Here is a 141,932-nt window from a genome sequence, read left to right on the forward strand (position 1 = left end):
TTCTTTTTAGTGGTTATGATGCACTAAATTATATGCTCTTGGACATTACTCCGTAGTTATAGCTTATTGCTGCTGCTGCTGTTGTTCAGTATGTTAGGGTTACTGCTTTAGTATGCTCAACTTAGCTAGTCATTTTTTATCCAAAAGAAATCTTGACGACTCATCTTTTTTTCAATATTAGAATAAACAAGCATACCGGCAAAACTTTAACTTGATTGGTTTTGAAAATATGATACGGAATTATTTGTCTAATCTAGTGTGTGTTAGCAGCTCAATTTTCACTCTCATTGAGCTGAAAGGATGACACTCAAGTTAGGGAAGTTTTCTGGGTTTTTCTTCATTCACACTCACAATGCCATGCCATCCAACGGGAGGGGTGGCCACACATATATACAGCCAGCCAAGGGGCTGCTAACTGCCTAGTCTAAGATGCTCCTGCTATCCTAGAAAAGTAGATGCTAACTGCTGCTGTCCTACTAACTGCAGCTGTCCTAGCAAACTGAAAAACAGTCCAAGATGCTGTCCTCTAGGGGCAGCACAAACCCACTGTGTGCTGCAGCAAAAAGGAAATGCTGCAGCCCCACAAAGACCAAGAGTACAAGACTTATTCCCTCCATTCTCCCCCTAAGCCTTGTGCGTCGTCTTGTGGGAAAGTTGGACCATCCCGGCCCTGGAGCAAAGCTCAAGGAACTTGATCCTCCCAAGGGGCTTGGTGAGCAGATCCGCAAGCTGATCCTTGGTGTTGATGTAGCTCGCCTTGATGCTTCCTTCCTCCAAGCAGCCTCAGATGAAGTGATACCTCACCCGGATGTGCTTGCTCCGTTCGTGGAAAACGGGGTTCTTCGCCAAGGCCAGAGCGGACTTGCTGTGCACCCTGAGCTCCACTGCTCCAGTGTCTCTGCCGAGTAGATCACCAAGCAGTCGAGCGAGCCAGAGCGCCTGAGTCGACGCGGTGGAGGCCGCTATGTACTCGGCCTCACAGCTAGACAAGGCCACCACCTGCTGCTTGACCGACTGCCAGCTAACGAGGCACTTGCCGAGGAAGAAGAGGATCCCGCTCGTGCTCTTGCTGGTGTCGATGTCGCCGGCATGGTCGCTGTCGCTGTACCCGACGAAGTGTGCCGCTCCAGGGCACCTCGGGTAGTGGAGACTGTGGTCGAGAGTCCCCGCAACATAGCGGATGATCCTCTTCACGGCCTGCTGGTGCTCCGTCGTCGGTCGCTGCATGAACCGACTAACATAGCCGAAGGAGAACGCCAAGTCCGGCCCTGTGTGGGCGAGGTAGTGGAGGCTCCCCACAAGGCGCCGGTACTGAGTAGCGTCCACCTACTCTGCCGTGCTGTCACGGCTCAGCTTCAGCCTCTCCTCCATCGGAGTGAGAGCTGGGTTGCAGTCGGTGAGCCCAGCAAGCTCGACGATGCGCTTGGCGTAGGCGGTCTGTCGAAGTGTGATCCCGGAGTCGTCCTTGTGCACCTCGATCCCCAGGTAGAAGGAGAGAGGCCCCAGGTCGCTCATCTGGAAGGTGGCCTTCATCTCCTCCTTGAACGCCGCCACCTCCGCATCCTTGGTGCCGGTGATCACCAAGTCGTCGACGTAGACACCCACCAGCAGGGCATTTCCGCCATTGCCCCGCCGGTAGATGGCCGCCTCGTGCGGGCTTTGCTCGAAGCCCATCCCCTTGAGCGTGGAGTCCAGCTTGGCGTTCCACGCCCTCGGGGCCTGCCGCAAGCCATAGAGGGCCTTGCGCAGGCGTAGCACCTTGCCCTCCTTGCCGGGGATAGCAAACCCCGGCGGCTGGTGCACGTAGACCTCCTCCTTCAAGTTGCCGTTGAGAAACGCCGACTTGACGTCCATGTGATGGACGCGCCAGCCCTCCTGGGCAGCCAGCACATGGAGAAGTCGCACGGACTCCATCCGTGCCACGGGAGCAAAGGCATCGTCGAAGTCGACCCCCTCCTGCTGCACGAAACCTCGTGCCACCAGGCGAGCCTTGTGCTTGACGACGGTGCCGGCTTCATCCCACTTCAGCTTGAACACCCACTTAAGGGTGATCGCGCGGTGACCACGAGGGAGGTCAGCAAGCTCCCAAGTGCGGTTCTTCTCAACCGCGTCCATCTCCGACTGCATCGCGGCACGCCATGCCGCGTGTCCCTCGGCCTCTGCAAAAGACCGAGGCTCGCCGTCGTCGTACGCGAGGTGCAACTGCACCTCGAGGTCATGAGGCACCAGTCTCGGCACCGGCTGATCACCGAGAAGGTCCTCCATCGTACGGTACCGCAACGGCTCACCGTCGTGATACGCGTCGACGCACTCCTCATCGTGAGAGAGCAGAGTAGCGAACTCCACCGGACTGTGCTCAGCACGAGTAGGTGTCGAAGTAGACGTGCCCGGAGGAGTGGCTATCGGTACTGGAGTGCGCGGCGTCGCCGGCTGTGGTGGTGCAGCCGAGGAACTCGGCGCAGCCGGAGTCGTAGCTGAAGGGCGTGGTGCCGCCGGTGTGGCGGGTGCCGGAGTCGGTGGAGGCTCGGGGACCGGGGTAGGCACGCTCGGCGAAGAAGAGCTGCCTACTCCCCCAGCTCCCTCGAAGTGGACGTACTCGACGGTGAAGTCGTCGTACATCGGAGCCGAGCCGTCGTCCACCGCCTTGTCCCACGCCCATCCTCGCCCTTCGTCGAACACAACATCGCGTGCCGTGCGCACACGCTGTGTCTCTGGGTCGAGAATGCGGTAGGCCTTCAAACCCTCCGCGTAGCCGATGAATACTCCCGGAGTGCTCCTGTCGTCGAGCTTGCCGATGTGGCCAAGCTCCTTGGCGAACGCGAGGCAGCCGAAGACCCACAGGTGCAAGACCGCCGTCTTACGCCCATGCCAAGCCTCATACGGCGTCATGCCATCGAGTGCCTTGGTGGGCGAGCGGTTGAGGATGTAGATGGCCGTCACCACCGCCTCTCCCCAGAAGACGGCCGGCATCCCCCTCTGCTTAAGGAGGGCCCGGGCCATCCCCACAACCGTCTGGTTGCGCCGCTCGACGACGCCGTTCTGCTGCGGGCTGTACGGCGCGGAGTAGTGGCACTGGAAGCCCTCATCCGCGCAGTACGCCGTGAACTCGGCCACCGTGAACTCGGCCGCCATGAACTCACCGCCATTGTCGGTGCGCAGCACGCGCAACTTGCGGCCGCTCTCCGCCTCCGCAGCAGCCTGAGCACGCCTGATGGCATCCGCAGCCTCTCCCTTGCTGCCGAGGATCATCACCCACATGAAGCGGGAGAGGTCGTCGATGAGCAGCATGAAGTAGCGACGTCCTCCTGGTGTGACCGGTGTCACCATGCCACACAAGTCCCCGTGTACGAGCTCGAGCCGCTCCTTGGCTCGGAAGCTCGCCTGCTGGGGGAAGGAGTGCCGCTTCTGCTTCATCAGCACGCAGACGTCGTAGAGCTGCTCCACGTGGTCGAGGCATGGGAGACCTCGCACCATCTCCTTGGCGCCGAGCCGCTTCAGGGCCTCAAAGTGGAGGTGCCCAAAGCGCTCGTGCCACTGCCATGCCTCGTCGTCCCTCCGAGCTGCAAGACAAAGAGGCTGGGCCTCCCCGACGTCGAGGATGTAGAGGCGGTTCTTCCCTCGAACCACCCTGGCGAGAAGCTGGCGACGGTAGTCCCAGATGCGGAGGACCTCGCTGTCGATCACCACACGGGAGCCGCTCTCATCGAGCTGCCCAAGGCTGATGATGGAGTTCCGCAGCGCCGGGATGTAGTAGACTCCGGTGAGCATCCGGTGCTCTCCGGACTTGGCAGTGAAGATCACGGAGCCCACGCCCTTGATCTCCACGGCTGAGGAGTCCCCGAACCTGATGGAGCCACCTACGTCGACGTCCAGGTCGGAGAAGAACTCCCGCCGCCCGGTCATGTGGTGCGTGGCGCCGGAGTCGAGGTACCAGCCATCGACCCTGTCGTCGTCGGAGCCGTTGACGAGGAGGACTCGGGCACACGGCTCGTCGAGGTGGAGTAGAGCGGTGGCAGTCGGTGCCGCTGGATGCGGCTCCATGTCCCCGTGGAGTAGGAACAGAGCCGGCTCGTCATCCGGCTGGGCCTCCGGGACGTGGGCTTGGCCCCCACGCCTCCGCTGCGGGTAGTCCCTGGCCCAGTGGCCGGGCCTGCCACAGTTGTGGCAGGCATCGTCTCGTGCCACCTTGGGCCTATCGGCGGCGCCGCCTTGAGCATCTCCACGGGTGCCACCCTCGGCACGCCCTCGTGCCCCGGCTTGGGCACCTCCGCGCCCCTTTCGCGGCTTGCCGCGCTTGCGGCCACCAGTCGAGGAAGAGGGCTCCCCCCTCCTCCTGTCACTGCGCCGAGCCTCCTACTGCTCCTGAGTAAGGTGGACCTTCCCACCGATGGAGATGCCTCCCGAGGGAGGCTGTTGCTCGTCGCTGTCGACGACCTTGAGGCGACCTATCGCCTCCTCTATCGTCATGGTGGAGAGGTCCAGCAGAGACTCGATCGAGCGAGCGGTCTGCCTGTACCTCTCGGGGACGCAGCGAAAGAGCTTCTCGACGGCTCTCTCCTCGTCGTAGGTGTCGTCGCCGAACTGCACCACCCTCTGCACCACCCTCTGCAGCAGAGTGTTGAGACGGAGGGCGAAGTCATCAACATCCTCACCTAGCTTGAAGGCCAGGTTCTCCCACTCCTTGCGAAGTGCCTGGAGAGTGGTCTTGCGGGCGCGGTCGCTGCCGATACGTGCCGCAGTGATGGAGTCCCAGGCCTCCATGGCAGTTCGCTTCTTGGAAAGCGTGAACTGCATCTCGGGCGGGGCTGCTGCGATGAGAGCATCCAGCGCCCGTCGATCCTCATCGTAGTCGACGTCGCCGTACCGGACTGCCTCCTACATATGCCGCACCTGGAGCTTCACCTCCATGACTGCGGCCCACTCGATGTAGTTGGTCTTGGTGAGGGTGGGCCACCCACCGCCGGGACCGACGTCCCTGACCACCGCCTGGAGGCCGTGGTAGCCGGGGGCGCCGCAGCGCGCACCCCAGCCAGGAGCGCCGCCACCGCCCTGCACGCCGCCGCCAGGGGCGCCGCCTCCGCCCTGCGCGCCGTAGCCAGGGGCGCGGCCTCCGCCGCCGGGTGCGCGGCCCCCTGGACCGTCGCCGGGCGCGCCGTCGTGCGCGCCGCCGTCCAGGCCGCCGCTGGGCGCGCGGGCCCCTGGACCGTCGCCGGGGGCGCCGCCGTCCAGGCCGCCGCCGCCGGGGTGGGCTGCTGCCCACCGCGCAGTCCGCTCCCGCGCTCTCTCCCTCTCCAACTCCTCAAGGTCCTCGTCGGCGGTGGCGTCGCCGGCGATGGAGCCGCTGAGGCTGCCGCGCAAGGTCTCAACCTCGACCTCCGCCGCACGCGCTGCATCCTTCGCCGCCTTTGCTTCCACCTCCGCCCTAGCCGCCGCCATCTCCGCTGTAGCCAACCTGGCCGCCCTCGCCGCTGCTGCAGCGGCTTGTTCCGTCGCTCGCCTGCGCTCCTTTGCCACGGCGAGCTCGGCACTTATGGCAGTAATTCATTTGAAAGGAGCTACACTGTTAAGGGTATATGTACTGCATGCATGTCTGCATGTCTTCCCTCGATGCTTAGTAAACAAACTCTCTACATTGCACATCAAGGTGATAGTTATTCTGAACCCTGAAGACTTGGTGTCTTGGTGAATATTCAGATTGCGACGCGAATGTTCAGAATTGGGTGTGCATATTCAGGCTGCTTGGTGGTAGGACCCCTCGATGTTCTGGTAAATATTCAGTCATTCAGGTTTAGAGCTCGCTGAATGTTCAGTTCAGAACTTCAGATGCTTTGTCTGTATGGACGGCACTGAAGTGAAGAGAACGGGGTGTCTTGCTCCCTCTGTTTTGTAATCGTTTGTCAATCCAGCAATCTTCAGCCTGTAAATCAGCAGCATGTCATTGGTAGTTGCCGGATTCGCACTCCAAGGTTCAATACGTTGGGCATTTCAAAGTTTATACGGTGGTAATTCTGAAGGCGTGATTGCCTGGTGAAATATTCAGACTGTAAACTTGCAGTGTCCAGAATTGAGTGCGTCTGAGTGAATGTTGAGTTCCCTTGCGCCTTGCTGACAGCAACTCTCGATGCTTTCTTTAGGGATTCAGTCATTCTGATTGAAATCTTGCTGAATGTTCAGTTCTCATCTTATCTCGTATAAATCGTCTGGTTATTATTATAGTCAATCCAACAATGTTTCACAAGCGAGCTCGACCGAGCTGCTGAGGAAGAAGCGGTAGCCCGGCCCGTGCACACCGTGCCGCTCCAGGCCTCCAGAGCCTTATCCTAGGGGAAAAAGTCCTTTTTGCCTTTCTGAATTTTGGGCCGACTCCGCTTCTCCTCCCTGGACTTTGAAACCGGCTGACCAGCCTCCTTAAACTTCCGAAACCGGTCACAAGACCTCCTTGAGTGGGTTTAAGGACGGTTTTACTATTTTTCTTTTATGTTTATTTTAATTGATTTTTTAAAAAATCATAGTAAATCTCACAAAAAAATCATAAAATAGAAAATTTAATTTTGTTGGACTCCACATGAGTAGATATACGCATTGAACATATTATATGGCATACTTTAGTACAAATGTTTTCTTATATCTTTAGATATATATACTTTTCTGTAATTAATTTATAGCTATAGTTTTTTCGTTCAATTCTGATGAAATTTTTATGGAGGACTAATCATTATATGATTGAGTTATAGTAAAAATTTTATAATTATTGGATAATGTTTGACTGATCTATAGATTTATCTATATAAACTAGATAAATCTATAAAAAAATTTAGACTAATCTATAGATAAACCTAGATAAATCTATAACTCAGTCATACATGATCCAATAATCATAAAAATTTCATTGCAGCTCAATCATATAATGATTAGCCCACCATAAAAATTTTACAATAATTGGATGACGGAAACTGTAGCTATAAATTAATTATAGAAAAGTATATATCTAAAGATATAACAAAAAATTTATATTAAAATATACCATATAATATGTTTTCTGCGTATATCTACTCATGTGGAGTCCAACAAAATTAGATTTTCTATTTTATTATTTTTTATAATTTACTATGATTTTTTAAGATTTAGTTAAAATAAATATAAAAGAAAAATAGTAAAACCGCCCTCAAACCCGATCAAGGAAGTCCTATGACCGGTTTTGGGAGTGCGAGGACGCTGGTCGGCTGGTTTCAAAATTCAGGAGGAAAAACGGACTTGGCCCAAAGTTCAGGGAGACAAAAAAAAATTCCTATCCTAGGCGATTACATGGGCCTTGTCCCTTTCCTCGCATGGATCCAGTCGGGACCATGGACCTTTGAGCCTGGTGCTCACTCTCAGCCCATCTGGTATAGGAGTGGTAACCGTGAGTCTGCCCATGGGCACAACACGTAAGCATGCTAATTTACGTCCTTCTTTCCTTTTAAATAACTTTTCCCTGCAAAAAATATGTACATACATTTCTTAGTCACTTTTCTCATAATTTTTTGAAAAAATATTTCTCCTAGAATTTGAGTTAGTCTTTTAATATTTTTATGTTCTATTAATTTTTTCATTTAAGTCTTTTGAAAAGTTATTTTTTAAACCATTTCAAATATGCACGCAATATTCAACAGAAAGTTATTTGAGTAAAGTTTTCTATATGTCAGTCAAATAACTGTTGGCGCTTTTTAAGTACCCATTTTATCCCTTGTTTATCATTGATAATTGTTTGAATTTAATATCAAAATCATTAACCGTCCTAACCCCGGCCTAATTATTGGTCATTTTCACACTTGCACATATATTTTGGAGGAACTTCATTTTTGCAAGTTTTTTTGCCTATTTTGAAGCATGAAATGACGAGACCCGTGATCGAGCACTAACACGGAGAAAGACGAAGGCCAAAGCCCAAAGCCCATTCATGCACATCCATCCTCCAAGAGAGCTCAAAGGACCAAGCCCACAAAGATGAGATCAAGATACTTCAGGATTAAGCAAAGCAAATGAAGATTTAAGGAAGGATTCCCTATCCTATCATTTCCTCGAGGATATCTCCAAGATAACGACGTCCAAAGGGGTGCAATCGTGAAGGACATAAACTCTAGAAGATGCGAGGAGTCTACACGCGAAAGAGGAGACCGAGGCGGTCCCGAAAGAGGGTAGGCCGGCCGGCCTAGACCGTTTCCGAGGCGGTTCGGCCTCCGCTTCGACCGGTGGCTTCCTCGGCTTATAAATAGCTCGCACCTTATTCAACTCGGGGAATCCATCCACCCAGAACTCGACAAAAACCTAGGGCCAAGAACGGAGGAGGCTGACAGCCGCCGTGAGTTTTCGAGGGTACCTAGGAGATGGCTTAGGCCACCCCTAGCCGCCATGGCCTCCTTGCGAGGTTGTGCCATGGTGGAGTTCGGGAGTCATCCCCAACATTCATCGGGGTATGTACACACACGATGGTGATATCAATCTACTCTTTATTCTAGTTGTCTCGACTTTGGTCTACTTCAATGCATGCTTTCTTTCTCATATGTGATGCATCCATATGTTCATAGTAAGATTAGATCTATTCGTGGTGATTAGTCTATATCTTGCGGATACGTTGAGGTAGCGTGTTTTAGCTAGTTGGTTGATTACCTCGGTGTGGTGACAGCATGGTGGAGGGAAAAATTCTAGCGACAACATGATGTGGAATAGGATCGATGGCGAGTACCATGGGAGTCGTTGCGCGGTCACCAATTTAGGAGCTTCGAGTAAGAGCACTTGGTGGGCGTTTGGGGTAAAGCTTTGGGAAACCTTAGGCGTCGACACGCACCTCGCACTGGTGACCTTGAGAAAGTAGGCCGCTTGCGAGCCATCTTTCTGAGAGATGATTTCGTGTACCTTTAGTTGAGATGCAATCTATGTTTTGATCACCTTTTTGACTAGAACTGTACCTAGAGACGATAGACCCTAACTCCTTGGTTGAGTTATCTCATCTACGGTTGTGGGTGTGATGAACACTTATGGTTCATTCATATCTATCAAGAGTTCAGTTTATATGCAATCTTCGCTTCATGTTTAGGATACGTTCGATAGATTAGATGGTAAACTCTAGTCGGTTCGCTTCCGATCCACGGATTGATAAACCATGGGGGAGTACTCTAAGGGAAAAGCTACCATGATCCGTGCGCTTGCGGTACGTAAATTGGGGCTCTAAGGAGTGTCAACAAGCTTTTCTGACGCCGTTGCCGGGGATCGGCAACTCGAACCCTAGGGAGATCTATCTACCTTTTTGGACTAACCCTAATTTCATTATTGCATATATCATGTGTTTCTTGTTTGTGTCCATGAATGCAGGTAAAACCCTAGACACAAAGCGATTGAGAAGTTCTCAACGTCCGTATTTTGACAAGTCCAATCTCACTCAAGCAAGTTGATGGCTACGTGAAGACCCGCTCTTTAGTGGTAGGTGCTAACTTTTGTTAGTGGCCCAGCATCCGCTATCGAGCCCACACTCAAAACAAGTAAAGATGAAAAAGGTATGTCACCATGTCAATTTTGGCTAATGTCTCTTGGAGATTTCTTTGTCCAAGCCATAGGTGATGAAGCATGCCCAAAAAGAAAATCGTGCGATCGGATCATCATCATCTCCAAAGTACTGCTGTTGTGATGAGATTTTCGTCCATGATCAAAGAAGTACCAAGCGAAAAAATTGTATATTGTAAAGCTCCATCAAGCCTTCTTCACAACGCATCAAGAATCGCAAATTTTGGAGATCGGTGTGAAGAGTTATGGTAAAATCTTTCAACGCTGCGCATTCTGAAATGTTTCGGGACAGAGCGTAGTGCCGGAGTAAAACGATCATAACTTCTTCATCCGGAGTCCATTTGGGATCAATTACCACTTGTTGAAAAGGTAATTTCATAAGGCTTTCCATGGAGTAGAATTTTCGTACATGTTCTGTGCAGGATGATCAAGGAATTCAATGAAGAAGAGGCAGCAACAAACAATGGAGAAAGTGATGACGATGTCGCAAGATGTTTGGAGGACCTTGTGCACAAAAGTTGATGATTTGAAGTCGACCAACGCTGGAGGAAACAAGATTAGAGGAACCATGATGCCACCCATCTTCTCCATAGGATGCTCAAGAAGCTTCTAGTCGAGTACAATCAAAGAAAGAGACCACTCTGATCATCGACACAAAGCACGGGAGCCTCCTTCGATCCCGACACCTTAGGCAAAGCAAGAACCATTGAGACATACCATTGGAGCCATGCTACTCACTGGTGAATCAATGGTGATGACCTTGAAGCCAAGGATGCACAACAAGACGCAACGAAGACCACAAGATCAAGATAATTGACATCTTCGGATCGATTCGTAAGAAGTCATTGTTATCATCAATATTCTGCTCGACCTCAGAAGAAAATTGCAGTATATTTTTCGATATTCAAAAGCCCCATGAAGTTCCGGTTCCAACGAATCAAGAATGAAGTCAATCGTAGTTTCCCACAAGAAATTATGACCAAAACATCGAAGGTCGTGCACTCTTAAATTTTCAGGACAGCACGCAGTGCTAAAGTAAAACGGTCATAACTCTCTCGTTTGGACTCCGTTTAAAGCGAATAACCACTTGTTGGAAAGGTAATTTCATAAACTTTTCAATAGAGCTATATTTTGGTATATTTTCTAATCTGGACGCAGGGGAAAATCTTCGAAGGAGAGGCGAAGAGCAACATGACGAGAACAAGGCGAAGGAGATAAGGATGACAACAATGAAGAGGAGCTTGGGCTGTGGTTTCATCAAGCATACATGATTGAATTCAGAAGCTCAGGACAAAATAAGGTCCTTAAGGACATTGGCAAAGGAAGGCACGAGTGACAACATTCAACGCATGAAGATGTTAAGAGCGAACCACGATGGATTACGAAAGGCGACATCAATACAAGCTGCATGGACAATTCGAATTCTCGCATGAAGGACCATGGTTTCACATCAATGAGAAGGTATGTGAAAAAGTCAAGCTCTATGACTTTAAATGAAGCGCTTTGCGGGAGGCAAACCGTTCATTTTATTTATCTATTTATATATATTAATATGACTGTCTGCATTGCACTCTTTAATCTGAATATCAAGTAACATTGTACCATTGCTCTAACAAAAACCACAACTTCATGTTGTTCATTCTAAATGTTATTGAGGGAGCACTTTGTTATTTGATCTATCAAACTTGTAGACCTTTTTGTGTGCCTATCAGTGTTTTGAGTCTTTTTCTTTGTGTCTTTTTAGAGAGATTTATGAAGCATTGCACCACCCTTTGATTCTAAACTTGTGGCTAGTTAACTTAGGCTAACTTTTTGTTTTGTTTTAGACCACCTCATCATGTCATATCATTTTGTTCACCCACCTCGTGTTGCATTGCATACCATGTTGTTCGTCTCACCCTTGCATTGCATTGCATGTTGTATTAAAAAAACCTTTTTTAAAAAAACATTGACTAGACTCACTTTTGAGATCCTAAAACTCTTAGGAAAACCACTCATAGAGCAATCCTAAAACCATAGGTTATGTTTTTCTTTCAAAAAAAATCTAACTTTTGTTTCTCTATAGTTTTTTTAAAACCACCTTAGATAGTATTTCTATACCCAACACTCTCTCTTCAAAATTTTTGTTTTAAGCCAAAAAAATATAGGAAACTCATAAACCTACTTCTAAAACCTTGCTAGCTCGGTTGCTTGGTAATTTTCGATAAATAACCTTTTCATTGACAAAAGCCTTACTTCTTATGAAGTGTCGCGAAGGCTTTTTGTCACTCTTAGCAATTGTTTTTGATTAAGCTAGTTGCGGAACAACATCGAAAGGTCCTTTCAACCCTGCTAACACTTGTTTTTGCTAACTTTGCATTTGCACTTTGCATCCATACCATTGTTCATGCCCTCATTTTGCAAGCTTAGTCTCAATCTTATTGATGTATGCTTTCCTATCCATGTAATGCTTATCATGATAGCATTTACCTTTTGCAATCTTGTGTAAACGTGGTGTTTAAACTTGTTTGCGGACCTCCATCTTTAAGCTCTTTTGACCAAGATAGCAATCCATTTTCCTGTCATTTGCATACACACACCTCCCACTTGCATTCGCACACACCCATTAGACTGACCTCACCAGCCTCCCGCGGAAGCGTCGAGAGGGTGAGGTGGCGGGCGGGCGGGCGGAGGTGGCGGGGCCGGGGACGGGCCACGTGTGCGGTGGTGTGGGGGATTGCGGCGGCTGGGGGGTACTGATGAGGTCAGTCTTAGGTTTAATTTTCACTAGACTAATTATGCCACAAGTTAAGTATCTTAGGGGATGTTTTTGGTTTGTTGGCAATTGTTTCTACTCCCAATTGTCACCTTGGGGGTAGATTGTGCACTTGAATTGTTTTGCAGGCATGACAAAGCGTTCCCATGAATTCGTGATCAAAGAAGAAATCAAATTCATCAAAATCTCCAAAGTTCGAGAGCAAGCCCCGCTGTTTTCATCAAATTTTGCACATGGACAGAGACGTACAATCAAGAAAAAGCTGATATTCAGAAGCTCCATGAAATTCTCGTTCCAACGCATCTAAGATTAATGAATTTGAAGACCCGTACAAGGAGATATGGCAAGAACATTGGACGTTGTGTGTTCTGAAATTCGTCGGGACAGATTGTAGCGCTGGGATGAAATGGACATAACTCTCTTGTTCGGAATCAATTTTGGGCGAATGAGGACTCGTTGGAAAGGAAAATTCGTGCATTTCGCAATGGAGTAATGTTTCAATACATGTTCTGTTCTGGAAATTGAAAGAAAAATTCGTGAAGATGAGACAGCAATAGGACAATGAGGAATTGAAAGAGGCGACGACGATGTGAAGTAATGATTGGGACCATGACTTAGTACAAGAAGAAGTTGAAGAAAATTGAGGCAACAAAGGTGAAGACACATTGAAGATGATATTCATACACATGAGGAAAGGACTTCAAGAATTGCAAGATGGTCCATCTTCTCCTTCCACGCCTAACATCATGCTAAGCATGGGGGATGATTTCGTGGACAAAGAAGAAAGATCTCATGGAGTAAGATAATCATGGTTGCCACAATGTGCTCATGATTCTTTTTCCATGCTTAGCACAATGCTTAAGTATGGGGGAGGCCGCGCTACACTTCATTACGAGCATCGAGAAGGACGGTAATTCTTCCTCAACTCTCTCTTTTTATAAATGCTTGTACATATATGCCTTCAACCATAGATGCAACCTTTGTTTATATCTCCCTATAATAACATGGCTACTAGGAGTACAACCTAGATTTGTTTTTGTTTTCAATGAATGATAACCACCATCACCTTGAGCTCATCACGATGATATTCTTATATGCTCTTGCTTATGGAAAAGTGATGAAAGTTGCTGCTTTGTTTTACCTACGCTATGTTGTATATGACTTGACCATTTGCTCTCAATTAAATGGAATTAAAATGATTAAAATACCGGCTCTTTTATTTGTGGAGGTTAAATGACTAAATTCTAGACCCACATATTCTATGTTGCTCTTTGATTTAAGTCTACCGATGACCTTACACCTTGTGTTGTTTAATTTGAAAACTTAATTCATATGCTATCTACATTTGTGAATCTCTTGCAAAGTTCTACCTATCAAAACCTATACATACATATTTTTTCATGATGAAACCTTTAGATTGCAAACTTATATTTTGATGAGTTGGATTAAGATTGATTTCTTTGGTATGAGACTAAGAAGCTGGTCATTCCGTTTTTTAGTGTAACCTTCTTTTTGCTAGCCTATTTATCCATGCATTGTGAATTTCTACTTCGGGAATTTTGCAAACCTCGCTGGATATCCACCCTAAACCAAAAATATGTTTTTGTGATTACCTCATTGACCACAACCCAATTTGAGTATGGATTATCATTTTGACGGAATCAAAAGAATCAAGGGCACCATATAAAGAAAAGTTTTGGGAGATAAGGCTCCCTGGAGATTCAAAAGGTTCTACGAAGAAGAAGGTGAATTTGAGATACTTACCCTAACTAGTTGGTTCTCCCACTATTCATACTCGAGGACGAGCATTCGTTCAAACAGGGGGGATGGCTGGGTAAGTATTCTATGTTATCAAAAGTTCTAAGGAGCAAAAAGAAAAAAAAAATAAAAGAAAGAGAAAAGAAAAGAAAAATGAAAGAAAAAAAAGAGAAGAATAAAATGCTCCTTAGCTCTTTTTGGCTTCATTAATTTTCCAAGTTACTTTGAAGAATTATTCCATACTCAAATCTCCAACCATGTGCAATCCGATAACGAGAACTTCATTTGTGTCTCGGGATCATCCATTTGCCACTTGCACATGTCCACCTATCTAAATGTGTGTGTTTCATCTTTCTCCCTCTCCAACATTATTTTCCAATAGCCTTTTTGACTAGTCTCAGTAAATCCAATAGATCTCTCTCTTAGTTTGACAATATTTCAGATATAATGTTTTGCTATGATTGTTTTTACCTACCAAGCTCCACATAAGCCTTCCACTTTTATATATGAGTAGAATAGGTTGAAAACAATCTAATATAGGCTTGAGCGACTTGATGAGATGAGTATTTCCATGATCTTTTGCAAGAGAACCTCACTTATGTTTGATATGCATTCTTTTGAAAACTCTTCATGATGAAACAAGGTAAAGGTTTGAAGTTCGCTTAAGTTTGAGAGCATTGCATTTATTTATTATTGTGGCTTGTTCTTTAATTGTTAGTCTATCTTCCATAATGAAAAAGTAGCCGATCACAACATGAACTTAAATGCTAAATACTTGAGAGAGCAATATGTCTTATTATGTATGACTAAGTGCAGAGAGGACATTGAGGGGCAACGCTGATTTCTTTATAAGCAAAGCTCCTGGACTTACTTGAGGACGAGTAAGGTTTAATCATGGGGGGAATATTGGCGCTCCTTAAGTACCCAATTTATCCATTCTTTATCCATGATAATGGCATGGATTTAATATCAAAATCACTAACCGTCCTAACCCCGGCCTAATTATTGGTCATTTTCACACTTGCACATATATTTTGGAGGAACTTCATTTTTGCAGGTTTTGGCCTATTTTGGAGCATGAAATGACGAGGCCCGTGATCGAGCGTTAACACGGAGAAAGACAAAGGCCAAAACCCAAAGGAAGGACCAAAGCCCATGTTGATTCGAAGCCCATTCATGCACATCCATCCTCCAAGAGAGCCCAAAGAACCAATCCCACAAAGATGAGATCAAGATGCTTCGGAATTAAGCAAAGCAAATGAAGATTTAAGGAAGGATTCCCTAACCTATCCTTTCCTCGAGGATATCTCCAAGATAACGACATCCAAAGGGGTGCAATCGCGAAGGACATAAACTCTAGAAGATGCGAGAAGTCTACACGCGAAAGAGGAGACCGAGGCGGTCCCGAAAGAGGGTAGGCTGGCCGGCCTAGGCCCATGAGGCCGGCTGGACTAGACCGTTTCCAAGGCGGTTCGGCCTCCTGTTCGACCGGTGGCTTCCTCGGCTTATAAATAGCTCACACTTTATTCAACTCGGGGAATCCATCCACCCAGAACTCGACGAAAACCTAGGGCCAAGACCGGAGGAGGCTAATGGCCGCCGCGAGTCTTCGAGGGTACCTAGGAGATGGCTTAGGCCACCCCTAGCCGCCATGGCCTCCCTGCGAGGTTGTGCCATGGTGGAGTTCGGGAGTCATCCCCAACATTCGTCGGGGTATGTACACACACGATGGTGATATCAGTCTACTCTTTATTCTAGTTGTCTCGACTTTGGTCTACTTCAATGCATGCTTTCTTTCTCATATGTGATGCATCAATATGTTCATAGTAAGATTAGATCTATTCCTGGTGATTAGTCTATATCTTGCGGATACGTTGAGGTAGCGTGTTTTAGCTAGTTGGTTGATTACCCCGGTGTGGTGACAGCATGGCGGAAAGGAAAAATTCTAGCGACGACATGATGTGGAATAGGATCGATGGCGAGTACCATGGGAGTCGTTGCGCGGCCACCAAAAAGAGGAGCTTCGAGTAAGAGCACTTGGTGGTCGTTTGGGGTAAAGCTTTGGGAAACCTTAGTCGTCGACACGCACCTCGCACCGGTGACCTTGGGAAAGTAGGCCGCTTGCGAGCCGCCTTTCTGAGAGATGATTTCGTGTACCTTTAGTTGAGATGCAATCTATGTTTTGATCACCTTTTTTATTAGAACTGTACCTAGAGACGATAGGCCCTAGCTCCTTGGTTGAGTTATCTCATCTACGGTTGTGGGTGTGATGAACACTTATGGTTCATTCATATCTATCAAGTGTTCAGTTTATATGCAATCTTCGCTTCATGTTTAGGATAGGTTTGATAGATTAGATGGTAAACTCTAGTCGGTTCTCTTCCGATCCACGGATTGATAAACCTTGGGGGAGTACTCTAAAGGAAAAGCTACCATGATCCGTGCGCTTGCGGTACGTAAATTGGGGCTCTAAGGAGTGTCAACAATAACTTTCATGAGATGTGATTTAACTAACATTCTCAGTTGTTTTTTATTTTTTCAAATATGTATATATAAGTGTGCTAGTTTTTTAAACAAACTTTTTTAATCCTGACCATTTGAAGGTCTACCCCACACGGTGTTAAACTTTTTTTTTTGAAGAACTCGGTGTTAAACTGTTATACATTGTCTTCACCTTTTGAATGGTCTGCCTCCTAACAGTCGCACCTTCTTATGTTGTCAGATCGCCCATTAGGAAGTGCTCTGATGCGCACCCCAGATTAGCAGCCCCATGCCCCCATTGAAGGAATATGGGTAGCAAAAACAAAATTTTTTTACCACATAAATTAGGATTACTGCAGTTATAGATCACGGGATTACCACTAGACGCGCGGTTGCGGAATTTCTGTAGCGCGTCGGTGTAGTGCAGATGGAAGCCGGCAGTGCAGTTGCGTGAACCACCTCACGAACGGCTCGTCCTTGTGCAGCAAGCGCTGCACCTCCACGAAGTCCACACGTACGGGAAGAAGTGTCGCGATCCGGACTGCTAGGTCCGCGAGGGCGACCTATGGATTGGCGCACATGATGGAGGGGGATGGTACTGTAGCAGCGCTACTGTTCATGCATTAGAAAAGTATAGGGTTAGCCTTGGGCGCCCCGCTTCCCCTTGTTTTTATAGCCCTTGGGCGCTCCCTTAGGTGGGCTCCTCTTGGGCCCCACCTTGAGCGCCTCTTTTGGGCCTGAGAGGCCCATTAGTGCATCTAAATCCAGTTTAATTTGGATCTCATTCTTATCAGGCTTCATTCTTTTCCTTGTGTGACCCTATGTGCTCACATGCGAATAGACATGGCCCGAGTACTCTTACTCGGCCCAATAGTAGACACCAGCCTCTAGCAAGACATGTCAACTCCTATACGCACGCAAAGATCATATCAGACGAGCCGTCACAATGTCATGTACATGTTGTTCCTTTTGCCTCATGATATTTGGTCTAGCTCCAAGCCAACCGCTCTTTCTCGATCCTGTGATTCGGAATCTTTGGTTAACTCTTAACCCCAGCATGGCCATGCATTTCCTGATCCGAATCACTCGAGGGGCCCAGAGATATCTCTCTCTTGCAGAGAGGGCCAAATCACATCTTGACCGACCATGTCTCACAACATGCTTCTTGACAGACCCGAAAGCCACCTTTATAACTACCCAGTTACGGTGTAGCGTTTGATGGCTCCTAAGTAAGTCGGTTCACATCTTAAGTACATACGACGATCTCAGGTCTTAGGACACATCGTACATATTGTGTAATGAGAAGTCATCATCTCATGTTGGGTCAGTTCAGTCTCATGTCTCACATGAGACCACATTATTAGTTTGACATCCCCATATCCATGACTTGTGAAACGTAGTCAATCAACTAATACATATGCCAGTCTAATATTCATGTGTCCTCACATGAACTCCGACTAGGAACATTTTAGAATATCCATACAAGTAAAGAGTTTCACAAATACTTCACATAAGCATTAATCAATATAAGTTGTTATCCATGGATATTCAAAGAACACTTTATTAACCATGAATATAAGAAAATATGATTGCCTCTAGGGCATATTTCCAACACCCATGTCATTGAACGTTGCCTGGCTACCATTGCTAGTTGCTACTATCGCCCTCCCCTGCTCAAGTGATCATTGATCCACATCCACAGATCCACTTCAATCTTTCTGCCTCAACTTGCCGGACGCCGCCAGCCGCCGTCACTCTGCGCCCTATCTCCTTCGTCTCGGATGCCTCCATCTATGACGGCACCTTGATTCAGCTTCCATAACACGCGGCAGAGCCGATCGAGCTAGTGGCATCCGTGTCAGCAAGGGCCCCTCTCATGTCGTGTTACGGTGTTAGTGATAATCACTGGCTCACTGTCATTCTCACCATCAGCTAATGAACAAAGCAAAAGGCAGCCATGCACTAACCGGCACCCAACATCAGTCCACCACTAACCCCCCTGGATTTGCATGCTTGTCCTCGTCCTCTTTCATCGGATCATCATGCTCAAAGTGGAAACGCACTGATCTATCCCCTTTACAGATGCTTTTATAGAACAATTATCTGCAGGTACCCGAACAGGAGAACAGGAGTAGATTCAGTGAGACACAGTGGAATAGGCCACTATCCGTGGAGTTATTAGTTGCCCTTCTTCCTCACCGGCGACAAGCCAACAAACCAAGTCATGGGCACCACCGAGCAGCACCACGGCGCCGCCGATGTCGGCGTCGCGGCGCCGCTGCTCCCCTCGGCCGCCGTGGAGCCAGCGCCAGCGGCTCCGCCGCGCCGGAACATGTTCGCCTTCGTCTGCGCCACGCTTGCCTCCATGACCACCATCCTCATGGGATACAGTACGTGACACGAACACGATTCCTACTCTTGTACCAGCGTAGATCACGGTCCGTGACATGATCGCCGCCGCAGACCTTGCACTGATGAGCGGGGCGGAGCTGTTCATGCGCGAGGACCTGGGGCTCACCGACGAGCAGGTCGAGGTGCTGTCGGGGTCCATGAACCTCTTCATGCTGGCCTCCATCCTTGCCGCCGGCTGGGCCGCGGACGCCCTCGGCCGCCGCGGCACCATCGTGCTCGCCAACGCCTTCCTCATGGCCGGCGCGCTCGCCATGTCGCTGGGCGGCAGCTACGCCGCGCTCCTGGCCGCGCGCTTCGTCACCAGCGTCGGCGTCGGGTTCGCCGTCGTCGTCGCGCCCGTGTACGCCGCCGAGATCGCGCCGGCGTCGTCGCGGGGGCTCCTGTCGTCCCTGGTGGATATCTTCATCACGGCCGGGATCCTCCTCAGCTACATCTCCAACTACGCCCTCGCTGGCCTGCCGCCGCGCCTCGGCTGGCGCGTCATGTTCGCCCTGGGCGTCCCGCCGCCGCTGCTCCTCGCCGCCGGCGTGCTCGCCATGCCGGAGTCCCCCCGGTGGCTCGCCATGCGCGGGCGCGACGCCGCGGCGCGCGCGGTGCTGGAGCGCACCTCCGACACGCCCGGAGAGGCCCACGCCCGGCTCGAGGAGATCAGGCGCGCCGCCGCGGCGGAGGTCGGCGGCGCCGGGGTCTGGAGGGAGCTGTTCGTGACGCCGTCGCCGGTGGTGCGGCGGATCCTCGCCAACGTCCTCGTGCTCTACTCCTTCCAGCAGGCCTCCGGCGTCGACGCCATCGTGCTCTACAGCCCGCTGGTGTTCAAGCAGGCGGGCATCTCGTCCGACGGCGCCGCCCTGGCCGCCACCGTCGGCGTCGGGGTGGTCAAGACGCTGTCCGTCTTCGTGGCCACGTTCCAGTCGGACCGGCTCGGCCGCCGGCCGCTCCTCCTCGCCAGCGCGGCCGGCGTCGCCGCCTTGCTCACCGCGCTGGGGATCACGCTGCTGTGCGCCGGCGAGGCGAAGACGGCCGCCGGGGCAGCGGCGTGCGTGGCGTCGGTGGTGGCGTTCGTGACGGCGTTCTCGATCGGGGTCGGCCCGCTGGCGCCGACGTACGGCGCTGAGATCCTGCCGCTGCGGCTGCGCGCGCAGGGCATGAGCCTCGGCATCGCGGCGAACCGGCTCACCTGTGGCGTCCTGAGCATGACGTTCATCTCGCTCGCCAACACCATCACCATGGCCGGCTGCTTCTTCCTGTACGCCAGCACGGCGGTGGCGGCGTGGGTGTTCATCTACGTGCGGCTGCCGGAGACCAAAGGCCGGAACTTGGAGGACATAGGCGTTCTCTTTGCCAAGTGATCATGGAGTGTCAGGAGTTTATAGGGTTAGTTGTGGCAACATGCTGCACTTGCATAGTTACATGGTTGGTTGTATGTACAACTTCTACTGCATCCTGTTTATGTCTAATTCTCTTGATTTTTTTTCAGTTATGTCAGCTGGATGCAGTATTTCTTTCTTAATATTTTCGAAAGGGTGGGTTTACTTGACCGGGTTGGAAAAAAACCGGTGGTGGCCGATAAACGCGTTTATCGGGTTTCTCGGAAATTTATCAGATTTACCGTTTTTCTTTCGGATAAAATTTAGAAAAAATTTCTCAAACTGTACATAAAATAGTCTAGATTGTCTCCAAACAATCTAACAAGAAAAATAAGACATCATAACATATAGAAATGAGAAGATATATGGATTAGGAGGAAGGGAATGGGCACGGATGCGAAATTACCGAAAAATTTCGACAAATCGGTCACCACCGATAAACGTGATTATCGGATTTCTCGTTTTTTTTTCGCCAAGAAATTTTTCCCTAGGGTATTGTCTTGCATTGGCCAACACATCTAGAGTTGTGGTGGCACACACCATTGCCTGCAGCATAACAATGTTGTAGGCGGTCATCTTCAAGTTTTTGCCGGGTTCATAATCCAAGCAATTGGCTACTAGCACTAATCATGCTAGCTTTCAAATCATTGGCAAGTTTTGCCGAAGTTACTAATGATTGTGATTGTTTGTTCCTCTAGTTACTAAGCAATAGGCTGATGATTATGGTTCCCAAAAGGGACTTTTTGAAAAAGTTATTACATTTATATTTTTCAAAAAAAACTTACATATTTGAAAAGTTACTCATAACTTTTTGTCAAATATTGTGTGCATATTTGAAAAGGTTTGAAAAACCAGCGCCGTGTTCCGGCTGCAGGGGGAGCACGTACGCCGGCTACGCGGCCGAGGCGCACAGCAGGGTCCTCGCCCCCGGGTTCAGGTTACATGGCGCCGGCCATGACGGCGGACGAGATCATCGAGGATGATCGTGAACGAGACGCTGAGGGTGTAGCCGCTGGCCGGCGGTGGCGATGATCCAGAAGGTGAAGCGGGGCATGGTGCCGGCGGGCACGGAGGTCATGATCCCGATCATGGTCGTGCACCACGACGCCAGGGCGTGGGGCGCCGACGCGACGGAGCTCGTGCTGCGGGGGTACGAGCTCCGGCTGTCGCCGGCGTGCGTGCACGCGCCGGAGGGTGTTCATGGTGATCCTTATTACCAGCATAATAGTGTTGCATGTGGTCATCTTCAAGTTTTTCCCGGGTTCATAATCCAAGCAATTGGCTACTACTAATCATGCTTTTAAATTATTGACACGTTTTTGCCAGTTACTAATGATTGTGACTGTTTGTTTTTTGAACTAGTTAAGCAGTAGGCTGATGCTACTACTAATCAAGGAGTGTGATTGTGGTTGGCAAAAGGGGCTTTTTAAAAAAGTTAGAAAACTTACATATAGGAAACGGGAATCATATACTTTTTGCCGAATGTTATGTGCATATTTGAAAAGTTTTAAAAAACCAGCGTCCGTGTTCCGGCTGCAGGGGCAGCACGCCAGCTACGCCGGGGAGGTCGTCGCCATCTGCGGCCGCCACAGAGCACCTCCCCAAGCTCAACCCAGCGCGCTTCGCGGACGGTGGTGGCGGCACGAGCGTGCAACGATCGGCCAGGACCTGCAGGCGCTGCTGGCCGTCGTGCCGCAGCGGTACGAGCTCCGGCTGTCGCCGGTGTGCGTGCACGTGCCGAGGGTGCTTATGGTACTCCACCCGAGAGATTCGAGACAACTTTTTAAAGAATTTTATCTAAAAAAGAAAACTTTTCAAAGAAGACTTTGCCAACAAACTTGTTTGAATTAGTTGCTTTAGAAGTTTTCTACAAGAAAGCATAGCATACTCACAATACATATAAATGAGATAGAGCAAATAGCTCGATATAATAATAACAACACAGTTTTTTCCAAAAAAAAAACAACAACACATACTCTTACTTAAGCAGAGCCTTGCAGCTATATATATAGTATAGTAGTAGAGTTGTGGTCTTATGCATTCCCTTTTTCTCCTCCATCCACCATTGATTCTTCTGCTCAAGGGCGGAGATGCCTTGAGCTGTCGGAGTTGCCGATCGCTGGATCCGATGAAATTTGCAAAAATTTAGTGTATAACATTGTTCGCCGCTGTATTTGACCTCGTTGTGCCAGTAGAGCCAACCCAGGCGACTTGATCGGCTGGCTTCGCCCCTGCTTCTGCTTCTGCTCCCGTTTGTTTCCTAGACACGAAGAAGAAGACAAACATAACCAAGACCACTGCGGGGAAGATCATGATGACTTTCCAGGATCTGCGCAGGTGCCGGGCACTGCCTGCTGCGTAGGCTACCAGGAGGAAGAGCATGTCTAGCACCATGACCGCGTGGATCGGCCCGAGAAGCGATCCAAACTGCCTCTTCTTCGCAGCAGGATATTTGCGGTTCTTGTCAGCAGCTAGGTCTTCATGGTTGTTCGTCTTCTCATTAGCAGGCGACAACATCATCCGTAGAAGAAGCAAGGCGATGACGACGACGGAGGCGACGAAGGAGATGGAGTTGCTGTAGAAGAAGACATTGTACCGCGATTTGTTGGTGTCGTAGAGGACCGGGTTGCCGGCAGAGTGCCCATTGCCGTCACTCCTCCACATGGCACCAGGCGGTTTCAGGCCTGTCACGCTCGCTGCCAGCATCCCCACCAGCAGGGGGGTTCACACAATGAAAGTGATCGGGTACTCTAGTTTAAGAGGGGGAGGGGGTGAATTAGGCTCTCTAAAAACCTTAACATATGGCTCCAACTAGTTTGCACAAAAACTTAAACTAAAACAAGCTATCTAGATGTGCAACTATGGTTCTTCTAGTGTGAAACCCTCATCCCACAAGAGTTTAGCAACCTATTGCCAATCCTAGCAAGAAACTACACTAAGAAAGTAAAGGCATACAAGTTGCGATATGAAATGCAGAAGCTTAAGTAGGAGAGATGAGAGGAAGCAAACTCACGACACGAGAATTTATCCCGTGGTTCGGATTGCCACAAAGGCGCCCCTACATCCACGTTGTTGAAACACTCACAAAGAGTATCGCTTCCCGGCAATCAAGTCTTTTCCGTGAACACAATTATGGTCACCTTGATCCCGTTTTTCACTAAGGGAGCTTGCCCACGAAGGAGGGGTCTCCGTCCCCCGCACAAAGTTGTCGACGCCGCTCCACACCAAGCCAGAGGGTCGTTGACGTGCCGGCGAGCCACCAATGCTCCAAGGAGGCCGGCACACCGAAATACAAGTTTGGTTCACTCTAGAAACAGCCACAAGGCACAACACCTTGCTCTCACACTCTCTTAAAGAGCTAATCCTAGCACTAACACTCACAAAACTTGTGCTAAGCCTAAGGATTTGATCAATATGCACTTGGATGGCTTGGAGGTGTTCTTGGATGTGTATGAGGTGTTTTGGAACTCCAGCAAGCTTCAAATGGCCGGGGTGAGGCATATATATAGGCCACCAAGTCGAGCTAGCTGTTTTGCATAGACATCGGAACATCCGGTACATAGGGCATCGGTTCTTCCGGTCACTCACAGCTTCTGGACTAGCCGTTGGACTTCCTGACACGTCTGCAGAGCCATCGGTTTAACTGATGATTGAGTGTCGGTTAAACCGGTCACACAGGATCATCATATAGCCGTTGCACCTGCTGACGTCATTGCACCGATGCATTGCTCCGGTGGCCGTCGGTCCTTCCGGTGCTGAAGGCTTGGCTGCTGGACGCTTGACATCGTCTCTGGACAATAGTATGTTGATTGCACTGATGCTTGACTTGACCCCGTCGGTTCAACTGGTGCTATATTCTTTCTTCACTTGGTCTTCTCTTGATCTCCATTTGGCGCTCAGACTTGCACTGATGCTAGGGCGTCGGTTCTTTCGACAACCATCGGATGCATCGATGCTTAGGCATCGGTTAAACCGGTGCTACTGTTTTACAGTAGAACTCGTCCAATTCATTGTTTCTTTTTAGTTCTTTCTTCATGTTTTGTTTTGTATGGCCTTTTTACTTCGTCCCTGAGATCTACAATTGTTCACTCAACAAAAACATTAGTCTCATTGATTGCGTTGTCATTCGATCACCAAAATCACTTGAAATGGCATAAATGGTGTCATGTTCATTACAATCTCCTCCTTTTGGTGATTGATGATAACACAATCAAAGCAAGCATAAATTTATAAAAATTGACAAATTGAACCACTTATACTTGTTTGGATGTTTACCACCATCCAATGTCGACTTTGGCCTCCCCCTAAAACCATGATTCCCTCTTTTGATCCTCCCCCTATCTTGCTACTTCTTCCTCATAAATTGACTTGATTCACTTGGCATTTCTCCCACTTTGGAATATATCTCTCCTTCTTGGGATAATACCTTGCTTTGATCCACATCTCTCCCCCTTTAGAATCAAATCACCTAAAAAGGATCTTGCAAACCAATATAGCTCAAGAGAAGATTAGGAGCCTAGGGAGTTAGTTCCATGACTCATGATCCAATTGTATGATATCAATGAAGATACCAATTGAAAATTTATTAGGGTGGATCACAAAATCACAAAACTAGCATGACATGAGCTAAGCTTTCCACAAGTATGTACACAAAATAATAATGTGAAAATCAAGTGCACAACTAGATGTTTCAACAAGAAAGCGTAGATCATATCATGCTCGGAGTTAGCTCTAAAATAACAAGGAATTGACAAAGGTACCAATTGAATGAGTTTAGAACCTTGCATATCTCCGGGGGTCTTTGTTTACATTGCTTGTACCAATCGAAAGTGACTTGCAACAATTGAAGTCTTTAAAAGATGGGTACTTGGTACACCAAGGTTAAGCAAATGTATGAGCACATAGCCTATGAACTTAGATATGAGCATTTAAGTTCAATAGAGCATTGCACAATATGCATGGAAGCACAATTTATCTAATCACTCTTATAGAGTTGTTTGTTCACATTAATAGTGAATAACATTCTCTTAGAGTGTTAATTTTATCGTGAGACTACAAAAAATAAACTTGCAAACATGTTAGTCTCAAAATCACAAACCATAGAGTGAACTCCCCCTAAATGTGTGCATTTAGTGTTTGAATCACCAAGCAAAAGTATGCACAAAGTTTTTGACAACAATGGGAAGTTTACCCTATAGGTTGTGTTCATGGTACATAAATGAAACACATACCTCATGAAGTCCATGTACCATGAAGGGTAATCTTGTGTAGCTTTCTACACACTTATCAAACCATGTAGGTTGCTCATGGATTAGAATCATGACACAAGCAACCTACTATATATAATACTAGGATATGCAAAACATGCAACCTTCCTAGCAAAAGCAATGGTGCTACATGATACTTGAATTGAAATCTAGCTACCATTACCTTATGGGGGACTTGGGCAACAAATGTCCAAGTTGTGAGCTTAACTCCTTTGGCTTGAATATTCATTTCAACTTGTGAGCTAAGCCTCCAAATCTCCCGAAGCTGTTCTTGGGCTTTAAGTCTCCTTTGGAACCCACACCATTTGAGGCCCCTTCATATTGGTCATGGTGTCCTTGGGCACCCAATTGGAGCCAACTCCTTTCATTCTTCCCAACTTTGTGAGCAACCACCTTGCTATTGGTCTTCTTTTTTATCACATAGGAGGTGCTATTTCTTTTGTTCCTCCGGTTGGGCTGGTGTAGATGAGAAAACTTTTGATTGTGAGCTTCTTCTTGTTCCTCTCATCCGGAAGCTTCTTTCTTGGTTGAGGGCACTTGTTGGACTTGTGACCTTCTTTGTGGCACTTGGAGCAAGTGACGATGGACCCCTTCTCAAGCTTCTTCACCATGTCTTCACGGTTATCTTGAGAAGGTTGGACTTTGCTCTCCATGCCTTTGCTCTTCAATCTATACAAGTCCTTCATGAGCCTTTTCACTTCTTGCTTGAGCTCATCATTCTCTTTGGCAATGAGATCATCACATGATTCTACAACAACATTCTCATAACATTTCTCATTGCAAGAGTTACAGCAAGATTCATCAATTAAATCAATGCAAAAAGTTGAAGCATTTACCCTAGAAATAAGAATTGCACAAGGGATAGTTTGCTTTATTTCTAAAAGGTCACCATTATCATTAATGCTCTCAAATTTTTATTTGAGCTCTTCATGCTCCTTGCTAAGCAACTTGAATTTGCACAACAAATCTTCATAATTTGTGGCAAGAGAAGTATTTAGATCATTGAGAGCATTAAGGTTTTTTATTTCCTTTGATTGCTTCTTAACGACTTTTTGGTGCTCATGAACTAAGTCAAGAAGTTCATCAATTGAAGGAGATTTGGAATCATCATCACTTACATCGCTTTCCATACCTTTAGCCATGAAGCAAGTATTGGATGATGATCCCATGCGGGTGGTGAATTTCTTGTTTGATTCATCACTTGTACTCATGCTTGATTCTTCGCCACCGCTTACCCATTCCCCAAATATGACAAATGATTCATGCTTGGGATTCTTCTCCTTATTTTATTTGTTATTCTTGAACTTCTTCTCAACCTTCATGAGTTGATGGTGAGGCCCATCCTTGAGGAAGACCATATACCCCATTGAGTTGTTTTTCTTCAAGCACTTGTTCATCTTCTTTACTTGCTTGTAGAGGTTGGGGTGCATTGGCTCTTTATCATCATATGAGGAGCTTTTTACATCATCTTCTTCCTCATCACTTGAGCTACCTTTGATAGCCATCTTTTTCAACTTCTTGAGTTGTTTGCATGCAGGTGCGCTATGCGTTGGTGAAGAAGGTGGTGCTCTTGGCTTAATGTCGTTGCGTAACTCATGGGCGATCACCTTATTGAGGACTTGATTTGGTATCAAGGTGTTGAGATCTCTCACATACATGATCGTAGTAACCAAATCATAGTCCGGCCTTCGTAGTGAATTAAGGATCTTGCGAATGAGTTCCATGTCTCCAATTTGCTTCACACCTAAAGAATTCATCTCATTCACAAGAGTATTCAATCGTGAGTACATAGATTCGGCATTCTCCTCATCAAGTTGCTTAAAGCTATTAAGCTTATCAACGAGAATATGATACCTTTCATTGGCAACATCCTCCGTGCCCTCATAATTCTCAATGATAGACTTTCATAACTCGTTAGCATTTTCACAAGAGTAAACACGATTGAAAATATTATCACTAAGAGAAGACAAGATTATGCTTTTTGCAATAATATCATTTTGCTTCTCTTTTAGAGTTTTGAACTTAATTCCTTCATTCACAACATTCCAAACCTCAAGACCTGTGACTTCGAGATGGGTTTGTATTAAGATCTTCCAACGTTGGAAGCCGGTGCCATCGAACCGTGGAGCATTTCTAAAAGGATCCATTCCTTCCCCCTAAGAGCTAACTCACAAGGCGGTGAAGCGTACCAATCTAATGAGCCGGTAAACACAAATTTACCAATAGAATTGTCTTTCTTTGTGAGAGAAGTGAGTCCCGGCTCTGATACCAATTGAAAGTGATCGGGTGCTCTAGCCTAAGAGGGGGAGGGGGTGAATTAGTCTCTCTAAAAATCTTAACCTATGGCTCCAACTAGTTTGCACAAAAACTTAAACTAAAACAAACTATCTAGATGTGTAACTATGGTTCTTCTAGTGTGAAACCCTCATCCCATAAGAGTTTAGCAATCTATTGCCAATCCTAGCAAGAAACTACACTAAGAAAGTAAAGGCATACAAGTTGCGATATGAAATGCGGAAGCTTAAGTAGGAGGGATGAGAGGAAACAAACTCTCGACACGAGAATTTATCCCGTGGTTCGGATTACCACAAAAGCGCCCCTACATCCACGTTGTTGAAGTACTCACGAAGAGTATCGCTTCCCGGCAATCAAGTCTCTTCCGTGAACATAATTACGGTCACATTGATCCCATTTTCCACTAAGGGAGCTTGCCAACAAAGGAGGGGTCTCCGTCCCCCGCACAAAGTTGTCGACGCCGCTCCACACCAAACCGGAGGGTCGTTGATGTGCCGGTGAGCCACCAATGCTCCAAGGAGCCCAGCACACCGAAATACAAGTTTGGTTCATTCTAGAACCAGCCACAAGGCACAACACCTTGCTCTCACACTCTCTTAAAGAGCTAATCCTAGCACTAACACTCACAAAGCTTGTGGTAAGCCTAAGGATTTGATCAATATGCACTTGGATGGCTTGGATGTGTATGAGGTGTCTTGGAACTCCAGCAAACTTCAAATGGCCGGGGTGAGGCATTTATATAGGCCACCAAGTCGAGCTAGCCTTTTTTTGCCGTTAGCAGCTTTTCTGCGTGGGCATCGGAACATCCGGTACATAGGGCATCGGTTCTTCGGGTCACTCACAGCTTCTGGACTAGCCATTGGACTTCCTGACACGTCTGCAGAGCCATCGGTTTAACCGATGATTGAGTGTCGGTTAAACCGGTCACACTTGATCGTCATATAGCCGTTGTACCTGCTGACGTCATTGCACCGACGCATTGCTTCGGTGGCTGTCGGTCCTTCCGGTGCTGAAAGCTTGGCTGCTGCACGCTTGACATCGTCTCTGGACAATGATATGTCGATTGCACCGATGCTTGACTTGACCCCGTTGGTTCAACCGGTGCTATATTCTTTCTTCACTTGGTCTTCTCTTGATCTCCATTTGGCACTCAGACTTGCACTGATGCCAGGGCGTCGGTTCTTTCGACAACCATCGGATGCACCGATGCTTAGGCAACGGTTAAACCGGTGATACTGTTTTACAGTACAACTCGTCCAATTCAGCGTTTCTTTTGAGTTCTTTCTTCGTGTTTTGCTTTGTATGGCCTTTTTACTTCATCCCTGAGATCTACAAATGTTCACTCAACAAAAACATTAGTCCCATTGATTGCGTTGTCATTCGATCACCAAAATCACTTAAAATAGCATAAATGGTGCCATGTTCGTTACACACAACAATGGCGATGGATTGTTTGGCCGACTACAATCACAATACCTACGACGCCCAGCACCAGGAAGATGATGGAGGTGCGCAAGTGCAGCGAGCTCCCGGCAGCGTGGGCGCCCAGGAGGCCGAGCACGCCGGCGACCATGAAGACATAGAGCGCGTAGCACCGGATGCCCGGCCTGTACAGGTTCGGGTTCAGGAGGAGCACGATGACAGCCACAGACGCCATGAAGCTCACCGCGTTGCAGTAGAAGAAGGCCTTGTAGTGGCGAGGGTACTTGTCCTAGAGCACCGGGAAGCCCGCGCGGTGCCCGAGCTCGCCGTCGTCTTCCTCCCAGAAGCCGCCCGGTGGGGTCAGGCCGGCCTGGTAGGTGCGCGTCGCCACCAGGATCGCGAGGAGGAGGAGCACCTCGCGGTGGCTCTCGTACTTGACTTTCTTCTCGCCGCCGTTGTCCTCGCTGCGGTCTAGCGTTAAGAAGACGATGTGGATGACCATGTAGATGAGGAGAGGACGCCGCCGGCCAGGGCGATAGTGTAGATGGAGGTGGTCGTGTCCCTGCAGCCAATTTTTTAAATAGCCGGCTAATATATTTAGCTATCTATATCCAAAAACAGGCTATATAGCCGGCTATAGTGACAGCTAAGAGCTAAGTTGTACATAAAAAAAATTAGCTAAATCTCTCTTAAATAGTTATAGCTGGAGATAGCGGAAGCTATAGCCAAAGATTTAAAATCTCGCCTGCAGCTCCCGGCGGCGTAGGTGCCGATGAGGCCGAAGAAGTCGACAAAATCCTTTTCTCGCTATGTAGCTTGGTATCCTGCCTCCTCTGATAGCCATCTTTCGCGAGCCACTCCGCTCGCCATCCCCTAACCCCGCGCATCAGATCCTCCTCCCACGTGCCAGATCCTCCTCCCGTGCGGCACTGGAGGCGGAGGTGGCGCTGGATGCGTGCACGGAACTTGCCACCCGGTGCTGTGCGGGGCCAAATCAGCGGGAGTCACTGGCGCAGGCGAGTAGCACAGGGCGGCTCCTGCTCCACCAGCTCCACCTCAGCAGCATCGACCACACGCCCTTCGAGGCCCACTGCGAGGACGACACCATGCTGCCGGCCTGCCGCTGGAGGCCAACGCCAAGCTCTGCGGTTGGAGGCTAATGACAGGCTAGTTCTGCAACCCAGCCAGAGCCATGGTGGCGCCGGAGGCTCTCGTCGGCCTGCCACGGTGCAACTGGAAGATCCGCCGCACCGCCGGACCTTGGGAAGCTGGGAGAGAGAGGGAAGGTCCTACCTGTTAGGTATATAGATAGATGATTTGACTAGTTGTTGGAGTGTATCGAGATATAAAGAAGGAATCATGGCTAAATGGATAGTTAAATGGGAATATGGAGAGTAAGATTTGACTAGGCTCTTGGAGATGCTCTAAACGGACTTTCCCATCTATGCTAAAAAAACAAGATTTTTTTTAGGGTAAAGGAGCTTTATTACTACCTAGAAAAAAGTGATATTCCCAAGCAATAATTTGCTCGACACATACAGATGCATTGAACTTCCACACCGCGGAGTACTACCTAGAAAAAGAATTTTATCTAAAAAAAGAAAACTTGTCAAAGAAGATTTTGCCAACAAACTTGTTTGAATTAGTTGCCTTAAAAGTTCGACATGGCTAAGATCAATCGCACGGCCGCCCCGTTTTGGATGCATGCATGCATGTGAGGGAAGGAAAGAAGGGAAAAAAGATCATGATGCAAGCTCATGCATGCACATAATTCTAAATTAAAAAAGATTAACCGGGCATCAAAATTAAAATCCGATTATACCATTGTGTTTGTTTCAATAAAAACTTCAAAACAAGATCTCACACCACTGTGTTTTGATGATATTTTTTTCAAGAAAATACTTTTTAGTGGATTCTAATTTGCTTATGATGTTTGCAAAAATTGCTTATGGATTAACATAATGTTGCTTTCGCATGCCTGAGTTATCAATTAAATGGGTATTGGTGATTCATGTTGTGAAGATTTATTGTTTGGTGTCATTAGTGGATTAAGGTAAATAACTTTCTTAGATAGGTGAATGTTTGTTGCATGGTCAATAATATGCAACTTTAGCAGATCGGTTGAGCAAGTTAACTAATTTATTTTGGTATTTTTCTATTATACATAAAGCAATTTATGTGTTTTTGAAAAATGTTGTCAAAACATATACAAGTGGGGTCTTGTTTCAAAGGTCTCTTCGAAAGAGATATAATTGTGCAACCGGAATTTGAATTTGATGAATGGTTTAAGAACTACAACTTTTTAAAATTTTAAAATTGTTTGTATGTGGCACTGCGTGTGAGGGTGGAGATAAATTTAGGGTGCCGTGCAATAGTGCAAAGGCACGGCCAGCCATAGCAGAGTCATTACCTTAAAAGTTTTCTACAATAAAGCAGCATTAGTAGCAAAAAAAAGTGAGCGATGAAATCCTTTTTACGCACTATATTTACCAGGCTACACTACCGGATTCGCCTTATTTGCCGAGTGCCTAGGGCACTTGAAAAAGCCCTAAATGCACTCGGCATACATCACACGGGAACCAAAGTGACAGCAAAGAGCTGTTTGCCGAGTGTTTTTTATCGGGCAGTCGGCAAAGCCTTTGCCGAGTGCTGAGAGGGCTCTCTTCACAAAAAAAAAACCAACAAAAACGGCCAACTGACGGTAATGTGGCTTTCCCCGAGTGCCACGACGGCAGGCACTCGGCAAAGCCTGCACAGTTTGCCGAGTGCCCTCCACGTGGCACACGGCAATAGGGAGAAAAGTTTGGAAGGTAGAAGAGGAAGTTTTTTTTGAGTAAAATTCATGGCGGGTCCCTAAACTTGCGCGGAGGTGTCATCCCGGTCCCAGAACTCCCAAAATGTCAATTTTTACTCCCTATTCTTGGTTCGGGTACCATCCCCATCCAAACGGGCACAAACCAGACCCGTTAGGTAACGTGAGCTGCCACGCTGGAGCTGACGGGGCTCGACGCGGGTAAAAGAACTGCCTCGCCCCCTTCCGATCGACCTATCCCCCCCCCTTCGTCGCCGTCTGGACTCCTCGCCCCTCCTATCCTCGTCGTCGTTTTTGCCGCCGGCCCTGCTGCTCCTACGGCGGCGGAGGTCGGCAGGGATTGTTGGACGTGGGTAAAGAGGAAGGAGAACCAGCGCCTTCACCCTCACCTACTGGCTGCTGCAGGCCACGGCGATCGGGGATGGCGGATAGGTACGCTAGGTACCGGGAGAAGGAGGGCCCAATCCCTACGTACGGTAAGTTTTGCAGCATGCTTCTCTTGTCGATTCGTTGGTTAGGGTTCAAAAGGTTGGACCTTTGCACTAGGGTTGATTGATTTGAGGACTGAACCATAGGTGTGATTTTGCTTTGTTCTGTAGGTGGTAGTGACAATCTTTTCACAATCAAATTGCATCATGGTGGGTTTTTCGTTGGGTCTGGTCAGTTGAGGACATATGTTGATGAGAAAATTAATTAGTTTGATTATTGCGATGCTAATATTTTCTCTCCGCAATGGTGTGAGGATTTCCTATATTATATGGGTTACTCTGATATGGACAGTTTGAAAGTGTATTGGTTATTACCAGGGAAGGATCTCTCAGATGGGTTGAGACTAATTAAAGATCGTGCAGACAATGATGCAATGAGATCAGTGGTGGGTAGGGTACAAACTATGGTAGTTTTCATTGACCATGAAGTCACTCTGGGTGGTGTAAATTGGGATGATTTGGTTGTGAACCCCGTAGCTGAAAAGAAGGAGCCTCTCCCTGATTTCTACAAAAACTTGAGAAGCAGTTTAGATGAACAGAAGAGTGAGCCTGTAACAAATGACAATTGCAGTGATGATGACAGTGAGGATTCTGACTTTGTGGACAATGACAATGAGGTTGAGCGTGGAGATGATGATTTGTTTGTGGATTATGTTGATGAAGATGTGGTTGATGAGGGAGTAGGCAAAGGGAAGAGAATTGGGAGAAGGTCTACTGCAGTAACCTATGAGGAAGGAGATCATGAATCCAGTGATGATGAAGGTCTGCAAGTAGCAGATGATGATGTGGAGGGATAGATTAATCTCAAGTTCAAGAATTTCAAGACAGAGGACATGAGTAACCCTTCATTCAAGGTTGGCATGGTGTTTGAGTCAGTCGAGATCTTGAGGAAGGCAATAACTGAGTATAGCCTGAAGAATAGGGTTGATATTAAGTTGCCAAGAAATGATCAAAGGAGAATTAGAGCGCATTGTGCTGATGGCTGCCCCAGGGCACTGTATGCTTCCAAAGATAGCAGAGTGAAGGCTTTCATGATCAAGACATATTTTGGCCAACATAATTGCCAAAAGGAGTGGGTGCTAAAAAAGTGCACCTCTAATTAGCTGGCTGAGAAGTACCTAGACAGTTTCAGAGCTGATGACAAGATGGAGTCTTGCCAACTTTGCAAGAACTGTGCAGAAGGAGTGGAATCTTACTCCTTCTAGAAGCAAGCTGGCCAGAGCAAGGAGGCTGGCCCTCAAGAAGACATATGGAGATGAGAGTGAGCAGTACAACCAACTCTGGGACTATGGGCAGGAATTGAGGAGGAGTAATCCAGGCAGCACATTTTATCTGAACACTGTTAACAGTCACTTCTCCACTTGTTACATGTCTTTGGATGCCTGCAAGAGAGGTTTTCTTTCTAGGTGCAGACCTGTCATATGTCTGGATGGATGCCATATCAAGACCAAATTTGGAGGCCAGATACTCACGGCAGTTGGCATTGACCCCAATGATTGCATTTACCCAGTAGCAATGGGTGTGGTTGAAGTGGAGTCATTGGCAACATGGAAGTGGTTCTTGCAAACTCTAAAAGATGATTTGGGTATTGATAATACCTATCCCTGGACTGTCATTACTGATAAACAAAAGGTACTTATCCCTGGACTGATGTTTGTATTGTTTTCCTGTCATATTACTTGCAACTTTTATAATTGTTGTTTTATTATTTCCAGGGCCTCATTCCTGCAGTGGAGCAAGTATTTCCTGAGTCAGAGCATCGTTTTTGTGTGAGGCATCTTTGGGCAAATTTTAGAGATGCAGGTTTCAAAGGAGACATCTTGAAGAACCAATTGTGGACTTGTGCAAGATCAAGCACGGTGATCAGGTGGAATCATAATATGGATTTGATGAGAGCACTTGATCAGGAAGCTTTTGAGTGGTTGGAAAAGATGCCACCTAAGACTTGGGTAAGAGCCTTCTTTGCTGAATTTCCTAAATGTGATCTGTTGTTGAACAACAACTGTGAGGTTTTCAACAAATACATTCTTGAGGCCAGGGAGATTCCTATCCTTAGTATGCTGCAGAGAGTGAAACAACAATTGATGACTAGGTACTACATCAAGCAGGAAGAACTCTCTAGTTTTGTAGCCACCATTTGTCCTAAGATAAGGAAAAAGGTTGCAAAAAATGCAGATTATGCCAATGTGTGCTATGCACTTCCAGCTGGACAAGGGATCTTTCAAGTCCATGAGAGAGAAAAGCAGTACGTAGTGGATATCAGATCCAAAGATTGTGAGTGTAGGAGGTGGCAACTGACAGGCATCCCTTGTCAACATGCCATCTCATGCCTGAGACATGAAAGGATCCCCTCAGAAAGTGTTGTTCATGAATGTTACTCAGTCCAGGCTTTCCATAGAGCATATGAAAATATTATCTTACCATGTAAAGATATATGGCAACTTGGGAGAGAGTTAATGGCCCTCCAGTGCTGCCACCTGTACATGTGAAAAAAGTAGGAAGGCCACCTAAGTCCAGGAGGAAGCAACCACATGAGGTTCAGGGAAGTAATGGTCCAAAAATGTCTAGACATGGCGTGATCATAAAATGTGGCTACTGTAGGGGAGAAAATCACAATGCAAAAGGTTGTTATCTGAAGAAAATGGGAATTAGGCCTGAAGACTACATCCCAGGTGATGTTCCTCCAATTGTTGCACAGTCAGAAGACTACAATCTGCCTGAAGAGATTAGCATGAATGACTTTGCAAGTCAGCCTGTTATGTTGACACAAGATGACCAGCAAGGTTCAAGCCAGGCTGTAATGCATACAGCAAGTACACAGCAAGGTTCAAGCTAGCCAGCTATGCTACTTTCACATATGAGTTCCACCATGCTGATGAGAATGATGGAAGAGGTACAAATGGTCACTTCTGTTGCAACCTTATTCATGCTCCATCACTCACTAACATTATTTTGCAGGGTGCTCAATCAGCCTACTCCAATCACCATGCTGGGCCTCTACCAGACTCTTACTTCATTAGTTCAAACCAACAACTCCTAAGGCCACAAGCTCTATTACCCAAAAAAAAAAAAGGCCACAAGCTCTAACTACTGCCACCAAGGAAGGGAAGGCAGCAGCAACAAAGAGAGAGGCTCCCAAAGAAGGCAAGGCTACCCAACCAAGGGCAAAGTCTGCAAGAAAAAACAAGAAGGCAGCTTGATGAGAAGGCATCTGCTGTTTTGCGAATGCAGCTGATAACTAGGCATTTTGTATAGACCATCTTTTGTCAATGGAAGTGAAAAACATAGTCACTTGTCCATATCATATCATTTTCCCATAGGCTATCTCAGAACATTTAGAGATGATATTTGTGTTCTAAATATGTCCTCACTCAGATCAATTTGAGATGATATTCCAGTTCACAGTTATGCAAAATGAATTGTCACAATTTGAGCTTAAATCACACATTGCCATTGAACAGGTCTGGTTTGTTTCCATTCAACGTTAACATATTCTCAAGCATTCTTACATACTCTTACATAAACCACAAATGACGGCAATCACAGCAAACACACATGCCACAACTACAAATTTCAGTAACTGTACAATTTCCCTGCCTATTCTTTCCAAATTGTTGATCTTCTGAAGAATCTGATAATGCTCATCTTGCATTGCCGTGGAGTTTCTTGGTACTTCATTTGCCTCCTGCTCTGCGATGACTTGCTTCTGCACCAGTCTGATGATAGTTCATCAACAGCAGCATTAACTTCCAGGATCTCATTTTCTCAGTAAGCTAGCAGTAGCAATCTAGGTGATGAGCTCGGTATCCTGCAGACGGATAGCGAGTTCCATCCAATCAAACTATTTGGGTGCCTGCACTCGACAAGAAATCTGGTGAGTGCTGATCAAATAGACTGCAATAATTCAAGCTCACAATTCAGACAAGCAGCTAGGTAGATTAATCTCCAAAAATATGGACATTAGAGATACATACACTGCTACTGGCTGATCACTGATACTTGGTGGGTTCGTGATTGGTGACACAGACTTGCACGGATCAATTGATGTGTTTGTGTAAGGTACGAACTCGTTTTCACTGTCGATCTTGCTGTCAGTGTATTAGCTGCACAAAGCTACAGGCAATCCGATAGATTGGTAGCTGCTCACTCCTAATTGTCAGCAAGAACGGCAGCCTGCCCGTTGGTGTCAGTTTCAGTTTTTCATGTTGATGAATAATACGCTTCAGACACAATAGCAAGTTTGTTGTTGCTCCAAGCTTGTGTCAAGGTAGGTGACGAAGTGCTCTCCCAAGCTTGTGTCATGGCGACTTGCCCCCGCGGCACTACAACTCGAATCCATGCCGCTGAGCTACAGGATAGGTGAGGAGCGAGGGTGAACAGATGGGCACTAGGGTAGGGCACCTGAGCTCGAATCAGGCGAAATCAGTGGGGGGGGGGTGACTACGCCGGTGAACAGATGGGCACCGGCGGCAGTGAAGTCTTGGATGCCGGCGGCGCTAGGGTTCCAAGGAAGGGGCGAGTCCGGACGGCGGCGAATGGGGGGCGAGGCGGAAGGGGGCGAGGCGGAACGGGCCGAGCGGAAGGGGGCGAGGCGGTTCCATTACCCGCGCTGAGCCCCGTCAGCTCCAGCGTGGCGTCCCCACGTCAGCTAACGGGTCTGGTTTCTGCCCGTTTGGATGGGGATGGTACCCGAACCAAGAATAAGGAGTAAAAAATGACATTTTGGGAGTTCGGGGACCTGGATGACACCTTCGCGCAAGTTTAGGGACCGGCCATGAATTTTACTCTTTTTTTTATTTTGCCGAGTGCAGCTTGAAACACTCGGCAATGCCTCTCCATTGCCGAGTGCAGCAAGAATGACACTCGGTAAAGCCTATACTTTGCCGAGTGCCACCAACTAATGGCCGGCACGGCGTCGGCACGGCCATGGCATGTGCCGCGCACGTGCCACTATTTGCCGAGTGCTCATTAGTTGGCACTTGGCAAAGCTTCGTTTTGCCGAGTGCCCTTGGTTAAGCACTCGGCAAAGAGAATGTTTGCCAAGTGCTTATTGTTTGCCGAGTGTTTCTCTTTATGCACTCGGTAACTGCACTATTTGCCGAGTACCCGAAATTTTGCACTCTCTCATGCACTTGGCATATAGGCCGTTTCCGGTAGTGCTAGGGTAACCATGCTGAAACATCACACACACACACACACACACACACACACACATATATATATATATATATATATATATATATATATATATATATATATATATATATATATATTACGTGGTCTGTTTGTAACGACACAACTTAGCTTGTATAAAAAGGGCCCTGCATGCCCTTGTACAATATTTATTTTTTGGAGGGAACTCAAAATACATACAAATGAGAGCAAATAGCTCGATATAATAATAACACACATACTATTACTTAAGCAGAAGCTTGCAACAGTATAGTCGTAGTAGTAGAGCTGTGGTCTTCTGCATTCCCTTTTTCTCCTCCATCCTCCGTTTGTTTCCTGTACATGAAGAAGAAGACAAACACAACCAAGACCACCGCAGGGAAGAGCACGATGACTTCCCAGGATCTGCGCGATTCCCGGATACTGCCTGCTGCGTAGGCTACCAGGAGGAAGAGCATGTCTAGCACCACGACAGCGTGGATCGGCCCGAGAAGCCTTCCGAACAGCTGCTTCTTCGCCGCAGGATCTTCGTTGTTCTTGTCAGCTGGGTCGTGTTCACGGTTTGTCGTCTTCTCAGTAGCAGGCGACAGCATCATCCGGAGAAGAAGCAAGGCGATGGCGACGACGGAGGCGACGAAGGAGATGGAGTTGCTGTAGAAGAAGACATTGTACCGCGACTTGTTGGTGTCGTAGAGGACCGGGTTGCCGGCCGAGTGCCCGTTGCCGCCGCTCCTCCACATGCCACCGGGCGGTTTCAGGCCCGTCAGGTAGGTCACGCTCGCCGCCAATATCCCCACCAGCATCAGGTACATTGCGGTTTCCTCCTCGGCGCCATTGTTGGGTGGGGATGGCAGCGGTGGATCGCCGGAGTTGGGTTCCGGAGCTTCGTTGCTGGTGGTGGTGATCCTAAATATAGGCACTTGGTTTTCCTCGGCGCCATTGTTGGGTGGGGATGGTAGCGGTGGATTGCCGGAGTTGCTGGTGGTGGTCACATGTATTGCTAGGACGACCACAATCGCAAAACCTGCGGCGGCCAGCACCAGGAAGATGTTGGAGGTGTCCAGGTGCAGGGAGCTTCCGGCGGCGTAGGCGCCCAGGAGACCGAGCACGCCGGCGACCATGCAGACATAGAGCGCGTAGCACCGGATGCCCGGCCTGTACAGGTTCGGGTTCAGGAGGAGCACGATGAGAGCCACGGACGCCATGAAGCTCGCCGCGTTGCAGTAGAAGAAGGCCTCGTAGCGGCGAGGGTACTTGTCCTGGAGCACCGGGAACCCCGCGCGGTGCCCGAGCTTGCCGTCATCTTCCTCCCAGAAGCCGCCCGGCGGGGTCAGGCCGGCCTGGTAGGTGAGCGTCGCCGCCAGGATCGCAAGGAGGAGCAGCACCTCGCGGTGGCTCTTGTACTTGTCTTTCCTCTCACTGGTATCCTCGCTGCGGTCGTCCAGCGTTAAGAAGACGATGTGGATGACCACGTAGATGAGGACGCCGCCAACCAGGGCGACAGTGTACACTACTACAAAAACGTTGATTTGTCCCGGTTGGGAAACCGCTGTTGTCCCGGTTTCCCAACCGGGAACGCCTGTCCGGGACAAAAGGGGGTGCCTTTTTGTCCCGGGTGTGGCAACCGGGACAAAAGTGGACCTTTTGTCCCGGTTGGTAACACCAACCGGGACAAAAGGTGCAGCCAGCGCCCACGTGGCTGGCGCACCCTTTTGTCCCGGTTGGTGTTACCAACCGGGACAAAAGGTCTCTTTTTTTTCATGTTTTTCTTTTCTCAATTCTTTTTCTATTTCAATTATACTTTTGCATTTCAATTAAACTTATGTATTGGAATTCAGTGTGTATGATCTCCACTAATATATACATATATATATAGTTACTTATATAATATTTGTCCTAGATAGTTTTCATATATAAATTAATTCACTTATATATATATACACATATCTATACATGTGAATTCCTTTACATATGAAAATGTCTAGGACCAATATTATATAAATATATATATATACACATATATATTATTGGAGTGCTTATATATATAATACATACATACTCCATCATATTTGCATAGGTATATTCGTTCTTAATTACATAGTAGAATTCACCTTTTGGAAATTTAATACATACATACATACTCATAAATAGAAATTTAATACATAGACACACATATATATTTACATAGTTATATTCGTTCTTAATTACATATATACGCGTATATTGTCATATTTACTGTGATTGTCAATATTAGATATTCCATCATAGTAGAATTCGCCTTTTGGATCGAGGACTTGCTCAACAATAAATCCGGAGAATTGTTCTTGAATCGCCATAATCTTTTCCTCCGGTATGAGTTTATCGCGCATCTCCCCGACCTATGGAAAAAGGGGATAATTAATTTCGACTAATTAAAATACGAGTTCAAATATTAACAAGTTTTTTTACTTACTTCCTCCTCCCAATCTGTCCAGCCTTTTGGAGGACCTACTAGACCATGGATGTTCTCGCATACATAGTATGCGCACAATACAGTGCCTGGTTTCTGCCTCATACACTTTAAGAGAGAAGAAATTATCAGGTATTTACATAAATATATAATAAAACTAATGAATCGTGCAACGAATCATCCAAGCGCGTACCGGAAAATCTGTCTTGATCTTCAATTCCTTGTCAAATTTGCCTGGATGATTTTTAGCGAATTCTTTCCAAACCCTGTGCATGATTAGAACAATTATAGTCAAGTAACAAAGTGATTCAAATTATCGGTCATGGACAGAGTAGTGGTAGAATTACTTTTTCATCATGTTAAGAAGATTTTTGTATTGTTCTGGAGGTCTCCTCAATGAGTCCATAACCACGAGTAGGCTCTTCTCGGGAATTAGGACAAAGTGTTCACTGCAAGATTATACAGAGGCAGTTCTTGGTAGTTAAGGTTTAAACAATTCGATTATAGAATAGAAAGAGTTAGACGGAAGGAATCACTCACGCAAAGTTGTAAGGAAACAATATCATTTGCTTGTTGTGATGAACGCTTATGTACTTGAACAAGTTTTGGAATATGTCATCGGGATTGTCCCGTAGAAGCCTCCAATTACAAGTAATTGGGTCGATGAAGCCGAGGTGAGAGTATCCCTTTCTTCTGCAAGTATGTATCTCCATTCTACATGATACCGAATAAATCAAGAGATCAGTATGTTGAGATCATGCAAAACAATACGTAAGGAGAGTAAAATACTTACAGAACCCACAAGCCGACCATAGAGATGTCGAGGGCCTCCTGATGGAATAGTTGGTAAATTTCTTCCCAGTTTATCCATATAATGGCATCCCCCCGTAAGAAATCGTCATCTTTAATCTTTGCGCCCAGCATGAAGATGCAATCGGCCATCGCGGTTGGTGGTTCCAACCGGGACAAAAGGCTACGCGGGCCTTTTGTCCCGGTTGGAACCACCAACCGGGACAAAAGGCTCCCATTTTGTCCCGGTTGGTGTCTCCAACCGGGACAAAAGGCCCCCGCCCCCCGCCCCCGCTGGCCCGGCTAGCCGTTGGACCCGGGACAAAAGCCACCTATTGTCCCGGGCCCAAAGGCTGCCGGGACAAATGGCCAGGAACAAAGGCCTGTTTTGTAGTAGTGGTAGATGGAGGTGATCGTGTCTCTGCGGCCAATGTTTTAAATAGCCGGCTAAAGCATTTAACTATCTATATCTGAAAATAGGTTATATATACATAGCTGGCTATACACTATTACAAAAACAGTTTTTAGAGGCGGGTAAAACTATATTTTTAGGGGTGGATCAGTTGCCCGCCCCTAGTTTTCGCTCCTACATACTTTTTGTAGGGACGGGTCAGTTGTCCGCCCCTAAAAACTCATTTCTAAAGGCGGGTCATGCCCCCACCCGCTCCTAGAAATAAGCTATCAGAGACGGGTCACGAGGCCACCCACCCCTACAGATCGCATTAAAAAACAAAAAAAATTGCTGGAGCAGGGGCCGGCATGCTCGTGCCGCCGCTGTGCACCTGCCACCTGGCTCCTGGCATGTCTCATGCCGCCGGCGTGCGTCGCGGACCCGGGCTGCTCGCGCCGCCGCGGGCCCGTGCCCCCTGCTGCGGCCCCAAGCTCGTTGCGCCGCTGCCGGTTCGCGTCCGCTGCTGCGGCCTCTGGTCCTCGTGCCGCCGCGGACTGGAGCTTCTCGCGCCGCTACTGACCTGCGCCCGCCGCCGCTGACCCGATCCCGCCGCCGTGTGCCGCCGCAGCCCCAAGCTTCTCACACCGCCGCGGACCAGAGCCCGTCGCCGTGCGTTGCAGCAGACCCGCACCCGCCGCCGCTGCCCCGAGCTCCTCGCGCCGCCATGGCCCGGAGCTCCTCGTGCCGCCACGGACTAGCACCCGGCCCCGCGGATCCGATCCGCCACGAACCCAGGCTGCTCCCGCCGCCGCGGACCCGCGGCCCCCGTCGTACGCCGCCGCCGACCCACGTCCTCCGCTGCGGCCCCGAGCTCCTCGCGCCGCTGCGGTCCGAAACTGCCGCGGCCCCAAGCTCCTCGCCCCGCCATGGCCCCGAGCTCCTCGCGCCGCCATGGATCCGAGCCCGCCACCGTGCGCCACCGTAGACCCACGCCCGCCGCCGTGGCCCCGAGCTCCATGTGCCGCCACGGACCCGCGCGCCGCTGCAGACCGCGCGGCAAGGGAGGGGAGACGGCGCTGCAGGGAAGACAGGAGCCGGGAGGAGTGGTGGCGTGCAGTAGTGGAAGAGTTGGGGGAGAAGACTGAGAGGAGAGAGTGAGAGGTGGCGTGCATGTGCTGCTGCCACTACTTTTTGAATGTGCAAGGGAGGGGAGATGGCGCTGCAGCTGTGCATGTGCTGCTACAGACCGAAAGGATAAGTAGAGCCGTGCCACTTTTTGAATCCCCGCGCCACTAGTTTTTTATTTTTTTAGAGGCAGGTGACCCCATTACCCGGCTCTAAAAATAATGTTTGATTTTTTAGAGCGGATGATGGCATCATCCATCCTTACAAATATTCATTTGGAGCGGGTGATCCCGTCATCCGCCCTTAAAAATATATTTTTAGGGCGGGTCAACTACTACAGTAGGCTTATTTCATTTGTAAAAACGGGTGAAATTTTGATCTGCCTCTAAAAAATTTATAGTGTTGTTACAAATTGTTTTTGTAGTAGTGATAGCGGGCTATAATGGCAGCAAAGAGCTAAATTGTACATGAAAAAACTTAGCTAAATCTCTCTCAAATAACTGTAGCCGGAGATTGAAACCCTTACCTGCAGCTCCCGGCGGCATAGGCGCCGATGAGGCCGAAGAAGTCGAGTATCATGGCCATCTCCAGCGCATGGCCTCGAACAAGGTGCTCGTTCTGCAGCATTATCACGATGACGATGGAGGCAACGAAGGCCGCCGAGTTGAAGTAGAAGAACACCTTGAACCGCCCAGGGTGCGTGGTCAGGAGTATGGGGTCTCCCACACGGTGGCCGTCACCGTCGCCGGCCCAGACGCCGCCGGGTGGATCTAGTCCTGCCTGGTAAGCGATGGTCGCCACAAGAGTGGCGAGCAACTGAATGTACTCTCTTGTCCTTTTCAGGTCTTCGCTCATGCCACCCATCCTGTTGATGAAAGCAGAGCATTATTACTTCCTACGTCCTAATATATAAGGTGTAACCACTTTTTACTCAAATCTATTATATAAGGCGTGCTCTCTCTAGACACACGTACTCGATGCAATATTACTAGTGTTGATAGAGAGAATTAAATATATTCCTTGGTCTTTGAACCAGATGTGATTACGCCTTATATACTGGGACGGAGGGAGTAGCAGCGAAAAAAAAAGTTGACAAAACTATTTTTTCATCACTGTGTAAAGTACAAACCCTATGTTAATTATGACAGAGCCACCCTAATGTTTCCGATCCTCACTATTATACAGCTCCCACAGTGACAACCTAAAGCCAATTATGTCAATTTTTTTTTAAGGAATAGGAGGCTACAAGTATCTTACTATTACAAATTGGAGGCTCCTTCGATGTCTCCACATAAAGCCACATATGATCCTAAGTGGACACTTAAAAAAATAGAAAAATTCTAGAAATTCTCACAAAAATAAGAAACATCCGTTCATCAAGCGACAACTCTAATCATAGTAGTCATTAGATGTGTTATATTTCTTAATAAATTACCCACCTCTACCATTAGAAAAATAGAATAAATTAACCCCCTAAATATGTATCTAAATTACCCACCTCTGTCACTATAAAAAAAATCTAAAGTACCCCCTAATCTTTATGTAAATTACCCACCTATGTCATTATAAAATAATGCAAATAACCCCCTAAACTTACATATAAATTATTCAATTTTATCATTATTAAAAGTTAAAGTAACCTCTAAATCTAAATTATATAATTATAAAAAATTATTAAAGCGCACTAATATAAAATTCTAAATTACTGTCTATCATTAGTAATATACTATTTATATTATTGTTTATAAAAAAATAACACCCACCATATGTGTCACCATGTATTCATGTATGATGGAAAAGATAAAAATAGCAATTCACAAATAAATAGTTCAATTAAATATATGTCGAACACACATGGGGTGTGATGCTGATGCAAAATGAAATTTATTGCATCTAGTTAATGATAAATATGTATTTTTAGAGTATGTGTTAGAATTTAATAGATGAAGAGGGCGTGAGATAGATAATTATTGTAGTTATTAGCTATAAGTTTTATTTTTATATTAATTCTAATTAGCTAGTAAGTAAGTTAATTAGACTAAATATGTATATATGCATCAAGTGATGAGGATCAGTACTGCACATGTACCAGGCGATGAGTGATCCACACAAGGTTTTAAATCTCCGGCTATAGCTACCGCTATCTCCCTCTATAGTTGTTTGAGAGAGATTTAGCTAAGATTTTTCATGTACAACTTAGCTCTTAGCTGCCGCTATAGCCCGTTATAGCCAGCTATAGACTGTTTTTAAAACATTGGATCCACAGCAGCCTTGGGGTCCCTTCTCAGTGCTACCAATGCAAGGGAGGAGCTTCTTGGTGGTCATGCGGCCATGAACTAGCACAAGAGCCTTCTGGAGAAAAATAGAGGCGGCAACAGGGAGAAGTAGAAGAAGAACTTGGGCGCTGTGCTTGCTGTCCCTGCAGCTCCCGGCGGCGTAGGCGCCGCCGAGGCCCAGGAGCGCCGTGACGATGAGCCCGTAGAGCGCAGCGACCCCGGGTTTGATGATCTTCCCCTCGAGGTCGAGCTTCTCGTAGTCCATGATGAGCGTGATGGCGAGCAGGGAGGCGGCGAGGCGGCCGTGTTGCAGAAGAAGAAAGCCTTGTAGCGGCGGGGGTGGGCGCCCTGCAGCACCGGGTCGCCGGCGGCGCGGTGGCCCTCCTCCGTGCTCCTCCAGAAGCCGCCGGGCGGGTTCAGCCCGGCGACGTACGCGTTGGTCGCGGCGAAGATGGCGAGCACCAGCAGGATCTCGTGCTTCTTCCCGAGCTTGCCGGCAGCAGGAGGCCGCGCCGCCGCCCTACCAGGAGGGTGGCGCGCAAAGTAAGTGAGGAAGGCCACGACGGCGTAGAGCGAGACGCCGGACACCAGCCGGCGGCGCAGACGGTGGTGAACCTGTCGTGGCTGCCGCCGCCGGCGTAATCCCCCGTGAGGCCGAGCCCGTCGACGAGCATCACCGCCAGCATGAGGAGCAGGTAGGTGTTGCCGCCGTCCTTGTGCAGGAAGAGGAGGAGGAGGCTGAGCAGGAGCGACGCCGCGAAGGCGATGGCGTTGAAGTAGTAGAAGACGATGTAGCGCCTGAAGTTGATCTCCCGGAGGATGGAGTCGCCGGCGATCCGCCGCCCTCCCGGCGACGGCGAGTCCTCCAGCCAGGAGCCCCGCCGCGTAGGTCACCGTCGCCACCAGGGTGGCAAGCAGCAGCAGGTACTTCTTCAGCTGGTACTCCGTCGATCCCAGGCTCTGTTGATTGTTGGTGTCCATGGCATCATTCGCCATTCTTATTAGCTGGTATTGGGTGATTTAGTTTGATTGGGTTGTCGACAAACTCGATCTGAGTGAGATGACACCCATGGGCTGACGAGAGCTCGCTCGAAGGATTTATAGAGCTAGCTGCACTGGTCTGATTTATAGATCGAGCTTGTATCTCAGCCATGGCATCACTTGAGCAAGTCTTCTTATTATTCTTGTCCTTCTAGTCTCATTCAAGTGACCGCTGTCTCACGCAAGGTTCCAATACCTCCTCCTTTGCCATGCATACTTGTACGCAAATAGCGCAGCTAGCTAGCTAGCTTTTTCCCCACAACTTTTGGCTCATTTTACTCCAAAACAAATGCATGCAAATAGATTTGTTTAGCCCTATTATATTATCGCAGTTGTTTTGTGCTAATAATGCTCCGGATCAAAGTATAGTTTACGTTTTCTTCTTCATGGTCATATGTCGTTGACGTCGTATGTTTTGGAACACGAACTCATCACGAGAACAGAGAATATCTTGTACAAAAGCATATATTCACTACTACAGAATAGGCCTTTGTTTCAGGCCATTTATCCCGGCTGCCTTTGGGCCCGGGACAAAAGATAGCTTTTATCCCGGGTCCAACGGCTAGCTGGGCCAGCAGAGGGGACAGATGCCTTTTGTCCCGGTTGGAGACACCAACCGGGACAAAAGGACTCCCTTTTATCCCGGTTGGTGGCTCTAACCGGGACATGCACCTTTTGTCCCGGTTGGAGCCACCAACCGGGACAAAAGAAATGCATCTGTCCCGGGACAAAAGACTGGTCTCCATCTATTTTATCTCTCTCCTCTCGAGTTCTGCCAACCAACCATTCGTTGACTGCCTTATCTTCTCCCTCTCTCTTCTAGCTTGGGGATGAGGTCGATCCGGGCCAAGGAGGGGCGCGCCCGCCCGGACCTGTGTCGGATCGAGCCGTGGCGAGTGGTGCCGCATCATGCCATGGCGAGGTGCGCCCGCGGCGCAAGCTAGCGGCGAGCCGCTCCCGCGGCGCAAGGCCGCGGCGAGCTAGGCATGCGGGCAGCGGCGGCGGCTCGGGCCGCGGCGAGCTAGGCATGCGGGTGGCGAGCTGCTCCCGCGGCGCAAGCCGGCGGCGACGCGGGGCCGCAACAAGCAGCGGCCGCGGCGGCAACGCAGGGCCGCACCAAGGAGCTGGACACGGCGGCGCGGGACCCGGCTTCTCTAGTCGCCGCCGCACCACCGGCCGCTCCTCCATCCCTTCTGCCAATGGCGACCACTCACGCGATCAGCAAGAAGCAGAAGGTAGGCCACGAACCCTCCCCTCATCTAGATCCCGAGCTCGGCTTGCATATCCCGTGGATTTGAAGTCTGACGTCTGGCGTGCTCACTTTCTCGCGCGCAGTTCGTGGCGGATGGCGTGTTCTTCGCGGAGCTTAACGAGATGCTCACTCGTGAGCAAAGAACTCGTAGCCTCCTCACAATCAAGTGCGCCAAAAATGAAGTCGAAAATCCATTGCACAAGACTCAAAAACTAGGGGGTTGAATCGAATCAAAAGCCCAGAGGGCACGAGGAAGATAGGGCCTCCTTTCCCAATCAAATTCCACACAAAGTCTCAACAATCCATCAATTAAATCTACCCTAAAGGGAAGAACGGGGGGAGAGAAACACAGGGGCGGCGGCCTGGAGGAACAGAAAATTCACGGACAAGCTCTAAAAGCCGCACTTGACCTAACACAAGTGAAGGGGTATTTATACCCGCGGGACCGATCAGACCGGTACGCTGGACCGGTCAGACCGGTTGGTTAGGCCGGTCAGACCGGTGCCAGGGACTGGTCAGGCCGGTTGGCCTGCAGCACCCCCTGTACACGATATCATCCGACGGCCGAGGTTCTTTCTTCGAAATGAAGTCTTCTCCGCGATGCCGTTGTCTTCATGAAGATCCAGTCTGCGGTTTTGGAGGGTCCGCGAAACCCGGGTAGGTGGCCGGTTTTGAGAAAACCGCCAAAACCTCACGTGCGGGAAGATTTCCGCCTCCACATCGTGGCCCTAGATGCCGTTCCCGCCTCGGCCTTCTGACGGCCCTAGACGCCGCCCGACGCCTGTCACCTCCTCGCCCGCAGCGAGGCCCTAGACGCTGTCGACGCCCGTCGCCTCCGTCAGTCCCGAGACCGACGCCCGTGCCTCCACGAGTTGGCGTCTTCGACCGCCGTCCGCCTCCTTGCTTTTGTGGCGCAAACCAAGAAACCCGCCTTTCGTCGCCGCTTGCGCCCTCGATCCAGGAGTGGACGCCACAGCTGCCGCCCGGTCCGAGCTCCGGTCCCGGCTGCCCTTCACCGCCATCCACCGCACGGTCCATCGGCCACAACACCTCCACGGCAGCTCCCCGTTGACACTCGACGCCCGTGTACATGCAATCCAAAGACCAAGCGCACGATCACACCACACGGTTGACAATTCACTCATCACAAGCCAGATAGAGTACTCTCATTCCTCAATCTCCCCCTTGATGAGTGTATTGTCAACACACCACAAACGAACCAAGAGAAGTGAAACCAGAAAAGAACAAAGAAGCACAAGCAAGTGACGAAAAGTTCAGAAAGGCAGGAACAGTCACTTACTCAAGCAAAAATCGATCCCCTAAGACAAGGGCAAAGGCTCGACGCAATCGATCAAAAACCAAAACATGACTCCTCAAAGACAGAGGTAACGCTCGACGCAGTCATGCAAGAAGCAGAGGGAAAACGAGGAAAACCAGGAGCCAAAACCAAAGCAGAAACTCGCCAAGCAAAGGTTCTCCCTCTCACAAGTGCAGCTCTCCCAAAATGATGCACTCTCAAAGCCCTGTGCACAACAAGTTTTTCAAAAATCAAACAAGTCTCCCCCTTGTTCGATCACTTCTCTCAAAATTCTCCCCCTTGTTGGCACATGCACACATCAAGTCTAAAAAGACCTAAAACTCCCCCTGAAGCAAAAACTCCCCCTGAACAGATGCTATGCAATGAATGTAATGCAGAAGGTGTAAGTGAAAGCATTCAGAGATACAATGATATGAGCAACATCTAGTCACAAGCCCGTGTGCATCCATAAACAAGACCTGCATCTAGCTCAATAGGGTATATCAAATCAGTCTAGAGCTAGGCAAGTTTAGTTTAGGAGAAATAAAAGCATCACCCATGATCTAGCACTAACAAGTAGGAAATGGAAAGCAGTGCTACTCAAACTCATGCAGGTGAGCCAAACCAGCCAAAACAAGTTGCCAACATTCATTTTTCAATCAAATTTATATCAAGCAATTTTTAATACCAGGGGTTGAAAGCTTGTCATGCTTCACTTAGCAACGAGGCCAAGCCTATGCCAAAAGATAATCAAAAGCTTAAAGCACTCGTTTCAGTCATGCACAGCCATGCCTGGGTTCTCACAAGTGCAAAGTGAGCCGTCCCGAAAGTTCGATCAGTGTGACAAGCAATCCCACCTGGATCTTTCCAATCCATGTTAAGAATAGTTCAAGCAATTTTATCAGATTTAGATCATTTCAAGAATGAATTGCTGAACGAAAAGCCACACTAGCATGAATAAGATAGCAAAGCATATCAACACGCCATAACATGCTAGTAGCCAAGACAGGGTGATCATGTTTTCAGATTTTCAAATCAAAATAGCTTAACTCAGATGATGTCATATACACAGTGGAGCAAGCTATATATGATCAAGTTTATCAACTCACACTAGCAGGCACTAGAAGATCATAGCAATGTATACAAAAATGCTAGTGCAAGTGAGACAATGCAAAATGCAAATATGTACAATGCATATGCACAATGCAACTACCAAACCTAGAAAACAAAGAGAAGCAAATAAAATTTACAAAGCTAACCAAAAAAAAGTCAGCAATCAAAAGGGGTAACAAACCCCAAGCTCCCCTCGCAAGCGAGCAAAGGTGTCCTGTTCTAGCGGTTTGGTGAGGATATCTGCGGTTTGCCTCTCTGAAGGGACATGGATCAGGTCTATGTGTCCTCTCTCATGGTTATCTCGCAGGAAATGGAATCGGATATCTATGTGTTTGGTTCTGGAGTGTAGGACAGGGTTCTTTGCAATGCTAATGGCTGACATGTTGTCTACAAAGATGGGAACCCTACCGAAACTCAAGCCATAATCCTGCAAGGTTTGTTTCATCAAAAGTATCTGGGAGCAGCAGCTAGCAGCGGCAACATACTCGACTTCTGTGGAAGAAAGCGCTACGCTAGCCTACTTGCGAGAGGACCAAGACACCAAAAATGTACCGAGAAATTGACAAGTGCCGGATGTCGACTTGCGATCCAATCGACACCCACCGAAATCGGCATCAGAAAAGCTCACCAAAACCAGAGAAGAGTCCGTAGAATACCAAAGACCAAATTCAGAGGTGAATTTCAAATACCTGAAGATGCGTTTCACCACCTGCATGTGAGAGGTGCGCGGCGAAGCCTGATACCACGCACAGAGGCAGATGCCGAACTGGATGTCCGGTCGCATCGCCGTCAGGTACAGGAGAGAGCCGATCATGCTCTTGTACTTCTTCTGGTCCACCGCCTCGCCATCCAAGTCCTCATCAAGCGCCGTCGATGTGCTGGTCGGAGTCGGCTGAGGAGACAGGTCGCTCATGTCGAACTTCTGCAGCAAGTCTCTAGTGTACTTGGCTTGATGGACAAAAGTGCCCTGAGGAATTTGCTTGATCTGCAGCCCGAGGAAGAACTGCAACTCGCCCATCATGCTCATCTCGAACTCCCTAGACATCTGATCAGAAAACTTGGAGACAAGAGCGTGAGAAGAGCCACCAAAGATAATATCATCCACGTATATCTGAACTAAAAGAAAATCAGTGCCAGATCGCATGAGGAATAAAGTTTTATCAACACATCCCATTTTAAAACCCTGAGCCAGCAAAAAAGGTTTCAATCTATCATACCAGGCTCTAGGTGCCTGTTTCAAACCGTAAAGAGCTTTCTGAACTTTATAAACACGGTTTGGAAATTTGGGATTTTCGAAACCAGGGGGTTGTTTCACATAAACCTCTTCTTCGATAAAACCATTTAAGAAGGCAGATTTCACATTCATTTGGAAAACTTTAAAACCCTTGGAAGCAGCAAATGCAAGAAAGATTCGAATAGCTTCCAAACGAGCAACAGGGGCAAAAGTCTCCTCAAAATCAATACCCTCTTTTTGGCAAAACCCCTGGGTAACAAGACGAGCCTTGTTCCGAACAACCAAACCATCCTCACCCTGCTTGTTTTTGAAAACCCACTTCGTTCCGATGGGATTACAAGCAGGTGGAGGCTCGACTAAAACCCAAACTTGGTTTCTTTCAAAATTTTCAAGTTCCTCATGCATGGCATTGACCCAATTAGAATCAGAAAGAGCGTGTCTAATATCTTTGTGCTCAAAAGAGGCAACAAACACTGAATGAGCAAAGCCAGCGATACTTGTTACCTTGGACCTGGTGACTCGCTCGTTGAGATCACCTAGCATCTGTTGAGGTGGATGGCGACGCTGAATGTGTCGCGGTGCTTCCCATGTCGATGTTGCCTCCTCCTCAACCAAAGCTGGTGTCTCCTCAGGTGCAGCTGGTGAAGCCTGAGTCACCTCCTCGAACAACCCCCATGAAGTAGACGTAGTCAGATCGGGGCCGTCGTCATCGTCCGAGCTCGTAGCAGAGATAGCTGGGTCCACAGCACGCGTGGTAGCCTCAGCCTCGCCATCTGCAGCTTCTTCCATCTCATCTTCAAAGATGGAGGTGCCGAGCTCATCATCTCCTGCAACTTCAAAGACAGAAGAATTGCTCGGTGCAGTCTCGTCGAAAGTGACTTCACAAGTCTCTCTGACGATGTTAGTATCAATAATCAGCACACGGTGCGCTCTAGAGTGAGAAGCATAACCGAGAAAAATACCGTCAGTCGAGCGAGACTCAAACTTATCAAGATTTCCATCTTTCAGCACAAAGCACCGGCAACCGAAAACTCTGAGATGGTCAACACAGGGCTAGTGTCCAAACCGCAACTCATAAGAAGTCCTGTGCATGAAAGCACGCAAGAAAATGCGGTTGAACACGTAACAAGCGGTGTTAACCGCCTCAGCCCAGTATTTGCGAGGAGTCCTATGCTCATTGAGCATCGTCCTCGCCATCTCAACCAGCGTCCGATTCTTCCGCTCTACAACTCCATTCTGCTGTGGAGTGTAGGGAGAAGAATACTGGTGTTCAAGCCCTTGATCACTGCAAAAGGCATCAAAACGAGCGTTTTTGAATTCTGTGCCATTGTCACTGCGGATCGCTCTCATGGCCTGGGGTAACTCGTTTTTCAACCTCAAGATCAAGTCTAGAACAAACTCGAAAGCCTCATCCTTGGTTCTCATGAAAAAGACCCAAGAATAGCGAGAAAAGTCATCCACAATCACAAGCACGTACCACTTCCCACCAACAGACATCACCCTAGAAGGACCAACTGTGTCCATGTGTAGCAACTCTCCAGGGTGAGAGGTCATCACCTGATTAACAGGCGGATGTGAAGTGGCAATCATCTTATCGTGACGACACGGATGGCAAACAAGGTTCTTCTCAAACTTCAATTTGGGCAATCCTCGGATCAGGCCAAGTGAGCTCAGTCTCGACAACAAATCGAAGCTCAAATGTCCTAGTCTCCTATGCCACTTCCACAAATCAGAAGAAGGACCAGCCATCAAGCAATGAGAAGGGCCAAAAGGAGTTCCAGAGAAGTCAACCAAGAAAACCCGATCGCGAGGTGTAATCTGGCAAACCAAATCTCCCCTGGAATCCAAAACACGCGAGCAACCCTCCTTGAAGCGAACCTCAAACCCTTCATCAAGAAGTTGCGAAACAGAGAGCAAATTAAAGCCAAGATTCGAAACCAAAGCAACTTCTCTCAGGATAAAGCGATCAGAAACTCGAACAGCGCCAAGTCCACGTACCTTTCCTCTTCCATTATCCCCGAACACAATGTACTCCTTTGAGCGCATCGGGGTGAGGCTGGAGAACCATTTGTCATTCCCGGTCATGTGGCGCGAACAACCGGAGTCCATGATCCATCTGTTCTCCAAGCCTCCAACCTGCACATCAGTAGTGAGACAAAGGCAAATGTCTCAACACTGGGGTTAGCAAAGTGAGAAGCAAACCAGTGTCGAGCCATTTGCTCTACAGAAGGGTTAGCAAAACCAGACAAAGCGTTTCCCCCGTCCCGTCTACCGCGTGATTGACGAACACCACCGCGAGGAAAGCGTGGAGCCTCAAAACCTCCTCCAAAGCCTCGGTCCCATGGTCCATAGCCATACTGAAAATGACTAGAAGCACGGCCGGCAAAGCGACCACCCGCTGGAGCACGGTAACCACCACCGTCTCCCTGACCTCCACCTACACGGCGTGCCCTAGCAACTCGCCTATCACCACGCCGAGAAGGATCATGCACCCGAGCAGAGTACATGTCTGCGTTCTGTCTCTCCTGCTCTGTCCTCACAGCCCGCTTCCTCCTGAAGCAAAACTCCTCCAAGTGACCCTCCCTGTCATAGAACTCGCCGTGGTACCTCACCTCATGCTTGGGAGGCTGAGGCCTAGCCTGCGGACGGGGAAGAGCAGCCCTCTTCTTCTGGGCAACCTGGGCTGTGGCAGCAGGGAGCGTGTCGAGGGGATTCCTTAGCTCATTGGGCTTTGGAACCCAAACCTGCTTCTGCGGAGGTGCTTTCGGTGGTTCTTTAAGCACACCATCCGCGGGGTCAACAAGCGAAGGCTGCGTGGTCGTGCTAGCAGTGTTTCCAGCAGCCTTGCCAATCTTACCATACAACCTGTCAAAGTCTGACTTCGTGTATGTGTAACCGACCCCAAACCCATCACCATGCTTGAACTGTTTAATTATCATGCCCAACTGCGGCTCACTGCTAGAAACCCAACTCAGAATCGCCCTAAGATAGGTATTCTCATTCTCTGAGTTGGTTTTCTCTACCGCAAGACTATCTAAATCAGCAATCAAACCAGAGCAAACAGAGTAGTCAATAGGTGGGCTAGACTCTACGACCTTAGTCTTTCCAAAAGACTTGATCAAAGCGTTCTTCTCCTCTAGCTCCGACCTAAGCGTGGGACAAAGCTTACAAGCGCCAAGCAAAGTAGGCCTAGATCTAAGCTCCTCTAGTTCACACACAACAGTAGCAAACTTGGACTGCAAAGAAGCTAGATCAGACTTGAAGATAGGACACTCATCGCATTCAAGCACATCACTAACAATGGGAGCATCCTTGACAAGTTCAAGCTCATGCTTGGCCTTGGCTAGCTCGTGAGACGCGTCAGAAAGCGAAGTCTTAGCAACATCTAAGTTCGCAACGTTCTTATCATGCTTGGCACGGAGAGCAACAAGATCATTCATGTGAGATATGCAGCTAGCGCACTCATCCTCACTAGATTTCTCCCTAACACAAGCCAGCTCAGCCCTAAGCTTTCTACGCTCTCTAGCTGCTTCCTTAAGAAGCCTCTTCTGGTTGTCGAGAGCGGCGTATAACTCCCTAACCTCTGTATCAAGCAGGTCGATCATGAAGTTTACCTCTGAATCGCTCTCGGATCCAGGAGAAGAGCCGGAGTGCGTCGGTGTAGCATGTCCACCTGAAGACGCACGAGCACCAACGGCTTCGCCCGCCATGGTGCAGAAGCCCTTGCGCCGACCGGTCGCCAAGCAAAGGCCAATGAAGCCGGTGGCTTCCTTGTCCCGCTTCTTCTTCTTCTTGTCGTCGTCGTCGGAGGTCGGTGAAGAAGAGCGGTCAGTGTCGGAGCTCTTGTCGTGGTCGCTGAGCTGCGCCAGGAAGGCCTTCTCCCGCTTCTTGGCCTTGTACTGGAAGCGCTTCTTGAGCGACTCCTTGTTGAAGCGTCCTCCCCGGTCACGACTGCGGTACTTGTGGCGCCGACGCTCCTTGTTGGAGCCTCCCTCGTCTCGGTCGCGGTGGCGGTAGTAGTCGAAGGAGTTGTTCTGGCCACCGCCGGACTTTTTGGGGTAATCGGCAATGAAGTGGTTCAGATCGCCGCAGTTGTAGCACCCGGGGTTCTTCTTCCTCTACCTATTGTGGTAGACGCGCTGGAACTTGCTGATGAGGAGGCACAAGTCGTCGTCGCCCAGCATCTCCAGCTACTCATCTGAAACAGAAGGCAAAGAGGCAAGAGAAAAAGCCAAGAGCAGAGTTAGCATTAGAGCTCGATCCACCTGGGTCAGTCACAAGAGCAACGCTCTTGGAAGGAGGGGCACCATTGAGCTTGGCTCGTGTTTGGTTATCCACCTCCGTGGCCTTGAGCTTGCTGAAAAGCTCATTCATGGTCAGAGTCTCATAGCCTGCAGACTCAATGATCGTGTTCACCTTGAGATCCCACATAGAGCGGTCAAGTGCGTAGAGCAACTTGAGAGCCTTCTCGTGCTCTGTGTACTCAAGGGCACCAGCGGATCTGTTCGCATTGACCTTGTTCACAATCGACTGAAAACGACTGAATATCAGGTCAATGCTCTCACCCGGCTCCTGTGTGAAGTTCTCGTACTCACGCCTGTGAGTCTCGAACAGTCTGGCCTTCACCTAAGGTGTACCCTCGTGGTAGTTCTCAAGGCACGTCTAAATTTTGTGGGCTTCCTGAAAACCCTGGATGCGTGAGAACTCCGCACGAGAAACACCAGCGAATAAGGCATTGACGGCCTTGGCGTTAGCCTCGTGCTGGGTCACCTGGAGAGGTGTGGTCCGAACAGCAAGCACCTCGTAAAGCTGGTTCTTGGTAATTTCCCAGACCTCGGCTCCCATGCTCTGCAGGAAGGCTCTCATGCGAACCTTCCAGTAGGTATAGTCCTCGCCGGAAAACACCGGGATCTTACCAAGACTCGCCATGGTCGCCGAGAGGTTTTCGAACCGGTTAAGGTACTGAAAACCTCAACCGAGCTCTGATACCAATTGAGGGACCGAAGCCGGCGACCAGAGGGGGGGTGAATGGGAGCCGATCGAAATTTCTTCGAAATTTGAACCGTCGGCCTATATCCCGAAAAATCACCCAAGCCCTCAAGCATTTGGTCAAAGTTTGGAATAGCTATGGAAAAGCTAAACCAACACAAAAGGCCTTGAACGAGCGAGCGAAACCATGAAGCAAATAGGAAGCGAATTGGGAAAACTGCAGAACTGATCTGCCAGGACCGGTCTGACCGGTGTACTGGACTGGTCTGACCGGTCGCGACTGTTCAAAATCAAGCAGACCAGTCTGACCGGTCTTGCCTACCGGTCTGACCGGTGGCACCCAGAAAACCCCCGAAATCCAACCTTCAAACCACGAATCTCGAGCAAATTGTGTTCAAATTCAATGAGACTTGGAGGAAAGCTTTGTTCCTACCCCAAGAACGTATCCCCAAGAGATCTCACCCTAAAGATATCCATAGCATGATAATTTCGGGATGAGATCAAAAGGGATGGGGTTTTCTCTAGAACTCAAGAAATCAAATTCGAACCAGCTAGTGATTCCTGAGGGTTTAGGACAGGGCTAGATGCACGGGAATCACAGCAAAGAACTCGTAGCCTCCTCGCAATCAAGTGCGCCAAAAATGAAGTCGAAAATCCATTGCACAAGGCACAAAAACCAAGGGATTGAATCGAATCAAAAGTCCAGAGGGCACGAGGAGGATAGGGCCTCCTTTCCCAATCAAATCCCACACAAAGTCTCAACAATCCATCAACTAAATCTACCCTAAAGGGAAGAACGGGGGGAGAGAAACACAGGGGCGGCGGCCTGGAGGAACAGAAAGTTCACGGACAAGTTCTAAAAGCCGTACTTGATCTAACACAAGTGAAGGGGTATTTATACCCGCGGGACCGGTCAGACCGGTACGCTGGACCAGGCAGACCGGTTGGTTAGACCGGTCAGACCGGTGCCAGGGACCGGTCAGGCCGGTTGGCCTGCAGCACCCCCTGTACACGATCTCATCCAACGGCCGAGGTTCTTTCTTCAAAACGAAGTCTTTTCCGCGATGCCGTCGTCTCGATGAAGATCCAGTCCGCGGTTTTGGAGGGTCCGCGAAACCCGGGTAGGTGGCCGGTTTTGAAAAAACCGCCAAAATCTCACACGCAAGAAGATTCCCGCCTCCATGCCGTGGCCCTAGACGCCGTTCCCGCCTCGGCCTTCTGACGGCCCTAGACGCCGCACGACGCCCGTCACCTCCTTGCCCGCAGCGAGGCCCTAGACGCCGTCGACGCCCGTCGCCTCTGTCAGTCCCAAGACCGACACCCGTGCCTCCATGACTTGGCGTCTTCGACCGCCGTCCGCCTCCTTGGTTTATTGGCACAAACCAAGAAACCCACCTTCCATCGCCGCTTGCGCCCTCGATCCAGGAGTGGACGCCACAGCTGCCGCCCGGTTCGAGCTCCGGTCCCGGCTGCCCTTCACCGCCATCCACCGCACGGTCCATCGGCCACATCACCTCCACGGCAGCTCCCCGTCGACACTCGACGCCCGTGTGCCTGCAATACAAAGACCAAGCGCACGATCACACCGCACGGTTGACAATTCACTCATCACAAGTCGGATAGAGTACTCTCGTTCCTCAGGAGGAGCAGGAGCCAGAAAAACTGGCTCCGCGTGGATCCTCCTTGCGTTTTCTGTTGTTGACCTCGCGAGCGAGGAGGGAGGCGGACGGAAGGTGCCGGGCACCGTCGCACGCACCGAGGTGGCCGGCGGTCAGCGCAGAGGCAGGCGCCAAGGCAGCGGGTGGCAGCACAGTGGTGGGCCCGACCGACGGCTGGCGTAGATAGGCAGCTCGCGGCAGGCGTAGAGACCGACGTGGCCCATGGCCGGCATGGAGGCGGCTTGCGACAAGGGCGGTGTGGATGCAGGTCGCGCTGGGGGGAAGGCGGCTTGCGTGACGATGGAGGGCATGGAGGCCGACCGCGCCGGGGCGGAGGGTGCGGAGGAGGAAAGCGTCGGCGGGCAGATGGAGGGCGGTGATGACGAGTGTGGGAGGCAGGGAGGATGCGGATGATGTGGTAGAAGAAAGGATAAGGTGGAGAGAGAAGGGAAATAAATGAGAAGAATGAAAAATAAAAATATAGGTATTATGGTCATTTCATTGTTTCTACGTAACAACTAGGAGGAGCCATTTTACCAAATGTTTTCCAAAACGACTTTAGCTCAACCGCTCCACCGGAGAAGTTGGAGCCGGATCTATTTTTGGAGGAGCTAGCCGGAACCTTGCCAAACAGATCCGCCCTGAATATATGTGTCTGAAGCCTCGAGCTTGCATCGTGGAATAAGCGCACAACGTACTTGGATCTTCTTGAGTGTCTCACAAAAGTAGAAAGCTCTTTTAAAGAAAACACAAGAAAATAGAATTGACACTTTTTTGTCTCCCTTATTCTTGATGCATGAATACCACTGCGAGGATACTTCATTTCATCTGGGAAACTCCCCATGAATGAAGTACCGCCGTTTACAGAAACAGATAGAAAATGCACATCCTCAAAATGACACTGGGAAATAAAACCCACTCACCCATATTTTTGGAGAAACAAAAAGTAACATGTGGGAGCAAAATAAGTCAGAAACCATACCGGACTCCTCCTTCAGAAAAGCTTAACAAAGCAAGCAAGCAGACGACCCTGTAACAACCTTAATTTTTTTATGTAGTTTCCTTCCTCAACTTGAGGCGCCCTGGCCTCCGCTGCTTATTGGGGTTGGGGTACGGTAGCTGCTTCTTGTTTCTTCTTGTAGAAGGCGAAGAGGCACATAACAAAGGCGACGATGGGGACGAGCAGCACGATGACCCTCCATGACGTGCACGCGTCCCGAGCGCTGCCTGCCGCGTAGGCTACCAGCAGAGCGGCCATGCCCAGGAACATGGCCGTGTGCATCGGCCAAAGCGGCAGGTGGTGGTCGCGCCGCCGCTTCCATATCATCCGCGACAGCAGCAAGCCCATCACGACAATGGAGGCCATGAAGGCGGTGGAGTTGCTGTAGAAGAAAGCGTTGTAGCGCCGCCGGCTCATGTCGTAGAGGACCGGGTTGCCGGCGGCGTGCCCACCATTGCCGCCGCCCTCGTCCATCGTCCACATGCCGCCGGGTGGCTTGAGGCCCGTGAAGTATGTCACGCTGGCGCCCAGTATTCCTACCAGCATCAGGTACTCCTGCATCATCGTGTCATCGTCTTTCTTCTTGTTGTCGTCGGCCGATTCCTGCGACTGCGGCCGCCTCTGCCGATAATGCCTGATCGCCAGGCAGACCAGCGCTGCACAAACTGCAACGACCAGTACTAGGGCGATGACGGAGGTCCGCAGGTGCAGGGAGCTCCCGGCGGCGTAGGCCGCCATGAGGCCGAACATGCCGGCGACCATGCAGACATAGAGCGCGTAGCACCGGATGCCCGGCCGGTACAGGTTCGCGTTGAGGAGGAGGAGGATGAGAGCCACGGACGCCATGAAGCTCGCCGCGTTGCAGTAGAAGAAGGCCTCGTAGCGGCGCGGGTACTTGTCCCCCAGCACCGGGAACCCCGCGCGGTGCCTGAGCTTGTCATTGTCTTCCTCCCAGAAGCCACCAGGCGGGGTCAGGCCGGCCTGGTAGGTGAGCGTCGCCGCCAGGGTTGCGAGGAGGAGCAGCACCTCGCGGTACTCGTCCAGCTCCTTATGCTGGCCGCTGCCGTTCTGGTCTACCTGGAAGAAGACGATGTGGATCACCACGTAGATGAGGACGGCCCCGGCCATGGCGACCGTGTAGATGGAGGTGTTGGTGTCCCTGCAGCTCCCGGCGGCGTAGGCGCCGATGAGGGCGAACAGGTCCAGAACCATGGCCTTCTCCAGCACGTGGAGCCTGATCAGGGACTCCTTCTGCAGCATCACCATGATGACTAGGGACGCCACGAAGGCTGCCGAGTTGAAGTAGAAGAAGACCTTGAACCGCCCAGGGTGCGTGGTCAGGAGGATGGGGTCTCCTACGCTGTGATCCGGGCCGTCCTTTGACCAGACGCCACCAGGTGGATCTAGTCCTGCCTGGTAAGCAATGGTCGCCGCAAGAGTGGCAAGCAGCTGAATGCAATCACGAATCTTGTTCACATCATCCTCGTGTTTTTTCCCATCATCATCCCTAAAAGAATGCAGATCGAGCATTAGTCTGTTTGTGGTAAAATGCTAATAATCTTTGTGCATGTGTATACCCATGCGCTATACTCTACACTTTAGGTGTAGCACAATAGCTAAACTGAGCACAATTACTGAACAAAATTTCATCAGTACTTTGGCGAGCTATTACTGAATATTATATTGTTCAATAAGAACATTATTGCTAGTAACTATGTACAGTAAATAAAAATTATGAATTTAAAAAATCAAAACGATCAACAATTTAGAACGCATTCAAATGTAAATGTAATTGATGATAGAGTAGTGAAAACAATTATACCTGCCGGCGGGGGTGTTGTCTTCTTTGCCGATTAGAAGCCGCGGGAGGAAAATGCAGGCAAGCACTAGGGCAACCAGGGCGAGAACATAGATGGTGTGCTTGCCGTCCCTGCAGCTCCCGGCGGCGTAGGCGCCGCCGAGGCCCAAGAGCGCCGTGAGGATGAAGCCATAGAGGGCGACGTCCCTCACCGGGACGACCTTGAGGAACGTCCTCTGGATGTCGAGCTTCTTGTGGTCGACGACGAGCATGATGGCGAGCAGGGACGCGATGAAGGCGGTGGTGTTGCAGAAGAAGAAGGCCCTGTAGCGCCCGGGGTGGAGGGGCTGCAGCACGGGGTCGCCGGCGGCGTGGTGGCCCTGCACCTCGCTCCGCCAGAAGCCGCCGGGCGGGTTCAGCCCGGCCGCGTACGCGACGGTCGCCGCGAAGATGGCGAGCACCAGCAGGATCTCGCGCTCGCTCGCCGCCCGCAGGATCTCGCGCTCGCTCGCCGCCTCGCCGCCGTGAGGATCCTCCTGCGGCCGCGCCGCGCGCTCGCTCGCCGCCTCCGGCGGCGGCGTCGGCGCGCGGGGCGGCCGCAGGAGGATCCTCACGGCGGCGTAGGCGGCGACGCCGGACACGAGCAGGCCCTCGCACTACAAGAAATGTGGTGATCTATGACGAAAATTTTATGACATTTTAATAGAGCGTCACAATTGCATACAATCTATGACGAATTTGAAGGTATGAACCCTAGGCCCAGAACTTTGTGACGTTTTATTGAATTCGTCATAATTGAGCCCACAAAATATGACGTTTTATTGAATTCGTCATAATTGAGCCCACAAAACATAACGTTTTAACATTAATGTCATAAAAATCGTCATAGTTATTTTAACTATATGTTTTGACATTTTCATTTTTAATTCAAGTTTTTTCTTCTCTTATTTGATGCTTACGTGGCAGCCTAGTCAGCGAACACGTGGTCTGCCGAGCGGGGCCCACTTGCGAGCCAGTTCAGCAGCCTAGTCAGCAGTCGAGCAGCCCACAAAATAATGACGTTTCAACATATATGTCAGAGAAATAGTCATATTCCATTTTAGCATATATTTATAAACTATGGAACACAATTTTTATATATATACTAGTAAAAATAAAAATAGAGATATTGTAGCTTCGTAGCTGGTATTTAATTTTTTATACTACTATCTCATGCCTTGTTAAAAAAATGGCACCGCAAGGGGGTGTCACAGAAATTGTCATGGTCCATTTATACTATCTCGTACCTGTTAAAAAAGAAGCTGTTGCTGCAGCAGTGATGAATAAACAAAGGATGTAATGATTAGCACTTCACAGGAATACGAGCTGTAGCTGTTGTTGCCTGAACTCGGTTTTTTTTTTTGAGAGGAATGTTGTTGCCTGAACTCTTGAGCTGCAGCTGCTGGACTGGGCCGCAAGCCACAAGCACCTGCGTGCGCTGCTGCGCTCTCCACCACCGTCCAGCTGGGCCAGCGCTCGGACCGTCCAACTGGGCCAGCGCTCGGACCGCTCAAGACACACAACGAAGCAAAGAAAAAAAAAACGGGAGAACAGGGGTTCGAACCCTGGTCTGCGACATAAGACGCGCCCAACACTTACCACTACGCTCCACTGTTGTTTGTGATGACGTCTGCTATTAATCTTTTTTATACAAAAGTGTTCCGGTTTAATTCGAGAGAAAATATGCACTTACCACTACGCTCCACAGTTGTTGTGATGACGTCTGCTATTAATCTTTTTATACAAAAGCGTTCCGGTTTAATTCGAGAGAAAATATGCCGGATCGGGGGCTTCGAACCAAGGTCATGGAGTTAAGTCTTCCGCGCTCTACCACTGCGCCGCAACTTCATTTGCATTGATGTTGGGTAATAAACGATTTTAATTGTAGTCCGGACATCAATTTAAAGTTGCAAAAAAAATTTAAAATTATCAAATGAATTAAAAAAATAACCAAAATATTACCTGAGACAATCCATCATGTATATTACCTATACAAAAAGTTTTGAAGTGAAAACCTAATTCGATCATCACTGTGACTCAAAATCTTATCAAATCCTTCTCATGTCTATGGAACTTCTTCAAAGATGCTTAGTTTTGTAAGCAACGTACTTGACAACTTTTACGAAACCTTCTCAATTTTTTATCATAGCCTCCATGTATGATATTATGATATCCTGACAAATCTCATGATTTTCAGACTACGTTTGATTTTTATAGAATTTAAAACCTATTCGGCCACACGTTCGTTGTCATGTTTCGTGAACAAGATGTTTGAATTTTCCTTTCAATTCTTTGACAATACCTCAAATTGGATTCAATAACATGAATATTATTTTTCTATTCATTATACTACATTATTCAAATCACTTACAGTTCAAATTTGAATTACTTTCAATAAACTCGTAGAAATTCATTTAAACTATTAAAAATAGTAACTGAGTTAGAAAATTCTTGAAACTCCTACATGGAAACTTATATGTTGTCTATTACATACAAAATTTTTTTGGGAGTTATAAGGTAGATAGTTTTGCAATTTACTTCACAAGATTGTCTTAATTAGATATTTCAAAATAGAAACACTAGCTTTTGTTAAATGGGCCATAACTTGGGGCTGGGCCACTTTTTTCTAAGGCCCAATTTTTTCTGGCCGCCCATCACCGATCCAACCATTCTAATCAAGTACTGAGATGAATAAAACGCCAGCTCACCGACGCGTTTGGAAAAACCCTAGCCACTCTCCTCTCATCCAGTCCACGTAGGGGCGGCTGCTCCCTCAGATCCGCTGCACCGCGTGCCGCCGCCTCCCTCTCCCTCAGATCTGCCGCCGCGCCCTCCAAGCCACACCCCGCCGCCGCCCTCAACCCAGCATCCCGGCGGCTTCAGCAGCAGCACGAGCGGGCGGATCAGGGACAGGTCCCTTGGCGCCAGGCGGTTGAAGTCGTCAGGAAGCGTGGAGGCCGGACGACGCTGGTGAGATGCAAATCTGGTCCGCTCCTAGCCCTGCCCTCCTCTGCTGCCCCCTCCGGTCCATGCACACCTCGTAGTGAGGGATCCCAGGCCTCCCATCATGAATGGTTCCTTTTATCTTGTTTGTGATGTAGTGAGGGATCCCAGGCCGACGACTGGCTTCGGCGGCGTCCATCCCCCGTCCAGCATTGTTTGCATCAGCAGGTGTAACCTCGCGGATCCAACTTGACTGGATCCGTGGCCACCGGATCCATCGCTGCCACTGGGATGTGGAGAGGCAGCTGGTGTTCGTTTTCCTTTCTCGATTCAATTTCTGCTAGTGATTCATGCATGTGCACCTTCCCTTTTGAGGTTATTGCGCCTGATGCTTCTGATTTGACAGGCGGGCAGACAACTCGCAAATCTCAGCATCAAGGGCGGAACCGTGCCTGGCCCTCGAGCCCTCCACTTCCGCCTCGATGGTTGAAGGTAGCGATTAGACTTGGAGGTGCACCTCGCGAGCTTTATCTGCAGGATGCCATCCATGCCGAGTAAGTGGATTCATTTGCTGAAATCTCACCCCTTACTCTGTACTTTCTGTGAAACAATTCCATTTATGACCTACAATGTACCACGGCTAGGACTAACTTCGTGTGTTCTGGTCCTTTGGTAGCTCCGTGGCACAAGTTTTCTTGCTAAAATTGTAAATCCAGTGAATGCATACGGTAGATTTTCATGCATCTCATAGTTCAGTACTTGATTCAGAAATTAATTTAGTGATGCATTGTTGCAACCGAACTTGTAATATCCAGTTAATTGTACCAAATCTCGTGTATTGGATTAATTTCCCCTCATTTGTTTCTTGTGAACAAGTGATTTATATAAACTTAAAAGTACTGCTTGCTTAACTCACTTGATGATAAATAAAATGAGTTCTAATTAAAAGTACTCCAGTTAATTGTACTTAATAATCTTTTCTCTGTTCATGTTAATTTAAATCACAAACTGAACCCTCTTTTAATCACATATGTATTCTGAAAGTTTCAGTTGGAAATTTTGTTGCCTGGAAATTGCAATAATTACTTTCTTTTAAAGTTAGTGATTCTATGATAAAGCTAGTGCAATATTGCAGATAAAGAGATCTTTTAAAGCCATATTGATGGCAACATTTCAGACTGATTTATGCACATAACCTGTTTGATTAAATGCCTTTCTGCTCAACAGCTGAGGTTCTGAATGTGTTTCATCACAAGCAACAATATACTTTCGGGCTATTTGTGCAGGGACAACAACAGCTGAGGTCTTTTCTCGTCGACAGTGCAACAATTGCAGCTAGACTTCTCTCAGTTTGATCTGATGGTCTACTCAAGCTTGGCACTTGTATCAGGTAAGCATGCAAGGAGCCGAAGGTCTATGAGGTTTGTAATGTTTGAAGCCAAATGTAGAAAGTTGATCTAACATGCTTAGAATTCTTCTTATATATTTTCTCAACTGTTTCAGATTTTGAAAATGAACCCTAATATTGACTTGGACTCACAAATAAATAAACTTACCTAAATTGATCTTAGTTGATGTCTAATGTCATGAATGCTCTTCACTTTATCATTGCCTGTTGATTGAATAATGTGCCCGTGTAATTTACAAGAGATATCTGATAGTAGTATTTTACTGGAGATAACTTAGTATATATTTGAAGAATAGATATATGTCTTTCTTCTATTATGCACTTGTTTTTATCTAGAACTTAGGGTTTTAGCTACCTGACTAGGATGAGCATTCATACAGTAGGATGTGCTTAAGATCTGTTGGTGCAACCAAATGCTAAGATCTGTTTGTACATATGTTAGTTGTACTGCAGATTTGTTATGTTTAAGGACATTCAAAATATAATAACTACACTACCTGCTAATAGTTTTTTGTGTTGTTTTTTTATTTGCTGGTTGCAGCAAGGAAGGAAGGATGCGAGAGACTGATCATCACAACCCAAAAGATGGTACATTTCTATAAAAAATGGTTGCAGCAAGCAAGGGAGTATGTGTTAATCTGACTTCAACTGATATTTTAGAGAACAAGTGTAATCAACTATTGACTATTGTGATGTGCTTCTAAATGTAACCTGAGATGTTGCATCTTTTGTTTTTTGAGATTATGATATACTGGACCTAATATGTGTAATTCTGATAAATGGGCTGAAAACTTACTATGTCATTTGGGCTGAAATGTTGCTATGATGAATGGGCTGATTGTTTGAGCGGGTTGAAATTTGATGGGCCTCTTTGATGGGCTTAAAAATTTATGGGCTGAAATGCACGTTAGCAGCCACGTTGGCCATGTCATCATAACTTTCCATGTCAGCACCACATCATCAGCCATGTCAGTGCCACGTCATCCTCTTTGTCCACGTCAATGGCCATGTCATCGGCCATGTCACAAGACATGTGGACATTGTGTGACGTGGCAATTGAATCTGTGACGTTAATTTTCGTCATAGAAAACGGGCTTGGGTTGGGCTTTTTGGGCCCAGGGACATTCTATGACGGTTTCGTAACGTCATGAATCAAGCAATCCATGACGAAAATTTAAGGAACATCACGAGGTGTGATCTATGACGCTCAATACATGATGTTATTTGAGATCGTCATAGATACTGCTTTATGACGGTTTTTTAGTGATCCGTGATGAAATTTAATCGTCATGGATCAACAGATTTTTTGTAGTGTCGCCGCAGGCCCTGGTGAACCGGTCGTGGCCGCTGCCGGCGGCGTAGGCGCCCACGAGGCCGAGCAGGTCGACCACCATCACCGTCTGCATGAGGTGGAGCAGGTACCTGGGGATGCCCTTGCGCAGGACGAGGAGGAGGAGGCTAACCACGAGCGACGCCGCGAAGGAGAAGGCGTTGAAGAAGTAGAAGACGATGTAGCGCTGGTAGTTGGTCTGCCGGAGGATGGAGTCGCCGGCGATCCGCCGCCCGCCCGGCGACGGCGGCGAGTCCTCCGGCCAGGAGCCCCCCGGCGGGTTGAGCCCCGCCGCGTAGGTCACCGTCGCCACCAGGGTGGCCAGCAGCAGCAGGTACTTCTTCAGCAGGTACTCCATTGAATTCTCTACGCCCTCCCCCCCTGCCGCCATGATTGAAGCTAAATTCTGTTCCAATTCGATCGAGTGAGCGATGAGCTCGCTGCGCCTGCATTTCCATTTATAGAGCTAGCTAGCTGCTGGCATCGTTGTTGTACATGCCTAGGTAGCTTCATGTCGGCGTGTCCGAATCATGGAATTACTTGATCAGGTCATCTTATTTTAGACTTTATATATTCCCCTTCCCTTTGACAGATCGAATAGTATGTTTTATTCCATGCACTATATGTTGGGCAGTCTCGTTCAAGCCACAATGCTTTTGCACGCCACATGTTTAATTTCCCCCATTTTGTTTTGATGATATACATATCGTACATGTTTCCAAAATAGAAAATTTCTCATTTGATATTTCTATTTGTTGCTAGTTGCCGCTTAATTGGGTCTAACATGTGGCCGGTTTGATCCATTTACTTTGTACAGAGTAAGGTCGGTCTCAGTGAGAGTTTCAATGCACTGTTACCTATATTAAAAATTAGGTAACTGCAGATGAGTTTCACAGTGAAGAAATTCTTTTGGTGGTGCATCTATAGTAACGTCGATACGGAGACTACCCTACATATACAACTACATTATTTTCAAGCAAAAAGAGCTACTCCACAGAGTATATGTACGTGATAAATCTCATAAGTCGACATCAAATTGCCCGTCTACGTAAAACTTTTACCTATTAATAGTACGCTTGGTCAAAGTAAACAAAATTTGACTTAAAGACAAACCTATAAATGGGCATACTTTTGGTATCGAAGAAAGTACTCTATACGTTAGGGTGGAGCTATCTTTCCAGCTCTACCAGCAAGTTATTCCCACGCGAGGCATTATGATGGTTTTGAAGTTATTTGGGATCTATCCCAGTCTGCTGGGTTACTTTTGGTATAAATTATGATGCTACTTGGGTCTGACAGTCAAAGTAAACAAATATTTGATCTAGTTGTTTATTTGTGTACTAGATTGACCGTCAATGTGTTAAACATGAGTTTGGAGTGAGCCAGCTACCCTTCAATCTGAATCATTGGATCATCATCCAAGGGGTATTGGAGATTGGATAATTTTACAATCTGGATCCGCCCTTGGATTGAGTAATCACACTTTTGCAAATCCTCCCTCCCACATCTTTGCGCCCCTCCCCTTGGATGTTGATCTGATGGCCCAGATTGAAATTTTCATAGTTTGCACGGAGATGTTGGTTTGCACCTGATATGTTCCCATTTATGTAATAATTTTCCTATGTATTATTACATAACTTGCATTGCTAGATTACTTGTGCTAACTTTATTTAAGCAAAAGTTCAATTTACCGCCTAAACTATGTCATTTAGTTTATTTTACCCCATAACACAATTTATCTTTTTTGTTTTTCAATACAAAAGTTGAATTTTAATTTTAAATTTTACAGGATAGTAGTGGACATCACAATGCATATTTAAAAAAATTACAATTTTCCCCAGTAGTTTTCATATAATTTTGAAATTTGACCATAATTTATTATTAAATATACTAACCTATCAAATTAATGATAAAAAATTATAATCTATTTTTATAACATGTGTTATAGTGTGTACTATTATGTTATAAAATTTCAACTTAAAACTCCACCTATGCATGGAGAAATGAAAAAAGACAAATTACAGTAGGGGGATAATTTGAACTAAATGGAATAGTTTGAGGTAAAAATAAACCAAATAATAGTTTAGGGAGTTATCCAAACTTTGGATATAGTTGAGAGAAGTAATCATGGTACAAAATAGCCCGCTAATAGCTCGCTATTGTCCGCTATTAGCTTTTTAAGAGATCTCCCGCTACACTATACAATATTTGTCCGTTATGTCCGCTATAGGGTTTTTTATAGGATTTAGTGATAATAAATGTCCGCTACTTCCGCTAAAGATGTAGCCAAAAAAAATAAAGAATCAATATAACTAGGGTGGACCATAGACAAAGCATCACGGGCATAGTTAGGCAGTCAAGAGACGTGTTGAGTCTATTTTAGAATGTTAGACCAATGATGCTTCTAATTTTATATATATTATGGACGTATGGCTATGAAAAATTTGCTAAAATTGATTGCATTACTGATGTTATTGGCCACATTATGCATATTTTTTTCCAAACCGCTAAATGGATAGCTCCGCTATAGCTTTCGCTATAGCTCTCTTAGCTTTTTGGAAGGGCTTCCGCTAAACGTCTTAGCCCACGATTTTATACCTTGGAAGTAATTTAAAATTTTGCTTTATTTAATTCTAAAGAGTTTCTAGGATTCGTGATGAGCTGGCGCCCGCAAACTGAGCCGAGCTGGGCTGCTGCCAGGCCAATAGAGAAGAAGGGCCGCCAAGGAAGGTAAGGTGGGCCGAGCCGGACAGGAAAGAGGGATGAAAAAGGAGCGTCTTTTTTATTTTTATATTTTTTAAAATCATTTTTTACAGAAATATATTTTCGATTTCATAATTTACAGTTTTGTACCCCTACCGCCTGGCTGCGGGGCGGCAGGGTACCTGCCGCCAACTGGCGGGGCGGTAGGGACCTGAATGTAAATAAAATTTATTTTTAATCGTATTTTGGCCCCTGGGGGAGCCTGCCGCCCCCCTGCCGGGCGGCAGGGTACCTACCGCCAACTGGCGGGGCGGTAGGCCAGGCAAAAAAAAATTTTCTTTTTAGTTTCCAGAACAGTGAACTTCTAAATTCAATTAAAAATTATAGAAAAATCAAAAAAATGCAAACTAAATTTTGATAGGTTTATTAAATCAAGATCTACAGAGAAAAAATACTCATGCATGTGAAATGTCAATTTTGCCCCTCTAAAATTTTAGGTTGTGTTTAATCTAGTTTATTTTGTATCTATTGTTATGTTTGTCTAAAAATCTTGAAAATTTTGTGGTAGCCTAATTTTTGCATGTGTATTTCACTGGAAAATTTTCAGGTGCATAGCCTAGGTGCATATTTGTGGATCTATTATTCTACTGCTAAATGATGGAAATCCAACAATAATAGATCCACAAATATGCACTTAGGCTATGCACCTGAAAATGTTCCAGTGGAATACACATGAAAAGAGTAGGCTGTCACAAAATTTTCAGGATTTTTAGACAAATAGAACAACAGATACAAAATAAACTAGATTAAACACAACCTAAAATTTTAGCATGGGCAAAATTGACATTTCACATGCATGAGTATTGTTTGTCAGTATATCTTGATTTAATAAACCTAACAAAATTTAGTTTGTATTTTTTTGATTTTTCTATAATTTTTAATTAAATTTAGAAGTTCACTATTCTAGAAACTAAAAAGAAAATAATTTTTTGCCTGGCCTACCGCCCCGCCAGTTGGCGGTAGGTACCCTGCCGCCCGGCAGGGGGGCGGCAGGCTCCCCCAGGGGTCAAAATGCAATTAAAAATAAATTTTATTTACATTCAGGTTCCTACCGCCCCGCCAGTTGGCGGCAGATACCCTGCCGCCCCGCAGCCGGGCGGTAGGGGCACAAAACTATAAATTATGAAACCGAAAATATATTTCTGTAAAAAATGATTTTAAAAAATATAAAAATAAAAAAGCCGCTGAAAAAGGACTCAGCCCAAGGAGGGAAAAGGAATTCAAACAAGAATTTCAAGGGTTTGAAATTGAAACAAGGGGTAGCTACTAGGTCGCCACAGTAGGTTACAAAGAAAACAAAACATGCAAAATGCACATAATGGAATTTAATGCAAGGTTTCAAAAAAAGAATTTGAAAAAGGTGTTAGCTAGGCGAGCAAATTAAGCAAATTTTAGTGTAGTGGAAAATTATAAAAAGTTCAAATTTTTAGTGGTTCCCAGCATTAGGCAAAACATAGGGACATTCCAGAACGTTTCAACATGTGCGTCTGGGTTGCAATTAATGATTGCATTGAGGTTTCAATACCAAATTAAACAATTTTTTGGGTGGATGGTTTGAAAACTTCCCCCAACTTAACAAATGTAGACGGTCAACTGATAAAGCTTCTGATGATTACATTAGAAAAAGGCATGGAAAGCACAACATTCAGATCGTCAGTTCACTTGGTGAAGAGCACCTCCATGTCCTCCAAGCTCCGCCCACTGGTCTCCGGCAGCTGCGTGTACACGAAGGCCCACGCGGCGGCCGCCACGCCAGCGTACAGGAAGAAGCACCCGGCCATGGTGATCCAGCCGGCGAGCGAGATGAACGTCATGGTCACCGCCCCGCACGCCACCCGGTTCACCGCCGTGCCGAGGCTGGTGCCCTGCGCGCGCAGCCGCAGCGGCATGACCTCCGAGCTGTACGTGGGCACCACCGGCCCGAGCCCGACCGAGAACGCCGCCACGAAGGCCAGCACCGACGCGACGCACGCCGCCGACCACGACGACGACGTGGTGGCGCTGCCGCCGGCGGCACAGAGGGTGATGGCCACGGAGGCCAGCGCCGCGGCGGCGCCCGCTGCGCTGGCGAGGAGCAGGGGGCGCCGGCCGACGCGGTCGGAGAGGAGCGTCGCCACGAGGATGAAGCACGTCTTGACCACCCCGACGGCGACGGCGGCGCCGAGCACGGCGCGGTTCGACGACATGCCGGCCTTCCTGAACACCAGCGGGCTGTAGAGCACGACGGCGTCGATCCCCGACGCCTGCTGGAAGAACTGCAGCCCGACGACGCAGACGAGGACCCGGCGCACGCTCCTCGTCGGCCGCACAAGCATCTCCTTCCACACGCCGGCACCGGCGCCGCCGCCGCCAGCCTGCTGCGACGCCGAGACGACCTGCTTGATCTCCTCGAGGCGGAGGTCGGCCTCGGCCGGGGTGTCCGAGGTCCGCGCGAGCACCGCGCGCGCCTCGCCGTGGCGCCCGCGCATCACCAGCCACCGCGGGGACTCCGGCATGGCGAGCACCCCCGCCGCGAGGAACACCGGCGGGAGCGCGCCGGCGGCGAACATGACGCGCCAGCCGAGGTGCGCCGGCAGGCCGGCGAGCGCGAAATTCGACACGTAGCTAAGCAAGATACCGATATTGACGAACATCTGCACAGATCATCAGGCCGATTGATGATAAAATAAAATTTGAAACTAAAGTATAGTTTCCAAATGGAGGAGGAGGATGCGTCCGGCATTATAGGCATACGTCGAGCAAGGACGATAGGACGCCGCGCGTGGACGCCGGCGAGATCTCGGCGTTGTAGACGGGGGCGACGACGCGGGCGAACCCGACGCCGACGCTGGTGACGAAGCGTGCGGCCATGAGCGCGGCGTAGCTGGCGCCGGCGGACATGGCGAGCGCGCCGGCCATGAGGAAGGCGTTGGCGAGCACGAGCGTGCCCCGGCGGCCCAGCAGGTCGGCCGCCCACCCGGCGGCGAGGATGGACACGAGCATGAACAGGTTCATGGACCCCGTGAGCACCTCGACCTGGACGCCGGTGAGGCCCAGGTCCTCCCGGATGAACAGCTGCGCGCCGCTCATCAGCGCGAGATCTGCCGGGAAATCAAGGTGAATGAATGTCTCTTGGATGAACAACTGTGGTGGTAGTGAGTTTGCGTCGTCACGTACTGTAGCCCATGAGGATGGTGGTCATGGAGGCGAGCGTGGCGCAGAGGAAGGCGAACCTGTTCCGGCGTGGCGTGCCGGCAGCCGAGGAGAGCAGTGGCGCCGCCGCGGCGCCTCCGTGAGCCATGGTTTGCTCTGATCCTATCGTATGTCAAAGGATACGATGATGATGATTCTCATATAGCTCTAGTCCCCTTGTCATTGGATATTTTGTTTCTAATAAAGTAGTAGTATCTGTGACATAGACAGCTGTGCAATTTGGAGCACATTTATAATATTTTGTTAACAAAAGCATCATGTAGAGTGAACTTCAAGGGACAAACTACTTTAACATGTGAGGGAAAATAACATTTTCTATTGTCTACATTTCTTAGTTAACATGTGAATGGACGTAGCATTTTCTACTTCCAACATTATTCGAGGACGTCAGTCCAACTGTGCCAGTTGCTTTGGTTCTTTGTGAAGAAACTTGTCTACTTAGATTTAAGTCATACCCTTATCACGGGTGTTCATATTTTTTTCTAAATTTATTTTAGGAGTAAATGACGCTATTCTTTCGGTGGTAGCGAGACGACGACCATGATAGTTTTGTCAATCTTGAAATTTATCGTCCCAGTTTCTTGAAAATGCTCACTAATAGGTACGATAATGATCTGCACGGTGAGACCACCGGAGAATTAATGGTGATGGTTGGGTGATCCCTTGATGGTTAAGTGCAAGGCTGGCTCTGTTCCCTCCATCAACTCATGAAAGTGATGGTTATCTTCACCTATAAGCTCGGGTCCCTCCTGGAAGGAGTAAATCATGAACGCCGATCGCCACCAGTTCTGCTCAGCTACTGAGCTCGGATTTTTTTAGCTTTCGTAGAGGATCCCAACCACTTGCAGCATCATATGCATGATGTTAGAAGTCGGCGAGCAAGCAACTATATATCTCTAGATGCATAACAAAAATTATACATCTAGAAAAGCAAAACAACAAAAAAAATTAAGAATTTATATAATCATCTCATTCTTAGTTTGTGATAATTTATTTATATATGGTTTACTACCAGGAGATCTTATACTATAAGTTTTTATCTTGTTTTGAATTGTTTCATGTTAAATTTGTGGTGGTGGACGCGACTCGTGTATCCTATCATGTTAAAATGACTTTACAGCAACCTAAAAAGCTGTGATGGCATTAGTTGACTTTCAGGCCAATAAGATGAAACCACGTAGCCTCGCTTGTTAATAAAAAATTTGACTGATAAGAAACTAAAATTCAATCGATTTACACATGAAACGGACCAGAGAAAAAAAAAACGGCTGAAAGCATAAAACTGGATCAACTGAATAACGGTAACGCTTGCCTCATGACCCATTAGATGTCAACTCCCTCTGATTGGGCTCACCCATCAGATGTCAACTCTATCTGATTATTTGGGCTTAGTGCCTAGTCCAAACGTTAGATGTGTATCGCGTCCGGCCTGTCCAAACACGAGCTAACGGATTAGGCCAATCTCAGTTGGAGTGTCATGGATATTAAATTTACTAATATGTACTAATAATATGAGAAGAGAGAAAAAAGAAGTGTCATAAAATGTGAGAGGAGTGTCATCACCATGACACTCCACTGGTACGGTTCTTAAGATTCCAGTCTATGTAACTGTGTCCATGACACTCCCCTTGAGACTGACCTTAGATAATTCCCTTGGTCACTCTCTTACATTAACATATCATTGTTCTGACCCTTCATTAATAGTTGATTAGCTCTTTTCTTTTACTCTTTCTAGCCAAAGTCAAAATATCATTCGTCGCTCATGACAGTACCATTCTAAAGATTTAAACAAAAAGAAACAAACATTTCACTATATATTACAAAGAAGTGACTTGAGGAAAATGATTAATAATACAAACATGACATGACAGTAAGATCTTGCCGCTACATTTCACCTCAGACATGTTTTTTGTCTTGAAAAATATTACAAATTCTTCCGCTAATTTGATCTTAGCCAAAAAGAATTACATCATGCATAAAAGATACTACATATAAACGCAACAATAAATCAAACGTACCTTAGACTTATTAGTCCACAATATTATTGTAAATTTTACACAAGAAAAAATTGAATTTTCGGATCCGACAAAAAAATACAAACCAATTTGAACAACCCACATGCCTATGAAAATACAAAACAATCTAATTTTTCAAATACAACTAAAAAGAACAAAAATAAATCTCATCTGCATAAAGTGCCTAGTTAATTAGTTTTAACATCTTCAGTAAAGAAAACACTGCCACATCTTCAGTTGCTCGGCCATGTCAACAGCTGCTGGCAAAAAGCTAGTGGTCGTGGCTATCATCCCGCATGCACGCATTGATTTAGTCCTCATCAAGCAACGCAGTAGGCCGTATTTGCTACAATGATATCATGTGTCGGATTGGAAAGACATTCAACATATAAAAATCGACTGACGAGAAGAAACAGTGTTTACTCCGATGAGGTTTAGAAATTCCGAATCATTTTAGAAAAAGGTATGTTTTTAAAAAAATGTATTAGTAAGCTATCTTATCTGCATTAGTAAGCATCTTATCTTAGTCCCAAACTTTGTTTTCACATTTTTTTTAAGAGTAAATTGCACCCCAGGTTTTCGAACTTGTAGCGAAGTTCCGGTTAAGTTCCCAAACTCTCAAATCGTCCATCTAGGTGCCTAAAGTACATTAAGTGTTTCACGGGGTCCCAAACGTGCCACGCGTGCATCCGAAGCCGACGTGGCATGCCATGTGGCGCCATGGTGGCGAATATTTATAAAAAAGACCCTAAATTTCTTTATCTTCTCATATTTGGTCCTTTCTCTCTCACTCTCTCTCTCTCCAATCTCTCTCTCTCCACCATCCCCTCCGGCCGCCGCGCCGCCTTCTACCCCTGCTACAGCCCCCGCAGGCCACCGGGGCGCCTCCTTCTGCCCCTACTGCAGCCCCCATAGGCCGTCGCCGCACCTCGCCCACGGACGCATCCCGTACTGGCCACCGCCGCCGCCCTTCGCCCGCGCTAGCCATCGTCGCGCTTCGCCCGCGCTGGCCATCGCCGCGCCTCACCCATGGCCGCATCCCGCGCTGGCCTCCACCGCCGCCGCGCTTCGCTCCGGCGCGCCCCTCCCGGCTCCTGCCGCCACCGCAACTCCGCCACCACCCCCCCCCTCTGAGACCCGCCGTCGAGTAGGGAGGGCCGGTAGAGGAGGCAGAGCAGCTGGGGCACGTGGACGCCATGGCGCGCCACCCTCCTCCGTACCGCTCGCCCGCCGCATCCGCGGCCGCGCTCGCTCACCATGCCCGCCCGTCACAGCCGCGGCCCTGCTGCGAGAGGGGAAAGGGGCGGGGAAGGGAGGTGCCGCCGCCGCACGCGGTCCCGCGCGCCGCCGTGGCCAGGAGGGAGGGAGGTGGGAGGAAGAGGGAGAGAGAGGCCGCCGCGAGCAGAGGAGTAGGGGAGCCGTCCGCCGGCATGGAAGGGAGGGAGGAGGGGTGCGCGGTGGTCGAGGGGGATCGAGGAGAGCTGGCGCGGCAAGGCAGGGAGGAGGGAAAAGCGCTGGCCGCTCGCGCCACCGCACTCGCCGCGGTCTGCCCTCGACATCGCCGCCCAAATCTAGCCGGCGGCAGACAAGCCACCAGCGAACAAGGACGACGGAGAAGGGCCGCGCCATGGATGCGCAGGCCTGCCCTCGCGCGCGCCTGCCGCTGCCACTGCCGTGGCAGGGTGGATGGCCCTCGCGGGGAGTGCGGATGCCGATGTTGGGAGGGGCAGGGACGGGCGGCGCGTGGCGGAGAGAGAGCAGCGCGACGGCGGCCAGCTCCGGTGGATGAGCTGGTGGTGAGAGATGGGAGAGAGAGGGAAAGAGAAGGAGAAAGGACTAAATATGAGAAGATAAATAAATTTAGGGTCTTTTTTGCAAATATTCGCCACTGTGGCACCATGTGGCATGCCACGTCGGCTTCGGATGCACGCGTGGCGGGTTTGGGACCCCTCGTGAAACACTTAATATACTTTAGAGACCCATATGGACGATTTGAGAGTTTGAGGACCTAAGCGGAACTTTACTAGGGTGCAATTTACTTTTTTTTTTAACATTTTATGGTCCAGCCAATGCCTGAACCAAGCCTTGGGCAGCGACTTTCGGCCCAGAAGGAACCTTGTTTTCCTCTGTCCGGCCCAAGAAATGCTTATCCTGAATTCAGTCAGGATGATGATGATGATTATAGTCCCCTTGTCATTGGGTATTTTTATTCTAAAGTAGTAGTATCTGTGACATAGACAGCTGTGCAATTTGGAGCTCATTTATAATATTTTGTTTACAAAAGCATCATGTAGAGTGAGCTTCAAGGGACAAACTACTTTAACATGCGAGGGAAAATAACATTTTCAGATTTTCTATTGTCCACATCTCTTGATTAGCATGTGAATGGAAATAGCATTTTCTATTTCCTACATTCGAGGACATCAATCCAACTGCACCAGTTTCTTAGGTTCTTTGTCATGAAACTTGTCTAATTTAGATTTAAGTCAAACTTTTTACAGGTGTTCATATATTAGGAGTAAATGATGCAATTCTTTCGATGGTAGCGAGGCGACCACCGTGATAGTTTTGGAGAAAATTCCATATATGATCCTTTTAAAGTTAGCTCTTTCTTCTTTGGTCTTTTTTTCTTTCAAAACTTTCCTATATGATCCTTTAACTTCATTTTCTTCCTAATCTAGTTGTTCTGTTATTACTTCCATTAGGTCCCTCCTTAGTTCCCTCCCCAAACTTATCGGCCAGTTCATCGTTCGACGAGGACACAGAGTAGAAGATGGTGGACCTGCGGCACGCGCTCGCCGACAGGGGGCTGCAGGCGTTCGACGAGTGTCCGGCATTCCAATGCCTGCCGGAGTTGTTGCTGAGAGCGCGAGAGGTCGTCGCAGCCCTGATTGCCGTCCAGCCCAGCGACAGGCTCCCCACCACGGCTGCGCTCCAACATCCATCGTTCGTCGAGGAGGAGAGGAGCGTCCTGCCGCCACCTGCCGCAGCGCAGGCAGAGCAGCTCGGAGCATCAGAGCAGCAGCAGTGCTAGCGCAGAGAGGTGGGAGGCGAGATTTGTAAAAGTGTGATTACTCAATCCAAGAACAAGTTCAGATTGTAAAATTACCCAATCACCCATACCCATGTTGATCTGATGACTCAGATTGAAGTTTTCATAATTTGCACGAAGAGATTGGTTTGAACCTAATATATTCTCTCTGAAGAAAACCTCAAGTTAGTTTGAGAAAAAGAAAAACAGAACCATCTATTTATCATTAACCGAGTTAATTATAATAGTGCATATTAAAAGATATGCCCACTGCTAAATAAATCTGCGAAGCAACTACATAACACATACTTACTCCGTATAAATTTATTCGGACACGTAGCAGATTCACACAGACACACAAACAAACAAACACACACACACACCCCGTCAGCGAGCGTGCACCGGATCCTCATCTGCGTCGTCGGGGTGCACTTCTTCCAGCAGGCGTCCAGCGTCGACACCATCGTGCTCTACAGCCCGCTGGTGTTCCAGACAGTGGCGGACCGTGAAGCAAAATGTAGGGGGGGGCCAATTTTTTTCCTTCTCCCTGTCAGTTGCCACTTCAAAAATATTTTCTATGTGATTTGGTTGATTCAATATAGCTTGACATTCTCTCACTGCATTGTTGTGATGTGAGCAAGGAGTAGATCCTACATGAACCAAGAATGCACACTTTTTCCCATCATTAACTTTCTTCCAGCTGTCAAAACCTTGTGCTGTGAAGACATCGAAACCACCTCGCCTCTTTATATTTTTGCTGCAAAGAAAGCAGAAAAAACAGTATGCACGGCCGCTACTCACTGAGTATTCCAACCAAGAAGGAAATTCACTAAACCAAATGTAATTGAAACGGCGTTGATGTCCTTTGGGTCCAGAAGGCTTGTATTTCTTCAATAACGGCTGCATGGGACCTAACTGCAAGTATGCTCGCTTGACTTGATCTCTCTGATCATTTGGGTATTGCCAAATTTGTGGACGCAACGCAGGATCTCTCTCTAAAAATTCAATGCCCCGAAATATGACAAATTCATTTGTTTCAATTTCTTCTTCCTCACTCCGTCCTGCTCCTACTTCTTCTGCATCTTCTGCTGGTTCTACTTCTGCCTGTTGGTTTTCTTCTTCCCTTGGGGAATCCAATCCTAACTGACCTCCTGCTGTTCCTTCTTGTTCTCCTTGTCCTTGCAGTTCCAAACCAGGTAACCCAAGTACGGGAGGGGGAGGACAATCAAAGATGTCTTCCCCTTCCACAACAGCCTGCTCATCATCTCGTTTTCTTTTGTAAAATGAATGGAGAGTTTTCAGTTGAACCATTGCTACCTCTACCTGATTCAGCCATTCAACAATCACATCTACTCAATTAATTGCTAGCTTGGCAGAATCGGACTTATAAAGAAACTAGGGCAAAAATTGGGGATCGCAAAAATCACCTGCAGGCTGCAACCAAGTTCCAGGAGCTTCCTGCAGTCGAGTCTCGAGTGTGACCCTTGATGGCTTGATTTGTACCTACGCTAGGACGACGACGAGCGTGCAGGTGTATTTGCGGTGGCCGCCTGGCCGGAGCGTGCGGAGCCGCGCCGCCAGTACCCGCCGCCGCCGCCCGTTGCGACACGAGAACGACTGCTGGCTGCCTGGCTTCGGTTGCTTGCTCATGTGTGGATGGGCTTCGCTAGCTTCTTTGTTTCAGCGTTGACCCGTTCGTGGGCTACTGGGCTTAAGTTTTATGGGCTGCAGAGATATAGTTTGAAAATTTCTTTTGGGCAAGGGGGGCCGGAGCCCAATTTCGCCGCCAAAGCGGTCCGCCAGTGGTTCCAGAAGGCCGTCATGTCGTCGAACAAGGCCATGCTCGGCGCCACCGTCGGCGCGGTGTCGGGGTCATCAAGATGTGCTTCGTCCTGGTGGTCGCGCTCTTCTCCGACCATCGTCTAGGCCGGCGGCAGCTCCTCCTCGCCAGCGCGGCGAGGGTGGCCGCGTCGATGGCGTCGCTGGGGGCGGCGCTCATCATCAGCGCCCCCGGCGCGACGGCAGCGGCGGTCACCGTCGCGTCGGTGCTGGCCTTTATGGCGGCGTTCTCCGTCAAGCTCGGGCTGCTGGCGGGCACGTACAGCGCCGAGGTCATGCCGATGCCGATGCCGCTGCGGCTGCAGGGCGCGAGCCTGGGCATGGTGGTGAACCGGCTGACCGTGCACGCTGGTGAGTATGACGTTCATCTCGCTCGTGGACGCGATCACCATGCCTGGGTGCTTCTTCCTCTAGGCCGGGGTGGCCGCAGCCGCCTGCGCGTTCGTGTACGCCCGGATGACGGAGACGAGGGGTTGAAGCCTCGAGGACATAGACGAGCACTTTGCTAAGTGATCCATAGTTGATGGCTTCGATCTATGGATGGCACCGGGGTACAAATTACCCGCGTGCCCGCGGGTAAAAACCCGCTAGGGCGAGGATCCGGGTTTGGATTTGTACCCACGGGTATGGGTGCGGGTTTGCATTTGAACCTGACGGGTAAAATTTTGCGGGTTTAAAAAAACTGTATCCGTACCCGCCTACCCACGAACCCGCAAAATCAACTGACACGTGGACACCGTATACAACTATATAACCACTTGTTCTAGGGTTCCCATTCATTCCTTCCATCCCCCTACCCGTTCCCCTCCCTGCCTCCCTTTCACAGCCGCCGCCCCCTGCTCCCGTCCCCCGTCCCCCGCCGCCGCCGCTAGCCAGCCCGCGCCAGCGCAGCAGCGCTCCTCCAAGCCGCCGCCGCCAGCCCGCTCCTCCAAGCAGCGGCACCGCCAGCCCTCCCTCTAACGGGTCCCGCTCGGGCGCTCGCCGAGACCCCGACCCCCGCCGCCGCAAGCCAGCCCGCTCCTCCAAGCCGCCGCCGCCAGCCCGCTCGCCGGCGTCCGCTCCTCCAAGCTGTCGCCGCCAGCCCGCTCCGGCTCGGGCGCGCGCCCGCCCCCAATGCCCCCTGGAGTAGGCAAGCAGGGAGTGCCGGCGCCCCAGGAGGAGGCGAGCAGGGAGAGCCGGCGTCCGACGGCCCGAGCCCCAGCGACCCGCATCCGCCGTCCGCCGGCCTGATCTCCAAGGTTCGCAGCGGGTTCGCGGGCGTACCCGCGGGTACATTGTACCCGCGGGTGACAGGTATGGGCGTAGCTTTCCACCCATCGCGGGTCGTGATTGCGGGTACGGGTTTGTGATTTGCATTGCGGGTGCGGGTCTGTATCCTTCATACCCGCGGGTAATGTGCCCGTTGCCATCCATACTTCGATCACAACTAGTGACCGAGGCAGTCCAAACTCCAGAGTTAGGCTATCTGCAGTGGGGAACGGTACCCCATACTGCGACCGAGGCAGTCCAGACTCCAAAGTTAGGCTATCCGCAGTGGGGAACAATTTTTTTTTGATGGTCAACGGAGGGGGGGGAGGACCCCCCACCTGAGTTTTTATATTGAACGGTGGCCCCTAACGGCCTGATAGGAGTTTTTACAACCGCTGAAGTTTACATTGCCAAAGAAAAAGCGGAACACCAAAGACCACTAACGCTCATGTCGCGTCTCGGGAGCCGGCAGCTCCAAGCTCTTGCATCTAGCTTATAGTTTTGCATGAACTGCATGAGGGACATGCTCTCCTGTCTGAATACATATCCATTACGCCGCTTCCACAGCTGCCAACAACACAGCAGGACAAAGGTGTCGAAGTGAGCCGACGGTAGACTTTCTGGCCTGTGGAGGTGGAGGAGGTCGCAGGCAGTGACATCTTCTCCCAGTTGAACGCCTAGGCGCTGCCAGACGGACGCTGAGAAGGGGCAGAAGAACAATAGATGCTCTGTAGTTTCAGGTGCGCCTCCACAGATCTCACAGGTGACGTTGTCAACTATCTTCTTCTTGAAAAGGTTTGTTTTGCATTGCAGGCGGCAGTGGGGAACAGTACCCCATACTGCAGGACACTTTTAGCCGTAAAATGCCCGCGGCGGCATCCGCTACGGCGTACGCAACGCAAGCAGACGGCCTCCATTCCGGTAATCCGAGCGAATGAATTTAGAGGACGATGAGTGCTGATAGCCTTAGTATCTGGATGTTTTGATATTACCCAGCAATTATGCTACAAATTGTGTGCGACATTTTTGTTTTCACATTGGGACCTGATACTGTCGATTTACTTTAGTCGTACACATTTGTGAAGTTTTGGCATGTGAGTGTCCTTATGCTTCTCTGTTATAATGATTACGTTGCAATCTCAAGGTTAGTTGCAAATGGTCGAAGTCTAAGAAGAAATACAGCAATATAATGAGCCTTTTGAGGTAGAGTTAATTGATTGGGGTTCAAATTTGAACTGAAGATGAATCCTAAAAACGCCTGAACCGTACAACCCTGCACTTATTGTGCAAAACAAGCTAGTAAAGACCACATAATATTACATTTACCACACGCCTGAAATTAGTCAACAAGTACCTGCCTCCCCTCGCGAAACACAAAGAAATCAACTTCAATATTTGAATGACACATGCTACGGACCTTGTCACGTACTTCCTTGGGCATAGAACAAAACTCGTAATTGATGAGCAACCTTTTAAGGACTCCTGCATTGCTGGATAGGAACTCCACAAGTTCCATTTGCTCATGAGAACCTGAAAACCCACTGATTTCTGCCACTTCAAGTGAATTGAGATCAATGCCATCAATCTTGCGACTCTCTTCTGAACGACGAAGGCAAGACGGCAGGCAAGAATGCATCTGGAAATAAAAAGAGAATGCAACAAAATTGCAGTAATGGAGAATATTGATAACATTCATAAATCAACTCTGTTTTCAAGGCGTCTCCTAGGCGACGCCCTAGGCATCCAGGCGGGAAAAAAACCTGGGCGTCCGCGTCGCTTTTCCATTCCTCGCCTTGCCGCCGTCCGCCCGGTGCTTTGCAGCTGCGCTCGCCGTCTGCCCGGCGGTCGCCGAGCCGCAGCCGCCGCCCGCCGTCCGCCCGGCGCTCGCTGAGCCGCAGCCGCCGCCTGCCGGCCCGCCGGCCACCGCCTGGCCGTGGTCGCGCCCGCGCACGCTGATGCGGCTGCCTGGCACCAGGCACCAGCGAGCTCAGCGCCTGAGCCGCGCCGTGCTCGGCCGCTCGCCGTCTGCCCGCGGAGGTGGAGGAGGCAGCGGTGGGCAGCGGCGGAGGTGGAGGAGGGCGGCGGCAGCAGGAGAGGAGGCAGAGGCGGCTGGCAGCGGTGGTGCGGCCGGAGGAGTCGGGGAGGAGGGAGAGGTGGGGATGGGAACCGGTAGAGGTTAGTGTTAGGATAAGTAGTGGGGAGTTGGGCTGCCTGTGTTGGGCTGATTTAATGGGCTTCTTTTCACCTTTAGCCCACTAGTTCTCACCTTTTCCTTTTCTTTTACAGGTGACTATCTAAATCTGCTAGGTTAAAGTCTAATCAAGGAAGTAATTAAGGCATTGCCTCGCCTCGCGCCTTAACCGCCTAGGCGTCCGAGCGGTGGCCCATCGCCTCGCCACGCCTTACCGCTTTAAAAACCATGTAAATCAACATAGCTTTCTTTTGATGGTGCCAGCTGTAATAAATCAAACATATCTAAAGAACACTGGAGCACTACATAGTGAGGAACCCCACACTTGCCAATACTGCTACCTATGCAGTAACCCTTCATTTACAGCAGGGTCAAGATAACTCAAATTCAAACAAGCTAAGCAACCGAAAAAGATTTATGTGTTCACTAGCAAAAGAACAAATCTTTAATTTGGTCCAATTAATAATAGTTTGTATAGACTATCAACATTTCAAAAATGATAAATAAACATATCCAAAAACTCAACCACCCTACCCCACCTAAAAACATATTGCAAAACTCCCAATAATCAAATAACAAGTCAAAGTTTCCAATCAACAATTTTATGGCATGTTAGAAATTACCACTCGTCCAGGTGAAGGACCACATAAATGTACTTGAAGCTTCTTTGTATCATTGCAACTCCTCAAGAGATGCAACATGACAGGCAGCAAGGCATGGTGTCCCCACCACAAGAATATGCAAAAGCTCTTACACTTGGGCAGCTTATTTGTTTCATTCAGGAAGCTTCCATACTTTGCTTCATCTGTTATGACTCATGAGTAGACAAGAACAAATCAATTAGAGGACCTGAAAATTAAAAACAACTTGTGATGAAATTTGTTAATACCAAGGTTGGAAATAGCGGGCTATGAAGTTTAGCGCACTACTGGAAAAACGCACATTCGTCCGCGGCCGTTAGTACCGGTCACGGCTTTGGCCGGTACTAACGTGCAAATTTAGTACCGGGCCAAAGAAACAGTGGCCCTGGCAGCCTATTAGTACCGGCTGGTGGCTCCAGCTGGTACTAAAGTCCGCCACCGACAGGCTCTGACATCCGCCACCGACAGCTAGTGACAGTTTAGTACCGGCTGGAACCACCAGCCGGTACTAAACTGTCGCGAGGAAATTTAGTACCGGTTGGTGGCTCCAGCCGGTACTAAATGTGGCGCGTTAGTGCCGGCTGGAGCCACCAGCCGGTACTAATGCGCCCACTATAAATTGGCACCCTTCTTCCTCCCCGAGCCCGAGCCAGTGCTATTTCACCAGAGAAGCTCGAGCTCGGGGTTGTTCTTCCCTTAGAGAGTTGCCGCCATTTGTTCTAGTTTTAGTGAGTGTTCTAGTTATCCAAGTACGCCAAAGGTTTGCAACTTCATCCTCTCCTCATTGATAGTCTTTATTCTTCGTTTTATGCTCTATAGTTAGAGAAATTTGTGACTTTTAGAAATAGTGAGGATGAGTATGATTTCTTTGATTTATGCAATGATTTGAGATATATAGAACTGATGACTTGAATGTGGGAGTAGGTTTATTGGCTAGGTTGAATATGAAAAATTTATAGACACATTTTTCAATCATTTTCTATATATTACAAATGACCGTAGCACATTTTTTATTTTTAGATTCAGATGAGCATGTGGATAGTAGAATTTTTTAGAATGAGTGTAGACAAAACATGTGATTGTAGTAGATATAACCATAATATGGATAGTTAATTTTTTTATAATGAACTAATGAAAGAATTATAATAGATTTTTTTTATTATGAATTGATTATTTTGACACTCTAGTGATGTATTTATTCAGGCTCACATTGAAACTATCTATAAGCTAAAAAAATCTTTATTTCGAAACAAGTATACGTCGTTAATCTCTATCCAATAGTGATGACACTACCTTTCGGGGAAACACTATGCGCTATATGGACGTCGCGAATCGGCTGGTCGCATCACCAGCACTTCCGATTGATATGAAGACAACATTTGACGCAGTCAGCGTGGCCGTTGTTGCACTGAGAGCATATCAACGAGCACACTGCCTGTGCCAAGTGCTGTGTTCCTATTAACCGGAAATATTGGTGCTGCGCCTGGCCGATTGGTGACATCCTTGTACCGCACCGTGTCCCCCCGAAAGGCATTGTCATCACCGCAGGGTCGAGGTTACCGACATATACATTTTCCGAAATAAAGTTTTTTTTTCTTCCAGATAGTTTCTGGATATTGAAAAGAGTGTTCTCCTGGAACTTATGGTGTCAAAATAATTAGGAGTTATAGAGATTTATTTCAATTAATTAGAGATTTCTCTCAATTAATTTATTCAGGTTTTTTTATTGAGAATTAATGTGATTTTGCATTGTAGTTCAAAGACACTTACCAGTAAGTGTGAAATGTAAACGAAGTAGTGTTGCTATTGGGGCATTAGTCACATTGTGCCTGCTCTGTCACAGCTCTTTCTAGACCCTTCATTATGTAGATAGGGTGAGGTTAAGACCGACGAAGAATAAGGGCTTAGAGAGAGCTGTGACATAGCACGGCACACAATGATGATTAATACCTCAATAGCAACTCTAATTTCATTACATTTCAGACTTCATTGTAACTGCCTGTGCAATTCGAATATGAGGATATAATGATGTACATATTTACATTGTAATTGTAAGAGTTTTTTCAATCAATTTGCAAATTAATGTGATTTATTTTAATTAATTTATTCAGATTTTATTGTAATTGTAAGAATTTATAATGTTGTAAAAAATAATAGTGTTTTCTAGTAAAATATGGCTTTAGCAGCTGGAGGGAGTGGCACCGGTGGGGGTGATCGTTGTGGAATGTATGTGTCGTGGAATAAAATGTGTATGTGTTGTGGAATCTATGTATGTGTTGTGGAATGCATTGTTTGGTATTTGTTATGCATTTAGTTGCATTATTTTGGCACTCTAATGATGTATTTATAGGGGCTCATATGGAAACCATCGAGAAGTTTAAAAAATGCATGTTTCGGATCATGAATATGTCGTTAACCTTGATCCTTCGGTGAAAACTCTGATATTTGGGGCTAGAATCGATATCCACGATGCGGTGCGGTATATATGAGGACGCGATGAAGGAGTATGGTCTTGGTCCCAATAATGAAATCCTCGATGGTTTTAGAGGAAGTGACACTGAAACAAAGCCTTTGCAACATGTATTTATTAATTTGGACTTCTATTAATTTTGTATTTCAATGTTAAATTCGCAAAAATGGCTTTTGTATTTCATTATGTTATGTGCCAATTTAAATGATATGAATACAAGTAAAATAATGTTGTTACTTAATTCAAAATTGTAGATCGATGGACCGACAATGGATGTACGGCGACCGGTGCACCATGGCGTGGATTAATGGTCTAAAGTCTTTTCTCGATGCGGCGGAGGCCCACAAGTCATTGAAAGGTTTTATGTGTTGTCCGTGCCGCGTTTGCCAAAATAAAAAGGAATACTCTAAGAGGAGCACTCTACACGCCCACATTTATGAAAAGGGTTTCATGGATAACTATACTCTTTGGACCAAGCACGGTGAACCAGGAGTTGTGATGCAAGATGGCGAAGAAGATGATGATCATAATATTGTAGACTGGGCTCATCTATATGAAGCGGGAGCCTTTGAAGATGAACCCATGGACGATGCTGAAGAAATGGACGAGGCTGGAGAAAATGCAGCAGAAGACCAACCACCTGATGAATTAGGTCAGGTTCTAGTGGATTCACAAAGAGACTGTGAAACTTTAAAGGAGTCAAAGAAGTTTGAGAAGATGTTGGAGGATCACAAAAAATTATTGTATCCAGATTGCAAGCAGGGGCTTAAAAAGTTGGGTACCACACTTGAAATCCTGCAGTGGAAAGCAGCTAATGGTGTCACCGATAAGGGATTTGAGGAGCTACTTGGAATCGTAAAGAACATACTTCCAGAGGGAAATGAACTGCCCTCTACAACATACGAAGCAAAGAAGGTTGTTTGCCCTCTTGGATTGGAGGTACAGAAAATTCACGCATGTCCTAACGATTGTATTCTCTATCGAGGCAAAGAATATGAGAACTGGATGATTGTCCTGTCTGTGATGCAAAACGGTACAAGATTAGGCAAAATGATCCTGGTGAGGTCGACGGGGAGCCCGTCAAAAAAAAAGTTCCCGCTAAGATGATGTGGTATTTCCTAGTAATACCACGTTTGAAGCGCTTTTCAGAAATAAATCCAATGCTAAATTGATGCGGTGGCACAAAGAAGAGCGTAAGCAAGATCAGATGCTGAGACACCCTGTGGATGGGTCCCAGTGGAGAAACGTGGATAGAGATTTCCCAGATTTTGATAACGACCCAAGGAACATAAGGTTTGGTTTAAGTACGGACGGAATGAATCCATTCGGCGAGAGGGGCAGCAGTCATAGTACATGGCCTGTGATCCTGTATGTTCAATCTTCATTCTTGGCTATGCATGAAGTGGAATACATGATGATGCCGGTGCTTATCCAAGGCCCAAAACAACCGGGCAATGATATTGACGTGTACCTAAGACCATTGGTTGATGAACTTTTGCTGCTATGGAAGGAGAAAGATGTACGTGTTTGGGACGAGTACAAACAGGAGAATTTTGACCTGCGAGCATTGCTTTTTGTTACCATCAACGATTGGCCTGCACTTAGCAATCTGTCCGGACAGTCGAATAAGGGATACCAGGCATGCACTCATTGTCTAGAAGAAACCGACAGCTTGAATCTAAAAAATTGTAGGAAGGTCGTGTACATGGGTCATCGTCAATTCCTTCCATTCAACCACCCCTTAAGAAGAAAAGGAAAACATTTCAAAGGGGAACCAGAAACTCGTGCTAAGCCTATATTCCGAAACGGGAAGCGTGTTTTCTCGATGGTGAAGGATGTCCATGTCGTGTTTGGAAAGGGCCGTGGAAGCAAACAAGTTCCGAATGATGAAAACGGCCATGCCCCAATGTGGAAGAAGAAGTCCATACTATGTGAGCTCCCATATTGGGATGTCCTGGAGATCCGCAACGCAATCGATGTGATGCACTTGACGAAGAATCTTTGTGTGAACCTTCCAGGATTCCTTGGTACGTATGGGCAGTCAAAATATACACTAGAAGCAAGACGTGATTTGATAGAAACAAAACAACGAGAAGACCTACGTCTTGAGAAGAGAGAAAATGGACAGCACTACTTACGTCCTGCTAGCTACACTCTCAGCAAAGAGTAGAAGGAAAGCATGTTTGATTGCTTGAACAGTATGAAGGTACTGTCCGGTTACTCCTCGAATATGCAGGGAAGAATTAATATGAAAGAGAAAAAGTTCACAAATCTAAAGTCTCATGATTGCCACGTTCTGATGACCCAATTGCTTCCTGTCGCGCTGAGGGGTATTCTACCAGAAAATGTAAGATTAGCAGTGGTGAAGCTATGTGCCTTTCTTAATGAAATTTCCCAGAAAGCAATCGATCCAAATAAGCTCACAAGGCTACAGAATGATGTGGTCCAATGTCTTGTCAGTTTTGAGATGGTCTTTCCACCTTCGTTCTTTAATATTATGACCCACCTCCTGGTTCATATTGTGAAAGAGATAAACATTTTAGGCCCTGTATTCCTACACAATATGTTCCCTTTCGAGAGATACATGGCAGTCTTAAAGAAGTACGTTCGGAATCGTTCTCGGCCAGAAGGATGTATCGCCAAGGGCTATAGAACAGAGGAGGTCATTGAGTTTTGTGTTGATTTCATTGATGAACTTAGTCCGATTGGGGTCCCCATGTCACGCTATGATGGGCGATTGGAAGGAAATGGCACACTAGGTAAGAAATCTAATATGCACATCCCTGAAAGTGAAATCTGCAAAGCAAATTTCACCGTTCTACATAATTCATCCCTCGTGGCACCATATATGGATGAGCACATCAATATTGTCCGATATGAAAACATAGGGAAGTCTGAGGCATGGATTACACGTCATCACATAGATTGGTTTGCGGTTTGGCTGAGAAGAAAACTCATAGGTGACAGCACGATTGATGTACAACTACAATGGCTTGCTAGGGGACCATCGGCCACAATCATGCAATACCAAGGATACGAGATCAATGGATATACGTTTTACACAAGAGCCCAAGATGAAAAGAGCACGAACCAAAATAGTGGTGTGCGTATTGATGCAATAGGCCATGATGGAAATAAGGACAGCTACTTTGGTGTCATAGAGGAAATATGGGAGCTTGACTATGGCCCCTTGAAGATTCCTTTGTTTCGATGCCAATGGGTGAACCGAGCAGGTGACGGTGTAACAATAGACCGGTATGGAATGACAATAGTGGACTTCAAAAAGATTGGATATAAAGACAAACTATTCGTCCTCGCCAAGGATGTGACGCAGGTTTTCTATGTGAAGGACATGGCAAGCAAACCTAAGAAAAAACAAGGCAAGTCCGACGACGAGCCAAAACGCCACATAGTTCTTCCAGGAAAAAGAAAAATCGTTGGAGTTGAAGACATTTCGGACAAGTCAGAAGACTTTGATCAGTTTTACGACTGTCCTCCATTCTCTGTCGATGTTGACCCTAGCATCCTGTTGTCCAAAGAGGACGTTACTTACTTACGCCTCGATCATGATCAAGGGACATTCGTAAAAAGAAAGGTTGTCAACGTTCCATTAAATAATGATGTGCAATCATTATGTTATACTTTCATGTTCATGTAATCAAGTGATTGATGTAATATATGGTGTATGAAATAACGTATATTTTAATTTTAATGCATTTATATAATAGTTTGCACAGAAAACACAATTGAAACAGATATAAAAAAATTTAGACTCAATATGATAAATTAATTAAGTGCATACTCAATGTGATAAACATAATTAAAACAGAAAATCTATTTAATTAAGTGCATGCACATATATGATAAAACACCCAAAAAACAGAAAATCTATTTAATTAAATGTTTAATTAACATTTATGAAATAACTAAGACTTAAATTTTTTATGCATTTATATAATAGTTTGCACAGAAAACACAATTGAAACAGTATAAAACTATTAATTTTTATAGTTACAATAGTATTTTTTTTCTTACAAATTAAGTGCTTAAATCATTATTTTTCATATTTTATAGTTACAATAGTTATAAATTTTGAACTCAATACGATAAATTAAGTGCTTAAATAGTAAATATATGCATATATATACATTTGTATAATACTATACACACTAAAACACATTTGACACACTAATATAACAAATTTTGAACTCAATATGATAAATTAAGTGCTTAAATACCAAATTTATCTATTTTATAGGCTTTTATTGAATTTATTGCACATAAAACATATTTAAACGAATTGAAATACTTTGAATTTAGTGAAAAACTAATATTTATTAAGATTAACGTATGTTTAACAATAATAATATAATTTTGCATGGTGAAAATAGTACATATATCTATTTTTTAATCATTTATTGAATTTTATTGCACATAAAACATATTTAGACGAATTACAAAATAATTACAAAACTGAAAAAGGCAGAATCATTTTGGGCATTTAGTACCGGGCCATGGTTGTAGTCGGTACTAAACAGCCTCCCAAAATTTTCCCGCTTGTTGGGGACGTTTAGTACCGGCTGGGGCCACGACCCGGTACTAAACGGGGCAGCTTAGTACCGGGCCGTAGCACCAGCCGGTACTAAACTGCACAGAAGGCAGTTTAGTACCGGGTCCAGCCATGGCCCGGTACTAAACTGCCTCCTCTATATAATCGGGGGAACTTAGCGTTAGTCGCCATCCCCCCACCGAAGAGATCGATCGAAACCGGCCGCCGCCCGTCGCCGACGCCGCCAGCCTCCTCTGCGCTGCCCTGCACCGCGGACATCGGCCCCGCGCCCTCCGCGCGCGCTGCCGCCGCCTGACGTCGTCCCCTCGCCCGCCGGCCTCCTCCCCCACGCAATCACCTCATCCGGAGGTGTCCTCTGTCGCAGCCGCCGCCCTCCGTCCCGGCCGCCGCCCCTCCGTACGCCGCCGCCGCCTCCGTTGACCGCGCTGCGCGCCCCCTACTCCACGCTCGTTGTGCCGCCTTCTCCGGCCGTGCCGCCCGCCGTCCTGCCTCGCTCCTCCCCATCCCCGCCGCGCCGAAGAACCGCCTCCTCGCCTCCCCGACGTGAGCCCTCGGGCTGACGCCAGCACGAATCCGTGCTGACGTCAGCCATTTTTTGTAATTAGTTAAAAGGGTTATTATAATTTGAAAAAAATTGAAGAAAAGTTGTAAAAATTTTAGAAAATTATAGATATTTGTTCAAATTGTAGTAAATTTGTTGAAATTTTTACAAAATTTGTAGAAATTTGTAAAAAATTGGTAGATATAAATGTAGAAATGTAGAAAATAGTAGGAAAATTTTAGGAATTGATACGCAGTCGTGAAAATTGCAGAAAGTTTAGAAAATTTGTAGAAAATTATAGATATTTGTTCAATATATAGTAAATTTGTTGAAATTTGTACAAAATTTGTAGAAATTTGTAAAAAAATTGGTAGATATATACATAGAAAACTTCATGCCTTTACGGGCTTCACATTTATATCTTGTAGTAATTATGGATATTGTACAAAAATTTAAAATTTTGTAGAAAACTTCATGTCTTTACGGGCTTCACATTTATATCTTGTAGTAATTATGGATATTGTACAAAAATCTTGTATATTGTAGAAAACTTCTTGTCTTTAAGGGATTAACATTTATTATTTTATTTGGTATTGTTGAATTGTGTATTTTATGATATGTATATGATGTAAATTTTGTCTTGTACAGCTTTATCTATTGAATTTGTAATTTTCTTTGTAAATTATAGGTTGCTATACTATAAACAGGTGAAATTAGTAGAAAATCTTAGAAATTGGTGAAAATAGTAGAAAAATAGTTGAAAATCTTAGAAAATTCAGGGCACATTTTATAAAATTCTAGGGCACATTTTATATAAGATGTATATGATGTAAATTTTAGAAATTTTGATCTTGTATGCGTTGTACGGCTTTATTGAAGGTGCACTTGTAAATTTTTTATACATTATCAATTAGTACAAAATTGCATATCAAACATATGTTGATTCACATAGGAAACGAAATGGAACCCTTTCACCGTGATGATGACGAGGCCTTTCTTGCGGACATAATTGGTACGGGCACGCACCACTACGAAGAGGATGCTGCCGAGGACGATGGCAGCCAATACCTTAACGATACTGGCGATGGCAATGATAACCAGACAGAACAAATGACAGTGCAAAATGATAGCGCAGAGGTATATACAATTCGTGCTTATATATATAAACATACGCATTAATTCTGTATGTAAGTACAATGCGTACTAAATACATATTTTTTAGGCATCCGGATCGACTAGGAAACCAAAACAGAAACGAGGGTCGACGAAAATCATGGAGGGGCACACTATTATCACTTCATTGAATCCTAACGGTGAACCAAAGTCTCCGAAGGGTGTGAAGACGACGGTGGTGAATCAATGTGGATGTTATGTCAGGGACCACATTCCCATTAGCTTCAAGCTATGGAAGAAAAGTAAAGCCACAGATATCGATGCTGACGTCGTTCCCGAGACCGAGAAAGAAATGTTATGGGCAAATGTCAAACGGCACTTCACCTTTCCGGAGGACAAAGAACAGTTGTTTAAGGATTGGGTCATGAAGAAGATGGCTATTGCTTTTCAGACGTTCAAGAAAAATTTTGAACAAAGATTATGTTAAAAAGGGACTCACGCCGGACCTCGAGAAAAACTTCAAGAATCAACGTCCTTATTGGAAGGCATTCGTGCAGTACAAGTCGTCCGAGGATAGCGAGAAGAAGACAGCCCAAGCCAAGGAGAATGCGAGCAAAAAGAAGCACTTCCATCATCTTGGGCAAGGAGGATATGCGTCGGCGATTCCGAAATGGCAGAAGATGGAAGATGATCTCGTTGCCAGAGGAAAAGTACCGGCGACTTTCAACTGGCCGTTGCGAGCAAAACATTACTTCTACGCTTATGGAGGCTCATTGAATATGGAAGATGGGTCGTTCGTCACTAGCGATGCCATAAGGGAAGCGGCCGACAGGCTCGATGTGGCACTAAAGGCCGTGTCCGAAGGCAGCTTCAAGTCAGACAGAGAGAAAGACGAGCTGACGTACGCTCTTGGCACACCGGAACACACAGGACGTGTGCGAGGCATGGGCGTAGTTCCATGGAAGTATGGCTTCAGGGGCGACATAGAGACGTATCGAAGCCGACAGAGAAGAAAGGCTGAAGTAGTAGAGAAGGTGTGTGCCCTAGAAGAACGGGTTGCTTCGATCGAAGGTGCACTTACAGCTAGCCAACAGCAGCCACCAAAAGCCAGATCAACGGCTCAGCTAGAGACTAGCCCCGTCGGCTCGCAGCGTCGTAGCAGCTCCGCTTCAACGGAACACCCAGCCGCAGATCGAGAGGAAACAGTTGCGGAACATTACCCCGTGGATGACATCGCCGTGAGGACCCCCTGTGAGCTTATATTTCCGCTAAGGAAAAAACTGAAAGTAGTCGCTCACGGGGTTGCTGAAGTCCCTGTTCAAGGCGGGACAATCCATGGCATGATGATTCCAGAAGGATATGATAGAGGATTGCCTTCTCTGTGAGGATTGCCTTGTTCATCAAAGTGTTGAAATCAGGATAGATCTGAGGGGTGAGCAGGGTCCTGAGTTCTGGGTTTAGTCCCTTCTTGAACATATCCTGCTTCTTCTCGTCGTCGTTCACATCTTCTGGTGCATAGCGAGCCAGCTCCATAAACTGGTGGGTATACTCTTCCACCGACATACTCCCTTGCTGAAGTGTGCGGAATTCATCCGCCTTGCGCTTCATGGTGGCCGAGGGAATATGATATCGGCGGAATTCCTTCACAAATTCCTTCCATGTGATGGTGGTGGCGTCTTCGGCAGCGGCACAATAATTCTCCCACCAGGCTAAGGCAGTCCCGGTGAGTTGGTGTGATGCCAGAAGAACCTTGTCCCGATCCTGGCATTCGAACGGCTCGAGCTTTCACTGAATCACATGAAGCCAGTCGTCTGCATCCAAGGGGTTACTGGATCCAGCAAAAGTGGGCGGCTTGGCCCTCAGAAAGGCTGTCAGCTTGTCATTCATGGTTTGTCCTCGTGGCTGCTTGTTGACAAGGGCATTGGCCAGTGTTTCTAGGATGAGGGTCTGGTTGTGGATTATCTGTGCCAGGTCTCCGAGGGGTGGAGGTGGTGGCAGTGGCACTTCTCCTTGACTCTCTCCTCGGTTCTGACTCACTTCCTGTTAATCCTGGGGAGGGTTCTGTCCATTCGGCTGTACTCCCGTGCCAGCGACTGCAGGGTTCCGAATGCAGGAGGCCCTCGTAACGCTTCGGGAGGCCATCTGTAATTTGGGTAGAGTTTTTGTGAGATTGGGATTAAGTGATGTTTAAGTTGTTTAATTCGAAATTTTGAAAAGGCAGAATTTAACTTTTGCCGATAAGCACACAACTAACAAGCACACAAACATGGCAAACAACAAGCACAAACAACTTTATGACTGCAAGGGAGGGTACAACACAGAGCAAGACTAACACGCGTACTACATGACCGGGTACAGGTTCACACTTCAGGGTACAACTTAAGCCAGGGAAGTTGGGAGGGTACAACACTAGGATGGCATCGGTCAATCTACTCGCGGGGCAAGCTTTCTTCTGGGGCAGAGTGTGCGAGTAGTCCTTGCTCGCCGTCCTCTAAGTTCCCGTTCTCCCGGGGTTGTGTAGCAGCTTGTCCTTCACCGACGGCAGTAGACCCTTCGGGGTTCTCGGGTGGGGCTTGTGGGGTTATCACGAGTGGCCCCCATCCTATGACGGGTGTCCCGAGTAGAACATGGTCTTCCCCAATTGCCAGGACTGGGGTTCCACTTCTGGTCCATTCTTGCATACGCCGGTCTCGGGCTTGCCTGAGGCTCTCCTGAGCAACTGCTTCACTGCTGACCGCGGCTGCGGCTCTTGCCTCGGCTTGGGCTGCTCGTACCTGTTGCAGTCTCACCGCGAGCTCTGCTTGCTCGGCTCGATGGGTCTGCTCTCTCAGAATGTTGGCTTGCTCGTCAAAGAGCTGGTCCAAGGCGGCTAGGTAAGTAGCCACTTGGTACAGAGGATCTTCTTCATGGCGGCGCCGTTCCAGACTCCTCATGCGTGCTTCCCAAACTTGGGTTTTGATGGCCGGCGGAAAGAACCTCATTGGTGTGGGGGTTAGGTGTTCTTCGAAAATCCGGCACAGGTAACGGAGCGCCTTTCTGATGGCCAAGGGATAGGTGTCTTGGTGCCTAAATCCTGTAGCAGTCACTCGCCATGGCTGGATGTCGGGGTAGCGATCACTCCTGGCGATGACCAAGATCACCCTGCAGCGGAGGATACCATGGTGCTCGTACTCTCTGTTGTAGTACCTTGGGCGTTCCGTAACGCCAAGGCTTTCCAGGGCGTTGATCAACAGGCTGGGGAAGCCAGGTGTAGCTTGGCAATTGCCCTGGGTCCATCCTTCCTCAGCCATCTGAAAACAAAGATAGGGTGAATAAACTTGCACAATTATTTGGGGTACACAAAGGGAGTAGATGATATTTATTATTGCAACATGGTGGGATACAGACTTCATGGATACACGATTATCAGGGCAAAGGTTCTAGCTTGGGGTGCTACTCCTATCATGGGGGCTCTTCCTCGATCCGGATAGGGCGCTTCTTCAGTGGAAGACACTGATCCATCACGTCATCCTCGGTCTGAGTACCTTTATCCCAATGGGTTTCTTCGGGTTCTTCTTCTTCGGTCTGAGTGCCTATATCCCAATGGGTTTCCATGGGTTCTTCTTCTTCTTCTTCCTCTATCCACCCACCTATTCCTCTGCGAGCCTCGTATTCTTGCATTCGGGCTTGGAGAGCGGCTATGGAATTCTCGGCGTGTACGGCTCTCGTCCGTTGTTCTTCCAGTTCTGCTTCACATTCTTGCATTTGGACTTGTAGAGCGGCTAGGGAATACTCAGCGTGTACGGCTCTTGTCCGTTGTTCATCCAGCTCTTGGGTTTCCTAGTGAAAAAGGGCCGGAAAAAGGGTTTCGCTCCTAGGGTCACGTCCTACGGCCAACCTACGACTCTGATACCACATGAAGCGTCCCCTCATAAGAGAAGACTTAAATGTGTTACAAACATCAGTCCCAGGAGGCTGATGACACATTTGTTACATCAGATGGTTCATTACCGTACAACTCTACGCGGTAGTGAGCAGAGAAGCGCCATTATCGCGAGGATTACAATCCACACACACGCAATGATATTAAATATAAAAAGAAAGTCATCAGAGTCTTGCGCCATGCGGTAACTCCTGCGGGTGACCCAAATCCACAGGCAAGGCTGGGTGCAGGACGGTACCCCTACTCAACGTCGTCAGGTACAAAGTCTGGATCCTCTTCTGTAAAAATAAAGAATGGGATGAGTACAAACGTACTCAGCAAGTCCAACCACACCCACGGAGGGGGTATAACAAAATATAATGCACAGGGTAAATCAAGGATAAGGCTAGGGTTTGATTTGCGGAAAGCAATATTTTATGCAGGGGTTCATTTGAAAGAAAGCATTTTTCCCAAAACCAGTTTTCTTATACCGAGTAACATGAGGGGTTGATCCCCACAGGATCCAAGTTTTAGACTGCTACCGGACTCCTCATCCGCCGTAGCACACGGTACAACTGCCGGACACATTTCCAAAACAACTCACGCCAACCCATCCCACAATAAACACTAGTTATGTGACCACACCGTGACCCGCCCAGTACCGTGGGCACGGCTATTCTAATAGATTCTTAACTCTGCAGAGGTGTGCAACTTTACCCACAAGCGGGGTACCGCAACTCGATCACCTTAGTGTCGGTGCAGATCCCAACAAAGCCCTTACCCACCTTAGCTAGACCTGACTAGCCATCACGGGATGCACCAAGGGGTCATCGACCTTTCACCTAGGTTTAACCGGGGCATAAGTCACTCGGGGCTTATCCCTTCTCCTTAGTCACCCGTTGCTCTCAGCTCTCCTGGTGGCTATCAGACTAACTAGTGGGATTTATGCTAAGCCGTTGCCCATACAACGGTCGAGTGGTTTGCACGATAATGGAGTTAGGTGAGATGTCACACCAACTCGGTCCTTAGTTGTGGCAAGATGGATATCTCCCTTCCTTGCCCTGCCACACCGGCACGAGCACACCAAACGGCAAATCACACCGAGATGCCATCCATCCCGTCTAGACTCGTCTTTCGAAAATCCACTTTTATCCCTTCCCACACACACCTTTTCTTTATAAAATACGTTATATTGTATGTAAGATCCTAAGCGTTCTAATAGTGATTAACGTCCAAACAAAACCAGACATTAATCTAGGTGGTCAAGGAATGGTTATAACAAATCAAGGGGTGGCTATCCAACCGTGTTTACATGCAAGCAAAACATATGCAATTTTTGTAAAACGGGCCAATAGGTCGTGTTTATAAAAACTAGGACAAAAGCATGCATCAAAGGATGGGATTGAACTTGCCATCTTCGAAGCCTTCGGGGAGGTCCTGGTCGAAGCACTGTCCTTCGGGCTCGGGGTCGCGGAACTGGTCCTCGTTCGCGGGCTCGCAGTACTGCTCGTCAACGGGTTCTCCTTCGTTCACACCGAACAAAGTTTTATCGTGTAGCCTATCAGTTTTTATCTTATTTTGAATTACTCCATGTTAAATTTGAGGTGGTGGACGTGACTCGTGTAGCCTATCATGTTAAATCATTTTTAGACAAAAGTATGTTTAAAAAATGCATTAGTAAGCTACCTTATCTTATAGTCCGAAAGTTTTTTTTTTTACATTTTATGGTGTATAAATTTAGTGGGCGGCCCGGTCCAGCCAATGACTGACCCAAGCCTTGGGCAGCGCCTTAATTTCGGCCCAAAAGGAACTTGGTTTTCCTTTGTCCGGCCTGAATTCAGTCAGGTTTGACATCTGACAGAATCCAATTTTGTTCAAACAAATCCAACAATTGGAAAGCGAGTCATTGCGAGTATGTAACGCCGCAGAATGGAATGGCAGCAATGATAGGATTCGGCAGGTTCAGGGCTTGTATTGGGCTCCATGCTGCTTGATCCGTCGTCATCAAGACTGCTACCGCTGAAGTGATCACTATGAATGCCACAGGAACACCCCTACAGGATAAGAGGACGAGACACACCTGAACTCAATTCGCAAACTTTTCGAAATATAACCTTCCGCATGCGAATTATTTCAATTTAGGGGATTTCGTGATTCTCTTCGTTTTCATTTTTCGGAGCACATGAACTCCCCATTTTGCCCCTAGCCTAAATCAGTTAGAATTGATTGGATCGAATCGATCCAGCCAGTCCTCTCTCGTAAGGATGGCAGCGGGGCGGGTTTGGGGCAGATATCCGCGGGTTTTGGGTTTGCGGGTTTCGGATTCGATTCTTAATTTTCACCCGCGGATTTGCGGGTTCGGGTACCCGAAAATTTTCGGGTTTGGAGCGGATCTTCAATTGTATCCGCGGAGCTCTACCGGAGGCCCAAAACTTCAGCCCACTAAAGGCCCATCTTAAAACCCTACATATATAAACCTGAAATCTCTTCCTCTTCCTCACCCACCCCAGCCGCCAGCCCCCACCCTTCCCGATCCATCCATCCCCTGTTCGTCCCCAAAAAGCGCCGCCCTGCGCCTCGCTCCCGCACGGCCGCATGCTCACGGGCGGGCAAGCGGCGCCTGTGCACGGTGGAGGTGGCCGCGCCCCACACCGCACGGCGCCCAGCCGGTGCGCCATGCGCCTCGCTCCTGCGCTCCCGCACGGCCGTAGGGGCATGGCACGGGCAGGCGGCGCTTGCGCACAGCAGAGGCGACCGCGCCCCGCACCGCACGACGCCTAGCCGGCTAGTGGCTGCATGGCCGCGCTGGCCTCGGACCTCGCCAGTCCGCGAATCAAGCAGGATAGGAGGTGCGACGGCACACCCCTTCCCTAGATCTTGACTTTCATGCATCATCTCAAGCATCCGCGAATCATGCAGCTACTCTCTCTATTTTTGTTTCACAGGATGAAGATGACTCCACCATAATTGATGAATGAAAATGATGATCTCTGTAATAATGTTATCATATACTCTTATGTTATCATATACTCTTATGTTATCCTTTGCTAGAGTGGAATGCTGGTTTGCAAAGAACATCAGGTTTTGAATTATCCGTCGGGTTTCGGGTATCCACGGGTTTCGGTTTTGGGGATGGATTCTAACCCGAATTGAAGTTCGGGGCTGGTTCGGGTTTCAAGTTCAGGTTTCGATTTTGAATGCCCACACACTCTACCCAAACCGAACCCGACCCGTTGCCATCCTTACTCTCTCGTGCTCTCTCGGTTGCCGCTGCTCCAAGCAGAACAGGAGCTCCACCGCCAGCCGGGCCAAGATGCTCCCGCTGCTCCCCCGCCCGAGCGCCCTCGGACGCCAGCTGATACTGCTCCCCTTCATTGAGGCCTCTCGCGCGGCCCTAGACGATGCCAGTATCCATCCCACCAGCAGAGTAGAAAGTACCAACCAGAATGCAAGAGAATAGGGGAAAAAAAACAGCATAGCCAATAAGAGTTCTTATCATCCTTAACTCCAGACTTCCTGAACAATGAGACCATCTCACTGCAACAAAGTTCCACAACTAAAATTCAGTGATAAGTGCGAACATTATGTTAGGAAACTAGCATAGAGATTAAGATGTAAAACCAGACTAGATAGAAATTAAGTTCAAAACAGGGACTAGCTGGAAACTAGCAACGTGAACTACAACATAGGTTACCTAGAAACTACCAACGCTCCAGCAGCGTCCAAGATAACAAGGCAATACATAAATAGTCATTGCTGATGTGTACCATAGCTCCTCTGCACTAATCTAGCGCAACCTCACACCTCAACTGACCTAGTTTTCTTATAACCCCTCCGAACTAGCATCTTGGGAATCTTCATCAGCTCCATGGCTTGTCTCAGCAGCGCCAACTACATCAGCGTGGCACCTCTTTCCAGTAATCTGTAACTGTTTCCTAGACCATCTATCAGCATACGCCTTGAGCTTCCGAACCCACATAGTTTTCAATCCTGGGAGACGCTCAAGGTCAGCAATGGAACAGTGTATGAAACGAAACATTTCGCAATCAATCTGTTCACGGGCATCATCCGCTGCAGCATCTGCCTTCTGTAGCTTCAGTACCACATCAGGCGGAAAGCTCTATATGAAACCAAAAAAACAGTTATTTTATCATTGACTAGTGTAACAATCCATAATTTATTTTTAGTGCAGATATTAATTGATATAGAGATGGATTCATCTACCATTGAGAACTCCCAATCTGTCATCTCTTCAGGGGTCAGAATCTTAGCCATAACTTTTGCGTAGAGCAAGTCATCTTCAATCATTCCGCCAATACCAGGAACTATCTTGTCGCATGCCTTGCGCAGATCCTTGGGAACACGACATAACATGACCAGTGGCGGACCCAGCAGGATAGCACGGTAGTCCTAGGACTACCCTAAGTTTTGTGATTCCCTTTAGTACTTATTAATAATTTAATAAACTTTCATGTAAAATATAGAAAATATTAACACATGTACTTGTTTGGACTACCCAAGATTAAAATCTTAGTTCCGCCACTAAACATGACATGACATCGATGCAAAGAACCAGCATTGCGAATAAATGCATCAGTGATCTGGATTGGATAGACAAGAACACGGTCAGACCAACACAAGGCTGCATAGTGCAAAACTATTCAAAGTGGTATCTAACAAGATCTAAAAAAGAAGTGGTATCAACAAACAAATGATCAATCTAAACAAATCAAAGTCCTGGACAGTAAAGCATAAACTAAACACAACAAACTCAAGAATGAACTAATTTTTACATCAGACAATGTCATCATGGAAGGGACAGCAGGACTCAGTGGTATGTGTGAAAGCATTGAGTACACTAGGAAAATGTATATCCCAAGAAAGTTCAATTCTTACTGCTTCTGTAGGGACATTAATTCCTAATTTACTCATGGATGCTTTTAATCCTTCAGAAACTGGGAGAAGGTACGCAGGCGTGATGTTGTCTTTTTCTTGGTATAAAAAACCAGACAAAACATTCTTGAACCCCCATACAAGTTCTCTGGCAACATAATTGTTTTCAAGTAACTTGATTTTTTCCTAAGAAAAAGAAAAGATGGTTAGGGATAATTCCAACCGGATTAATGCAGAGTGAAGTCCCAATTAAACTAAAGACCCCGACTTACCATATTGGATTTGATGACACCTTTAAGCTTTTCATCCCCAACAATCAGCTCTTTTTCATCTCTGCAATATTTCCAGATAAAGTTAGAAAGCACTTCACCAGGACCATCGCTACGCCACACGGCAGACTTGTCATCAACCTTTACGTAGTCAACCAAAAAGCTAACCTGGTAAGAAAATTAACTGCACAGTATTAGATAGAACTGTCACGGAATATGGCTGACAAGAATAAGCCAAGATGAAATACAGTGGTCCTTCATATTTTCACCATTAATATTTTGTAGTGCTAATGCTTTACTTCATTTTAATTTTGCAATGTAAGATAATCTGAATTCGATTGCTGTAATTTGAGTTGCAAACTCTGTGACAGTGACAGCAAAGCAAACTGGAAAAGTAAAGCTAGTGCACAATATGTGTATTATAATCAACCCTAGGCACAATGAATACAATACAAGACAACCAGATGAACATGCAGCTAACAAAAGCATGGTAGGTTCAGAAATACTGACATGCTCAGCTGTTTCCCAATGGGCAAACCACGACCACACATTCTACAACAATGATGTGAGGCATCGTGAGGAAGAGTATAATTTCAGTAAATGACATGCAAGGACAGTTTGGATTGGTGTGTACCTTGGGTGCATTTAATACCCCACTCTTAACATTGAAGAGGGCAAAACCCTTCGGCGTCTCCAGCAGCACCACCTTATCCAAGAAACAGAGATCCAGTCTCTCAACCACAATCATCGCTACTCCGGCCTTTAGCTTGAAAGAGCATGACAGAATAATGATGCAATAAAAGCAGAATATCAGAAAACAGTGAGAACCATGAATGGTTAACAAAAGAAGAAAGAAATTAAATAGATCAGGCCTGTGCAAGCAATGCACCTAGTCCTAGAGGTAGGCTCTTGCTTTATCAGTTTGTCCAGAGAATCCCTAAATGTCCCTCTTTTCCTTTCTTTGTATAGAACAACAAAGATAGCTCATTCTAAGCCTGTGGACAACAACAGAATAGAAATCCAACAGAGTTAGCTCGGCTCAGACTCAGATAAGGGTAACTATCAAGGGACCAACCCACCAACAGAGTTGGCCGCAAGTCTAGTACAACGCTGCTTGCATGGATCCTTGATACCATAGCTCTAGTTTCTCTTCAATTTTTAGTATTCAGATGCAGCTTTGCAACAAGACTCAATAGCAAAAACAACTACCCAATACTAATCTAGGAGCCAGTAAGAGAAGCCTAAGGCTTTGTTCGGTTAGCAGGGGTCAGATCCCAAGGCGGCTCTAATCCGGACAGGGATTTGGGTGGATCCCCTTGATGTCACCCACGCCAGCGCAATACTACAATTATCGCATACATTCAAACACGAAACAGGGCCTAACACTTGATACCCCAAATCCCCTCGAAGGCAACGATTAGGGTTTTCGCGGGAGAAGAGACGTACCAGAACGCGGGCCACGGAAAGATGGCGGAGCGCCGCGCTCGTCGGGTCGCCGCGCGACGGAGAGTCCCCCCTTGCCCCGCCACCGCAAGGGATCCAGATCTAGGGACGGACCCAATAGTTTCTTCTGCATTTTTTTTTTGAAATTTGTAGGTAAAATACATGATCAGATCAGAATACAAATAGCATAGATAATAGGGGCTCCGTAGGAAGGGAAGGCAAGGGAAGGGGCGGGCGTACCAGGGCCACCGGCGAGCGGCGGCGCTGCCCTGTCGTTGGCTCGTCGCCGCGAGGACAGGAAGGCCGAGAGAGAGAGAGAAGGGGACGTAGAGGACGAGGCACGGCGTCGGGACTGGGGCGGCCGAGCTCTCGAGCGGCGACGGCCGGTGCCCTGCGAGCTGGACGTGATATTACCCTACGAGCATGGAACCAGGGGAGCTCCTGTACATTTTGTGGAAGGTAGTTAAGTTAGTTATCTATAAAGTCCAATAAAATTTATTTATTGAAAAAATATTGAACTAATATTTCGAAAATATTGAATCAACATTTTGAAAATGTTAATTCAACAATTGAAAAATATTGAACCAGTGTTTCGAAAATATTGAATCGATATTTTAAAAATGTTGAACACAACATCTTCCTTCATCTGCAGCATCGCAACAGCGAGGCGGCGGCGGGCAGCAGCAATCGCAGCATGCAGCAGCAGCAAGTAGCAGCGGCGGTGAGTAGCAGCAGCGTGCAGCAATAGCAAGCAGCAGCGCACAGCAGCAGCAGATGCATCGGCGAGCAGCAGCGCGCGCTGCGCGGCAGGCAGGGCGGGCTCTGGGGCCCGCGGCCTCGCGCCAGGCCGCCGCCAGTGATGTATGCTGGTCGTCGCGCCTGCGGGCTCCTTCCACCACCAGCGGGCTGCCGCGGCGGCGACCGCCGACGACCCCGTGTTCCCGCTCGTCGCCCGCGGGCTCCTTCCACCACCAGCATGCGCTCGCGACGACGCAGGCTCGGGCGGCGGCGGCGGCGCACATGGTGAGGAAGGGGGCGAGAGGAGAAAGAAAGTTATTATTGAGAAGATCTAATGGATGAGATAGTTTGTACGAATCTCAAACACTTGAAGGTGAGGAAGAAAAAATCTTCTCTTATAGGATTTGCGTGGGAACCAGATCGTCTCCAGTCGGCCCTTTCGACTTTCCTATGCAGTCAAGCAAATCCAGATGGGCCTTTGCATGCATTGTACTTCCTGTACAAGGAAGAAGCCCATTTTTTCTATTGGCCTATCGCTAAAAGTCTGATTTACCTTTTTTTCTTTAAAAAAATCTAAACTAATCCTCTTAACCATAGCCAAAATCTAAATAACTCCATAAACAATCGTTTGGTTCATTTTACCCCCCCCAGACTATGCCCTTTGCTTCAAATTACACCCTAATACAATTTTAAGTTGAAATTTTACAAAATACTGGTACATACTATAACACATGTTAGAAAAAAATATATCATAACTTTTTTGATAGGTTATGATATACCATAATAAATTAACCATTAGAGTTCAAAATTATATGAAAACTAATGGAGAAAATATACCATTTTTCCAAATATGCATTGTGATGTCCATTACCACTGTTGTGTATGGAGAAACAAAAAAGACAAATTGTATTATGGAGTATTTGAACTAAATGGTATAGTGCACGCTCCCATGTCGCGGGATCCTCCCTACTCTGGAGTGTCTACTTCTTGAGCAGGGTTCCTAGAGTTGCTCCAACCTTTTCTGAAACGATTATCAAACGCAAAATCAAGCCTTGAAGTGCCCTGTCAGTTCAAGTGGAAATAAGAACCCGAAGGCAACGTCTTAGTTCCGTGCAAGAATGCAAAGAGAAACTCAGTTGGCACAGGAGTTTCGAGCCCACCCAAAACTTCAATCCGACACGAGAGAAAACAACTGAACAGAATTTGCTATGGCAGCATATACCATCAGACAGAAAAAAAAACATTTTGATCATGGAGATAATGAATGAAACATTATACTATCTGATTATCCGTTCAACACTTTTGAGGTACATGATTTTGCTTTACAGTTCCTCAGACACTAGTTTCAGACTCAGCACTCTCGAGACAAAACGAATACAGAACAAGTATGACAACACTGGACATTTAGCTGCTACCCAATTCTGAATTGGATGCATGTATAACAAACAGATCTCTGGACTCTGTGATTAGTTCAGTCTGTTCTTAGGCCATTCCGCCACTGGTTGCCGTCCTGATTATCTGAAACAACGCTGAAGAGGCAAAAGAGGTGACTCGTGTCAGTTCATATCCAATTGTAAAACAAACTGTAGGCACCACGTGGCCAAGCAAAGAAATGACACAACCAATGCAGCAAGTTGATACTATTACGGGATACATGTGTTGTTTTAGAGTTGATGGTTGGCAATTTGGCACCAGGTATAGTACATGTGCAGTGTTAGAAAAAGATTTTCTTGTATGCTGCTTATTCGTAACATTGAAATAAAATGACTAGTCAAATTCAGCATATCAAAGGAGTAACACCAACATACAGAACAAGAACAGTACTAAGCTATTGCTTCAGAGTTGATGTCAAAAAGCATATAACATTGTGCATCCTAACCACTGACAAGAATTTAATCAGGACTTCCAAAAATATTTTCAGAATGTTTACACATAGTACGGACAAACAGAGGAGTTCATGGTCATGGAAGTTAGAAGCTAGAATGATGGTCGAACCATATGTTATCATTTCAAATGCCACCAGCACAGAACAATTGAACAGGAACAAATATTTAGAGAGAAGGTCGGAAGGCATACATGATCCGATGACAACGAAGATGAAGAAACCAAGCACTACAGGTCCAACAGGGTAGTCGTTCCCCTTCTTGACAGTTGTTTCAGGCACCGAACCCCTCCTGGTGATGTTCTTCTGGAACTTTGCGGTCTTCCTGTCAGAAAGGCGCCTTGAAGTAGTCTGTCCATACAAAAGCCACCATTCAGCAAATATAAATACCGATAGTCAACCCGATGGCTACCTCACACATGGAACGCCAAACAATTAGCAGATGTTCCAGTAGTTTTCAGGTTCCATTCAGTTGCACCATGAGGTAGATGCGAGGCAAAAAATGACAACATCGTCCTAGCAAGCAAAATGAGAATGCAAAATAAAAAAATGTTAGCCTCCCTATCATTTCGGTTAGTTACGGGATGGGAGGAACCCACAAAGGTTTCGTTTTGCAGAACCTTGTGCACTTTGCAGTGCAGTCAAAGAAATGGGTTAAAAATTTGGAGTGTAGTCCACCCACGGAGTGAAGTAAAGCTCCCCTCATTTGGTGATTCATACATATTCCAAAACTGATGCGCCGCCATGCAAATTGGTAATTTGAAACCGTTCCTATCTCCAAATAAAAAACAGCCTCTTTGCTTCGATGCGGGCAGTTCAACCAACACCCGGGTACCATTTCCAGGATGTATTGGTCGGCATCATGGTTACCCCAAATGAATTGTAGCCAATGTGTGTGCTTTTCCCCGCGTATGCGCCGAAACTTTAAGAGGCGCAAAGGTAGAAACTACAAGGTGGTGGTGGTGCGCCTAAAAGTTCCTCATCGGTTCTGTACAGCGCGTAGTTTCTACTTCTAGGAAGTACCAAGGCAGAGTTGGTGGTGGCATCCATTCGTGCTGAAAAGGATCGGGAGCCAAAGTCCCCTAGTGCAGGTGCAGCACATGCCAGAAAGGCAGAGTTCCACCACCCCCCCCCCCCCCCCCCCCACCCCGAGCGCTTGATCCTAGTTTTAAGTACATATACTAAAGGGCTAAGAATCGGCACAAGCTCATGAGTCGTGGTTCCACATGGGAGCCGTGCACTGTTCATGCGGGTCCCACACACTATTGACGTGGGACCCACGTGGGGCCCACGTACTATTCAGGCGGGACCCACATGGGGCCCACGATTCTATTAAGTTAGTCTCTTTATCTTAAAAAAATATTCTCCTTCAATTATTTTACAATACAAAAAAATTAACTACTTCCTATATACAAAAATAATGACTAAACTTTGTATACTACATTTACATGTGGTAGTTGTACTACTTCTTGGATTTTGATTTCCTTTCGTAAACCCACAAAATATAATTAAATTATTCATTCATTTCTAATCTTACTTTTTTTCCTACTAAATTAATTAAACTATACCTACTGACACAAAAAAAAATTCCTAAGGAAAAATTACCTGTACCTCTATACTACAATGCTTGAGATTGGCACGCTCTCAGACACAAAACTACTATGCCGCTTTACTGTAATTTTTAGATCTAACTCAATACATCGATACGATGTTGCTTCGAACATAGTAACAGATAATATCTTTTTATTAATATTTTAGGTCCACGTTTTTTTGTATAGGCGCGCGTAGCGCGCCAACCTGACTAGTAGAACCAAACGCGGCAGAGGAATCGGAATCGAGACAGGCGCAGCGGCAGCAACGGGGCGGCCGAGCCCACGGATCCGGCGCCGGCGATGCCGTCCCCCACGACCCATCCAGCATGGTACAAACAAAAAAACCAAGCCACAGGCTGGCGGGGGCGGCGAGATCCCCCGCCCCGCCGGCCGCGTCGAGAGATCCGTGCCCGGATCCGGGCACTCCCGGCCACACGGCAACCTGATCCGCGAGAGGGGGGCCAAGAACCGGCGCAAGCTCATGAGTCGTGGCTCCACGTGCGGGCCGTGCACTGTTCATGCGGGTCCCACACACTATTCATGTGGGACCCACGTGGGGCCCACGTACTATTCAGATGGGACCCATGTACTATTCAGGCGAGACCCACGTGGGGCCCACGATTCTATTAAGTTAGTCTCTTTATCTTAAAAAAAATATTTTCCTTCCATTATTTGACAATACAAAAAAAATTTAACTGCTTCCTACATACAAAAATAATAACTAAACTTTGTATACTACATTTACATGTGGTAGTTGTACTACTTCTTAGATTTTGATTTCCTTCCGTAAACCCACAAAATATAATTAAATTGTTCATTCATTTCTAATCTTACTTTTTTTCCTACTAAATTAATTAAACTATACCTACTAACACAAAAAAAAAAATCATAAGGAAAAATTACCTGCACCTCTATACTACAATGCTTGAGATTGGCGCGCTCTCAGACACAAAACTACTATGCCGCTTTACTGTAATTTTTAGATCTAACTCAATACATCGATACGATGTTGCTTCGAACATAATAACGGATAATATCTTTCTATTAATATTTTAGGTCCACGTTTTTTATATAGACGCGCGTAGCGCGCCAACCTGACTAGTAGAACCAAACGCGGCAGAGGAATCGGAATCGAGACAGGCGCAGTAGCAACGATGGGGCGCCCGAGCCCACGGATCCGGCGCCGGCGATGCCGTCCCCCGCGACCCATCCAGCATGGTACAAACAAAAAAACCAAGCCACAGGCTGGCGGGGGCGGCGAGATCCCCCGCCCCGCCGGCCGCGTCGAGAGATCCGTGCCCGGATCCGGGCACTCCCGGCCACACAGCAACCCGACCCGCGAGAGGGGGGGAAACAAAAGAAAAAAGCACGCGGGAGGCTCGGCGGGGAGGTGGGAGGTCCCGGGGGGCGCTTACCATGGTGTCCCCGGTGGGTGTGGTGACGTCGAGCCGAATTAGCAAGGCGGCGGTGGCGGCGAGGCAGCCACCAGCTGTGGGAGAGACGGACGGGGTGGAGGATGGATCAGGATGTCTGAACATTCGAATTATCCGTATTCGTATCCGTTTAAAATCTAAATATGAATATCCGTATTCGTATTCGATTTTAATATGGATGTCATATGGATGCATCCGAATCCGATTTTAAGAATTTTTCTCTATCCAATTCCATATTCGTATTCGAGGAATATCCGATTACATCCGTATCCGTCTGTATCCGCAAAGAAAAAGTAACTAGTGAGACAATGTTAAACTTATCTTTATACCTAATTACTTGATGATGTATACTATTTAAATTACTTAGAAAACTAGATAACTAATAATATATTTATTAAAATTAGTAATGATATAAAAATTAACTTTAACTATTTAATATATTTATTTCATGATTAAAATTATTTAATACGAGTCAAATTAATTATTTATTTAATGATAAAATCTTTTTTATATATCTTAATTATTAAGTATTTAAATATTTATTTATTTTACATTTATAATTAGTATTATATATTTAATATAAAAGCTATTCATAGATAATTATATTATTTTTTTATTAGCTATCTTCTAATCCTTTACTCCCTACTTGTATAATAATTTTGATTTACTATAAAATTATTGACAAAATAAACTGATACTCATGATAGCTCTATGTTTCAAATCGAGAAGGTATCCGGATCCGAATCCGGATTCAAACTATCCGTTTTGTATTTGTATCAGATGAGATCTGCATTTACATTCGTATCCGGATTAAAATGTGGTAAAATGTGACATCCGTATCCAATCCGAATCCATCCTTAGGTGTGATGTGGGGATTTGGGAATTTGGGCGAGGCGAGGGGGCTTTATAGAAAACCGACCCAACGGTGGCCGGCCTGCCTGCCTGCCTGCCTTTGGGTGACGCTCTCCTCGACCGCGTGGACCGTATGTGTGGGAGAGAGACGAGGTGGTTCCGTGGGCCCGGAGCGGCAGCGGGGTTTGACTTGGCCGGCTGCACCTGCACGACGACGTGCCGTGGACTCGTTCACCACGCGACTGGGTGGCGCACGGACGCCGTCGCCCCACGCGCGACGTCGCGGCGTGGCGTGGCGTGCGCTCCCGGCAGCTGCTTGCTTCTCGCCGCGGCGCGACGTCGCGCCGGAGGGAGTTGACGCCCCGGACAGCACGCACGCACGCACAGGTTTACATACACACAGCACAATCGGGAGAGACTTGGCAGGCAGCCTGACTGACGGGCCATGGAAATCACAGCAGGGGAACAACAAAAAGGAAAACAAACTACAGCTACACCGAAGCAATCAATATAGCGTAGTGTGCAGAGATGCATCCATCTCACGTTCAGGAGCAGGCAGGCAGGCAAGCAAACCGAAGCGATATGGAGGAGACGAGACACCCGATACTTTCAGACACTTTTACAAAGCGACTATCTGCACAGCACGCGAAAGCCGGATGTAATGCACGCAGGCATGTTCTCCGTCTACATCATCTTACCATCTCCAAAACAATCCATCCACAACCCTATGTGTGTATATATATGGGAAAGAAGCAAATTCACGACACACGCACTGGTCATCGAGCTCGATGGCTCTGGTCATCCAGCAGGATGATAATTCTAAGGCAAAGAACAGGTTCCAGGACCGCCGAGACCTAGTGCTGTATGGTACAGAGTGAGAGAGGCGCCCTGGAGTGCACCGGTGGCGGTGCACGGGGCTCTGCTGCAGGGGCGGGTGATGGCAAGCCTGCTAGGCTTCAAGCTTCAGGGAGACGACGCGGGACTGCCGGTTGCGCTTGGCCACCCGCACGAACACAGCTGACAGGCATGATGGCGCCCACCACGGCCTGCGGACTTCCTGTTCCCCTTTCAGGCAGGCGACTGGCGAGGGAAAATTTTTTTGCAGACTGGGGGTTAGATGAAACAGTCGTGTATGCATTTTCAGGTGACCGGGTGTAAAATGTCGTCGTCATGGTCATCTTTGATTCTAGGTGACCGGGTCATGCCTAATCAAATCATCTGCGTGCGTGCAGGTGTTTGACAAGGAAACCGTGTAACATATGTATGTCAGTTTGGACTGAGGACAAATAGTAAACATTACATGACTCAGCCATAAATTTTGCGGTGCAATTGTGAAGCTTAAATCACAAGTGACCGGTGCAATGCCATGGTCACGGTCATTTTAGATTCTAGGTGACTGGATTGTGCTTATTGAAATCACTGTTTATGCGAGTAACAAAGATTTTTTTTTTCTGAACTTCCTGGCATAAGTCACATGCTATATGCCTACAGATTTCCTTTGTAAACATGATACAGTTTTCCATTGTAAACGTGATATAGCTCTATCAATCAATCACAAAGATTTTTTCCCCCTAACTTCTTGACATAAATCACATGCTATAAGAAAAAAAAACAAACAATGATGGATATCAATGTACCCATTGTATAATAGAAATAAATGCATATGCACACTTTTTAATGATGTAGAATTTCTCATGCAGTAAAGGAAACTGCTTGCCTCACTTTTCTATACCAAAATAATTTTGATTAACTGGTTATAAATTAAGTTACACTAGCATTTAGGTTTTTTCACACCAAGTTGCCAACATGAGGTACAAATTCTACAAAACGAATTGCTAAATCCGAGTGACACATTTCCCTGTTACATTACAGAGGTGTCCTCACTCAAGAAATATATGGCTGGTAATTGGGCTGCTTAGACATTTACAGGGGCATTTTCACTACTTAGGTATTTAAATTGACGAAGATAAAGAAGTATGCATTGGGGAAAAATTACTTTTTTAGCTGCTTGACGCGTGTCGCATTATATGCTAACTAAAAAGGAAACTGGAGAAACCTTGAACTGTGATGGGAGTCATGGAATAGAAATATGTCTATGTGAACTCTTTCTAAAGTGCAAGAATAGCAGTAGGCAGCAGAAATTTGAACCTTTGATGCGCCTCAACTCTTTACAGAGCGTAATAAAATCTCCCCATTTCATATGACACCGTCTTATGAATCGAAGAATCTGCTCTGTGGTGAACATCGACAGGCTTTCTAGATACTCTCCATTCACACCATTTTCTTCAAATGACTGGCGATAGCTTCCGAGATTTATTTCCTCCAACCATAAACCCACATCCTGCAGCACAATTATGGCCCATAAGTCACTGTATTTAACTCTATTTGTAGGAAGTCGTTAGGAGTCATAACAGCAGCCATAACAGAAGTGTTCTATGCTGATCTACAGTCACAAGAATGGATCATTAATCCTTCGTACACATTATTTCACAAGGAGATTAGCAACCTTATACAATGTTTACTGCCACTTCTATGAAAAGCATAAAAGGTGTAAGTTTGGAAGTCAGAATTAACAATCAGCAGTTCCAATGCTCCACCAAAACAAGATTTGGCAAAAATAAATGATTTTTGTATTTTGTGCACCACTTGTAGTCATCTATACAGAAAAAAAAAACATTGCACAACGAGTACTATCACAATAGAACTCACAAAGAAGATCTTTTCATAACATCAAATATCTGACAATGGCTAACCTCTATACCTCAACCAGACACACAATCATTTCTAGTCTAGACATTTTTTTAGTTTTTTCAATCCTAAACCTTCCTTATTGGATTATGCCTTCTGTACTGCAAATAGCTCCCAGTTGGTAAAACACAAGATTTTGCATTGCTTCTAAATGATCTCCAGGTCAAGCAGCCTAAGACACTTTTGCAAAGTTGCATAAGGAACAAATCAGTTCCCTTTCCTAGGTAAGATGCTGAGAACCAAAGTTTTGCTTATCTGGTACCAAAGAGCACAAAAGTTGACTTTTGGACACTCAAGCATGATTGTTCTTTTAGTGTCAGGTCAGATCCAGAGGTGTCACACTCATTGACAAGAAAATCATTTCCAAGATAAACGAAGGACCCTTTTTTGGGGGGAATCAAAATAACAAACCCATTTATACTAGCATTGCTTCCCACAGATAGCTAAAGGGCCAAATAGCTTAATTTGTCAGGCTCTATTAACTATTAAGTTAAAAAATTCCTAAAGTACCATCTTGCCAATAGACAAAATAGTAAATATCACACGCATGTTCCCAACTTCTGCGCTATGCCTCCCTCTATTTATAGTTCTGTTATTGTGCTACTGTTCTCAACAACAAAAATAGACAAATGAAGTCTTAAAGCAGTGCAGTGGTACCTTTCATTTACCTAAAGTTATTGCACTTGCACATCTCTCTACATTAGCAAATCTAAAGCTGGAGAAGGAACAGTCCATGCTCCATGAAAGAAAGTTCTTTGCCGGCATCTTAATTTTGTTATCCATAAAGCAAAGTTATTTAAACCCCCCTAGCACTGCAGGCTAAGGAGTAGCATAGTTAATGGGCGTTGGGCCCGAGAGGCAATAGGTGGGTGGGCTCAAATAGGACTATCAATCTTGAAATTTTCAGATTTTGAAATAAGACTATCATCTGTGAATGGAGGGAGTATGTGAAATTGCAGACATGTAAATGGTCCCCCTCAGTGAATTAGGAAAGGAAGATACAGAATGAATCCTACAAATCGATCTTCCAAACTTTGTATGCTACTACTCCAATAATGTGACAGCTGAAAACATCTAATATAAACGACAGAAAATTATGATCTTACCCAACAAAAACGTACTGATTGGAGGAAAGTAAAAGACAAGAGGAATGCTACTCCAAGTACCACTGAATGAAGTACGAAAATCTCACTAAAGAAGGCTCGGTGATTGTTGTTTAGCCCAATTTTTAGCCCCAAAACACTTCACATTTAATCCAATCCCCAGCACTCCAGTGTGGCAGTGTCCTATCCTAAATTCGCAGGGAGAGACCAAACATACATTTCGACATCCAAACCACTGTTATTCACTTAAAATCTTAAAAAATAAAATAGAATTACAATAAGTCAAGAACTGAAACTGAGACAAACAGTGGGCGTTACAGCACCTGCACAGTCCAGATGAAGAAATCCAATGGCTCCGGCGACCGCCCCCGGCTCATCTCCGCCTCCGCCTCCCTCCCCGCCGCCTGCGAGGCCCCACCTGCAGACAGACAGATTAACCCTGCCCAGATCAGCCCAAATCAAGAAACTTCCCGCGCCGCCCGGGGCTTGTCCAGGCACACGCCGCAGAGCGAGAGAGACGGAGAAGGGGAGGGAGTGCAGCTACCCGGGGGCGCCGCTTCGAGGGCCGCCGCCGCCGCCGCGCCTTGCCTCCGCTGCCCGAGAGATCCGCGTGCTCAGCCTGCGCCGGGGGAGGGAGAGGAGGATGGGGGCGGCTGGTGCGCTCAGTGGAGGTGCGAGAGGTGGCGAGAACCGGCCGACTGCAGGCTGCAGCTCTTCTTTTTCTGCTTTTTTTTTGCCTTTTTATTGGAGGAGAGATAAAGAGAGAAGATGATGGGATGGAGTGAATAGTGTGAACAGTGTGAATGTGTGATGTGGACTTCTCACAATTCTTTTTTTTTTCATTTTAGCAATTTATCTCATATATTTTTTTGGAATATTATCTCATATAATTGATCTTTTGTTTATCTCATGTTACCTCTACTTATTTTGTGGGGGCCGTGAATTGCATTGGCCCATAATTATCAAAAAGTAAAAAAAATCCATATATGACCATTTTTTTTCGCTTGATCCATTTTTTCTTAGAGAACCTTTTCGGCTCGAACAACTTTGATCCAAAATTCATTTATTTGGATATAATAAGGAGATTTGGTCACACCAACAATTCTCTGTCACAAATCAGATGCATTATTATCCCAGCAAAATGTTGATCAGTATGATAATTAATAATGTTTACACAACCACCCCTAAAATATTGGATGCATTGTAAACTTGGCTTGATTTAATTTGTTGCACATATAGCTAAATAAACATTTTCCCCCTATTATAGGTAGCATGCACAAACACATGCTCTGCATTCCTAAATGTATGCTATTACTGCTATCTAGTTCCTGTCTTAGAAGGATCAAAAGAGTACTGTGAAGGAGGATTGCCTGATTGGAGGCATTGAAAAAGCCAAACCGAGTAGAGTATGACACATTAGATGATGAGGGTAGGGGGACCAGATCTTTGGAATTGATTCTTCAGGGTTTCCCTTTTTCTAACTCTTTGGATCTTGAAATTGGTTCCATGAGGGGGACCATGCTCATGAGTGCGTTCGTCGAATTTGACCCAACGACGGCTCAACAATTTTCTAGAGAATATCAAAGTGCAAAACTGTTATCGCCATAAATTAACAGGATTAATTTATGAGCCGAAAGCAAGATGGACTTAAAGCAGAAGATCAAGAAGACTTGTAAATCGGCTCCTGCGTGAGCATTTGGGCCACATGGGCCGTGTATCTTTAGATTTAATTTAAGATTAGAGATAGAGTCCAATCGGAACAAAATTAGTTTAGATTGTTTCCCAAGTCTCCGGACTATAAATATGTACCCTTTGTTATTCGTAAAGGGAGAGCGTCATCACGTCTCGCAAACAACAACTCTCGGCGCATCGCCACCCCTAATCCTAGGGTTTCATCCAAGTAAGCGCCATGCTGCCCTGATCACTTCTGGTGATCCGGGCAGCATTGTTCTTGGTTTTACCTTGGTATTACTCGTACTGAAGCGTTTTTTATGGCGAGTAATGCTAGTTATCCTGATGTTCGTAGCATGTCTTTTAGTAGATCTGTTGTGCTTCGTTGCTTATCATCTACGAATATCATGTTGTCTCTGTGCAGTCACGTTTAATCTCATGCTAGTTCTTGTCGCATAGAATTAGTTGCACAGAGGCAACACCCTGCTTCTTTTAAGTTTAATGGATCCGATCTGTTATGGTTTGCTCTTACTCTTAAGAGTTGGCGTAATATCTGCTAGGTTAGGCCTTGCAAACGGATTGGATGATCCGGTGGTGTAATAGATGCTTTATCTTAGCCTTGATAGGGATTGTTCCGGGAATCGGCTCTTGCTAGTTCTTAGGCCTCTGTTTTGGGTTATGGTTTAGTTGTCTGTTATGTTCGCTAGGCCTAGTCACGTGTAGGATGTTCCGATCTAGCGGTGAGGCTTTTACCATCGTGGATTAGATTAATTAGATTTAATTGAAGCAGTTTCTGTAGTTATTTGCTTTGTTTATCACATCTGGATAGATACAGATCCACTCTGACACCGGGACTCGATCGGCTCTTTAAAGCCGATGCAAGAGTCGTCCCGGGGAGCCGACCACGGCTCGGACTTATGTTTACACATGTCTTTGTACGCAAGAAACTGTTCGGAGCACGTTCGCACCCTCCTGATCGGGTATAGGTCAGGTGGCACGCCCGGCTTTCCACACATTCTCCAGGCGCGTGACGGAATTGCGGACCATCGACGAGGGAGCAGTGCCTGCCAGCGCCCCAGCAACCTCCCAGCTCTTCGTGTTGCCCGTCGCTGCTCGCCGGTGGGTTTCGACCGACAACACATTCTGGCACACCCGGTGGGACCCTTCTCGCCAACAACGTCCACTGCAACAATGACTGGAGCTCAAGATCAAGAACCCGCTCCCAAGCCCGTCACGTATGAAGAGCTCTCTCTTGAAAACAAGAAGAAGTATGATGAGATCAAAGCTCTGCTGGAAGCCGATCTCATCGGCTCTTTTGAGAGGACCCGCAACCATGGCATCAGGTGGAAGGGGTTCTCGCCTGAAGGCGCTCTCGATAACGTGGATTTGTCTATACCATCAGAAGAGCGCACCAGGGCCCTGCGTCAGGAGATGAACTACATGGTGGCCCATTCGCTTCATCGGCACTCTCAGAGCCTGATGAACGAGCTTGAGCGCATGGCGCATCGCGTCATCCAAGAGATAATCAAGAACCAGTACTCTCCATCGGGGCCAACCCTGGGGAGTCACACAGAGGAAGCTGCGCTGCATTCTAGACCGGTATTGCCGTTCTCGTTTGCGGCCCCAAAAACACAGAATTCGCCGATCTGCGTTGTCCACAAGATCGGCGGTGATCCTGAAGAAGGCCAATTCCTCACCGAGCCACCCAAGGAGATTCCGCACGGCTACACGTGCGCCTACATCCCTGACATCGTCAATCCAACACGCTCGGTGCAGTTGGTGAACCCAGGAGCTTCTGGAGCAGATGCCGAGAAACAAGCGTGGCTGGCAAAGTACGCTACTGGGCCGAGTGCTGAGCCATCGGCCCCAGGAGTTCTTAGTGTGGAGCAGGTCAGTGCAATACTGAGAGACCAGTTCGGCATCCTGCCCAAGAGGAAAGCGATTGGCTATTCCAAGCCGTATCCAAGTGATTATGACTTGATCTCATTGCCACCCAAGTATCAGCTTCCTAAGTTCACCAAGTTCAACGGGTCAGAGGGAGCCAGTTCCATCGAGCATGTGAGCCGATATTTAACGCAGCTTGGGATGATCTCAGTGTCGGATCCGTTGAGGGTCCGGTTCTTCGGCCAATCCCTTACAGGCCCAGCTTTTGGATGGTATGCATCACTGGCTCCGAATTCGATCCGAACTTGGAGGCAGCTCGAAGATCAATTCCATACCCAGTACCACTCGGAGGCTGCGGAAGCTGGAATTGCCGACCTCGCCCAAGTCAGGCAGAAGCGAGGAGAGACTGTGTCAGAGTACATACAACGCTTCAGGGAGGTCAAGAACCGATGCTACTCGTCGCGCATCACAGAGAAAGAGGCAGTCGATCTGGCTGTCCTGGGACTTGCTAAGCCGATCAAGGATGCGGCTTTTCAGTTGGAGTTCACATCTCTGGCGCACCTGGTGCAGAAGCTCACAGCATACGAACATTACCATCCCGAGCTATACCAGGACAAGTTCAAGCGCCATGTAAACATGGCCCAGGCGGATGAATCTGACGACTCTGGCGAGGAGCAAGAAGTGGCCGTGGCAGAGTGGACTCGGGGGGCATGCCCTGTCCCGTGCAAGTGGGTCAAACAGCAGGGGCTTGTGAAGGGCTTCGACTTCGACGTAACCAAAGCAGAGCAGATATTTGATCTGCTTCTCAAGGAAAAACAGCTGAAGCTCCCAGAGAATCACAAGTTACCGACGGCACAAGAGCTGCAGGGAAGGCTGTACTGCAAATGGCACCACTCGTTCACTCATGCCACGGGTGAATGCAAGGAGCTACGTCGTCAGATACAATCGGCTATCGAGCAAGGCCGATTAATCCTGGCTCAACACACAATGAAGGTTGACTCAAAGCCCTTCCCACAAGCTAACATGGTGGAGCTATCAGACTTCAGATCCGAGGGCCAGGATTTGGCATTCCAAGTCAACATGGTGGGACCCATGCGCCGCCATGACAAGCAGAGGACAGAGGCCGCTTCTGGCAAACGGCCGCAGGATGAACGCAAGTTGGAACAGTAACATGTGACTGAAGAGCAAGTGCGTCACATCCGCAACCAGCTTCCGACTTCTAATCGGCTTCTGGAAAAGTACCAGTACTAGTACAAGCTGCGCCGTCGGTACGAATCGGAAGAGGATGAGTACGAGCACCGCTCAGGAAGGACACTGGGGAGACGCCAGGCTATACGCAACCACTGGCATTACCCGTTCTTCAGGTATTGCTGGAACTCCGGCATGAGCCAATTGCCTACTATAGATGATTGCTTGGAGTGCAGGCCTCGAGGGCGCCAGCGGGACGAGACATTGGTGTTCCGGCGTTTAGGCCCCAGAACACGTCAAGACGATCATGTGAGGCGCCCATCCAGGAGTGATTCCGATCCAGAAGAGGAAGACAGGTACCATCGCCCACGGTGGTGTCCTGACGGGCTTAATCGCTCGTAGAAGCGCAGAGTGCAGCGTTTGCGCAACCTGGAAGAGGCAGAAGCAAAGTACCTCGACGTGCTGAGGAAGGCGCGTCCGGATCTCGCGGAACAAGTCAGGCGACCGCGAAGGGAGGAGAGGCGCCCTCCAAGGAAGGAGTGGCGCCCCAAGCAGACAAAAGCCGATGAGAAGCCATCGGCTGATGTGAACATGGTGTTCGTGCTCCCATCGGAGTTTCGGGCACCCCAACCGGAGGAATTGGCCATTGCGCAGTTGGATCTCGGCCCGCGGCCAATCATCTTCGAGAAGCCCAAGGAGAAAAGCTATAAGCACTTGAAGGGATTGTATCTCAAGGGCTTCATCAATGGCAAGCTTGTGAATAGGATGTTGGTCGACACTGGCGCCGCGGTCAACCTGATGCCATACTCTGTGCTGCGCCGATTGGGTCGTTCTTCTGCGGATCTGATCAAGACCAATGTGATGCTTAATGATTTCAATGGACAGCCATCAGAAGCGATGGGGGTTCTTAATGTGGAGCTGACAGTTGGCCGCAAGATGATCCCGACTTCGTTCTTCATCGTCAACAGCAAGAGTACATATACGGTATTGCTTGGGAGGGATTGGATCCACGCCAACTGTTGTATCCCTTCCACAATGCATCAGTATCTTGTCCAATGGGACTGCGATGAAGTAGAAGTGGTCCCTGCAGACGATTCCAGCGAAGTCTCGCTCGCAGACATGAATGCCTGGGACGCGGAAGGACAAGAGCCGATCTCAGGGATTGCCCTGGAAGATTGTGATCGGATCGAGGCGACAAAAAACGGACTGAGGCTGGTCTTATCCACTGGCCTCATAGAGTAGACACATCCTGGCATGCTGATAGAGAGGCCGGTCCCAGCGACCGGCCCCAAAAAATAGAAAAATCATGTTTGTGTTCGGAATTCTTACATCATGTAAACACGATGGCCTGCTCTGGCAGTTGGCCACTCATCGACTATTTGGTTCCGAATGATAATGGAAGCATAGAAGCGGCCAGCCCGTGCGGTTGGCCAAATAATTTTTCTTGTCATCTCCCTGTGTTTGCCGCTGATCTTGCGGATAACGAAGACTCGCTTGCATTCGCAGCTAATTTTTCAGATGATAGCAAACTTGGATACGGGTTCACGTCAGCTGACGATTTGGAAGAGGTTGACATCGGTCCTGGGGATAAGCCACGACCGACATTTATCAGCAAGAAGTTGGATCCGGTCTTGCGTGAGGAGATGATTGCATTACTGAAAGAGTACCGGGACTGTTTTGCATGGGACTACACTGAGATGCCCGGTCTGGATAGAAGCATCATCGAGCATCGGCTCCCGCTCAAGAAGGGGTTTCGGCCATTTCAGCAACGAGCACGTCAGATGAAGGCCGAAGTCCTAGAAGAAGTCAAGAAAGAGGTGGAGAAGATGCTGGATGCTGGGTTCATCAGGCCTTACCGTTATGCAGAATGGATCTCCAGTGTGGTACCGGTGCAAAAGAAGGACGGCCGATGGCATGTCTGCGTTGATTTTAGAGATCTCAACAGAGCAACGCCAAAGGACGAGTACCCGATGCCTGTTGCGGAGACATTGATCAACGTAGCTTCCGGCCACAAGATGATGAGTTTTATGGACGGTAATGCCGGCTACAACCAGATCTTCATTACCCCAAAAGACGTGAACAAGACCGCGTTCAGAGTGCCGGGCGCGGTCGACTTGTTCGAGTACTTGGTTATGACCTTTGGACTGAAAAATGCCGGTGCGACGTACCAACGTGCTATGAATTACGTTTTTCATGATCTCATTGGCAAATTGGCAGAAATCTACATTGATGATGTTGTGGTCAAGTCCAAATCAGCTGGGGGGGCATTTAGAAGATCTGCGCAAAGTTCTGGAACGGACTCAAAGGTTTGGGCTCAAAATGAACCCAAAGAAGTGTGCCTTTGGCGTATCGGCCGGTCAATTTCTGGGATTCCTGGTGCATGAATGGGGAATCGAGATCGGCCTCAAGAGTCAAGAAGCTGTGAAGACAATGAAACCACCTACTACGAGGAAAGAATTGCAGAAGCTCATCGGTAAAATTAACTTTGTCAGACGATTTATTTCTAATCTGTCTGGACGCATTGAGCCGTTCATGGGTTTGGTGAAGATCAAATCCGATGATGAGTTTCGCTGGGGGGCAGAACAGCAGCAAGCTTTTGATGAAATCAAATAATATTTGTCAAAGCCTCCAGTGTTGGTTCCTCCTCAGCAAGATAGGCCGTTTTACGTGTACCTATCCGTGGGTGACACTTCTATTGCTTCGATGTTAGTCCAGAAGCATGACGGCCAGGCGAGGGTGGTTTTCTACCTCAGTAGACGCATGTTAGACGCCGAGACCAGGTACCCTGGAATCGAGAAGCTTTGCCTTTGCTTATACTTTACATGTACAAAGCTTCGTCATATTTTGCTCTCGGCGGAGACAATTGTCATATGCAAATCGGATGTCATAAAGCACATGCTGTCGGCTCCTGTCCTGAAAGGCCGACTTGGAAAATGGATGTTTGCATTATCAGAGTTCGATATCCGGTACCAGCCTGCAAAAGCAGTCAAAGGACAAGCACTGGCAAATCTTGTTGCAGACAGGATCAGCACTGATATTGCTGCGGTATTTATTCGTGCTTGGGCTATGTTTTTTGACGGATCGGCTTGTGATGATGGATGCGGTGTGAGAATTCTGTTGGTGTCGCCTCGTGGGACGACTTACTCCTTTTCCATCAGAATGACTGCCCCATGCACCAATAATTTGGTGGAATATGAAGCCGTTCAAAAAGGGATGGAATTACTCCTCGAAGCTGGAGCAGAAGCGGTGGAAATTTTTGGAGATTCGAAGTTGGTGATTTCTCAGCTCACGGAGGAATATAGATGTGAGAGCGAGGCTCTTTTCCCAATATGGATGCAATGCCATGAGTTGATGTCACAATTCAGGTACATCATTTTCCACTGGATACGCAGAACTCTGAACAATGAAGCCAATGATTTGGCACAGATGGCTTCCGGGTACAGGGAAGCAGCCGATGGAGTTGACGTGGAGGTTCAGTTTCTAGAACCCGGAGACTGGAGAGCCGATATCTTCAATTACTTGAAGGATTCGGCTCGGGGGACACCCAGAAGGATAAGACTCAAGGCCATGAAGTATGTTCTGATAGGGGATGACATGTTCTACAGGACCTTGGAAGGACTACTACTTAAGTGTCTGGGACCTTCAGAGTCAAATCGGCTCTTGCATGAGGTTCATGAAGGAGCCTGCGGTACTCATCAATCGGCTCATAAGATAAAGTGGCTGATTAGGCGATCGGGTTATTACTAGCCCACTATGCTTGAAGATTGTTTCAAGTATTACAAAGGATGTCAGGCATGTCAGAGGTTTGGCAAAATTCAGATAGTGCCGGCATCAGTGATGAATCCTATCATCAAACCGTGGCCATTCAGAGGTTGGGGCATGGACATGATTGGACAGATCAACCCGTCGTCTAGCAAGGGTCACCAATGGGTCTTAGCTGCCACAGATTATTTCACAAAGTGGGTAGAGGCAGTGCCCGTGAGGTCAGTAGCATCGAGAGATGTGATCAGCTTTGTCAATGAACACATCATCCACAGATTTGGGATCCCTCAGACCATTACGACCGATGGAGGATTGGTCTTTATATCAGAGGAATTCAGGAAATTTGCCGATGACACGGGGATTAAGTTGATCAAATCATCTCCATATTATGCCCAAGCTAATGGACAGGCTGAAGCATCCAACCAGAGCCTCATCAAGCTCATAAAAAGAAAGATCGATGAATATCCTAGGCGCTGGCATGAGGTGTTATCAGAAGCTTTGTGGTCATATCGTATTTCATGTCATGGGTCCACCAAAACGTCGCCGTACCATCTAGTCTACGGCCAGGATGCTGTGCTACCATGGGAGATCACGGCTGGATCAAGGCGTGTTGAGTTTCAGAATGATCTATCAACTGAACAGTATGCAGCCTTGATGAATGACAACGTGGAGGACCTGACAGAGCTAAGACTTTGGTCGTTGGAGAAGATCAACGAAAATAAGGCTAAAGTTGCTCGTGCGTACAACAAGAAGGTCAAGCCTAAGGATTTCCATGTCGGAGATTTGGTCTGGGAGGCAGTATTGCCATTGGGAACTAAAGATAAAAGGTTTGGTAAATGGTCTCCAACTTGGCATGGGCCGTACAGGGTTGATCAGGAATTGCCTGGGAATGCATACATGCTCGAGGAATTGGACGGCGTCAAGTTTCCTGTTGCTGTCAGTGGTCAACATCTCAAGAAGTATTTCCCGAGCATGTGGGAAGGCGAGTAATAAGAGCCGATGAGATCCATCTAGCTGTAATCATGACAGGCCAACACGTTGAGTTGACCAGTAAAAAAACAAAAAAGAGAAGATAGGCCAACACGTTGAGTTGGCTGACAAAAAAAAAGCATAATAGGCCAACACGTTGAGTTGGCCAGTATAAAAAAAATGATGATGAATGACAGGCCAACACATTGAGTTGGCCAGTAAAAAAATGCATATGAGAAGTAAGATAGCCGATGTGTAACCATCGACTTAAGATGTTTTTAAACAAGTACAAGTTTCAGGTTAACAGGCAGTACTAATTGTCTCTTGAGCCTATCTACTGGTTCAGGAATTCTTCTATGGCGTGGATGGCTTCTGTGTGGACGGTGTCTGCTCGTGCTATGATTGCTTCGTCATCCTTGTCATCGCCTGTAACTATCTGCCGACTCAAGGTGCTGATCTCTGCAAACTCTACTTGTATCTGCTCGGCTAATTTCTGGGTTTCTTACTTGGAGTTTGCAATGGAAGCTTCCTCGACCTGGATGAGTTCCTTGGTGGTGCGGACCTTTTCTTCGAGTCCCGCCAGTTCTTTCTTTAGGAGGTCGAGTCGATTCATGTTGGCAGACACGTCAGCTTTGATATTTAGAGTTGCCTTCTTCTGATTGAGGGCCTTGCACTTTTGGGTAATGTCAGCTTTCAGAGAAGCTTGAGAGCGACATGCTTCCATCCTCTGTTGTGCTTTATTCACTTCTATCCGAAAGAATGGAAGGTTGCTGGCTGGCCAGAGTTTGATTTGCAATGGCTCCGGGAGTTGGGATTCTATTTGCTCGAAGATGTTCTTTACCTTGCTGGAATCATCAACCAGAGCAGTGATCGGAGCAGATAGAAGATCTTTGATGAGTTGAAGCTGATGTGCCAAGTTAGCCGATTGCTGCAAAGATGATGTCTCTGCTCCAGGGACAGTCAGACCCATTGATGCAGGATCAAAGGAAAGCAAACCTGAAAATGTCAAAGCTCTATGGGCATATCTGGAGTTAGAATAAGATGCATTTATGAAGCTATCGGCTAGTTCAGAATTGGTTTTGGAATGTTACCTGTTCTGAAGAAGAGATGTTGGACGGTTCAAGAGCAACTGTCCTGTTAGAGCTGGTGTTGACGTCAAGGACATCTACTGCATTGGCTTGTTCTTCGTTTGTCTCCATTAGTGCATCAGGAGTTGCAGCCATCTCATGTTGATCCAGGCTTTCTACATTGGGGATTTCTTCGGCTGCATCCTGGAAATAGAATTACAGTCAACCAGAGTACATATGTACGAAATAAAGAAGAAGTTCTTGAATGATGAGTTACCTGGTTGGTGTTGGACTCTGATGGACTCAGAGAAGATGGTACTGGTTTCTTGATGACACGCCTCGTGATCATCTTCCTTTTCTTGGTCAAGACTCGGGGGGCAACGCTTGCAGGAGTTTGTCTTCGCTTGGAAGCCGACTGAAGTAAGTCTGGCTGAACAGTCATTATCACTTTCTTCATTGGTGGTGATCCTTTGCAGAAGAGTACATCAGGAGCAGTTGGAAGAAAGTGGAATGGCTCCCCAGTGCTGGTCGTAGGTTCTGGACCATCTTGTTGCTGCTAGCAAGAAGAGTAGGATTAGCCAAGACAGAAAGATTTTGGATTGGAGGGATGCGGCAAAAGGATGTCTGACACCTGAAGTTCAGAAATTCAGAAATTTGCGTATGGTGTCACGTTTCAGAGTTTCAGTTTCAGAAGCTTGGTAAGCTGAAGAAAACTAAAGGATTAGGCTGAATATTACCTTTAGGCCGCAGATTGCCGCATCTTCGATTGCAGAGCTTGTCGTCTGAGCTGCAGAATCTGCCATGGGTCAGATCCGTTGTCTTAGGGTTTGGTTGCTGTGGGTTCTTATTCGAATTCTGGCTGCTTGGAGAGTTCTTGCTCGAATTTGTGGAGCTTGGTTTTCGAATTACGCTCGGATTCGAGAGTTCGTCGAGTTCGGTTCAGGCTGAAAGTATTAGTCTATTCTTCTGCGGGTTGCTTCTAGTTTGAATTCCGTCGGCTCTTGGATATTTATAGAAGCCTGATGCGTTGCCATCGGCTTTTTGGAAGGTAATCGAACACACAAAATTAAAGGGAATTTGATTTCATTAAAAGGAAATTCATTACAGGGAAAGCCGATTTTTACAAAGGAATCGATCCTTCGGCTTTGTGATCCTACCCCTATGATACTACCTACATCTACCAGTAGTAGGTGTCTGAATGCCTACGGCGCTTCGGGCTTCGCGACGGTGCGTCTCCGCCGTCGTCGTCGTCATCATTGCCGTCGTCGTCGTCATCATTGCCGTCGTCGCTGCTGCTACCGCTGTCCTCGGTGCCGCTGCTACTTCGCCCGCCGCCGCTGCTGCTACTTTCTTCTTTGCTTCCCTCCGTGGGGGCTTGGAGGAATTGGTGGGGATTCTCTCCTGCCGCCGTGTCGTCGCTGGAAGGGGAGCCGATCTCTTCGGAGGAGTCGGCTCCTTCCCAGGAGAAGGCGTCGTCTTCGCAACTCTCCAGTTCCTCTTGGAATAGGAACTGGAGGTCTTCCTCTCCTTCAGTCATGGGCTCGTCCTCCTCGGAGGCGACCCCGAAGTCGAACTCCTCTGCATCCCAGTGCAGAGGAGCCAGCGCCTCATAGGCTGCTATTGGGTCCCATTCGGGGGTCGGCTCTCGGCTCTCTAAGATAGGATCAATGGAGGAGGCGGAAAGGGAAGAAGAGGAAGAGGGAGAAGAGGAAGAAGAGGAATCTCCAAAGGAGTTGGAGCCGGAAGAAGAAGAGATCGCCATTGCTGGTGCTGGAGGATTGGGGTTTCTGCGCTACTGGCTTTGGGAGGAAGAAGGAGTTCGCTGTGAAGAAGAGCCGATTCGGGGTGAGGTTAAATAGTAAAAGATGGGAGATGGATCGGCAGTTTCACGTTCTACGAGGAGCCAGTTGCAGAGACGTTGCGTCTTCCTTGGTGGTTACAGTGTGTTTAATGAGCATTAACGGGAAGATGAAGCGACGGATTGGTTTTGGAACTATCATTGCCAAAACCAGGGGGGCATGTGTTATCGCCATAAATTAACTGGATTAATTTATGAGCCGAAAGCAAGATGGGCTTAAAGCAGAAGATCAAGAAGACTTGTAAATCGGCTCCTGCGTGAGCAGTTGGGCCACATGGGCCGTGTATCTTTAGATTTAGTTTAAGATTAGAGATAGAGTCCAATCGGGACAAGATTAGTTTAGATTGTTTCCCAAGTCTCCGGACTATAAATATGTACCCTTTGTTATTCGTAAAGGGAGAGCATCATCACGTCCTGCAAACAACAACTCTCAGCGCATCGCCACCCCTAATCCTAGGGTTTCATCCAAGTAAGCGCCATGCTGCCCTGATCGCTTCTGGTGATCAGGGCAGCATTGTTCTTGCTTTTACCTTGGTATTACTCGTACTGAAGCATTTTTTATGGCGAGTAATGCTAGTTATCCTGATGTTCGTAGCATGGCTTTTAGTAGATCTGTTGTGCTTCGTTGCTTATCATCTACGAATATCATGTTGTCTCTGTGCAGTCACGTTTCAATCTCATGCTAGTTCTTGTCGCATAGAATTAGTTGCACAGAGGCAACACCCTGCTTCTTTTAAGTTTAATGGATCCGATCTGTTATGGTTTGCTCTTACTCTTAAGAGTTGGCGTAATATCTGCTAGGTTAGGCCTTGCAAACGGATTGGATGATCCGGTGGTGTAATAGATGCTTTATCTTAGCCTTGATAGGGATTGTTCCGGGAATCGGCTCTTGCTAGTTCTTAGGCCTCTGTTAAGGGTTATGGTTTAGTTGTCTGTTATGTTCGCTAGGCCTAGTCACGTGTAGGATGTTTCGATCTAGCGGTGAGGCTTTTACCATCGTGAATTAGATTAATTAGATTTAATTGAAGCAGTTTCTGTAGTTATTTGCTTTGTTTATCACATCTGGATAGATACAGATCCACTCTGACACCGGGACTCGATCGGCTCTTTAAAGCCGATGCAAGAGTCGTCCCGGGGAGCCGACCACGGCTCGGACTTATGTTTACACGTGTCTTTGTACGCAGGAAACTGTTCGGAGCACGTTCGCACCCTCCTGATCGGGTATAGGTCAGGTGGCACGCCCGGCTTTCCACACATTCTCCAGGCGCGTGACGGAATTGCGGGCCGTCGACGAGGGAGCAGTGCCTGCCAGCGCCCCAGCAACCTCCCGGCTCTTCGTGTTGCCCGTCGCTGCTTGCGGTGGGTTTCGACCGACAACAAAAACTACAACAATATACAGCTATTAGGTTCGTGCCTGTGCGTTGCTACGTACAATAAAAATACAACCAATGCAATATATAGATACTAAAAAAATGATATATACATGATAACATTGCGACTAACAAGGACTGCTGGTATGTGCATCTTGCCCGCAGCCTGCATCTCTGTTGGACCAGTCACTCTGTAGCCATTCCAATTTATCATCACCACCAGCGCGGATCTGTTGTTGGTCAAAACCCACCGGTGAGTAGCGACAGGCAACACGAAGAGCCGGGAGGCTGCCGGGGCGCTGGCTGGCACCGGTCCCTCCGTCAACGGCCCAGATCCCGGCACACGCCGACACTTCCGGAGATGCAGGGCGTGCCACCTGACCTATACCCGATCAGGAAGGTGCGAATGTGCTTTCGGCGATTTGCCTGCATGCACGAACACTTGTAAATATTAGTCCGAGCTGTGGTCGGCTCCCCGGGACGACTCTTGCATCGGCTTTAAAGAGCCGATCGAGTCCCGGTGTCAGATCAGATCTGCATATCCGGATATTAATAGATAAAGTAAATAACTGCAAAAACTGCTTCAATTAGATCTAGCTAATACAATCCACGATGGTAAAAGCTTCACTGCTAGATCGGAACATCCAACACGTAGTTAGGCCTAACAAGCGTAATAGATAACCAAACCTTAACCAGAATAGAGGCCTAAGAATAAGCGAAAGCCGATTTCTGGATCAATCCCTATTAAGATCAAGGCAAAGCATCTAATACGTCGCCGGATCGTCCAACCCATTTGCAAGGCTTAACCTAGCAGATATTAAGCCGATTCTTAAGTATAAGAACAAACCATAACAGATTAGATCTACTAGATAAAAAAGAAGAGGGTGTTATCTCTACACTACTAACTCTATGCAACGAGAATTAATGTAAGATTAATACATGATCACGCAGAGATAACATGATATTCGTAGATGATAAACAATAAGAGCATGATAAATCTACTAAAGGTCATGCTACGAACATCAGGATAACTAGCACTACTCGCCATAAAAAACGCTTCAGTACGAGTAATACCAAGGTAAAAGCAAGAACAATGTTGCCATGATCGCAAGAAGTGATCAGGGCAGCATGGCGCTTACTTGGATGAAACCCTAGGATTAGGGGTGGCGGTGCGCCGAGAATTATTGTTGCGAGACGTGATGACGTTCTTTTTTTACGAATATCATAGGGTACATATTTATAGTCCGGAGACTTGAAAAACAATCTAAACCAACGTGTCCAAATCGGACTCTATCTCTAACCTAAACTGAACTAAATCTAAAGATACATGGCCCACATGGCCCAAACACTCACGCAGGAGCCGATTCACAAGCCTTCTTTAATTCCTGCTTTAAGCCCAACTTGCTCGCGGCCCATTAATTAACCCTGTTAATTTATGGTGATAACACATGCCCCCTGATTTTGGCAATGATAATTCCAAAACCATTTTGTTGCTTCATCTTCCCGTTGATGCTCATTAAAACGCACTACAGGAAGACGTAACGTCTCTGCAGTCGGCTCCTTGCAGAATGTGAAAATGCCGATCCATCTTCCATTTTTTATTACTTAATCTCACCCCGAATCGACTCCTTTCACCACAAACTCACCCTCCTCCCATAGCCAAACAGCGCAGAACACCCAAATCTACACCAGCCATGGCGATCTCCTCCTCTAGCGGCGATGACCCGATGGCCGGAAACGCCTTCCGGTTCCTCGGGTCCCCCGAGGAGGAAAGCAACGGCGGCGGCGGCCGGAGCAGCGACGACGAGGCCAGTGGTGGCAGCAGTGCCGACGACGACGGCGACGACAGCGACGGCGGAGATGTGCCGGCACGAAGCCCCAAGCGCCGTAGGTACCTAGGTACCTACGAGCGGCAGATGTAGGTAGTACTGTAGGAGTAATATTGTAGAGCCGAAGGATTCATCTTTTGTCAAATCGGCTCTTCCACTTGTAATACTCAATCTTTAACGAAGTCTCTTATCTTTTAAACGCTTGCTCGGATCACTCTCCAAAAGCCGATGGCACCGCACCGGGCTTTATTAATATCCAAGAGCCGACGAAATTCAAAATTAGAAACAACCAGCATAAGAACAGAACATCACCTCTACTCTGAATCCAACTCAAAATAGATATTCCAAATTTGAGCGCAATTCGAGAATCCCGCTCCATAAGTTCGAGCGAAAACTCACAAAGTATCCAAAACTTGAACCAGAGCCCGCAAAACAACCAAACCCTAAGTTAGCAGATCTGAACCATGACGGACTCCGAAGCTCAAACAGCGAGATCTCCAATCGTCGATACGGCAATCTACGACCTAAAGGTAATATTCAGTCTATCCTTTTAACTTTCTTCAGCTCATTAAACCTCCGAATGAATTAAACTCCGAAATATGACACCATATATAAATTTTTGAATTTCTAAACTCCAGGTGTCAGACATCCTTTTGCCGCATCCTTCCAATCCCAAATATCTTTGTCTTGACCCACGAGTTTATGAAAATCTCACAGATTTAATCTCGTGTGAAGCGAATAGAATCCCTTTCGTAAGTCAAGACATTAATTTAAATTCCTGGGCCGAGTGCTTAAGAGTCTGGCCTAATCCACCCGAGAGCTGGGTTGCATGATATAGCAGAGTAGCAAGAACCTATATGCCTTTGTGGCAAGAATTGAACATAGCTGATGCACTCAGTTTATCATTATCCCCCCTTGATAAAGATGAAAACCTTATGAAGACCATCGGCTATTTCTGGTCCGACGCTCTGAACCGCTTCCTCTTTGGTCATGGACCCATGACCCCTACTCTGCTAGATGTTACCATGATTACTGGCCTAGACATTAGATCCCCTGATCCTGCAGCCCACAGAATGGTAGAAGCCCCCTTCAAACTTTCATCCAAGGCAGACTGCACAAACTGGAGTACTTACATGAACCAGCACATGAAGACAAAAGGTCCAGTAACTAAAAAGAAACTCATAGCCTTTTTAAATCTTTGGTTAGAATATTTTATTTTCTGTGGTCCTTCCTTAGCTCCAACTAAGAATTACCTTCCTTTGGCTTACCATCTGGCCCATGGCAACCGCACCTGTCTAGGCAAACTTTTTCTCGGAGAAACATACAGATGTCTCCATCTGATGACAACTAATTTGCTCAGCCAAAAGAAACTCAGAACTGGAGGCCCTTGGTGGTTTATTCAGTTATGAGCACAACTCTACTTCCAGCATCAGATTCCAAACTTTCAAAGCCTAGCCAAGAATTCCTTCCCCGACGAGAATGGCAAGCCAATTAGATGCACCAGCTATGGCCAAGCCCTATTCAGCCTCCCTGGCAGTAAACTGAATCGACAGATGCAGCAAACTGGTTTAGAGTTTTCTACAAAGGTCTAGACAATCCCCTCTACTTTCCATTCACTGAATCTGAAGCCTTTGAGAACCCAACTACCTTCAGGCTGGATAGCTTTGCCGATGATGGCAGCACTCGGCATCTATATTCCCTAATGATCCGTCCTGGCTTCCTCCCTGTTGGCATAAGTACTTCCAATAGAATCATCAAACCATGTTATGAAACCTATCAACCAGTCATAGCAGCTCGGCAATTTGGCTTAGGACAAGTCCCTCCCCACTTTCATATTCACCACTTGGTGGAGAGTAGTGCCGATTTGCCCGATGGTCTTACCAGCTCAAGATACTACAGCATTTTTGACAACCTCCACATTCCAATACCAGTCGATCTGTCCGTTACTCCCTTGTCAATCGACTTTAACACATGGTGGGGAATGTGGAAAACTCATGTATTCAGAAGAGCTTTAGGCCCTCTATAGCACCAAATTGATCCTGAATATGCAATCCCCGAGGAAGAGGTACTGAACACGTGCACCTATTCTTTCTAAGTCCTCTACCACTTTACTTGGCTAACCCTGCTCACCTTGCTTACAGCAACAAAATGATCCAGAACCCATGACCAGTAACGGGGAGCCATTCCACTTCCTTCCAACCGCCCCTGATGTTCTTTTTTGCAAGGAATCACCGCCAATGAAGAAAGTAATAATGACTGTTCAGCCAGACTCACCCCAGTCGGCTTCTAAGCGGAGACAAAGAAAAGGAAGATCATCGCAAGACGAGTCATCAAGAAAACAGCATAACCTTCCCCGAATCTATCAGAATCCAACACCAACCAGGTAATTCACCTCTCCAAAACTTCTTCCTTATGCATATATATTCTGGTTGACTGTAATCCTATTTCCAGGACGCAGCTGGAGACATCCTCAGTACTGGAAGCCTAGCACAACAGGGAACCACCATTCATGAAGCCGACACTAGAACAACTGAAGTCCAAGAACAGCAAGAATCAACCATCATCCCAGTAGAAATTCGCAGCGAACGAACTACAACAGCTGATGTACCGATGGAAGTTCAACCCGAAACTCCCAATGCTCCAATGGAGGTGCGTGACGAACAGGCTGACATAGCCGATGCCCCTGTTGTTTCCTCAAACCCAACTAAGCCGATCGCACCCGGACCGACCATTGCTTCTTCCTCAGAATAGGTAACACTACATGAGCCGATTCTAAATCAGCCGATAACTCCATTGATGCACCTGGTTCCCAAAACTAACTCCAATATCTCCACAGGGCTTCAATATTTTAGATTTTCTCTCCTTTGACCCAGCATCAATGGGTCTGATCGCCCCTGGAGCGAAAGTACTATCATCACGGCAGCCGATTGACCTCGCGGATCAGCTTCAACACATCAAAAATCTGCGCGACGGCCAGCTCCTCCGGATGAGGCGCTCGAAATTCCGACGGGAGCACAAATACCATATTCACATCAGCCGATGGTTTCTCATCGGCTTTTAAATGCTTGGGATGCCACTCCCTCCTTGGAGGGTGCCTTGCCACTCTTTGCGGGCGCCTGACTTGCCCCGTGAGATCCGGGCGCGCCTTCCTCAATACGTCGAGGTACCTTGCTTCCGCTTCTTCGAGATTGCGTAAGCGCTGCACTCTGCGCTTCTGTGAGCGACTGAGTCCGTCAGGACACTATCGTGGACGATGATACTTATCTTCCCCTTCGAGCTCAAGATCATCCCTGGATGGCCGCTCAACCTGGTTGTTGTGACGCGCTTTGGGCCCCAAGCGCCGGAACACCGACGTCTCGCCTGACTGGCGTCCCCGAGGCCTGCACTCCAGGCAATCATCGATAGTAGGCAATCGGCTCATGCCGGAATTCCAATAGTACCTAAAGAATGGGCAATGCCAGTGGTTGCGTATAGCCTGGCGCCTCCCCAGTGTTCTCCCCGTGCGGTGCTCGTACTCCTCCTCTTCCGATTCATACCGGCGATGCAACTTGTACTGATACTCGTATTTTTCAAGAAGCCGATTGGAAGCTGGGAGTTGATTGCGGATGTGACGCACTTGTTCTTCAGTAATATGTTGCTGCTCCGACTCGTCTTCATCCTGGGGCCGTTTGCCAGAATCGGCCTCTTTCCTCTGCTCGTCACGGTGGCGTACGGGTCCAACCATGTTAATCTGGAACGCAAAATTCTGGCCCTCAGGTCTAAGATCTGACTGCCCCACCACGTTAGCCTATGGGAACGGTTGACTGTCAACCTTCATCATGTGTTGGGCCAGAATTAATCGGCATTGCTCAATAGCCGATTGGATCTGCCGACGCAGCTCCTTGCAGTCATTCGTGGCATGGGTGAACGAGTGGTGCCACTTGCAGTACGGCCTCCCCCGCAGCTCTTGCGTCGTTGGCAGCTTGTGATTCTCTGGGAGCTACAACTGCTTTTCTTTGAGCAGTAGATCGAATATCTGCTCTGCCTTGGCCACGTCAAAGTCAAAGCCCTTCACAAGCCCCTTCTGTTTGACCCACTTGCACGGGACGGGGTTTGCCCCCCGGGTCCACTCTGCCACAGCCACTTCTTGTTCCCCGCTAGAATCATCAGAATCATCTGCTTGGGCCATATTCACATGGCGCTTGAATTTTTTCTGGTACAGCTCAGGGTGATAGTGTTCATACATCGTGAGCTTCTGCACCATGTGCGCCAGAGAGGTGAATTCCAACTGAAAAGCCAGATCCTTGATCGGCTTAGCGAGCCCCAGAACTGCCAAATCAACTGCCTCCTTTTCTGTGATGCGCGATGAGTAGCATCGATTCTTAACCTCTCTAAAGTGCTGTACGTACTCCGACACACTTTCCCCTCGCTTCTGCTTGACTTGGGCGAGGTTGACAATCCCGGCTTCAGCAGCCTTTGAGTGATACTGGGTGTGGAACTGATCTTCCAGCTGCCTCCAAGTGCGGATCGAATCTGGGGCCAATGACGTGTACCATCCAAAAGCTGAGCCCGTGAGAGACTAGCAGAAGAACCGGACCCTCAGAAGATCCGATACTGAAATCATCCCGAGCTGCGTTAGGTATCGGCTCACATGCTCGATGGTGCTGGCCCCTTCTGACCCGCTGAACTTGGTGAACTCCGGGAGCCGATACTTGGGTGGCAACGGGATCAAGTCATAGTCGCTTGGGTATGGCTTGGAATAGCCGATCGCCTTTCTCTTGGGCAGAATGCCGAACTGGTCCCTTAGTATCACACTGATCTGCTCCATACTAAGAACTCCTGGGGCCGAGGGCTCAGCACTTGACCCGGTAGCGTACTTCGCTCATAGGGTACATATTTATAGTCCGGAGACTTGGAAAACAATCTAAACCAACGTGTCCAAATCGGACTCTATCTCTAACCCAAACTGAACTAAATCTAAAGATACATGGCCCACATGGCACAAACACTCATGCAGGAGCCGATTCACAAGCCTTCTTTAATTCCTGTTTTAAACCCAACTTACTCGCAGCCCATTAATTAACCTTGTTAATTTATGGTGATAACAGATCGGTCCTCATGAGTACTCCCAAAACGGCCTGTAAGACACTGTGTTGGTTTGTTCAAACAACTCGGCGGTAATTTGGGATTTATACCTGTAAGATCAATAGTATGCTGCCGTGAAATTTCAGAATCAGCACGTATGGTAATGCCCTTTTTCATCCTGTAAGCCTCACGACGCCTCCTGTTGTGTTTGTTTTTCTGTTCTTGAGTTAACGAAGCAGACCGTGCGCGGTCCTTTTACCGCTTGATGATCTCTCTGGAGTCTGGAGTCTGGAGTCTACATGCATGTCGCGCGAAATAGATGTAACTGTTTCAACCACGAATAACACAATCCATCTGCATTAAATGACTTACCGGCGTGTGGTGTGTTCGTCAAATTACCAAAGGGTTCGCTTGCCACTCCATTCTTCTTGCCTGAATCCATATTTGGGAACAAAAAGGTTCACAGCAAATTTACAAAATGTCAGCACCACTGACCAAATCATAGCCATTTCAAACGCTCTCCACTACCCAATTTCATCTGGATTAACATTAACAAAGCCAACTGTGAAAAGTCTGAGTTTTATATGAACCCTAAGCTAACTGTGCAAGAATGGTTTCAAGGAAAAACTGATGAAAGTGCCTGCTTCGAGCACAACGACTGAAATTATGCATTTGGGTCTGCATTCAGTGAAAAAGCAATGTTCAGGACAGCAAAATCCGATTCAAGCATGGTATATTCGAGCAAAACGACTGCCACTCCGCATCAGGGACTGCACGCAATGTTAAAGAGAGCAACGTACCCCGTCTGAATTGCAGATTTTCAAGGCTGCAATGTTAAAGAGGGCATCGTATCATATGCCCTTATCTTAATTAAAGATCAATCGCGGCTCAGATGAAGAAGGGCAACCCATTTCTTGATTCAGAAACAAATTTGACAATAAAAAGGGGAGTCCAATTTGCAGGTTCATAGGAAGCAAGGACTTTACATTGCTTGATTCAGAAACAATAATCAGGCAAGCTGGCGTGAGGTGTAGGGCAAGGGGCCGATCTCATCCTATACTGCTCGTTTTTTGCTCACTAAGAAGGGCAGCCCTTTTCTCGATTCAGAAACAAATTTGACAGTAAATAGGGGAGTCCAATTTTCAGGTTCATAGGAAGAAGAGCTTTACATTGCCTGATTCAGAAACAATCACACAACTACTTATTTACTCAGCACTGAGCACAAGTGCATGTCAGCATGTGCATCCCACTTGGTTAGCACTAAGTATTAATCTGAGCAATTTTGCACTGTCATACTTTTCCAGTGATAGGCTGATAGCACGAGGCTCAAAGTCAGAATGGAGCAGCCCAAATGGCAGAGGTCAAGATTACAATTCACAACATCTTTTAAAAGGAACAAAAACAGGCACAAATCACGCAACTCAATCGTAGAAAAAATGCACAGGTAACCTTGAATCAAAACTGCATGTAACTTGGCATCTTCGATTGTTTCACAGATGCGAGCTTTCATCTACAGCACATCCTTAACATTGCCTGATTCATCTACAGCACATCCTTAACATTGATTCAAAAACAATCAGGCAAGCAAGCGTGAGGTGTAGAGGGCAAGGGGCCAATCTCATCCTATACTGCTCGTTCATTGCTCACTCGAAGAAGTGCAGTACATTCCTCGATTCAGAAACAATCAGGCCCGAGCCTGCTTCTCCAGGCAAATTCCTCACCGTCGCTCAACCTCACTCCAAATCGTCAAACCACCAGGATCAGGACTACCGATACGATCCATTTGACCCATTCTCGTGCCAATTCATACAGCAAGGCCCCAAACCAATGGATCGATATTCAGAAGAACATGAACAAACCCTAACCTGTGATAACCCTCCGCGATCGCAGCTACCTCTGTCCGCCCGCCGATCGCTGATGGCGCCTCCCAGTTCCTCGGGTGCTTGTGCCCGGCCCTCGATCGTGGATGCCGCGGCGCTGAACCGGACGGCGGAACGGTGAGGCGACAGACGAGGAGGGTTTACGGCGGCGCTGCACCGGACGGTGGACAGGCAAGGCGAGAGAAGAGGCGTGGGGGGTTTAGGGCTTGGCCCTACGCGAGACGATGGACGGATGCGGCGGCGTGCAGCGCTGGGAAGGGAACCGTGATTTTAGGGTGGAGGCGACCTGATTTTTGAATCGATCGGGAGGGGTGGAGCGACGTATGAAGGAAGGGCGACGTACGAAGGTGTGGGATGACGAAAGGAAAAAAGTGACCTTAGCCTATTTTTAGTAGTATAGAGATAGAGATAGAGATTTTAGTAGTAGAGATATCTATAGTATGCAATTTTTTTGCCTCAGCTAATTTGCTTCCCTACACCCAAGCCAATGTTGCTTTGCTTATGCCTTGTCAAACTATAATCACTTTAGTGAATGAAAAGAATAAAGGTGGAATATTTTCATATGTTTTCAGCTCTAACTTTCTAAACTTTGACAATCAACATCCCTATGCATGAATATCTACATTGCGCATAGAAAAGCTACTCATGCGTAGAAGAAGGGAGTTTCATGGGATGTGAGGGGAGTTTCATCACCATGAAACTCATGTATCACAGTTACCTAGTTTCCAGTCTAGATAGCCGCACCATGAAACTGTGCACTGAGACTGGCCTTATATTTTATTTTGCTAAATCATAAGCGATTGTTGTTAATGCACGACTCAGTTAGAAATTCATGCATGCTTGGAGGTAGGCCAGTGATGCAACTCTTTTGCAGGACATGAATAATGCTTGGAGGTATGCTCATGAATGTCCGAATTGCTTTCACCTTCAATAATGAAGATTAACAGACCATGACACCTAGTCCTCATGATATTTAGGATTGTCAATAAGCATATTTTATTTAGTAAATATCACTACTACAAAATTCCATTTTGCGAGGCACGTCAAAATTGCCTCGGAGGCGGGCAGGGCTTTTAACCGCCTCGGTTAATGCCTCGGATTAACCGAGACGGTTACAGAAAACTGCCTCACAAAATAGATTAACCGAGATAGTTGTCTGATTAACTGAGGCGGTTAAATCATCCGCCTCGCAAAATAGATTAACTGAGGCGGACACATTATAAGGTCCGACTCAGATAATGCTGGACCATTTCGAAGCCCAGATGGCCCATTTCAGCCCGATATGACACTCCGAGTATATAAACACAGAGTTAGGTTTTCCGTTCATTCCTCACTCCTCCCTCTCCTTCACTGCTCTTCTCCCAGCGCCCTCCCTCTCCCAAGGCGGCGGGCCACGACGCGGGGGCGTGCTTCCCCCGGCGGCAGGCCACGGCATGGGGGCGGGCTTCCCCTGGCGGCGGCGGGCCACGACGCGGGGGCGAGCTGCCCCGGTGGCGGCGGGCCACGGCGCCGGGGCGGGCTTCCCCCGGCGGCGGGCCAAGGCGTGACGGCGTGGTGCCCTCAGCGGTGGAGGGCCACGGCGCGGTGCCCCTGGCGGCGGAGGGCCATGGCGTGGGGGCGCGGTGCTCCCGGTGGTGGCGGGCCACAGCGTGGGTGCCCCGGCGCGGCGGGCCACGGCACGACGACGCGAGGGCCCCGGCCGTGGCGAGCCACGGCGTGTGGGTGCGCTGCCCCCGGCGGCGGCGGGCAACGGCGGCGGGCCGGATCTGGGGCCGGCAAGGCCGGATCCGGGGCGGAGCGGCATGGGGGCGGCGGATCCGGGGCCGACAAGGCTGGATCCGGCGAACGGCGGGCGCGGCTTAGGCGGACGGCAGACGTGGCGGCGGCGGACGGCGGCGGGCTCGTGATGGGCTCAGCGGGCCCAGATGGGCTTGGCAGGCTTTTGTTTTTTTTTATATTTTTTACTTGATTAACCGAGGCGGGCAACAAACCGCCTCGGTTAATGCCCCATTAACCGTGACGGTAACTCCAAGGCGTTTTCGAAAACCGCCTCGGTTAATGTGTTTTGCCCGCCTCGGTTAAGGTTTTTGTAGTAGTGTATTCATCACTCTCAACAAATGTAGACACGTACCCTACGGAATTCTTGCAATAAAACTATCTATGCCCACTCTATATAGAGCGATTCGATCCTGGTCAAGCTAGGGATTGTGCATTATATGGCAATGGACTACCTGAGTTGTGTTGCATTTTAGCGACTACTAGGCAATTATGCATGTGCGTTGCTACGGACAAAGTTGGTATAAGTATCAGATATGTATAGCTGCCTGTATGTTAATTTTTAGATACCCATGTGATCGAGTCGTGGACGGAAGGAGCTGGTCCGACTCGCATACTAAAAATAACAAAACTAAAAATTTAGGTGAAAGTTTACCTGCTTTAGAAATAGATATAGATTTACGGTAAATGTGTTAGAGCTTATTTGAACTTCAGTCAGTAAAAGATCAATGATTGCAATAGGTCTTCACATGCCCAACCCTAGCCACGAGTAAGAAATAACATGAGCACCATTTTTTTCTCAAAAGAAAAAAGCGACCTTATTAATTTTTTTGCGGGTAAGAGAAAAGTAACCTATTTGTTGCGTGTTAATAAAACTTACTACCTATCAGTTGATGACTCAAAATTAAATGAAGAATACAACCAAGTACCAGTAGTTCGTTTCTTTTGTAGGCAAAATATTTATGCATATGAAGCAAGATCCTGATTTTTTTCATGCATTATCTCACCAACCTTGTTAATAAGAATGTTTCATAAAAGAAAAACCTTGTTAATTAAGAATCACATATATAGGTTGTATTGTTGTCCCAAAGGAACAACATTGTTTAGCTGTAGACACATACACACACACATCTATCACCGGGACCACGAGACTTTATTCCATGAACCAAGTAAACAAATACTCCATCCAGGTCCAAGCCTCCGTCACTCACTCTCACGCATCTGCTGTGCCAGCCGACCCTACCTGGATTATACTATCACCAGCCAATCAGCTCTGTCTTGTCGGATCTCTCTCGGACCCTACCAGCCTGACATGCCTTGGCCCATCAAGTTTTTACTTATTTTGACTTCAGTCCCATCATGTTAACCCAATAAGGCCAAGTGTTTGGACTTGAATTTAGACTCACAGTTGCAATAGTTATCGTTCATTTTTTTGGTGTATGGATACTTAGTGCTTTGGGTTAAGTTTTTTGCTATTCATATTGTTCTAACTCAGCGATCTTGGTCTAGATCACAGAGTCAAGCCATCTACACACATTCTTAAAAGAGCATCTATGCACACACATGTGAGTAGTTTTGTAAAATCATGAAATTTTATTCAAGCATGGTTTGATTACAAAACCATAATTTTTTTTCTTCACTTTTTACACCTTTTGGCAATAGGAAGGACTGAATTTAAGAAAGAGGGAAGTATCATGATATGAAAGCCCGTATGAGATAGAAATCGGCCCAAAAAGGCCCACCTCGAGCAACTCTTTTACTACATCTCTTTTGTTTTTTTTTTCCTCTAATCTTTTTCTGCCATGAAACGCCTATCTATATTTGGTGAGACTTTGCTGTAGGCGAGGTTGGTTAGGTCATACACAGACAGATATCGTTGGATCTGATGGCGACTGATACTTGATTTTCTTGCTGGTCACCGTCATTAGCGCCCCAGCCCAAAGTTCAAATGCAGCTGCATCCATGATGGCACAGCAATAATGACCCGCGCAAGCTAGCGTGTGCATGTCACCTGTAATCTAGTTGCTCATACTGAAGCATCACCCTTAGTTTAATCTTAGTTCTACCTAAAGATGGGTAATTTCTCAAACCAAGTCTCACTAAACTATATGTGAGTTCAGTTTAAAAAAAAAGTTTAAGCTTTATTTGCTTGATTTCTGTTAGGAGCTCTATTATGGGATCTGTATACATATTGTCGTCTCATATGAAGTTTTTGTAAAACTCAAGTGTTTGAAGAAGATCAGAGCAAATATTTTTGTCGTTCAAATCAAATAACAAACGCCAGTAACTGGAAATGTGTAGATCGAGATCAAAGGATTTGTGAGTTGGGGCACATGAACCACCAAACTTGCAACTTGGAGTGAGCAAAACCACTAATTTAAACATGGTTATTAGCTAGTCCCAAAAATGTTTGTACTATCATATGCTTGTTCTGATACAATATTAGTTTCTTTTTAGAAAATACTAAATTTGCGGATGGAAGTAAGCAGGTTGCATACTTTTTGCATGGCTTTGGCATGAGAACCAGCAAGAAAGCAAAGTCAAGTTGGCTCCTCCAAAGTCAACCTGTGGAAACTTCTAAATATAGGGCATGTACTTTTCCTAAACTATATAATAAGATTATTAAATATTCAAAAGTACACATATACACGTATATGTGATGCATCTTTCCTTGCTGTTTTGGCTATGCCTACAACTTTAGCAAGAAAAGTATCCTCGCAAAAAAAATGATAAACTATAATAAACAAATAATATGGAACTTTGGACAAATGAATAAAATGGTCAATCGAGCAAAAATATTTTCCAGGCAATGGTACACATGCTGATGAGCAACATCTTAAAATATTTTCTCAAAATGCATCAACATTGTGATTTGTGAAGCGTAGAATATGGTTCCGTGGGTGCACATTATGCCATTTTACTTCTAGCAATCAATTATTTACTATTTATTTATATCCTTGGCGCTCTCTAGATGAATCGCCTGTAGCTACTGTAGCAACTTCTCTCTAGAGCAGATGTTCTTTATGCAGTAATAATAAAGCCATCAGGTTCTCCAAGAAGCCACCGGAAAAGACACACACATCATGCAGTGTGTGGCATGGGTGTTTCTTTTTATCCTCCTCCAATCAAAAATTTTCTGAGGTGTCCCAAAAGTACAAAATAGCATGGCACCTGCTGCTAGGCCAGCATGCACCAAGTGGTTCTGATTAGTTTTTGTGCACAAATCAGATGAGTCACAATCCTAAAGATTAGGTAGCTTACCTAGATCAACCTTTTTTTGGTATATGGAGGCCATCAATAGCTAAGCCCGTAATTGGCATAGAACTTTGTAAACAATGTACCTCTACATCTCAAGGGATTTGTTTCGATATTATGGTCATAAAACTGATATCGATGTGTAGGTGTTTATTGTTGTTCCATTCCTGTAACTACAAACAAAAAAGGGGATTATGCATGCTTGATGGAGAATAACATTGTCTGGAAGTAGAACTGAATAAAACAATTTATTTGGCCTAGTTGAATCATAGAATAACCTTATATGGTACTTTTTTACCTGCATTTTTCGGAGGCATAAAGCAAAGTTTTTTTTTCATCAGATTAAATGATTGTTTGTAGGGATGCAAGTGGGTACCCATTGGTGTTTTTGTGGTTCTCATTTTAGTTCATTTTCTTTCCCAAACTAATTACGTACCATGCCATTCTAGTTTATTTTATCAAATTTTTGGGTCGACCTATTGACCCAAAAAGGTGGGACTTGCATCCCTAATTGTTTGTTTCATTGGATAGAAGAACTACTAATCAATCTGAAAACACCCAAATTTGTTTCAATTTTCTGAAACGCTACTCAAATATTCAATGCCGCCTAGGCATGTGGACCAACAAACATTGTCAAACTGAGGGGTTACTATTTTAATTATTTGCATAATAGAAAATTCATATGTGCACATATAGGTGGCTGCCCATATAAGATGAGCTAGGGACTAGTTTGGATGTATCAATATAGCTATCCACATGCTAAGGGTGCCATGCTGCCCGTTTGAAATACCTATCGTACCCATATCATATTCAATGATTAAGCTTTAGATTTATGCCAAAACAGAGATAATAAAAACATGTAGCAAAAGATAAGGGATGAACGATATTGCAATACATTCTAATTTAGCTACTTCAAGGAAAACAATAGAAGTCTATATGATATCATTTTTTTTCCATTCTAGCAAAATCATAGGGGTTTAGTAACAGATTCCTAAAGTGCGTACCAATCATTTACTACTAAAAATTAAAGATGAACTATACACTGGTGGTTTGTGTCATAAGGATATTACAATTTGTAATTGTACTAAGAGACAAGAATTTATCACATATAATGCTAATCTAACACCCAAATTAAAGGAAATGAGGATACATGTGTAATGTTAGGTTTGGATGTAGATAGCTATGTGAGGCTGTGGAGGTTTTATATGTGATGCAAAAATATTATGTAAGCTATTAGAAATTTATAGTTGTTGTGAAACGTATGTAGCATATAAAAAAGAGTGACGCATTGTTATATCAATCTTGGAGAGATCTAGTGGCTTGGTGCATGTCAACTCTTTCTGAAATAGAAGACTATCTAGAAGTGACTTCTATTAGTTCACATTCTTATTTGTTTAAAAATTCCACAAACTATACTAAACATTTAGCGATGCACCATTGCAATGGAGAAGTCATGCATATGTAAATATATGTAGATATATATGACCAAATGGATTTAGTACAATATTGTAGCTTTATGTTTCATAGCAGGGTACACCTACAACATTTGAATTATCTGTGCAAAGTATACTCCTATAACATTGTACCTTTATGTCAGCAAACCAGTATATTACCATCATATTCACAAAGGAAACAAACATTATAACTCCTTAATAACATGATGTACTATACTACATCGAGAATGATGTGGCACAACAAGGCGGAACACATGAGCATAGGGGGAGGATCTCATGAGCAGCTAACAACAAAATTCTTAGGTGGAGGAGCGGATGGAGCACGAGGTGTGAAAATGTGGCGTTAATAATAGTACAAACCATTTCGTTACGAAAGAAACAATTCTTATATCGCAATAAAAGTGTATACTTTTACGAGAAAGACGTTTCACAATAAGAGTGCATGCCATCACAGGAGAGCCAAAAAGTTTCCCAATCCACTTTTCATAAAACATGACAAAATTATCAGTTGCTCGATTTTACCATGAAAGATGAAG

At 47.1% G+C, this 141,932-nt stretch overlaps 6 protein-coding genes, 2 long non-coding RNA genes and 1 pseudogene across 17 annotated transcripts; 2 read left to right on the forward strand and 7 right to left on the reverse strand.

Moving 5' to 3' along the window:
* Nucleotides 1–18,473: 18,473 nt before the first annotated feature.
* LOC120645111 (polyol transporter 5-like) lies at nt 18,474–20,426 on the forward strand. The gene is made up of 2 exons (XM_039921865.1): nt 18,474–18,924; nt 18,998–20,426. Exons 1-2 carry the CDS (start codon nt 18,759–18,761, stop codon nt 20,293–20,295), a joined length of 1,464 nt encoding a protein of 487 aa, XP_039777799.1. The 5' UTR covers nt 18,474–18,758; the 3' UTR covers nt 20,296–20,426.
* Nucleotides 20,427–22,458: 2,032 nt separating this feature from the next.
* LOC120645930 lies at nt 22,459–45,927 on the reverse strand (annotated as a pseudogene).
* On the reverse strand, nt 36,017–37,018 carry LOC120645112. The gene is made up of 2 exons (XR_005664141.1): nt 36,572–37,018; nt 36,017–36,450 (listed from the first exon to the last, which is right to left on the reverse strand). It is a non-coding gene; the product is annotated as an uncharacterized LOC120645112 (long non-coding RNA).
* A 12,202-nt stretch (nt 45,928–58,129) lies between the features above and the next one.
* On the reverse strand, nt 58,130–66,334 carry LOC120645931. Its single transcript, XM_039922637.1, has 3 exons — nt 65,871–66,334; nt 60,206–60,742; nt 58,130–59,890 (listed from the first exon to the last, which is right to left on the reverse strand). Exons 1-3 carry the CDS (start codon nt 66,290–66,292, stop codon nt 58,480–58,482), a joined length of 2,370 nt encoding a protein of 789 aa, XP_039778571.1. The 5' UTR covers nt 66,293–66,334; the 3' UTR covers nt 58,130–58,479.
* LOC120645113 lies at nt 62,948–65,401 on the forward strand. Of its 3 annotated transcripts, XR_005664144.1 has the most exons (5): nt 62,948–63,206; nt 63,322–63,473; nt 63,570–63,717; nt 64,450–64,553; nt 65,113–65,401. It is a non-coding gene; the product is annotated as an uncharacterized LOC120645113 (long non-coding RNA). The 3 variants fall into 3 exon arrangements; XR_005664142.1 differs by having other exon boundaries at nt 63,322–63,717; XR_005664143.1 differs by having other exon boundaries at nt 62,948–63,190; nt 63,322–63,717.
* Nucleotides 66,335–70,136: 3,802 nt separating the features above from the next.
* Nucleotides 70,137–72,044, reverse strand: LOC120645114 (polyol transporter 5-like). Of its 2 annotated transcripts, none has more exons than XM_039921867.1 (3): nt 71,821–72,044; nt 71,398–71,744; nt 70,137–71,297 (listed from the first exon to the last, which is right to left on the reverse strand). In XM_039921867.1, exons 1-3 carry the CDS (start codon nt 71,942–71,944, stop codon nt 70,323–70,325), a joined length of 1,446 nt encoding a protein of 481 aa, XP_039777801.1. In that variant the 5' UTR covers nt 71,945–72,044; the 3' UTR covers nt 70,137–70,322. The 2 variants fall into 2 exon arrangements, with proteins under 2 accessions (XP_039777801.1, XP_039777802.1); XM_039921868.1 differs by having other exon boundaries at nt 71,877–72,015.
* Nucleotides 72,045–99,012: 26,968 nt separating this feature from the next.
* LOC120645115 (probable nucleolar protein 5-1) lies at nt 99,013–102,449 on the reverse strand. Of its 7 annotated transcripts, none has more exons than XM_039921870.1 (10): nt 102,262–102,448; nt 102,025–102,148; nt 101,468–101,573; nt 101,213–101,338; nt 101,089–101,130; nt 100,582–100,746; nt 100,313–100,495; nt 99,970–100,017; nt 99,641–99,793; nt 99,013–99,536 (listed from the first exon to the last, which is right to left on the reverse strand). In XM_039921870.1, the coding sequence occupies exons 4-10, from the start codon at nt 101,324–101,326 to the stop codon at nt 99,240–99,242; spliced, it is 1,002 nt and encodes a 333-aa protein (XP_039777804.1). In that variant the 5' UTR covers nt 101,327–101,338; nt 101,468–101,573; nt 102,025–102,148; nt 102,262–102,448; the 3' UTR covers nt 99,013–99,239. The 7 variants fall into 7 exon arrangements, with proteins under 7 accessions (XP_039777804.1, XP_039777803.1, XP_039777808.1 ...); XM_039921869.1 differs by having other exon boundaries at nt 101,213–101,344; XM_039921874.1 differs by lacking the exon at nt 101,089–101,130 and having other exon boundaries at nt 102,262–102,449.
* Nucleotides 102,450–104,011: 1,562 nt separating this feature from the next.
* On the reverse strand, nt 104,012–107,749 carry LOC120645117 (stress-associated endoplasmic reticulum protein 2-like). Its single transcript, XM_039921876.1, has 3 exons — nt 107,649–107,749; nt 104,836–104,992; nt 104,012–104,288 (listed from the first exon to the last, which is right to left on the reverse strand). The coding sequence occupies exons 1-3, from the start codon at nt 107,649–107,651 to the stop codon at nt 104,242–104,244; spliced, it is 207 nt and encodes a 68-aa protein (XP_039777810.1). The 5' UTR covers nt 107,652–107,749; the 3' UTR covers nt 104,012–104,241.
* A 1,352-nt stretch (nt 107,750–109,101) lies between these two features.
* LOC120645118 lies at nt 109,102–113,093 on the reverse strand. The gene is made up of 4 exons (XM_039921877.1): nt 112,914–113,093; nt 112,693–112,787; nt 110,667–110,859; nt 109,102–109,598 (listed from the first exon to the last, which is right to left on the reverse strand). The coding sequence occupies exons 2-4, from the start codon at nt 112,744–112,746 to the stop codon at nt 109,468–109,470; spliced, it is 378 nt and encodes a 125-aa protein (XP_039777811.1). The 5' UTR covers nt 112,747–112,787; nt 112,914–113,093; the 3' UTR covers nt 109,102–109,467.
* Nucleotides 113,094–141,932: the final 28,839 nt, after the last annotated feature.

This window comes from Panicum virgatum, chromosome 8K (assembly GCF_016808335.1).
Source record: "Panicum virgatum strain AP13 chromosome 8K, P.virgatum_v5, whole genome shotgun sequence".
In the NCBI taxonomy this organism is placed as follows: Eukaryota; Viridiplantae; Streptophyta; class Magnoliopsida; order Poales; family Poaceae; genus Panicum; species Panicum virgatum.

Bases quoted from the DNA above. Each gene is read 5' to 3' on its own strand.
- LOC120645111 (XM_039921865.1), top strand. From the start codon at position 18,759: ATGGGCACCACCGAGCAGCACCACGGCGCCGCCGATGTCGGCGTCGCG. The intron at 18,925-18,997 runs GTACGTGACACG...TCGCCGCCGCAG, and splicing joins CACCATCCTCATGGGATACA to ACCTTGCACTGATGAGCGGG.
- LOC120645931 (XM_039922637.1), bottom strand. From the start codon at position 66,292: ATGGCGGCAGGGGGGGAGGGCGTAGAGAATTCAATGGAGTACCTGCTG. The intron at 60,743-65,870 runs GTTGATCCATGA...GCCGGAGGCGGC, and splicing joins GGCGACACTACAAAAAATCT to GAGCGAGCGCGCGGCGCGGC. The intron at 59,891-60,205 runs GTATAATTGTTT...GCATTCTTTTAG, and splicing joins GACAACACCCCCGCCGGCAG to GGATGATGATGGGAAAAAAC.
- LOC120645114 (XM_039921867.1), bottom strand. From the start codon at position 71,944: ATGGCTCACGGAGGCGCCGCGGCGGCGCCACTGCTCTCCTCGGCTGCC. The intron at 71,745-71,820 runs GTACGTGACGAC...ATTTCCCGGCAG, and splicing joins CACCATCCTCATGGGCTACA to ATCTCGCGCTGATGAGCGGC. The intron at 71,298-71,397 runs GTATGCCTATAA...TGATCTGTGCAG, and splicing joins TCCTATCGTCCTTGCTCGAC to ATGTTCGTCAATATCGGTAT.
- LOC120645115 (XM_039921872.1), bottom strand. From the start codon at position 101,326: ATGATTGTGGTTGAGAGACTGGATCTCTGTTTCTTGGATAAGGTGGTG. The intron at 100,747-101,088 runs GTCAGTATTTCT...TTTTCTTACCAG, and splicing joins ATTGGGAAACAGCTGAGCAT to GTTAGCTTTTTGGTTGACTA. The intron at 99,794-99,969 runs GTCATGTTTAGT...GGTCCGCCACTG, and splicing joins GTTCTTTGCATCGATGTCAT to GTCATGTTATGTCGTGTTCC.
- LOC120645117 (XM_039921876.1), bottom strand. The intron at 104,289-104,835 runs GTATGCCTTCCG...TTGCCTCTTCAG, and splicing joins CTTCGTTGTCATCGGATCAT to CGTTGTTTCAGATAATCAGG.
- LOC120645118 (XM_039921877.1), bottom strand. From the start codon at position 112,746: ATGAGCCGGGGGCGGTCGCCGGAGCCATTGGATTTCTTCATCTGGACT. The intron at 110,860-112,692 runs GTGCTGTAACGC...ATTGTGCTGCAG, and splicing joins TCTTCATCTGGACTGTGCAG to GATGTGGGTTTATGGTTGGA. The intron at 109,599-110,666 runs GTTCAAATTTCT...TTCCCTCGCCAG, and splicing joins AGAGTTGAGGCGCATCAAAG to TCGCCTGCCTGAAAGGGGAA.